The sequence below is a fragment of the Chroicocephalus ridibundus genome, chromosome 9, assembly GCF_963924245.1.
Source record: "Chroicocephalus ridibundus chromosome 9, bChrRid1.1, whole genome shotgun sequence".
NCBI classification, from domain to species: Eukaryota; Metazoa; Chordata; class Aves; order Charadriiformes; family Laridae; genus Chroicocephalus; species Chroicocephalus ridibundus.
In genome coordinates this window covers 6,013,434-6,124,192 of record NC_086292.1, presented here as the reverse complement: position 1 = coordinate 6,124,192, position 110,759 = coordinate 6,013,434, and the positions used below count along the sequence as shown (strand labels likewise).

The 110,759-nt window shown below is 54.7% G+C and overlaps 2 protein-coding genes across 4 annotated transcripts in view; both read left to right on the top strand.

Annotated features, from left to right (window-relative positions):
* Positions 1–29,211: 29,211 nt before the first annotated feature.
* FRMPD3 (FERM and PDZ domain containing 3) lies at positions 29,212–90,868 on the top strand. Of its 3 annotated transcripts, none has more exons than XM_063345821.1 (17): positions 29,212–29,322; positions 54,232–54,339; positions 55,063–55,224; positions 60,988–61,150; positions 61,402–61,504; positions 61,868–61,913; positions 63,170–63,274; positions 64,353–64,460; positions 64,985–65,116; positions 65,672–65,791; positions 65,938–66,074; positions 66,901–67,024; positions 67,557–67,646; positions 69,162–69,341; positions 80,855–80,999; positions 86,357–87,178; positions 87,994–90,868. In XM_063345821.1, the coding sequence occupies exons 4-17, from the start codon at positions 61,000–61,002 to the stop codon at positions 90,858–90,860; spliced, it is 5,130 nt and encodes a 1,709-aa protein (XP_063201891.1). In that variant the 5' UTR covers positions 29,212–29,322; positions 54,232–54,339; positions 55,063–55,224; positions 60,988–60,999; the 3' UTR covers positions 90,861–90,868. The 3 variants fall into 3 exon arrangements, with proteins under 3 accessions (XP_063201891.1, XP_063201890.1, XP_063201889.1); XM_063345820.1 differs by lacking the exon at positions 29,212–29,322 and adding an exon at positions 30,022–30,242 and having other exon boundaries at positions 60,993–61,150; XM_063345819.1 differs by lacking the exon at positions 29,212–29,322 and adding an exon at positions 30,022–30,242.
* A 10,232-nt stretch (positions 90,869–101,100) lies between these two features.
* Positions 101,101–110,759, top strand: part of PRPS1 (phosphoribosyl pyrophosphate synthetase 1) — a 12,291-nt gene continuing 2,632 nt past the window's right edge. Inside the window, exons 1-6 of the mRNA XM_063346448.1 lie at positions 101,101–101,394; positions 103,958–104,141; positions 104,482–104,580; positions 106,416–106,540; positions 108,293–108,466; positions 109,174–109,333. Of these exons, the coding sequence (XP_063202518.1) occupies positions 101,273–101,394; positions 103,958–104,141; positions 104,482–104,580; positions 106,416–106,540; positions 108,293–108,466; positions 109,174–109,333 (864 nt within the window). The 5' untranslated portion in view covers positions 101,101–101,272. The remainder of the gene's footprint in view (positions 101,395–103,957; positions 104,142–104,481; positions 104,581–106,415; positions 106,541–108,292; positions 108,467–109,173; positions 109,334–110,759) is intronic.

The following is a 110,759-nucleotide window of genomic DNA, read 5'->3' as shown; positions in this document are numbered from 1 at the left end:
CTTTAGGAACTTGCTGACAGACCTGGGTGATGGTGTATCTTGGGAGCTGCTTGGAGGCCAGTGACTAATGTGGGTGAAGGTGTTGCAGGCCATTGCTGATGTGTGTGGTGGAGAGCTGGGCAAGGCTCAGAGCCTTGGTACAGAGAGCACCAGCAGGGCTGGAGGGTGATATGAGGCGGAGTGATATGGGAATTCAGGACTGGGGGCTTAGGGGGTCATGTAGGACTGGAGCTGCATTGTAAGGCAATGAGTGACAGGCTAAATGGTGTGTGTGGTGATGGAGTGAGACAGTGAAAGTGGGGGAGTGATGTATGTTGGGCAAAAGCACAACTGGGAGGAGAGACAAATTATTGAAGTTTTTTTTAAAACCCCTGTGATGCAGGGAAAGGGGCCAGAGCAGATGGTTGCTCACCCTGAGCTCAGGACAGATGAGATACTTTTGTTAGACTGTCACCAGTGCTGGAAATCCTGTGCTATAAGAAGCTGTGGGAAGGGGGCTGTGCCTGGAGTAGCTATGAGGTCTCCAAGAGGACCTGAGTGCTAAGGTCATGTAGGTCTTTTGAGCTGGGAACCCTGTCTCACTCCAGCAGTGAGCCCAAGGTGGCACACGGTGATTACTTTTGCCAGCAGTGGATGAAAGGGGAATTGGTGTGGGAGGAATGGGAAATGTGGCTGCGGTTCATGAACCTTCTCAAATGCTTGCAACAGCCTGACTCTCTGCGTTGTCCTTGCTGCGCCTGTTCTGGGGTAAGCAGAGTTAGTGTGTGAAGTGTCTGGGTGACAGATTGCTGTGCCCTGGTCTGGAACAGTGGATGTCACATCTAGTTTTAGGCCCACATACATATGCCTTCTTGCCTCTTTCCTTTTCTCTATTTAGACCAGGACTTTTTTAATAAAAAAAGAAAACAAGCCTTTGCCCTAAGAACAGTAGGTAAATGAAGGGATTGGAGTTCTTATTCTGCAGCAAGATGCTACGTTCAGACCAGGGGCAGGGCATCTCTTGGATGAAGAGAAGGGTTTCATCATCTAGAAAGATTCCACAAGGTTGTCTTGAACCGGTGCTCAGGTGAGAGAGATGAAGGTGATCAACTGTTTGCTGTGATATGGGTCCTGAATGAAGAGAATAGCTGCGGTAATACAAATCCTCATTGCTGTTGTTCTCTTTAACCATGAATTCCCCATCTTATGCCCTGTAAGTTTATTTAAATTGGACCTCTGCTTCTATTTGGAAGCAATTTTTTTGTTTTCCTGAATAAAACATCTTCTCCAATGCTGTTGCCCCTCCCCAAGCCACAGTCAAGCAGCATCTCAGCCTAGTTCCTTAAATCAAGAGAATTGTTTATGTCCTTGGAGGCTGGAATAATAACATCTGAAGAAAGCCATGAGACACAGCAGGAATTCATTTGTAAGTTAATGAAGGCTGTGCAGTGCAGTGTAAGGATGATCAGGGCTGTTCCTGGGCAGCATTTACCAAGCTAGATTTCTTTCTGTTGGTATTGTTCTCCCTGGAAACATCATGAACCAGTTTAAATACCACTTACATATGAGTTTATTATAGTATTTCTTGATACAAAGATGTATGCTGTGTAATAGAGCAGTGTACATGACAAAAATAGGAGAAAGTGTGATATGGATCAAAAAAGACAATCTACTTGCTTATATGCCCTACCAAAAGGAAAAAAACCCAACCATCTGGGTAGTGGGGTTTTTATGTAATAATTTGTCACCTGGAAGGAGACTAATACTTTGGTACTCACCAGGGGGCATGAGACTGAAGTGGGGATGGGGCTGACCCATGTGCTATGTGAAGTCCAGAACCACTTGGAGAAGAGTGTCAGTGACCTGCATTAGACTGAAATTGGAGCACCTGTGGGGCGAACCACTGAGCAAGATGGGGTGGCGGACAGCAGGGAGCAATCCGGGCAGCTCTTTCTAGTTGGCATTTGGTTTGGAGGAGCCGTGGTGGGCTCTGACCTTGTTCCTTAACTGAAGGGTGTGCAGGTCCCTGGGGTGGAGGGGTGTCAGTTTAAAGCCCTGACCCTGCATTCACTCCCCTGCTGGTTGCTACAGCCTTGGCAGTGCTCTTTAACTGTGCTATGTCTGCATTTTTTCTGTTGGAGATGCTCTCACTTGCAGGACTCTCTGCTGGCCAGTTACTTGTTTTACCTTGTACCTACAGGGATGGAAGTCGTGAGGGCCATGTCTTCCCTCAGAGGGATGCTGCCAAGAGATTAATGGAGAAGGCTGCTTCTGTGATAAGCACTACATGGTGCAGACGCTTGAGCTGGTGTGACTTGAGGCCTCTGTATGGAGAATATCTATTGAGAACAGGTTATCTCATAGGCTTGCGGTGCACCATGCCGCTCAGCCCCCACAGACCAACAGGCCTGCATGGTGGTCTGATCTGTACAAAGTAAATGCTGTCAGTTGAACGGGAGGGGAAGAAAGGATGTGCTGTCAACTTTTGACACAACACTGGAACGTCTGGCAGGGAGACAGTCGTCCCCTGCATGTGAGCCTTGACGCAGCCTGTGTGATCAGCTTGCTTAGTGCTAGAGAAACTTAATTCCAGATTTGTGGGCACTGAGGCAGGAGATACCACTGCAGAGGACAGGAGGGGGAAGAGAGTGCCATATTCAACCCATCTTCACAAAGCGAGTTCCCTCACTTAGAGGTGGCAGAGCATTCAAGTGCTGCTGGGTGACAGCTTCTCCGGGCAGAGCCTGCGATGCTGGGTGAAGCACAGGCTGGTGTACTGCATCCCGCCACCAGAGAGAGCCATGCTGCTCCGTCTCTCCAAACCAGCTCCTGCTAGACATGCAGGCATGGATTTCTCCTGTGCAGTGGCGATTTTACTATTGGAAGCGGCGGAATAGCTGAGTTCTGTCTTGGGGCTGGGGAGGACAACTTCCAGAACAGGTTTGCAGCAAAGCTAAAGGCCCGCGGATCTGGAAGCGTTTGCAAAAGGATGGAGAGCAGCTTATTCTTCATCACGCAGCTGGCTTCTGGCACTTGCTGCTGACTCTGACAGATGACAGTGGTTGTGGCTTTTGGGACCTGGATACCTTTCCAAGTGCAAATGGGCTATTCACTGGCTGATATGAAAAAAGTCACCAAATAGTAAACTGGGCTTTGCGTATAATTATTTCCTACCCTTTAAGACCAGCAGCACAACTGAAAAATTCAACTTGGATCAAAGTGGGGTGGGGTGGGGGAGACTATGAGTTCCTCTTTCCTTGACAAAAGCTATTTTCTGTTTCTTGCAACTTGAAATCCTTCTTTTGGTCTGAAGGAAAATCAGTTGGTTTGGGGTTTCTTCAAGGAAAGAAAGGGAATTTGGAGGCTGGACTCTTGAAACTGGTGGCAACTGCTTTTCCACCAACTAGTGTGCAACAGGGTAGTTGGAGAGATGGGAGATATATGTGCACTGTCACCTGCTGATGTTGAGCTGTATGTTTCATGTGTACATATAAACCCAGAAAACGCCTTTTTAATCATTCTTTTATTAAAAAAAAGCTCCAGTATCTCTCTACCCACTTTGTGAGCAAGCGTATTAACTATGGACTACTGGCAGAAACAGGGGCTAATGGCAACCTCATTCCCACCTACAGAAGCCAGAATGCAGCTCTGAAACCCCAAAACACATACTTTTCCAGCAAACATGCAACATGCTGGAATAGCCCAACTCTTGTTTGCATTTAGTGAGTTCAGGAATTGGCCATTGCAGTACACAGCGCTTGATGAGAATCTGCTCGGGACTTTCCTGAGGCAATGAGACTTTGCTACCCCCCAGCTCCAGGGCAGGGTTCCTCAAACCCGCAAAGATTTTCGCAATGTTTCTTGGAAGTGTCAGTCAGCTCTGGTGACCTGCCTCAGTGTAAATCTGTGTTGCTGCAGGGATTTTGCTGCTTTTGTTGTTAATGCAATCCCTGCTTTCAAAGGGAGTGTGCAGAGAGACAGCTACTAGTGTTGCTCCTATAATGATGCCACTGTGCGTGTGTCTGGGCTTACTGGAGCTGCACATTGGGATTTTCTGGAGCACGCTAATGCTAGTTGTTCTTACTCAAACACCTGATAAAACCAAAGCACACAGAAAGCCCAAGCACAACTGAAGAAACACTGGTAATGTTTCCCTGAGAGAGCTGGGAATGAGTTTGTGTGCAAGATCTTAATCGGAAGACAGGCTGCTACAGTAAGCAAGGAAAACTCTCCCCCTAGGTTTGGGATTGCTCTTGTGGTGGGAAAATGGGATCCCACAGTAAATATGGACATGAATGCTAAAGCTCTCAGTGCTCGGGTGGACAGAGCAGGCCAGTGGTGGTGTATTACAGCATCACTTGGGCTATGAGTCAGACCCAGACTCGTCACCATCATGTGGCTTTCCAGTCACAAGGACATGTTTGTCCCTTCCAATACTTGCGTTGCTGTGTGCCTTGAAGGAAAAGGAGCCAGAACTCAGTTCTGTGGCTTGTTCTGCCAAGCAAGACGTTCAGCACCCAAAGGAACAGACCTGCTTCTGTTTCCTGTTTCCACAAACCCAAGCGGCGGTGTGGAGACTGAGATGAAGGTAGCCCATGGCCAGCTGCCCCACCCCCTGGGTCACAGGCTGGAAGAGAACCTGGGGCTGTTGGCAGCGTTCTCCCACCCAGAGAGGGTCCTGTACTCCTTTCTGGCTATGGGTGCCTGGAAAAAGACCCTGAAAATGTCTTTCAAGTACAGTAAAACTGAGTCAACTTCGCATGTGCGGACAACTTGCCTCAAATGAGAGCAATGAGCTGAGTTTAAAAAGCCTAGTTTCTATGGATTTGTCTTGCGGTGGGCATAGGAGAACCTAATGTGGACCATGGTGATCAGAGGTCTCTTACAGAGCAGGTTGTACCTGTCACCCACATGAATGCAGATGCCTGATAGAGCCTGAATCAGCATGCTGGTTTCCCCAACAGTGGGAACATCAGTAGGACTATTTTCCATCTAGTTGCTTATTGATGTGCAAGGTGTTTAAAAAAAAAAAAAAATCATTCCAGCTAACACTGATAGAGGTGTAGAGGTCTCATAGTAATTAACCACCAAGCTTAGAAGTTGCTGAGAGTGGGAGGGGAGAGAGCTGCAAACAGCAAAATAGTATCAATTGCCTCTTTCTTAAAAAAAAAAAATAAAAATTGCCAAGCAAATTTAAATTGCTTAGACATCTCTAGGAGTGGGGAAACAAAGCTGAAATTACTTGCAGAGAGGAAGAGAGAGGCAGATTTGCGGTACTGTAATGGAGGTGCGAAGAACACAGATCAGAGTAGCTAGAGGTGATGTACATCATGCTTGCAGTGACTTCACAGACTTGAAGGGGTTAACCATGCTGTTAGCCTTTCCACTCCCAGCATCTTTGGCTACATGATGAAGTTGGATTCCCAGGAAACACCTGTTTCTCCAAATACAGGCCAGGAAGTGGTAAGCTGCAGCTCTTGTTTGCGTAGAGGCTGATCCTTGAAAACCCAAGTGCCTGATCTCCCAAGGCTGATCATCAGGTTGAGCCTCAAGGGAAAGAAAAGCACCCAGCACCTGAAACCTCTGTACTAACAGGTAAACAGGAGATACTGGTGTTTACGTTCACTGCAATACCACTCTTTTTTTATTTTTTTAGGGAAAGAAGAGTTAGTGGATTTGCTTGGGTCAAACTTGACAGACAGTGGGGCAACCAGTTTGGATGCTCTTTCCCAGAACTGGGCTGCAATGCAAGTGGGGGTGGCGTGGGTGGCGATTTAACTGCCATCTTCACTGACCCAGAGCATCCTCACTGGTCTCAGTCCTGCAGACTCTCAAGATGCAGCTATGCCTAGCACAACAAGTGAGGCATCCTAAAACGGAATGTTTTATTTTTCTGTCCCTGTTTTATCTTGACGAGATCTGGTCTTCTGACTTCTGGCCTGACACTTGCTGCAGGCTTATTCAGGTTGCTAAGGGAGGCAGAAATTCCTCCCGAAGTCTTAGCTCCCCATTTGCTGCTGATGTCTAGACTCTGAAGCAGAGTTTGATTAAGATAACGGACTAGCTAGGCAGGGACCACGGCTGCCCTCTTGTTGATGCAATGCCAAGCGGGCTGCGAGCTTTCAATAAAAAGTAATTAACGATAAAGCAGACTCCTGCAATCCTGCAGAGTCTCTTCTATTTCTGTTCCTTGGGCTTTTAAAGGCAACAGGATCACAGTGGCTTGACTTTCTTCTCTAGCCAAAAAAGGAAGAGCACTTAATCTAGTGACCTCGCATTTATCTTCTGCCCTTCATTAGCGCCATCTGTCTCCCTCTGCCTGTTGAAAGGCGACTTGTGCCTACCCTCATTGCTGGGACAATACAAATATTGCTCAATTACAGCAATGCTCTAAATGCAATTACTCAATTGCAATGTTAATTGAATTATTTGGGTTTAATTATTCCATTAGGAATTCTGTCAGTACAACCGAAGTTGCTTGCTTTCTCTCTGGGCTAGCGGCACAATGCAGCATCTGGCCACGCAGGGAAGGACTGGTTGTACTCCGACAGCCCTAATTAGGCTGGGGAAAGCCTGTCACTGTTCAGAAATGGTGCTCTCAAGTTCAGGGACAGGTGTCGAGGCTGAAGGGACCCTCTTTCCTTCAGTCAATGAGTTTCCAGGCACAAAAATACTTGCAAGCAGTGACGATTCATGCAGAAATAATTTTGTGGGAGAGCTAGTGTCAAAAATACTTGAGGGTTTTGTGAGTGAAGGAATCCATCCTAAGAGGTGCTTGACAGAAACAAAAAGCACCAGTTGCACAACGCCATCCTGTAGTTAAGACTACATATAGTCAGCGAGACAGTTGCTAATGGCTGCTCACAGGCCACGTAGGGGCTGGGATAGGACCGCAGAGCAAAGCTCACCAGCTCCTGTGGTAAACTCACCTAGGCAAACAGAAGAGCTGTTTAGGGTTTGTTTCTGATTCATTCCTAGGAGAAGTAGGATGAAAAGAGCTAGGATTAGGAAGGCATGGACCTGTATGCCCTTAACACCCTTTGAAATTCCCAAGCCATATGCATGTAATACTGGAAGCTGCTTTTCTGCCTCCCTGAGGCAAGGACAGCTGCTGCCTCTGCCCAGGGAAGCCTGGATCTCCTAGCCCAATATACTGCTGCTGTCATTGTTGTTTTTTTCTCCTCTCTCTCAACATCATCATGAACTCTTGACACCATGATTAACAAGGGTACTTAAATCTTTCCTTCCCTTCAACAATATGAGCTCCCTTGGTTGATGTAAGACCTGCAGCACCAGTTTAGAGCTGAGAAGCAGACTGGAAACAGCCCTGCCTATCCCAGCAGGGGCTTGTCACCTACAGCCTCTTCTGTCAGCAGAGCTCAAGCTGTAACGCATCTGTTCTGCAGCAGCCCAGGACTCTGACTGCCATAGACAGCTCTGGGCTTTGTATTTGTCTATACTGCACTTTGTGAATGTCTTCACTTGATATCTATGCTGTGTTAAAGCCCCTGTCCTTGCAGCTCTGAGAGCAGTGGCTCCTAACACTTGCAGGTTGAGGTATCGCCCTTCCAAGAGACAGCAGCAGCATGCAAAGCAGAGATCTTTGAGGTGGGTTTGTTTGGTGTCGTGCCTCAGATGGACCTTTCCTGCTGGGGTAGCATCCTTGGCACTGTTGAACCCTGTGAGGTCCAAGTTGCTGAGACAGTACTTGCTCAATCCTTGGAGACTGGTGATCCCAGGGACTCCTTTTGTCTGCTTGGCCCACTGTGCCTGCCCTCTCGCACTCATCTGTCTGCCATGGTGTGAGTGCTGCATGACAAACTTTATGGACCCATCAGATTGTAGGAGAGGAAGTGGAGGTCGGGGTTTGGGTGTGAAATGGCAATTTTGTGGTGACTTCGGGTAAAAAGCTCTGACCTAGAGACCAGGAGTATCAAGGGATCTTGGTTCAACAGAGATGTAGGGGGATTAAGTGATGAAATAGTTGTGCTTTAAATATTTTTTGCAAACATGGTCTTCACCTGCCATGTTTTTCATTAACAGAATAGAGATGTTGGCGCTTTCATCCTGGCTGGTGTGTTGGGAGCAGTTGGAGTTTGAAGGTGGCGGGACCTCCTGTGGTTGTCATTTCTCATTCCCACTTTGCAAACATCCCTTGCCTTCTGAAGGAGAGGCAGTTTCCTTTACAACATACCAGATCTTACCCTGTTTTGGTGAGTGCTGACTCCACCAGACCCTCCTGGTGGCTCAAGCCCTTTGAGGCTGGGGTGGTTGGCTGCAGGCATGGATGTGCCTCGGCACAGGACTTCCCCAGCCCCACGAGACTGCTGATGCTGGGTGGAGGAGACAGCTGATAGAGCTGTGCTGGCCCAGGAGACTGCGGTGCTGGGGAGGCAGCTTCACGTGGCACTCAAGGGCATGACAAACGCTGTACCCAGCTGAAGCACCTGAGAGACTTCACAGAGCAGACTGTAATTCCAGCGCTCTGCCAGGATGCCGGTGGATAACAGCTCCATGCTCCTACCATAACAACATGGCAAAGGGGTTATGAATAACAGCGTTGTGGGATGGGACTGGTGGGGTGTAGTGCTGGACCAGCAGCTGCAGGGCTGGTGTACGGAGGAGCACAGCTCCTTCCTGCCCTCATCCCCTGGGATGAGATTGGAGACCTGCCTCTAGGTCTCCTTGGGCTCTGCTGCTGCGAGGAGCTGGCTGAAGAGCTGAGGCCAGGAGACCTGCCCTCCTGATGGCTGAGTGATCCAGGCTCCCACCTCAAACAAATGGAGAGGTTATGCCAAGAGAAAAGGATGAGCCTCTCTGGGGAAGGGTGGGGCTGAACATCCTGCAGAATAACTGTGTAGAATTGCAAAAATAGGTCCTAAAAAGCCTCAGAAGCTGACTGATCCTAATGGCTGCTCCTGATGTCTTGGGTGTCGCATCTCCCTCGTGTAGCTGCAGAGCAGCTTTGCTGCTCAAATTGCGTTCAACCCATTGCATGGCACTGGTTATTTGAATTTCCCAGGCTGTTTTCTGTGTTCATTTCCATATTCTCCAGTATTACATCTATGGGCGCTCTCAAGCATTTTCCTCCACATGCTCATGTGTACACACGAGTGCCTTTCTGCTTCTCCGACCTGCAGCCTCATCTCTGTTTGAGAGATGTTACCCTATCAGCGTTGTCTTCAAAGCCCTGCCTTTTTCCAATTTAACAAGGAATTGGATTTCCATGCTTGCAGTATCTCGGCGTCTCTCCCCTCTTTTCCTGCCTGCTCTCCAGGATGTCTCTGCCGTTCTGGCAGAGCCTCCTTATTTCATTTCTGGCAGATCAGGTCTGTAAAGCTCAATCTCCTAAAGCCGCTTTGGTGCCAGCGGATGTACCAAGGCACTGACTGGGGCTTTTCACAAAGCACCTACAGCAGCCTCCTGCTGAGGCTTGCTGGCCATTCCTGTGGCAAAATGGAATGAACTTTTGGGGAAAGCAGTAGTCTGGCACTGGGAGCCTTCATCCATCATCCTCTGCCTCAGACTCTATGGGGAACTCTGAAAGCCTCACCTCCTGGAGGGAGCTGGGGGGCTCTGAGCGTCACCGGGGACCTGGCGATGGCAAGGGGCTGTGCAGCAGCACACCTAGCACAGGGATGGAGTTTGTGGATATTCACTCGCCTCCAGCAGGCGTGAGACGTGGGCTTTCGGGGACCAAGCCACCTCCTGTTCCCTGCCAGCGCTGGCGCCCGTGCTGGGGCAGGTTTGCTATAAATCCATACCCATTTACGTCACAGGCAGCCAGAGCCAAACCCTGAGGGTATTGGAAAGCAGCCTTCAGATGCGTAATTTTGTTCTTTTGACTCTGACGCCTCATTTAATATTTCACAATCTTGGCAATGCATTACTGTGCCAGAGACGCCCACAAAGGCCGGCTGGAGGTTCAGCGGCTGACATTTACGTTATTAGGCTGGGGCTCCAGAGCTCGGTGAGGTGAGCACGGCCCTTCCTTTGCTTCTAGCTGGAAATATGGGATTTGCAAAAGCTTTCGGCACCTGCTTTTAGCACCGATCCAGCTGATGGTTACAGGTGGCAGAGAGGAGTCAGGACAAGGCTAATTTTGGAAACTTTGTGTGTTGTTTTTTTTTTAATGGAAAGTCTGGACTGGGGTGAAACCATCAAGAAATGTGTTGGGCCCTCAATAAACACAATCCTGAGTCAAAAGCTGTTCGTCAGCGCTCCAGCTCTGAACCACTTCCAGATCCTCTAAAGACACTGCTTTAAATAATTGCCCTTCAGTTTGGAAATATTGGCTCTTCTCTTGTACCAAATAACACCTAATGTCACCGTTGCTGAAAGTGAGTAGGATAAAATTGCCTGCCGTATTTTTCTCAGTGTGTTGGCTTTATGCATGTGGCAGCATTTGGAGTCAAATCAATCTTACTTTCTTCTCCTGGACGGGTACTTAGTTTTGCTGATGTCAGGGTACAGCTTTCATGCGAGGAGGGGAGGCAAATCATGGCTGGGAACATGGGGAAGAGGGTTGTAAAGTCCTACAAGGCTGGGATTGAAGCTTGAGGCTAGTGCATGCATGTGGAACTTGCTGTATCTCTCTCTCTGGTTCCTGCCTTGGCTGCGAGCTTCCCCTATGCAAACTGTTCAGTTCAAGCTACTCATATGCTCTAAGACCTAATCCCGCTCACAGGCCAGTTCCAAATTTTCAAGGGGATCTAGATGCCTACAGAGGTATCTACCTGCTATCCAGGCTTCACAGTAGCTGCCCTGCCTTTCAAATTTCTTCAGTCTCTTTATGTACCTTGGGATGGGAGGGACTGCAGTGACGCTTGTGTTTGAAAAGCCCCATGGGCCAGAGGTGAGTGGTCATTCCTGTTCTCCAAGGGCCAACCCTGTGCCCTGTGTGGCCAGAGCATGGAGGCAATGCCCCCTCCCCTGGAGAGCCCAGGGTGGAGAGCAGGACTGGGACAGTAAAATGTTGGTAGTTGGAGGCTGCTGCTTCCTCATGGAGGGTAGGGTTGGAGCTAGGCACACCACAGCAGCCCCAGTGGTGTTCCCACTGGCTGCTTTCCCCCAGACTCTGCTCATCAGCAGGTCACAGCTGCTGCTGGACGTGTAACACAGAACCCCAGCAGCGTGCTCAGTCCCCTTGCACGCCACAGCCACTCTGGAGCTGCGGGCTGTTGGTGCCCTCTGGGAGCATCCCTGCTGCTGTAAGTACCTCTATGTGTTTTGTCCTTTTGATGCTCTAGACTCCTTTGATCTCACTTTTGAGGCTTGCTTCTTTCTGGAGACGTTCTGTGCCTCAGTTTCCCCACCTGTGAAGCAGGGACAACACTGCTATACCTCCTGCAGAAGAGGGCTAGCAGACTTCTAGAGGCCTCAGTTTTTGGAGTACTGAGGTCCTGTCGTGCTTGGAGACGTGTACCCACTGCAACTGATGAGGTGTTTCTCACCCCGCGTGAAGAAGCCATCCCTGTGTCAAAGCTGACTGGCTTTCAAGTAAAGGGTGCCAGATGTCCTCAAGAGGAGTTGCAAGGAACAGTCCTCCTCATTCAAGTACCTTAGGACCCATGTGGACTCCTGATCTGCAGGTGGGGTGGAAGACCATCTTTGAAGGAGGCTAACACTGCAGGTGGACATGCTTCGCTTGCATCAAGCTGTGGGACTTCCACTGCTGCCAGCGCAACTCTGGCACATGAAACATGTGTGCAGCATCCCCTGTGCTGCGAGTGTCTAACCAGTGCTGCGGCTCGCTGCCTGTCAGCGCTTTCCTCTCCTTACCCGATCCATCGCTGTAGATGAGTCCTTTCATTCTCTTCAAGAGGCTTCCTGCTGCCTCTTAGGTCTTTTCAGTTCACCTCGTTTAAATACTGCAGCCCACTCCAAAACCTGATAAGGCCGAGTGAGCGCAGTGAAGATTACATCTTCAAGAAATGCTTTTCCTCTCAGCCGGGAGGCTGGGGATTGCTCTCCATGTGGAGGTGCCAGGACTGGTGAAGGGCAGGCAGGTGGCAGCTGGGCAGTGCCCACGGGCACTTGAGGGTGGCTGGTGAATGACCTCCCTGGGCACACAAATCCTTGGGAGGCTGCTGTGTTGTTCAGCTGGTGCTGATGTGAGCCTTTCTCACCCTTTTGGGCAAAAATGGATTTGTCTGGGTGTCACTTGAGGAGGGGAGAAAGCCTGCAGGTGAGGCTGCCAGCACTGGATTTCTGGTCTCCTTCCAGCTGCAGCATCTGCGTTTCTCCCCTCTTCCTGCATGGCTGCTTTTGGGCTGGTTCACTGTCCTGTGAGCAACGACGGAGAGAAATCTTCCTCTCCAATTAGCGCTTTCAGTGCGATTGCAGCCAGGTACTCCCTCGGATGCCTGGCCACTGCCGAATGCTGGTTTTACGGTCGCAGCAGGGGAAGCGTAATCTCCATTCATTGCTTTATTAGTCCTGTAACTGCTTTGGGCTACAGTTACCTTTAATTACTAGCTCTGCTGGGGCTGGTTGTGCCTCTTCCAGTGAACAGTTTGGAGGTCCGTGCTCCCAAACAGAGAAACCACTTACCATCACTTATCTTTTAAATCAGAGCTTATATTTAGCTGGTACCTTCCATTCAGTCTGTTTCCCAATACCCGCATGAAGAGAAGCCCTGCAATCGTGCTGTTCACAGAAGGATTTGAAAACTATTCTCCAGCCTTGCTGCTGCAGCAGAGTTAGGACGTGGTGTCAAGGAGAATGTCATGTACCATAGCGTTTGCCTTGCTGTTGAGTTTGGTTATGGCACACCCTTCGCTTTGTGCATTGTTGTAGAGTGAAAAACTCTTCCGAGCATGAAGTCATAAGGTGCAGATAGCCAGGGAGCAGAGGAGGGAGCAGCTGAGACACCCCCCCCTTACTGTGTGAGATGAGCTCTGCATCTCTCTTTCATGGGAGCCAAAGGCAGAGCCCAGCAGGAGGAGAAAGTGTCTGCTCAGGATCCCAAAGGGCTGGAGACTTCTTCTGGAAATAAGTGCTGTAAGCCAGGAAAGGGGATTGTTTGCCCTCGAATCACTATTCCTTGGATTTTAACACCAGCTGAAGGAAACTGGGAGCAGCCCTGGCGTGTCCCAGCATGTTGTTTCTCTTCACATGCAGCCTCAGGAACAGAAACTGCTGCTAGAAGTTGTCTGCAGTGAACACTGACTCTGCCACCAAGAGCTGTGCTCTCACCAGGACTGCAGAAGCTGATGCAGTGGGCAGGGAAATTGTCCTTCCCGCTCATCCCCTCCCAATGACCATGGCTCTGGGACAGCTGTCTGGAAGGACAGTGTTTGGAGGACACTGCCTTAAAACAAGACACGCCACCATCACCCCCCGTTGCTCTTTTGACCCTGAGTGACCTGCATCTAGCAGAGAAGATGCTTTCTGCCTTGGCAAACCCAGCCATGCTGCATCACTTTAGAGCTGGTGGGTGACTGAAACCGTTTCACACCATTTTCCACATGGGAGGAATGTTTTGGGCTGCATCAGGAGAGCATGTGTCCCGAGGATGCTCTGCAGCTGACTGCCCTGCATGCCCGGCTGGGTGCACAGAGGACCACATGCCGCGCTGTCTGCCTGAGTGTGCTCCATGCAGAATGAGATGCTGGTGAGAGGGAGAAGAGCCCTCATCTAATTATCTCTGCTATATTTGTACAGAAGATAGGGGAAGTGAGGAAGAGGCACACACTGGTGCTGGGAACTGGATGGCCTTAGGTGGGTGAATTGAGAGACAGGGCACTCCAATTAAGCTGTTTGGTTTTTTGTTGTTTTGTTTGTGGTGGTTTTTTTTTTCCTTTTGCACATAATGGCCATCCTTTCCCTTGCCTGCCTGGAAGGCAGGACTACCTGCAGTGCTCCCTGTGGCTGTAGGGGAACAGGGGTGTGTGTCCCTAGGCAGGGAGCAGGAGGCACCCGATGTGATACAGGAGGGGTGCAGGGACCAGCAGGCAGGGCCAGATGGCAGTGGGGACAGCCTGTCCCACCATGGGGGTTTATAATAACACCCTTTTGGCTCTCGCCATGCATGGAGCAAAACAAAATGCACTGTTCTCTCAATCGGGGTTTCAAAATGCCATTAAGGGATCAGGGTGTGCTCCAGCCCTGTGTGCCTGGGTGCTGGCAGCAGGCAGGGGAATGAAATAATTGATTGCTTTCTCCCTCCGATCCAAAATGGTTTCGATGTCAGGCCATTCATTGCCGTAGCTGGAATACTAACACAATTCATTTGAGCTGCAGCCCCGCAAATGGGTGGCTTTACTAATGGCTAATCGGGGATGATGGATGAGCTGGGGGGGGATGCTACTGCTGAGTAAGGAGAAGGCAGCGAGAGGGAGGCAGCAACAGGCTGGGACCCAGCAGGCACTGTCCCAACTGTCCCCTAGCCAGCGTGGCAGCTTGAGGGGGAGGCAGTGGGCAAGTGTCTGTGTCGTGGTCCCCTTTGCTCCGGGTGGTCACACAAGAGGTAACATCAGAATTTAGCCAGCTGATTTTTGCCAGGTCTGGACTACAGATTAATGAAGAGATGACAAGTCTTCTCTCCATCCTTCCTGCAGCCCTTCTTAAACACCAGATTTATTTATTTATTGTTAATTAAAAGTGCTCTGGGGTTGCCAGCATCCTCAGGTAAATTAAAGGCAAAGCTGAATGCGAAAGAGAGGGCAGCAAGAAACAATAAGACTAGCCGATCTCAGGGGAGAGCAGTTGTGCTAATTAGCAGAAGGCTGGAGTGTTCTCCAGCATGCCAGCCCAGCCTTCCTGTGGATCCAACAGCTTGTCCCACCTACCAAGCAAAAGCACATCATTGTGTTTTGGGAGCATTGCTCCTGATTTACACGGGGCTGAGTGGGAGGAGATGTGGTGACCATGGTGGTCCTGCCTTGCTTCAAGGCATGGGAAGGGGATGTCCCCTGGGGCAGGTTTGACTGCATCCCACCCCCAAACCATGGCTCGTGCTGAGGAGTCAGTTCATGGTGAGGCTGGTGGCTCAGGGAGGTGAGGAGGACTGGGGCTCGTCAGACCCGTGGTTTGATCTGTGTGGAGGGGGCTCTGCTGGGCTCTCATGACAGCACCCTTCCACCTAAAAAGCAGCTTCCATGCCTGCTTGCATGTGAACAGATTGACTTTAAAGGGTTGCAGATCAAGAAGGAGCCGCTCTCCGTTATTGATCACCTACTGATTACTCCAGCGCTTGGTATTCAGCTTGTAAATATGATTACAGAGTAAATCTAAAAAGGAAGCAGACAGATGATAAGATTCTGCACACTTACGATAAGCTCAAAGAACTTTTTCCCCTCCAGCTTTATTACAAAGTCCAATAAAATACCCTGGGGATGAGAAGGAAGAGAGAGGAGGGATTCAAAGGGAACATCAAAAGGCACCTCCATCTGTTTTAACGTGCCAAGTAACAGGCACGGAGAGATGCTCCCACCCAAACATGGTGGCTGCTCTGAGCGCGGCAGCCCGGTGCCCTCCCTGCCGCCCCCAGGGTGGCTGTGCTCAGCCCCGGGCTTCACCTCCTCCGTGCTGGAAAGATAGACCCAACCCCATGCATTTTTTTTTTTTTTTGTACTATCTCAGGGAAGTTCCTATTTTGATGGCAAGCATTTGAAGTGTTAGATGGGGAGTTCAATGCAATAGGCTGTTCTCACTCTCTTCAGCCCATCTCTGCAAAAGAAGGGGGGAAAAAAAAAAAAAACAACAAATGCTTTGCAGCTAAAAATAATGTATTCCTCTTCTTTCTTTGTGCTGCTGCAGTGCTCTGCTTTGGGCTGCTAGCAGTGCCAAGTGCCCTGGATCTACCAAGACAAGCTGAAGGAGACTGTGATTTAATGGCAGGACATTTAAGAGCTATGCACACCTTTGCCAGCCTTGGAAGCAACAGTCTTGTGATATCAAGTGGCTGAAGTAAGCCCCAGATCCTGGAGTCACGAGAATTACTGAGAATTTTTAAATCTGGAAGAAACACGGTCTCTTCCACTGGTCAGCCACGGGAGGTTTCTCCCAGCTCCATCCCCAGGAGAAGACAGGAAAGCATCTCCCTCCTCTGAGCAGCATCCAGGACATTGCCACAGGGAGCTGTGCAGGAACTATCCAAAAAGCGAGGATCCTACGGACCTTCTTTATGGCTGACACTGCTTTGAGGAAGGGAACAATCTCCTTATTTTGAGTTAATTTAGGACCTGGCAGCTGCTCCAGCTGCTTCAGCAACATGGTTCAGGAGTAGACTTACCCCTTCCCGAAGGGATGGGTTGCTCCACTTTCCCGTGTGGGATCTCAAGGAGACTTGAGAACATCTGGTCTAAATTTTGCTTTTCCCCACAAACCTTTGCAGTGACCTGACCTTGGCAGGAATTATGCCAAGTTATTATCCTTCAGCGCCGTGTCAGGGAAAGCTGTAACCCCCAGTCCCTCCTTGGAAAGATTTGGACCGCCCAGCACTTACAGCATCTCCTGCCCTTGTTGCTGGCGGTGAGGCATCTGCGCTGCACCGCTGCCGGGATTTCACACCATGTGCCAGCACCAAGCATGGAGTGCTTTTGCAAGGAGCAGTGGTCCTTCAAGAATCAGGCTTTTAAATATAGCAGGATTGACTTGAAAACCCCTGTTCATTCATTTTTAAATACCAGCTCTTGGATTCTTATCCTCTGCTACGAGGTGTTCATCCCCAAGCCTCCTTGGGTGTTTATGAGATCTAGAAATTTAATCCTGAAAGAATACATTAAAAATTCAGTTCCTTGTGTGATTTTTTTTTTTTTTCGGGGGGGGGGGGGTCTGAAGGACAAAACAAACAGTGTGAGACACATGGTGAGACAGTGAGAACTGGCAGCATTTTGTGATGGTGGGATTGGGACAGCAGGAGCCCTGTGCTCATCCCTCTGGGGCAGCAATGCCCTGCGCCAGCCCAGGGCATTTATAATGTTGATGGAAAGAGCATGATCCTGAGCGGTTTGGCTGCAGGAGGAGCTGGGGCTGCAGCGCTGGGGTGGGCACAGGGTCACTGGGGTGGCAGGGTTGTCACCTTGCTGTGAGCCTCGCCAGCTTCTGCGCTCCTGCCACCCGTGCAAGATCAAAGGTCTTGACTTCTGCATGTTAGAGACTGCCACAAGCCCTGAAGCATGAGGTGTGGGATCCCCTCGACTTTTGGGACCCATTATTGGTGACATTAGTGCACATGTGCGCCCCTTCTTGGGACCTGCAGTAGTGCCAGCTGCCCGCTTCCCAAAAACCCCATGCTTTCCACTGCATGAGCTGATGGACCCTGTGCTTTCATGGCCTTTGAGGAGCTACTGATGTTCTCCTCTTTCCCATGGTAAGTGGAAGGAAAAGCTTCCATCTTCTTCAGGGCAAGGACTTCTGCTTATGATCCACAGACCCAGGGCATCTGCAGATTACTGCTTGGGGTAAGGAGAAAGATGAAGTTGAAGTCACTGCATGTGCGGGGTGAATTTCTGGAGCAAATTGTGCCTCCTGTGGAAAATCCAAAGGCATCTACAAAGCCTCTCGTGTGTGGTTTCTGGCTACCAAGGGATGGGGTAGCCCCTGAGCCATGGAATCATTGGCCTGAAGCTTCCGGATGTTTGCAAGCCCAGCAGAAAGTCCCTTCCCCCTTTGTATGGTTTCAAGCCCACGGCCTTATCCAGCTGCTGGGGAATCTCTGGGTTTCCGGGAAACCATCCAGAAGCCCATCCATAACCTGAGGAATACCCATTGCACTTCACAGCCCCGCTGGAGCGGCTGGGGAGGAAAGCCTGCAGTCGTGTTTCCCCAGCGAGAAAAGTCCTCTCCAGCCTTCAAAAAAGGCACGAACTGCCCACAAGAATTCTCACCTATGCTGAGAAGAAAACGCCACCTCCTAGTCAAAAAGGTGAAAAGACAGGAAAAAGTTATAAACAACTCTGAAAATGACTGCTGAGAATAGAAATAGGTGTGTAACCATGGCTTCCTCCCTGCAGTGCACGCCTGTAATGCAGATGCCTATTGCTGGCCCCACTGTGCCGGAGCCTGGGAAATAGCCCAGGAAAATGCTCTGCTCCTGGGGCTGGGGATGGTGCTGGGGACGGTGGTGTCCTCAGCCCAGGGTGGGAGTCACTGCGTGAAAAGTGGGGAGTGCTTGAGTGAGGGGCAGAGAGGTGAAAGTGCAGGAATACTAATGACCCCCTGTCCCAGAGCCGTTTGCAGGAGCTCAAGCCTCTCCTGGGGTCTGCCAGAGCCAGCCCCCCTCCCCATCCTCAGTGAAGGGGTCTGCCTGGGTGATGTTACTCCTGCCAGCCCCCTGGGAAGGCAGTTGTGGTCCTCCTGGAACAGGCAAAGGCCACTTCTGACCCCAGATATAGCCTACTGCCCATCAGGTGCCCTTTGATTCCCGTTGGCAGAGAGAACCCGGGACTAGAGGCTCATTGCAGGTACCAGACGCCGGCGTCCTGCTGCCACCAGTGCTCACAGCCCTGCAGGGTCCCCACCCTGGAGGGATTTATAACATAGGCAGGGAACTGGGGCACCAACGCACGCCAAGACTGAGAAAGCCAATATCTGGATGCCTTCAGTTCCTTCCTCCAAATAAATCACCCTATGACTCTAATTACTGCGCTTGCCCTGGGTACACACTGGCTTAATACGGAAAAATGAGTGTGGAGGATTTATTACTGCTGGTCCTTGATCTTTCATTTTTGATATTAAAACATGTTTAATTCATCGCAACGTAGATTAAAATAAGAAAGGCTACAGGCAGCCTCTGGTTTCTCTTGGGCAGAATTTGGTAGCTGGGGCTCTGTCTGTGCTGCCCGTGTCGGGAGCTGGACCGTGCTGGCTCCTGCGGCCTTCCATGCCGGCCGTCAGTCCAGGTCTGGCTGAATCGTATTTGATTTCACCACCACACTTCCTCTGGCTGTGGATTTGTGGTTGTTTAGACACCAACACTGGAGAGACGGTGTTGTAAATGTGTTATTTTCCCTGGACAGGCAGCTTACAGCAGAGCTTACAACCCGGTTAGTTGCAAGAGGAGTGAGAGGTTTTAAGCTTTCCTAAATAAACGGCCATCTCTGTCAGTATGAGTCAGCTCTTGCTTTCAGAGAACGTCATTTTTATGCTACAAGAGCCTTTTGCCTTCAGTGCCCAGTTTGCGTTGAATCTTCAGCTGTCGTGAAAGCGTTTCTCACGCAGCCTGGGAGCATGCTGCAGAGCCAAAACCTTTTTTTGCCCATTTTACCCTTAAAGACAGCAGCGCGGTACAGCTTCTGCAGGGTGATGGCACCCTGGCTGTTTACGCGGGGCCTCGGCAGCTGCTCTGGTGCAAGCGGGATGTTCAGCAGAAACACACCTTCCATGACCACGCCAAGCTGGGCACCAGGGGCGAACCAGGCGTACGCTGGCAGCATCTGCTCCTCCGGCGTTACAGGAAAGATCCACATCGGCTCCATCCATCAGAGCGCTTTTCCCATTTCCCCTGATGTGAAGGTGCCGAGTCCATCCCTGGCTGCAGCTCAGGCAAACGTGAAGCGTGGCTCACGCGGAGCAAGGCAACCAGGAGGCGGTGGCTACGCTGGATAATTCATCACCCCTGGGAGCCCAGCGTCCCCCTCCCACGGGCAGGCGGTGCCCTGTGTCACTACAGCCCAGGGTCAAGGAGAGGGATGTCACCCCGGGCTGCGCGATGGTTCTGGCTGGGGGAGGAAGGAGGATCTGCACTCCCCGCTTTGCCAGGGCATCTCCATCCCCGTGGCATCAGGCCACCCCTCCTGGGGCAGCTGGTGAAGGTCCCTCCTCCACAGGTCCCTCTCAAGCACCACAGAGGATGGGATCTGTTCGTCTCACCTCATCTGGCCAGGATGTGTCTCCATTTTGGGGCACGTGAGGAGAGGGCACTCCCGGAGGAACCCCTTCTCGTTAACTGGCTGAAGGGAGAAAGCATGGAGGAGCCGGCAGCAGCCCAGCTGTGCTCTCTTCCAGCCTATGGCTCGTTTCTCGCTTCCGCCCGTCTCAGATCAAACAGAAATCGCTCTCTGGTGCATGACAGCGTTTTGTCTTCCTGGGCCCCATCCACGGCTCTACAAAGCTCTTTCTCCTCCTGACAACTCTGATGCAACATCTGATGGGAGCGGAGCTGGTCCAGCCACAGGGCTGGGAAGGACAAGAAAGGGGAAGAGAAAAGCATAAAGGAAGGGAAAGAGAGAGAAACCTCTTGACTCACCCCAGCACCTCCTTCCCCCACCTCTCCAGCTCCAGCAGCTCCCTGAACCAGGAGCAAGGCCGGCCAGCGCTGAGCCCTTGCTTGCGGCTGCGCTGGGGGGATGGAGGATGTAAGATGCGCCCCAGAGCTGTGCGACAGGAGACGTGCCGAGCCCCAAATCTGCCCCAAAGCAAACCTGCTGCCTGGGCACCGTGCTGTCCCACGGCAGGGACAGGGATGGGGAGGTGGCAGTGCTTTGCATCGCCATGGCAACCCGCGGAGGACGGCTCCAGCGCGCACAGCCCACATCTCAAGGATGAGCCTTGGCAAATCAATAACCCCGGCAGGGACAGGGATGGGCTGAGACAGGGTTGGGAAGGGGGTCCCCTCCTGCGGGGTCGGGGACGGGGGGGTGTCTGCCCTCTGAGCACCAACTGGCTAATCCTCTCGGGAGCAGTTTTGCCCTGTACGCAAACGGCTAAGCCAGAGGTGCTGTTTCTGTGGCTCCAGTGGCCCAGCCCCAACGGCGGCACCGGTGTTTCTCTGCACCCGTATTTCTTCCCCGACTCCATTGGGAAGTTTCTCTCCTGATGAGGCTCTCGGTGGAGCCTTGGTTAGTGCACGGTAATTGAGAGACTGCGTCATACTGAAATGATGGGGAGCTGGCGGCCCCCGCGCTGATGGAGCTGGCTGATTAGGAAAATGCTCTCGCATTTCTAACGCTGCAGAGGTTTGGGCCAAGAAGCTCCTCGGAGGAAATCAGCAACCTGGAGATGCTCTTGCGAAACGCAGCGTTTTCTGCCCCGGCGGGATGCGCTCCCATCCTCACGTCGTGGTGTGACACGCGCGTGCCTGCCTCACCGTGCCGGACGGTCATTCAGTGTCCCTCTGCACCTCCATTCTCCCACCCCATCGTCATGGCCCCCGTGGACCAGAGCACGGGTGGGAGAGTGGGGCTGCCCGGCTTTACCCCCACCTTTTCTGAAGCCGCGGATCCATTCGCACCTCAAAGAAAAGGAGGCTTCGATGAGCCCCGTTTTGGGAGAAAGCCCTGGGGGCTGGGTACAGGCAGCGCTGCCTGTTGGGTTTCCCACCCTCCTGGCATCTGCCTGGGGGTGATGTCCTGCCTGGTGATCCGTGCCTGGCCCCAGGGAGCCACTCTGCCCCAACGTGTCCCCAGGACACGGTGTGCTCCCCAGGGCTTCCCAGCTGCCTGGCGCGGACACAGTGCTGTGCCTGAGGCTTCCCCAAAGGAATGGCCAGCGGTGTGATGAGTCTGTGTGTGCTCAGCGTGGGGCAGCACCCCCCATCCCTGCTGGCATCTGCCAGCAGTTGCCTTTCAGTCCCAGCTGAGCCGTGGGACCATTTAAAACATGGATGAACGTGCCACCGCTCCCCAGCAGCAGCTGAAGCCTGTGGCTGCCCTACCGAACTAGCTGTCCCTTGCTCAGGGCCAGACCCTTGCCCGTAGGTGCCAGCCAGACCCCTGGCCACCCTCCCCTCCCCCAGCCACCACTTACAGCCTTCCCCTGGCACCCACGTTTATTTGGGGTTGATTTGTGCTGTGGCAGAAAAGCCATTAAGTGACATCTTGTTAGTACAGAAGGAAAGAGGTCTACTGTATGCCCACTGCCACTTTAGAAAGCCGGGATGAGGGCAGTAAATAAGGTTTCACTCTATTATGATGATTGGAAAGCCTTGAACGAGAGCAGTGGGCCGGCAGAGCTGCAGAGAAGGTGTCCTCCAAGGGGCAATTGCTGAGCAGCAATCTGCCAGTGCAGAGCTTTGCTCTCCATTTATCTTTCTGCTGCGCCAGGAGGTGGTTTCAAGCTCCTCGTGCTGCGCAGGGTGTCTGAGGTGGCCACGGGTGGCCCTGGGGTCCTCCTGTGGAGGACAGAGCAGGGTGGAGGTCTCCTTCAGCAGCAGCAGTCTGGCATTTGGCTGGGTTATGGGCAGCAAATCTGCTGCCCAGGGATCATGAAGCAATGTAAAACCTGTGAAAGGTCTGTCCTGCCATGGGTGGTGTGGAGCCTGAGCAGCGGCTGTCCCCAGCTGGGACACAGAGGGTGGTGGAGGTCTCCGCTCCTGCTGCCTCCTTTTCTGACCCCAGTACCTCTATGTGCCGGCTTCATCCCCGGCACAACAGCAGCTCGTCTTTCCCCTCCTCGCTGGGTGTTGGGAGACTTAATTCATTAGCATTAATGAAGCGTGTCTGGCTGTGCTGCAGGAGCACAGTGGTACGGCTCCGCTGAAGGTGTCTCCAGCCCCAGGGAGCTGCTTGAAAGAGGGGACGTGGTGTCAGCGCTGGGTGGGTGTAGTCCTCGGTCTCCCCTCCTGCTGAGCCACAGCCAGGCTCAGTCTCAAAACAGGCTGTAAAATCACTGTTTGGGGTTTATGGGGTCCCCGGTCCCTTGCAGCGTGTCTGAGCAGCTCCAGTAGTCCTGCAACGAGCCAGGCTGGTAGCAAGGGCTGGTCTCAGCCCCAGAGACACAGCATCTCTCCCACGCCATTAAGACAAGAACAACGCACACCCAAGCCCTTGCAGCACTTAATTCATCACTCTGAAAGGCAACGCCAGGTGCCTAAAATTAGCCTCTCACCTCCTAATTAAGGTATTTCAATAAATAGCCTGATTTGCCTCTTGCTCCTCCCTAGCACTGCTCAGCACCCAGAGGCTTCCAGGGAGATGCTCTGTTCTTGGGCATGTTGGAGCAATCCAGCAGCAACGGGTGTAAGAAGCCTAAATCCTCCTGTATCCTTGATTTACCCTGTGAAATCAGGGCCTGGAAAAGGAGGAGCTGCAGCAGTTTCCCCCATCCCTGGAGGGAAGAGCCCTCCCGGTGCTGCAGGAGCCTGGTGGCTGGCAAGTGGCTGCTCCAGCAGCTATTAATTAGCATTGTAAATAAGTAGCGTGGTACCCGGCCTCAGCATCCCCAGGGTGGGCTGGGGGATGCGCCTCAGCCTGGCTATGCCCCAGGGGGCTTTTGATACCCCAACGTAGTTTCCTTGTAGCACCCCCCTGATGCGTGTGTCCTCCTCAGCCTCCGGGAGGGACTATGGGGGTCTGACCCCTCTCGATCCTGTGACAGGTAACCGATGGGCTGTTGGACACAGCCAGCAGCGTGGGGACATACCTGGGGCCATAGCCCTGTGTAAAGGGTGCTGCAGGGGTAAAGTGGTGCCGTCCTGGTCCCTGCCCAGGGCTGCTCCCTCCCCGTGCCCACAGAGACGGGCGGCCGCCCGGCAGCTCCCCACGCGAGGCTGCGGCTGAGCCATCTGCCTGCGCACGTTTCGCAGCGCACGTGGCCCATTAAGAAAAAAAAAGATCAGAGTTCCCGGGAGCTAAAAATAACACCAGGCAGCAGAGTTTGGCCAGGAGACGGTAAGGGAATGCGGGGGTGTGGAGCAGAAGGTGTAATTTTGCTGCCGGCTCCTCCAGCAACAGGGCGCGGGGAGAAGGGTGATGAATCAAGCCTGCCAGCGCGGAGGTAAATCGCTGCTGAATGAGCAGCGTGCGTGCCCTGGTAATTCAGCTGTGTGCTGCATTGCTCCCTGCCTGGCCTGTGGCGGGTGCAGGGTGCTGGGGGTGGGGTACGGCCGGGTCCCAGGGGTGCCCCGGGGCTGTGCTGGGGTGCAGCGGGGAAGGGGCAGAGCTGGAGGCTGCCGGGATGCCCCCCAGCAGGCAGCGGTGACGAGATACTGGGGCAGCGGCGTCTCGGCGAGGTGGGGTGTGAGCTGTAGGGCCCTGTAGTGAGGGGGCTGCTTTAGAGTATGGCAACCTCTGGTGCTAAATGAAAGAGAGAGTGCAAACACAGGCTCTAATTACCACAGCTCCTCCAGAGCCAGCTCTGCCTGCTCTCCCCAAGCTGTCAGATGCTCTCTAGCAAATGCCTCCGTCTCCTTTCCGTGGCCAAATCAAAGCTATTTATTCTCTCTTCAGGATCCAGCCGCTTCTGCTTTACCACCGGTTGCACAGCAGGGAGAAAGAGCGGGAGGAGCGAGGAGGGGAGAAGCCCCTGTAGCTCCTTGTAGCAGGATCAGTAGCGCCATGATGTCCGAGCCCCGTGTGACGCAGAGGGGACACTGTGTCCCCAAGGGAGCCCCTGTCCCCCAGTGGGCCTTGCTGTGGGAATGGTCTGCACTCCCCATCAGTGGCACGGGGAAAGGGATGGTCAAAGGAATTTGCTCTTTAAGATAATTTCCCGCCTTGCCCTGCAGGTCTTGCACCCCAGCATGGGTGAAAGCAGGTGACAGGTCCCTGGTAACCCCAGCAGGCTCCCACCACAGCCTGGGGACAGTGACAACAACAACAAAAAAGCCATGGTAACAGGTCCAATTAGCAAAGGCATGTATCTTCCCAGCACCGCTCCCCATCGCCGTTGGCTTCTGGAAGGGGCTGGGCGAAATGACTGGCAGCCCCAGCAGCTTTGTGCAGATGGTCCAATTTAGTCCGGTGAGGAGCTGGAGAGCTGCCGTCTCCCCGGCCGGCGCTGGCGCTTCTCTGCTCTTTAATTGCTGCCGCAGGTGGGAGCAGACGGCCGGTATCCATCGCCTCTCCTGCACCCAGCCTGATCCTACCGGGGCCTCCCGGTGGCTCGGCACCCATGGAAGCACCATGGAGGTGCCCTTCCCCGGGTGCTGCATCCCTGCAGGGGCTGGGATTTGAGCCCCAGACGAGCAGTTTGCTCTGCCCCGGAGCTGGGAGCTGGGGATGCTCCTGGCTTTGGTGGTTCATGCTCTCTCAGCCTGGCTTCCCCGGGTGGCTGTGCTGCCTGTGTGTGCTTTGTCCCCCGACCTGCCCTCACCTTTGGGGTGAAACCAGATATCAGGTTAAGTCTGAGGTCCCAAAATGATATCTGACAGGTTTCTTGAAAATTGGTAAGTGAGTGGAAGACAGAAACCCCTTGTCCTGCCCTCCATGGTGGGGAAAAAAATCTGCTGTGTAAGATTAATCCCCTTAATAACACCAGATGGGAGACTTGGAGTGTCCCCTCCCAAATAAGCTTCGCTTCAGGCTGACATGTTCAAGGGAGGCTGCTTTCAGGTCTGAGAGACAAGTGCGTGGGGGAATGGCCGCCTTTGGTACCCGTCTTCCTACTCCATTCATCTGGCCCAGCCACGAGGGACCGCAGCATCCCTGGTATGGAGCCTCCCTGTGCTGGGAGGAGCGTGAGATGTGAATCCAGGGCTGTCCCCATCTGTACGGAGCAGAAGGGATCCCTAGCACGCCTACAGCAATGGCACCGAGCTGACAGCTGCTGTACAGACCAGCCAAAAACCCCCACCTTGCTGTGCTGGCCAGAAGTGAGGGTCCTTTGCCTTGCACCCAAAGCTGTGCCACAGCCACAGGTAAAGGCATCCTGGCGCGGCAGTGCCGGGGCTGCTGTAGATGCTTCCCCCATAAGGAACAACGTGAGGGCAGGTACAGCTCCTGGGGCAGGAGTCAGCCCCTGGCTGGACTGCTGTCCTGCCAAACAGGAAAATAACTCTTTATAGACAAAATCACCCATCTTCTGCTGAAAGCATTGGGCTTCGCCTCCACCAAGCGTCTGTGGGCATGCAAACTTGCACTCATCTAGCTAAATTGCTGTGTGAGGAATGCTCTTTTTTCCTCCAGTTTGAAGAGTTGTTTTGCTGTAATTGGAATGCATTTATAATTGCGTGTGTAATTGAGGCCTTTGAGGACTGAAGAGGAAGAGGCTGGGCTGAGGAACGTGTTGTGGAAGATGGGCTTTGGACAAGCGGAGAGACAAACCTGGGAGAGGCAGGAAAACGATGACCTGGAGGCTGGCAGTCCCTATGCCATGGCCGCTGTTGGACATTCCCCCCCCCAGGCCTGGACTGGGCACTTCGCTCCTGTGAGCGGGGCAGATGCTGCTGCCAAATGTCCCCGTGACTCTTCAGGAGCCACTGTGTCACCCTGGGGATTCCTGGTCCCCAGCTCATGCAGGGCGCCTGTGGCCACCTCGCGGCTCCCTTCAGCCTGGCTCTGTGCGCATCCAGGCTCCCTGGGGCGGGTGGCTCGAAGCCTTCGTGCCCATGTTAGCGTCCCTGGGTGGACGGAAAGAGAAGGGAGAAGCCTCCTCACAGCTGCAGCTTTGGAATTGCCCGTCCTGGGCTGCCTGGGGCTTGCTGCTCTCCTCGGCGTCCCGTGCAAAGGAGCATCTCCATAGTCCCCTGCGATAATTGCAGGTGCCAGTGTGCCCTGCCCGCTGGTGGCAAACCCTTTGGAGAAGGCAACGTTCTCCGCCTGCTCCCATCTCTGCTCCCTCGCGCTGCTGCTCTCCTCGCAGCTGGGGAGCCTGTTGCTTATATAAACCGCTCGCTCTCGGGCGCTGATAGAGCTGTTTTCTTCCCACCCCACTGGGCTCTGCAAGCTCATTTTATTTTTTTCTTGGCTTAATGGGATGTTTACTCCACAACAGCCTTCCCTCCACACCCGGCAGGGGGGACTCTGAACTATCACCCCCAACAACGCTCCAGTTTTCCCACTGAGCCGGGAGCAGCCGCGAGCTCCCTCCCTGCTGCAGCTCTCGGTGCTGCCGGAGTCGAACACTGGTGTCCCCAGATCCCACCAAGAGGGGCTTGTGCCCACCTGAGCTCATTTCTTCCCGGGGAAGAAGCTCCTCGTTGGGTTCGGAGTCTGAGGGCTCTTCAGCCTTGAGCGGGGAGGGCCGAGGCTGGGACGTGCGCCAGAGTCCTGCCATGTCGTGACAGCGCAGCTATAACCAGGAGACAAGGATCTGGCTTGACAACTGTCAGGCTTGTTTCATGACAACTGCCAAACAGCCATCAGGTAGTCGTGATTTCTCCTACTCGCGCTGGCTTGGAGCGAGGGACAGAGTAGGAGGGGGCTGCTCTGCTTTTCTTGCAGAAGAGAGAAAAGCCAGGTATGCACAGATCCCTTCTTCATCTGTTCCCCTCTGACACTTGCTGTGGTCCCCACCTTCCGTCCTCAGCTGATCCCCCCGTCTGCTGCTCCCGGGGCAGTGAGGGTTGTACCGGGGCAGGTACAACAGCTGTCGGTACCACCAGCATCACTGGTTTGATCAGTGGCTGTGCACATTGGCTCCGTGATACCTCTGCCACGTGCTGGTGTCACCTTCCTTCACCCGAGCCTCCCCTGCTGTGGGGTAGCTGTTCCCGCCAGCATCCGGTTTCTTTGGAGAACAAGAGACCCCTTGGACGTTTGCTTCTTGCTTTCCACGAGCTCCGTGGTGTATGTTTGTCATCTTGGCCTCACCTCCATTCTGATGTTCTTTCTGAAGCCCCAGCAGAGTCTCGTCTGAGATTCCTCCAGCATTGCGCTCCGCGGTGAGACCCCTCATCTTGCCATCAAGGACAGCGAGAGTCCCTGTGGGGAGGACAATAAAGCAGCTAATTAACGAGAGGCTAATCTGAGCAGAAGAGTGGAGGAGCAGCAAGTGTTGCAGTGCGAACCACGCGGTCTTTGTCTCATCCTGCAGCAAGGAGCTGGGGACATGGGACGCTGTACCGGCCCTGCCAGTGAGCCCACAGCATCCCTGGGAAGCACGGGCTAAGAGATGGATAGCGTGTGTGGTGGTCACACGGAGAGATTAGGAGATGTCAGAGGAGGGTTTTGGAATTAACTGTGCCTGGAGATGAACCTTAAAGCATCTGAAGAGGGCAGAGAATAACCCTGGAGAAACTACGTGGAACAGTTTCCCATCACTTCCCAGCTCTCACCCAACACCAACGGCAGAACAGCCCTCTGGAAAATCAGCTGTGCGCAAATAAGGAAACTTGGCCAAAGAAGAGCAGCCGAAAGAGTAAGATTCTCACAGATGGCACTGCTGCTCGGAGGCACTTTGCTCCTGCTTTTAAGCAGGCTCCGTGCCCGCATCCAAACTGAAAGAAAGAAAAAGTGACAGGTGTATATACGCAGGTGGGTGCGAACAAACAAATTCTAATACTCTGCAATGAACAGCTTGTGTTTTGTGAGGGATGTCTTCATGTACAGGCGGGCAGAGAGAGGGAATGGTTTTTAATAGAATAAATTCTGATATCAAAATCTAGGAAACCATTTGAGCTTTGTTATATCTTCTCGGTCTTCATTCTGGCAATATTTTTTCCCATAGCTGTATCTGTAAAGGGCCAAAAAAGTGCCAACAGAGTTAAAATAGCCACATAAAGGGGACAATCAGGTGTCACCAGCCAGCCTTCAGAAGGTGCGTGCTGTGTTCAAACAAGGAAGACAGCAGAGGACATAAATTTGGGTGAGGTAAATGTAAATCTCTAGGATGAGATAAGTTTTAAGGTGGGACGTGCTGAAAACGTAAAAATGTGTAATGAAGACCATGCCAGTGTCACTAGAAGGAAGGTGGTCAGTGCTGTGCTGGTTTGTTGGGTTTCTGTGGCTGCAAAAAGCTGAGATAAGGGCATCGCATAAAACCAAAATGAATTTCTTGACATCTGTATCTGCCATGGAGGACGCAGGAAAATTCACGTGCTGTGTCCTTTCCTACGGCAGATAAATCTGAAGAACTCTCTCAAACTGAAATGTCAGAAGAGGTTTTCGGCAAACAGCGATGAAATGGAGAGCAAGGGATTGCCGGGATCAGGCGAGGATTCTCTGGAGGAAGAGCAGCCTGGAGCTACTCGGCTGCCAAGGGGGCCGGGCACCCTGGTGCTGGGATGAGCACTGGGATCGTACAAATGGGAGGCAGCGAGTGTGACTGCGAGTTGTGTAAAAGCTTAGAGCCAGGCAACTATAGACAAGCCCAACGTCTGTACAGAGCAGATGAGTTGCTCGAAGCTCTGATAAAGAGTAGAACGGGGAGATTTGGAAGATGATATAATGGAAGTCAGTCAGATTTTCGTGGCTTGCAAATCTATTAACATTCTTCCTTGAGGATGTTAGCCAGCTTAATAACGTACTTGAATTCCTCAAATCCATGGTAACCTCCCTCCCAACCCTCGTTTCCCAATCTTTTAATAAGAAGTGCACACAAACCTCCTTTTATGCATTGATAATGTAGTTTCCTTAAGAGCTTTTGTTGATTTTTTTTTTTTTTTTTTTTTTTTTCAGATTGGGAGGGAGGTTACCATGGAGTTACCTATGGATGGGCGAGCAGGCAATCCCGTGCGTTGTGGAAAAGAGGATGAAGAGTAAGGTGTCAATGTTTACACACCATACGTAATGCCTAAAGGTAATTAAAAGAAGGAAAGAAAAGCTAATGGAGCGCTGCAGGAGGGTCTCATGATGTTGAGTGAGCAGATGAGAAAATGGCAAGTGGCATTCAAGGAAAGGTGCCACATGCGGAAGGGCTTGCAGGGGGAGCGGGTGGCCCAGAAACCGGCTGGTGGTTGGGGAAGGAGCCCGGCGGCGGCAGGCGGGTGCCTGGGCCGGTGTTTCGGCACCCGGCGGGGGAGGGACGGGCACCCCGGCCGCTCGGAAGGAGAAGGGGAGCAGAGCGGAGGTTTTGCGGTGTCCGCAGGCCTGCCTGGGCTGTCTCCAGCGGTGCGGGGCTGGAGGGAAGGCGGGGGGGGGGGGGGGGCACCCAGCAGGAGGGCCCGGAGAGACGCTTCGGCTGGGGATGGAGCTCCTCCGGTGCCCGCTGATGGAGCCCCGGCCCTTCGGTACCCACCGGAGGTGACCGTCCAGCCGCGCCCGGAGGGGAGGAGGGGGGGATGCCCGCTCGTTCCCCACGCGGGACGGGCGGAGGCGGCCGGACCCCCGCATCCCCCCCACCGGCTGGGGGGGGGGGGTGGGGGGTGTCCTCCCGCCTCCGCCCGCCCCGTGCCCCGCCCCGCGCCGCCGCCGCCGCCCGCCCTCGCCCCGCAGAGCCGCGCACATCGCCCGCCGCCGCCGGCCGGCCGGGGGGCGGGGGGGGGGGGAAAAACGGGGAGCACCGGGCCGGCATGGCGGGGGCGGGCGGTGCGGGACGGAGGCGGCGGGCCCCGGCTGAGCGCTGAGAGCGGCCGGGGGGCCATGGGGGCGGCGGCGGCGGGGGGCTGCGGGTGCCCTGCCCTGCCCGCCCGCCGCGCCGCACCGCCCGCCGCGCCGCCCGCCTGAGCCTGCGGGAGAAAAGGGGGGGGACACGGAGGGAGCGGCGGCGGCGGAACCCAGGTGAGCCCTTGTCCCGGGGGAGGCGGGGGGGCGGGGGGGGGGAGCCGTCGGGTCTTGCGCGCCGGCTGGGGCGCTGCCGGTTCGCGGGAGTTGGGTGGCATCCTTCCCCCCCACCCCCCGGGGATGCGCCGGCTGGAGCAAGGTGATTGCGAGAAGGCGGGAGGCCTGTCCCGTCTCCTGCCGGCACTTTCTGACACCCAAAAGGCCAGGCGGTTCCCTGTTTCCCACGCCTTGTCCGGAGGGATGTTCAGCCCCCCGGGCTCTGGGTGCCCAGAAGCCGCCGGTGGCGTGGAGGTGCCGGAGCAGGGCTCTGCCTCGTCCTCCTGCCAGAGCCCGGGTGGCAGGGTCAGATGGAGACATGCGTGTGGCCTTCTGCAGGTGCCAGGGTGGTGATGGGGTGTCCCCTCCCCGGCTGTCCCGCTGTCCCATCTCGCTGTCGCAGCCTCGGCGGCCCCCGGACGATTACGCGCCATGATGCATGGGAGGAGGACTCTGGTTTGAGGGGCTCGCATGGTCTGAATCGGATCAGTGCTGCGGAGCACTGCTGTCCCCTGAGGTGGCTTTCCCCATCCCAGGGTCCGCGGGCAGGGCAAGGCTGCGCAGAGAAAGTGGGGTGCAGGGCAGAGAGCTCTGTCGTTGCCCCCCAGGTCACCTTGGCACTCTCCCGGGTGGCGATGTTCTTGGTGTTAGTCCGGTATTGTGGCAATCGCCGTCATGGATCGTGGATGGTTGAGCTGAAAGAACAGAAACGAACACACTTGGCTCCTAGCTTGAGCCTTGTTTGGGATTTTTTCCTCATTTCCCCGTTCTAGAGCGATTTTGATGGGATGAGTTTTCTTCCTTATCGGCAGTAGGACTGGTAGAGAGATGTGGTTTGCTTTTTGATTTGAAAACATTTGCATTTTTCTCTTCTCTCGTGACAAACAGTGAGCTGTGTGCTGCCTTCCATCTCCCCGTGCCTCAGTTTCCCCATGTCTACAAGGGAAAGGTGGAGGATGCGCCGGGGCGGGCTGGGTTGTGTGTTCATGCGTGTGAGCGCCTCGCTGGGCACGAGACTGCCTCGAGAGCAAGAGCGGGTCTGGGTCAGGCCCAGGGGAGGCTGAGCCTGTGGCTGGTTTCTGGGTGGAGGCCGGAGGCTGGCGCTGCCTCCATTCTGGGCAGAGACCCGGGCAGGCAGCTTCCCTCTGCTTAGCAGCCGTCTATGCTCATCCTTGCCCCTGTGTGAGCTGCTGGCATCCATGTCGTCCTGCAGCGAGGAGTTCACACCGCACTTGAGCAGTGAGCAAAAAACCGTGCTGTTTTTCTTTTTTTTTTTTTTATGATTTTTTTTTTTTTTTTTTTAAGAAGGGAGTGCTTTGACGTCCCCTCCGGTCATCGCCTGCCCAGACAGTGTCCTCTCCCTGTGCCTTTGAGCTTCTCTGGCTGCTCGCTGAGGACCTGCTGCCATGCTCACCCCCCGGCGATGCCGAACTTTCTCTTGCATTTGCTGACACGCCGTCTGCCTCCTTCCAGCAGCGGGGACGAGCCGGCGCTGGTGTCTGTACACAGCTGCCGGCTGGAGCTGGGGAGCGAGGGTGCAGGATGGGGTGGGGAGCGGGCTCAGGGGCCGCCTGCGCCCAGAAGAGCCTGGTGCTCGCCGAGGGCATCGGCCGAGCTGAGCTCCTCGGGCTGTGGGATGCTGCCGCAGGAGCCCAAGGGGGGAAAACAGCTTCCCCCCCTCCCCGGGGCACCCTGGCGTGGGTCCATCTCTGCTTAGCGTGGCTGCTCTCCTGGTTTGGCAGTTCAGCGTGCCGACTGCCCGCTTGATTGGCATGGCAACAGCCGCCGTTTGTGCTGCAGCACCGCTTCGAAGCCCCAGTTTCAGCGTCGTTGTGGGCAATCGCTGCGGGACCCAGCTGTGAAAGGAGCCTGGGGTGCTGCTGACCTGGTGCTCCAGAGGGGATGGCACCGAGCCACTGGCATCCCACGGTCGGAGCGTGTCTGCCTCTTCCCAGGGCTTCGGCACCGCTGGCACCAAGGGCTGTCCTTGCAGCATCCCCGGCTGTTGCGGCTTGTCCCATCGTGAAGTCCCCGATCCCGTCCTGGCCGCCAATGCCACTGGCTGACAGCAGCTGGCTCTCGGCTTCCTGGGAGGCCTTCCCGGCGCAGGGGGATTGGGATCGTGTATTAAAAAGGGTCTGTGGAGCAGATGCAAAACCACATCCTCTTTGTACAGTGGCAGATGGGGGGAGCACGCTGGGGATGCAGCTGAAAGGGGCTCAGGCTTGGTCCCGCTCTCTGTAAGCCAAGGAGCAGCGTGCTGGAGAGAAGGCTGGGGAGGGGAAGAGGAGCCACCCGACGAGTTAGGGGGGACAGGGACCTGTTGGCCTCAAGCTTCCTGAGGCAGGAGGGTGGCCTGATGCTTGCAGTGAACAACGGTGTGCTCGTAGCGAGCCCTGGAGCTCATTTCTGTCTTGAAGTAAGCTAGTTCAAGCTTTGAACTGACGCCTGAAAGCATAAAGCCCAGTCTGGCGCGGGAGAAGGAAGCAGTCGGGAGATAAGGTGTTGTTTGCCCCAGCCGCCTTCGTGTTTTGCTTCGCTGCCGGCACTCGTGGGAGCTGACCTGCACGGTGGTGGCGAGCGGGAGGCCGGGCTCTGGGATGTGCCCGCAGATCTGCAGAGCCGGGATTTTGCCTCCGGTCGCAGCCCAGCGATACCCAGGGAAGATGCTTTCACGGTTTGCGTGGCGGCCGCTCCCTGGCACTGAAGGACAAAGCCTCAAGTCCTCAGCTCTGCCTTAGCATCGGTCCTTTCCCCCCCCGCCTCCACTGAAATCAGCAGCGAGCCCCCTCTCCTGAGTCGCACCCGTGAGTTCGGTGTCATTTCCCAGGGCAGCTCCAGCCCACGGGCACCACGTTTCTGTAGTGAAAAAAGTGTTTATGTAATGGTGGAGTCGGCTGCTGCCCTGAGGAGCCTCCAGCCTGGCTGGAAGAAGGCTCACATCGAGGGGGGATCTTCCACCAAATGAGTCCCCCACCGTTGTTGGGTCCTGGGGCAGCGGGACTGCTGCCCTCTCTCCTGCCGTGGGGCAGAAAGTGGCCCACATCTCCCGGGGATGAGATGCTTTTCCATGCCACCTTCCCCTCCCAGAACTCAGCTGTGGCATCGCTGGGTGGTGTCTGGGAGGTGGGAGATGAGCTGGTGTAATGGGGCAGAGCGGGGCTTGTTTGGACGTGCTCCTTCCCATCCAGCACCCATCCACAGCACCTGTGCTGTTGGGTTGCTCCAGCTTTGCAATTAGGGGACAGAGACGCGGATCCGCATCAGCCAAGGAGAAACGCTTGGGAATGTGGAAGGAAATGTGGCACTATCCATCCTCAAGTCGTGCAGGGAAGTGTCAGCCTCGGGCACTGCAGGCTGGAAGGTGCCCTGGGTTGTTGAAGGACACGTCTTTTTCCAATTGATCCAGCCTACCTAAAACAGAGTCTTTCTTCTTCTGTGATTCCCGCTGGGAATCTGCTCAGATCCTTGCGGCTTGTAGGGCTGGAAATCTCTGATCTGGCTGAATATTATCTCTGGACAAAGCAGTGGCATCTGTTGGCGTGGCAGTACTGTCCTTTGGGTTTCGCAGTGCTGTCCCTTCTGTCATTCTCCCTTGAATGCTTGTAAGGGGTGGCTCTCCTCCACAGGGCAGAGAGGGATGGCTCCTTCACAGCCTTCCCCTGCGAGGCTGGGTGAGCTCTGCTCATCCCCTGCTCTGACCTGGTCTGGTGGGACTTGTCCTTTCCCGAAAACAGAGGGACAGAGGTGGCTTGGAGGAGGTCCTACATGCACCACAGCAGAGACTTCCTCTGCATCCAGGACAGAGACATGGTGGCCAGGAGCCACCTTTGAGGGCTGGGCCAAGCAACAAGCCCCATCCACTCGAATTGATGATCAAAACACCAAGGCTGGGTGCGGGGCGGCAGAGGAGCTGCAAATTTGGCACAGCCACAGCTGGACTCGGGGGACACAATGTCCGTTTTTTGTTTGTGGCCGGCACTGTGAGTGCTCACACGCGTTCACAGATGGGCCGTTTCTTCCCCAAGGGTGCACAGATCCTCAGCTGGGTGAAAATCAGCATGTCTCTGCCTAGCCGTACCTTGTGGTCCCTGCTGGGTTTGGAGGGGCTCCGGCCTCGGGTCATGGAGGTGGGGTTGCATCCCTCTTAGAAGATGGGTCCCTGCACAGCCCTGTCCTCTTGTGACCTGAGACAGACGGTCCAATCCATCCCCAGCCCAATCCGTCCCCCCTGCACAGCCCGAGCACGCAGGGCTGGTGCTTACTGACGTTGAGGACACTTCTGAGCTCCCTCGCCGTTCTCTCTCTCTCTCCTTTAAATTAATCAGGAGCTGGCCTCAGCAGCCAGTCAATAGTGAGATTTATCTCTTAAATAGCGTTATTGATTGCCTAGGAAGCCTGGTTTTGTATTGATAGATACGTACACATGCAGACAAGCCCCGTGCCAGGTCCCGGTGGTGAAAGTCACAATGTAACGTGGAGATGGCTTATCGCAGGTGGGGACACGCGTGTGTGTCCACGTGAGGGAGGTGCAGCTCCCCGTCGGAGAGCAAGATGAGGCACCCCAGGGTCTGTCCGTCATTATTGTGCTGCCTTGGCCACCCTTGAGCTTCAGCCCCTGTCTTCTGAATACGTGACGTTGCGATGCAGCTTGCCTTGCCTCTTCGTTTGCAGGTAGGATGCTGTATCCTTCCTGAGGAGAAGACGCGCAGATGTCTGCCCACAAACTGCGTGTTCTCCCCAAAGGTCACTGACCCTGGAGGGATTCTTCGCGTGGGAGACTTGGGATGGATGTGCAAAGCCAAGTCCGCTGTGGCCTTGCCCGGCGGGGCTGGTTGGAGCAGAGGATGGATGAGACGGGCTGGACCCATCCTGCCCGGGAGGTTTTTCCTTCATGCCGCTTTGTGCCGGGCTGCCAGCCGACGCGTGCGGAAAGCGCGGTGGGACCTGGCTCAGCTCCGAGCAGGTGAAGCCGTGGGAGTGTGAGAGGGGAGACGGCTCCCTGCTGTGTTTCCTCGGGGGAAAGGCAAAGTCTGCTGCCGCTCTTCAGCCCTCTCCCTCCAGGTAACGGGGAGCGGGCGGAGAAGGGCTCCTGGTGGGCCGTGGGGGCTCCGTCTCCTCGGGGCTCAGGGTGGCTCTTGTCCCTGGGAGGTGGCAGAGTCCTTGCGTGGTGGCGCTGGGCTCGAGGTCCCCGTTGCCTAGCTGCCTGCGCTGCGCACGCCTTGGTAGCGCCGGCAGCACGGCGTGGAGGCAGCCCCTCGCCGGGGGGGTGGCGCGTGTTGCTGGCACTGCAGGAGAGGGGCTGGGGACGGGAGCTGGGTGTCACTTGAGCTGTTGTGTTTTTTCGTTTGGGGCAGCGCCGCTCGACTCTCCCCGAAGCAGCAGCGTGCGCCGGGAGCCTGGCTTGCTCTGTCCTCCAGGGTCGTGGAGCGCAGCCAAGGTGCAGTGGTGCTCGTGAGAGGAATGGCAAAACCTCTCGCCTGGTTTTGCCGTAGCGAAGTTCGGGCTGTGGCCGCTTTGCCTTGGTGCCGCAGAGCCCCGCTCCCCAGCCGTGCCCGGGGCTGGCAACCCTGCGGCTACCACAGCGGCGAGCCTTGCAGGGTGACACAGCGTGGCTGTGTCCCATACCCTGCGTCCAGCCTTGCCTCGGACCACGCTGCCTGATGCTCTGCTCTCTCCTGGGACTAGCTATGGCTGAGGAAAGCACCGGCTGGTTGGCACGGGCAGCCAAAATGGCACAGATGATCCGTAGGGTCAGATCGCCAAAGCCCGGCGGATAAGGTCATGGAAGACCTGTGTGTGTCCGTCTATTTACTTAATCAATGGGCGTGGGAATTTCTTGGGTGCTGGCATGCCTGTGTGTACGTGCGTATATATATGTGTGCGTGTATGTATATATATATATACACACAGCACTGTAGCATCTTGCTACCGTTTGGACCCCGTAAGCGTTTTTCCAGACAATGCCTGCCCAGTTGCCTGATCTTAGCAAGCCAATCTATGCAGGGATCTCGGGAAAGAACAGTTGGGGTTTTATGAAGCTGGCATAATTTACAGCTAAAATAGCACACCAGAAATATGTCCAATCTAATCTCCTTTGTAATCTTGTTTTCATTTAAGCCTCCGGGGTGGCAGTGGTGGGGAGAGTAAGGAAAGCGAACTACGAAGGGAGTTTATTACCCATGCCGGGGAGATTTGCGTGATGCTCTGTGCCGAATGACCTCAATTTGCAGAGGTTAAAGCTGGCCGTGGTGCTCTCCAGCTTGGAGGGGGTGTCCCCTGCCTTTGCTGGGGGCCCTGGCTGCAAATCCTTCTGCAGATGGCTGCGTGGTGTGCTCGGGACTGACCACGCAATGGAACCGTCCCAATGCCCGCTCTCGCCACCGGGCAGAAGGAGCGATGGCGATGCATCGGTGACCGTCGCGGTTGCGTTGGCCTGGGCGGTTCACCGGGAAAAGGCATGGAATTATCTCGCTGCTGCCGCCGCCTTTGCGGGTGTTGGGTTTCTCTTTAGTTTTCAAACCACATATTGTCCCAGATCTCCTGCCAATAGCAGGGAGCGAACTGATAATGCAGCTGCTATTAATAAAGCAGCGTTGTTACATATTCATATCAATCAGACTTCTAATTCCACAATATTTTAAAAAAAAAAAAAAAAAGGCAATGCTTCACCAGGGCGATGGAGGATGGTGTCAGTTGGGATGGCGTTGGAGATGTATTTCACCGGCGTTGGCAGAACCTGCTCCCCTCACGTTTCTTCTCTCGGGGGTTTCCATGCTGAGCTGGCCCTGGGGTCCTCGCCCACCTCCTCCTCGTCCTTCCCTCTTCCCGTCAACGCCGAGCTAAAAGGTGGGATCCCAAAGGCAGTTGCGGGATCCCCGGAGCACCGTCACGGCGGGGGAACGGGAGCGGTGTGAGACGGGGGAGCGCTGGATTCAGGCGGGCGGGTTGGCAGGAACGGCTCGGTGCTCTTCTCCATTTTATATAGAAAATTTCACATATTATGTAAATTAAAAAGCAAAGTATGGAAAAATCTGGGTATAAATCTGGGATGTATATATGTTTGTACAGCCATTAGAGAGGGAAGTATACCACAGAATCCTGGCCAATGGATAAATATACTTACGCTGCCATTCCTGCAATAAAATATGCTTTTTGTCACTGCTACAGTGTAAAATAAAAAAAAAAAAAAAAGAAGTAGTGTCTCCAAAACTGTAGCAGCATTTTATGGCAAGCCATAAATTGGAAGAGGTACCTAATTATTCATAGAGTATTACGGAGGTGTCGGTAAATGACTTCACCCCCAAGGCCGCAACCAGCCTTGCCCATAAAGCAAAACCCTCTCTCTCCCTTCTTAATGATGGAACTCGATGTCCAGATTTGGCCAAATAAATCTTGCGAGCGCATTTTCCATGAGTGTTGGTCTGGAAACTTGCCCTCACCCTCCGGCCGGGAACATTTACAAAACGCAGCCGTGGGATCTCAGAGTCCTTCGACAAGCCCCGCGGCTCCCCCAGCCTTTCCCGGCTCTTTCGTCCCCCGGTGCCTGTCGGAGCTGCTCCCATCCCATCTCTGCTTCCTCCGGCTCCCAGCTCATGCCAGGAAAGGGGATGGTGGTTGTCCCGCCGGGTTCCCAGCGCTGGCAGCCCCGGGAAGCGGGCTGGCATCCAGCCCTCCCGACGGCAGCTTTCGGTCGCCGCAGCGCACAGTTTCCAAGCAACTCGGAGGCTGCTGGTCTAAAAGGACTCTTGGTAGAGGCATGTAATATTAACTGGAGTTATTAAAAGGAGCAGTGCTGGAAAGGATGCGGGAAGGGCAGCCGATGTGATGGAGCCAATATCCTTCTGCCATCACTCATATCTTAAGTGCTTTAATGAATCCGGAGGGATGTCTCGGATGAAATGCCTACGGAGCCCGGCATGACCGCGGGCAGCTCTGCTTCCCAGCCTGCTCCTGCGAGTGCTGGGGACAGGACACTGCTGTCCCACCAGCTCTTCAGCTGGGCGCTGGGACAGATGCAGAGGATGCCAAAAATCTTGTTCCTGCCCCAAAGAACTTGTGTCTTGGGCCTCCGTCCAGCTCTGGGACCTTTTTTGAGCAGATCTGATCCCTGGCGTTGCCTGGCTGTGACACAGTCTATAGTGAGAGGTGGGAGAAGGCACTGGGTGGATGAAGCGGGTCCATCTCCCTCTGTGGATATGAGCCTCGGTCCATGCCCTGCCACACGTCTCCTCTCTGGAGGCTTAACTGCTTCTTTTGGGTCCTATTTCCTTGCTCTGCCTCTCTCTATTTCCACTGTGTCAGTGCTCCCTTGTGTCCTGCTTACGTCGCTGTCTGCAGCCACCTTTGAGCGTCCGTCCCCTTCTCTTCATCTTTGTTGTTGCTGCTCCCGTTGACTTTGGGCTACAATGGAGGGGCTTGTTCATGTGAAGACCGTGGGTTGGCGGGTGCTGTGTTTGGGTGGAGAGAGCAGTGGGAAGGCGCTGTCTGCAGGCACTGGAAGCAATCTGTCCCTCCGCAGGCAGCGGTTTGGAGGTTGCTCCCCCCGTTCCTTTACAAGCACGAGCTGGGAATGCTCCTCCTGCCGCTGCCCTGGGAGGCTGATGCGGTGCTGGTGGGAGGTGGGCCAGGAGGTCGGCAGGAGCGTGCTGCCATCAGCGCGTACAACCAGCCCTCCTCGGCTGTCACATCCCTCCTCCCAACTGCTGGGGTTGGACCCAGGTCTCCCTGAGGATGACCTGAGATGGTGTCTGGGTGGTACCTACCAGGGCTGGCTGCTCTCCAGCCCCATGCAAGCCTCTCCCATCCCAGGGGCAGAGATCCCAGCACTGCGCTCTGGCCAGGGACCGGGAGTGATGTAGCAGCTCTTTGTCCAATGAGTGATGGGTGTCTCTAAGTGGGCTGGTAGCAAAAATCCCCAAACATCTCCAGAGGCTGCCCCTCTACTCCGCTCTCGTGAGACCCCCACCTGGAGTACTGTGTCCAGCTCTGGAGTCCTCAACACAAGAAGGACATGGACCTGTTGGAACACGTCCAGCCGAGGGCCATAAAGATGATCAGAGCACTGGAGCCCCTCTGCTGTGAGGACAGGCTGAGAGAGTTGGGATTGTTCAGCCTGGAGAAGAGAAAGCTCCGGGGAGACATTAGAGCCCCTTCCAGTACCTAAAGGGGGCTACAGGAGAGATGGGGAGGGACTCTGGATCAGGGAGTGTAATGATAGGACACGGGGTAATGGCCTCAAACTGAAAGAGGGGAAATTTACACTGGATATCAAGAAGAAATTCTTTCCTGTGAGGGTGGTGAGGCACTGGAACAGGTTGCCCAGGGAGGTTGTGGATGCCCCATCCCTGGAGGCGTTCAAGGCCAGGCTGGATGAGGCTTTGAGCAACCTGGTCTGGTGGGAGGTATCCCTGCCCAGGGCAGGGGGTTGGAACCGGATGGTCTTTAAGGTCCCTTCCAACCTGAACCATCCTATGATTCTCTGATTCTGTGATGGTGCCTGGAAAAGTTCAGATATAGCCCAGGGGGATCTTACTGCCTGGATGCCTGAGCTGTTTTTCCTGAGGGCAGCAAAAATACAGGCTGCAGCTTGTTGGCCCGCGGAGATGGGTGGTGTGTGGGCAGCCTGGGGGGGTTTGCTGTCTCAGAAACCCCCTGTAGCACTGCCGTGTTCATAGGAGGAGGCACTGCAGGGTCTCTGCCTGCATCCCCATCAGCAAAAGCATGGGGAGGGTTGCTGGGATGCTTCCCTGCGGCCAGCTGGCATCAGTGTGAGAGGCCAACAGCATCAGCAGGGCCTTTTCCAGGTCTTCTGAGCTCCCAGGGGCCTGAGCCCGAGGGAGGAGAGACACCATGGTGGGGCTCACCGGGATGTGAGCTCTGGTCCCCAAAGCTAAGCCTTTTCTTTGGCAGAGTGAGTCAGTGGGGCTGGGAGGCGGCAGGCAGCCGGGAACAAGTCCGCCTTGTCCGCGCTGAAGGCAGGAACTCCGATGCCACCAGACAGACTTGCACACTCCTCCACAAGCCATCTCTGGTGTGAAGCCGTGCAGCGGATCGGATCTGCCACCATCCCTTGCCTCCAGCTGCCCACAGTTGGTACGTTAAGGCTCCGTGTTAAGATAAAAGCTCAGCAACTCCTCAAATTGGATGCAGGGATGCCACAGCAGTGGGGCTGGGGTGCTGGGGGTGGCCTGGCGGGGTTGCTGGGGGGAGAGAAGGTGGTGGAGCAGCCCACGGGATGATGAAGCAGGCAGGAGCGGGGTGCTGGATAGGAGGGAGGATAGACCGGGTGCTGTCACCCGGTCCCTTGGTCCCCAGCATCGTGTAGACATCGACGCCGGGCTTGTTCCACCTGAAGCGGGTAGAAACTGAGGTTAGTCCTGCTGGGTGGACTGGCAGCTCCAGCAAGCCCCTTGCTCCCCCAGCAGAGCACAGGATGCTTGATTTTGGGAAAGAGTAAGAGATTTAGGGCTAATAGAGAGAAGTCAGGAGGTGTATTGGTAGCAGATGGGATTACTGGTGTCACAGGGGATCTGAAAAGTGCCTGCGCTGTTTGCTGTGGTTGTACATAGCAGGAGGCATCTGGCTTTTCTCACCTTGTCCACGAATTTAACTTTCTGTCTCTCCTGAGATAGTGTGAGCTCAGGATGGGGGGGAGATCAGGAGGAGGCGAATTTTTGCTGATCAAAAGCAAATCCAACACATACGTTGTTGTGAGCAAACACTGGCATCGCAGGAGTGCAGAGAGGCCAAACATGGCTTTCTGTGGTGGAGGAGACCTGCCCGAGGGCAAGGCAGGGTTGGGAAGGGACTGAGCAGCTTGGCAGGGGCTCGTGGAGGAGCTTGGGGTGAGACCCATCTCTCCCCGGGCGTGGGAAGAAACTCCTGGATTCTGGAAATATCATTGAGGCAGTCAAATTACAGAGATGGATTTGAAGAGGCAGCTGCTGTCATGGTCCAAGGAGGCAAAGTCCTGGTCCTCAGGCAGGCGTTTCACCCTGGAAACGGACAAGGCTCGGCTGACTATGAAGCTCTTCCCGATGCTGGTTTGGGTTGGGCTCCGTCCTGCTGCTTGAGTTCCCGGAGCAGCCATCGGTTGGGGCAGCAGCCGGAGGAGCCACGTGCCTTCTGGGCAAGCCACCGGTCTACACGTGGCACCACCTACGTGTGCGACGGTTGCACCAGGCTGTTCGCAAACAGGCTGTGCTGGAAAAGTGCCCAAAAGAGGGGTTGTGACGAGAGGAGGAAAGGCAGGGTCTTCCCACAGGAGTACAAAAAGCTGTCTTATGGCACGGAGTCCAACGCGTCGGGATCAGCCAGGCCATCAGGAGTGGCCAAGCTGGGGGCTGGACATCTACTGCGGTCCAGCATCTTCTCCGGCGCTCCAGGGCAGGTGGGGGGACCTGGATTTTGCAAAGTCCACAAAGTGGACTTTGCAAAATCCAGGTCCCCCCACCTGCCCTGGAGCGCCGGAGAAGATGCTCCACCATCTCTGGCCGGACAGTGATGGCAGCGGGAGGGGGTCACCGGTGACACTCACAGTGAGGACTTGCTCCTGCCGGGAGAGGATGCTGGGCTGCCGGGCCGGTGCGGCAGTGCCTGCGGTACATGGGAACACCATGCCGCCATGCCAGGGAGCGTGTGCCGAGGCAGGGCAGTCCCTGCCTGGTGAATCAGGACTCACAGGTCCCCTGTTGGCCATCCCTATCCAGCCTCCTTGCCTGCCATGGTGGCTTCTGCCCTCCCAGCCCATCCCGAGTGGCCCACATGGGTTTTTTTCCTCAACCCCATGCTCTTCTTGTTGCCTCTCTCAATGCCTTTGCTCCACGAGAAGCCGACTCCGGCAAGTCTGACTCCGGTGAGTCTGACTCCTCCCGCAGCAGCACCTCAACCTCTTCTCTGCCTCCGCAACCAGGGTCTCAGTGGCCAAGTGCCTTCTCCTGCGCCTCGGTTTCCTCATTCTTCCAAGGGCAGGGATAGTAACAGCTCTGGAGTGCTTTGGGAGGGAGGGGAAATGTCGAGCGCTGTCCCTGGTGTGATGGTCCGTGGGCTGTGGTGGCCTCCTAAAGCCCCTCTGCCCAAGGAAGCCCCACTCCACATCTCGGTGCTTTACAGAGAAGCGATGCAGCTCTTGGCTAAATGAATTTTCGTTCTTGTGGCTCTTTTCTTTCCTACTCAGCATTCAGGGAGCGTTGTTTTTGTAACAAAGGTATTTGCATAATCTGTATTTTGTGGTAATTGCTCCCTTTCAGAAGAAGTGTTTATCATCCCATCGGTTTTTGGGGAGCTTGTGCTATCTTTGAGGCCAGGTGAGGAGGTGGTCCCCAAAGGAGGGTGGCTGGGCTGCTGCCCTGTGGCTCGGAGGATGCCTCCCCTGGGGCGAGGAGGCTCAGGGGAGCCTTTTGACCGTGGACTTCTGCACCATCAGTGAACTCCTGCTGCAAGCCCCTCCCTCACCCCGTGCCTCAGTTTCCCCTTATCCCCAGAGCCTCTGAGCTGGGGAGGGAGGATTTTCTCACAGCGTGTGTGTCCATGCAGTGGGGCACGGGGTCTCCATCTCTGCAGGAGCTGCCTTCCCAGGGCTGCTCCCTCTCTCCCTGATGCCGTGGCATGGAAAAGCAGCCTCTGGGAAACGCTTTGCGGCGCTTTAGCCAGCTGCCGGAGCAGCAGAGCGGGGCGAGAGGCTGTCACCCCACTGCGGGAGATGCCATTCCATGGGGACACCTGGTTTTCTGCCCCATGCCACCGTGGCATGGCACCCAGAGGAGCGGTGGCCGGTGGCTGGCGTGCCCGCATGTGCCGCCCCTGCCCACCCAGCAGCGTGACTCACTCCCCGAGCGGCAGCTCCCACGCAGCAGCGTTTCCAAGAGACCGAGGAGATGTCTCCGAACGGCAATGGCTGAACAGGGAGCCTGGGTCCTTGTCCCCGGGGTCTGGGTAGGGTGTGCCGTGTGTGTCCCCTCCACTGGGAAGCATCCGGCTGGGGGGCAGGACCCCCGCGCCTGGGGTGGCAAACCGGGCAGCTTGCCTTGGAGCAGGAAGCAGCAAAGCCTGGTCTTGCCCAGCGTTGGGAAAGGTTGGAAAGGCTGTGAGGAGGCGGCTGCTTGCCGGCTGGGATGTGGCGGACAGCAAGGGAAATGCCCAGCTCCGAGGGCTCAGCCATCCACAGCCCCGCAGAAGGAGAGGCAGGCAGCCGGCTCTCAGCAAGGATGGCAAGCTGGCTCTTGGGTTTGCTGCTGCCCGTGAAGCGTGGGGAAGCAGAGCCTGTTCTGGTCTTGAATTATTTCTGCGTCTTGCTCTCGGGAAGCCCACGCGTGCTATCCGCAGGTTCCGGGATGGGGCTGGGACAGGCAGGGATGCAGAAACCAGCCTGGCCCATGGTGCAGAGGTTAAACCATCCCTGTGCTTGCCGGCTGCAAGAGGAAAAAAACAGCGCGTCCTCTTCCAGGCACCCAGGCGGCGTTGGTGCTGCCTGACCTGACTGCTAAGCAGGGGCTGAGGCTTCTCGCATGGTGCGTGCCGAGCTGCGCGGTCCTCCCATCCTTCTCCGGGCAGGAGAAGGATGCTGTGCCTATCCCTGCTCCCCTGCGCCGGCGTCGCTCTGCCCTGCAAACTCCGCTCCTCTTTTTTGCCTGCTTTACCCTCCAGGCCTTGCTTCGGCGCTGCCGTCAGCCAGATAGCGGAGGCTGCTCCTGCCCCGGCACCGATCGTCTCCCCCCGACTGTATTAAGTCTCAGTCTATCTCTATAAAATCTCGTGTCATTTATCTTCCTAAAGGCTGGCAGGTAATTCTGTAATCGCCGTCCCTCCTATGGTGCTGGCCTCTCCTCTCTCCTTGCTAGTTTGATAGCCTCTTCAGGTTTAATCCCCTGGGAGTTTACATTGTCTTTGCAATCCCCAAGGAATGAGGCGGTTAAATCCGGATCCCGGTGCCGGTCTCTCTGGGAAGCCCTTAATTCCCTTTCCCATTAGCGGGATGCCCGGTTAACAACCCCTCGTGGCTCCTCTCCTGGTCCTTCTCCCTGCAGAGGTGGTCTGGCCACGGGGGCTGGCTGCGGGGGGCTTGGCTGGGAGGGGGTCCGTGCCCTCCCCTCCTGGCAGCCCTCACCTGGCCCCAGCACCCGGCTCTGTCGGACTGTCCCCCCCACCCCCAGGCAGCCAAACCCAGGTCTGGGTGAGCCCGGGGCGCTGGGATGCTGTGGCAGTGTTCAGCCTGCTCCCTGCAGACCCCCCACTTTTGATTCCTTCCACGAGGTAGGGCTTCAAAGCACTTTGCACCCAACGCCTTGCCTCAGGGACCCCGTGGACCCCCACGGACCATCTCCCGAGCAGGGTGGGTGGTGGGACGTGGGGAGGCTGCGCTGGGAGCATCTCCCAGGCTGTGGGCTCTCGCTGGCAGAGGATCCTTTCTTCAGGTTAGACAGAGGACGCTTTGAACTGGTTCGGTGCTTGGTTGGTTTTTGTGCTTTGCTTTTTTTTTTTTTTTTCCTCTCCCTTTAATGGGAATTGTATTCCGTGCGTGGAGCAGCTGGTAATTCTCCTCCTGGCTGCTGCCGCATCACCTCCGAGCAGGTCTCGTGAGACTCCTCTTTTCACGGGCTGTACAGAGAACTCGAGCAGAGGAGCCTTGGGTCTGCTCCTGCTGTAACCCTGCTGATTAGTGAGACGTTTCTGAGAAGGCGTTAGATACCTGGTCCTGCCTGGGGTGAGGACACAGAGAGCAGACCTTGCGAGCAGCGTCCCCCCCCGTTAGCTGTAGCTGTCGACCTGGGGGTCTGCATGATCACAGCCAAGACAGCACAGCCTGTGCCTCCCTGATGCTTAAAGGCAATAAAACGCTGTGTTTTTTGTTAAAAAAAAGTGCTTTCCTCAGTCAAAATCCTCTGGTCCCAGGGGGGACCCAGGCCTGAGCTGAGCGAGGAAAGGGAGTGTTCCTCAGGGAGCTGTGGACATCCCGGTGCTCTGGGTTCCTCCAGGGAGGGAGAAAGACCTTGTGGCTGTGGGAGAGAAGCTGGATGCTGGATGCTCCAGTCTCACCTCCCATCCCTTGGCTCTGTAAGAGGAAGATGCTGGGGTTTGCTCCGGCTCGGCTCTTCCGAGGAGCTCTCTTTATGGCAGTGCCTTCCCCTGCTACCCTTTCAGGCAGGATGAGGTCCAAGTTCGATAGCCTCCGCTAAGGCTGGTACTAATAACTCGCCTGTGTTTACCTGCCCCTGGCAATACTCTTGCAAATGAGGTGTCAGCAGGGATGCTGGCGCGTGCGAGCCGCTGCGCGTGGGTTTTACAGGACCGATAAAGCAAGGCCGGGGCGTTCTCTGGTCGGGAGGAATCACGCTGGCACCTGGCCAGAGAGGCAGTGGCATGTGGGGAAGGTCCGTCTCCCCCGGCTGGCTGGAGATGACAGCGTCTCCTCATTTCCTCCTTCACCTGGCGCTTGTGCGACAGAGGGTCCTTCTGGAAACGGCTTGAACTTCACATCTGCAAACCACAGCTCCGGCAGGCTCCTCTGCGGAGAAGGCAGCAGGTTTTTAACCCAAGCGTCGGCGCTTCCCCGGGAATCGCTCTGCTTGGCATGAAGAGCAAAGGCCGGGTACAACACCTGGGGGTCTCCCAGTCCCCGTGGGATCTGGCTGCGGAGCCCTGCTCCCGCCTGTCCGTCAAGGAGCTGGGACAGACAAGTCCCCCATCTCCCAGTCCCGCACAGGGTGTAAACCCCCAGCCAGAGCTCCGAGGAGACTGGGAAGCACCTCTCGGTCAATAACGCTGAGTCTCTGCCTCAGTGACCCCAGGCGATATTTGGAAACTGCCCCTGGACCCTGAGCCCGATGTTGCCCGTAGCCTCCGATACACCTCGACCGCTGCGTCTGCAGCAGCAGGACTGGTGGGGCTGTAAGAAGGTGACCAAGGACTTGGGAGCGTCTCATCTCTCTCCTGCACGTTTGTGGTACCACCTGTCGTTACCGAAAGCGCTGCCGTGTAATCCATCCCCAGAGCGCAGACGGGCTGGCGGGGAGCCATGCCTCCAGGAGGATCTGCTCCTCCTTCCTCTGCCGTGGGCGCCGGCTCCAGGATCTGCAGATGCTCTGGGTCGGAGGGTTTTGTCTCTCCTCCTTTTTAATTGCAACGAGGGTAAGTGGTTTTGTGGTTTGTGCACGAGCACAGGAAGCCCATGAGCCCTCCTTCCCCCTGCAGCTTTCCCAGATGGATGTCCATCCTAGCCCCAGGACAGAGCTGATAGCTCCCGTCTCCCCGTGACAATAAGCTGCTGGCAGCCAGGCGGTGTTAAGGACCAACTGGCTCAGCTGCTGAGAGCATTTGATTGTTGTTGTTGTTGTTGTCATTTTGATTACCTTTTTTATAGGCTAGCAGAAGGATTTTAATCTGGACAGTGAAGTAGGAAATGGGAGAAGCTGCACCCGGAGCTCGCCGAGGAGGCGGCGGGGGCTGGTGGCTCCTTGTCCATGTCTCTGGGAGGTGATTTAGATGCTCTGGGCCAAACTAGGAGTGTCAGGGAGAGGCGTTCCTGGCCTGGCCTCGCAGGACTGCAGCTGCCCCTTGTGTTATCCATGGCCCAGCTGGTGCCCAAACAGCCAGCGATGCTTAACCCCGGCCTCAAAGCTGCCCGGAGCCAGTCGCTGCCTCAGAGCATCGTCCTGAGCAGAGGCAGAGGAAGGGGCGGCGAGCTCCCGCGGCCAAGCTTCAGCTCTGCCTCCCGCTCCTTGTGACTCAGGACAAAGTCATCTGATGTGTTTCTGCCAGCGGCTACAAATTGTCATTCACCAAAAGTGCCAAGGTGACAGCTGTGGAGACCACAGGCAGTGGTTTCGCTTGCAGATGAGGAGCAGCGTAGATCCTGGCTCGGCGATGCTCTCCGGATGCGAACGCGGCCAATGTGAACAGCCATGGCAGTTTGGGGAGCTGTGCTGGGCTGTGCCACCTCTCCTCCGAGGCTCAACCACTCCCCAGCAGCAGGTTCGACCTGACACAGAATGGGTTTGTTTCGGTCCCCCTTGGTGAAAGCAAAGGGGGACAGACAGGGGCAGACAGTGTGTGGCAAGGGAGGGGATGGGGAGCGAGGCTGGCTCCTAGGGGACTCGGCCAACCTCACCGGGGCTGGGGAGGTGTCTTGCCCATATCGAGTTCTCCATGCCATCACCAGCTTCCTCACTGGGGATGTGTTTCTAGAGGGTATGAGGTGGCCCAGGGCTGTCACACAGGACCTCCATCATCCCCCTGTTGTACCCACAACTGCGGCCCCCGGTCACCCCATGCCAGCCCCAGCTCCAGGTGCTCCACTGGCAGCCAGTTGGTCATTTCAGCCTAATCCCATCGGCCAGGGAAAAGCCCGTGGGCAGCAGACCATGGGCATCCTGATGCAGAAGGGATGCAAGGGGCCAGGTGACAGAAGCGGTGGCCGGTGCCCCTTGGCTAGGGGGTGCCCAGAGAGGTAACAGAGAGGAGGCAGCACTCCCACGCGCCGTAGCAGGGGTGCTGCAGCCCCGTGGTGGTGTGGGTTGCAGGGCGCCGTGCGGTAACGTGTTGCAGCTAATGCTGTGTGACAGTTTGACACGTCCTCCCGGGACAGCCGGAGCTGACACGCCATCTTCAGAGCTGTCGCTCTTTGGCTTCCGCACTACGGCGTTTATCGTAAACAGGCGGCGTGGGTAACTCTTTCCCTCGGTGTGTAAGGAGTGAGAAGGGCTGTGGTTTTATTTGCGCGTCCTCAGGAAGATGCTCAGCCCTGCTGTATCCCCCAGAGATGGAGCCGGCTGGGGGCAGTGCAGAGAGGAGCGGGGTTTGACATCCCCCTGGTCTGAGGAGTGGTGCCGAGCATCTCCCTTAGAAGATTCAGGGCTGTGGCAGGAGCGGAGCATTGCCCCAGCCCAGCCCCGGCGAGGGGTTTTGTACCGGTTTGGGTGAGCGGCGGCTGCCGCAGCGTACGGCACTCACAGAGCCCTGCCTGGGGAGCGGGTGGGGATGGCATCGGCTCCTGGGGGCTGCGGTGGCCGCCGACCCCTGCCAGGCTCAGGGACCCGCTTTAGGAAGGAAGGAGCTAGAGATGCTCATGTGGGGCTTGCCCAGAGAAGGCGCTTTAGGCGGGTGCAGCCCAGCCCCACAGTTAGTTCTGGAGCTGGATGTGGAGTTTCCCATGTAAAACGCAGGAGCAGAAGGACATACTGCTGCCTTCCCCGGCCCCCTGAACTTGACCCAGGATGTGAGCAGTGTCCTGGGCAGGACACTGTCCCCCTGGCAGGAGCTCTGGGGCACAAGGTGCCATCATGGACCAGCCCAAGGGCACGCTTGCAGTCCCGTGCCTTCCATTGCTCTGCTCTGCTGGGTGTTCTTGATGCTTTCCAAGAGCAGTGAGGCTCCCGGCGCTCAAACCCTTTCACTCTCGGAGAGGAACACACCGTGAATGCGCACGGTGAAGCAGGATTACCGGCGTGTCTGGAGGGGCAGGGAGCTGGAACAAGACAGGCTCTGACAGCTGCTTTCAGGAGGGCTGTGAGAGACCCAGCAACGTGTCAGCCACGCACAGCTCATCCTGCAGAGCATCAAGCCCTGTTTTGCCCGGCTGCTTTTCGGCACTCAGAGCCTGTTTGCGTCTCAGGAACTGCCTGATTCTACCTGTCCTGGCCGTGAAATACATTTGGGGTGGGTGCTGGGGTGGCAGCCGTGGGCTGCTCCCTCCTGGGATGGCGGCTGAGCGATGGGGATGCGCCGGTGCCGGTGGCGGGGCTGGGAAGCAGCATTTGTTTCCAGGCTGAATCACGCTGAGGATTGTGTCTTGTTCCTCGTTAAAGTTCATCTAAGATATTCGCTCGGCAGAAATCAGCTCACCATCCACCTCTCCCCTGTCTGTCTGTCTGTCCATCTATCCCTCCCGGCTCCTTCACGTAGCAGCAGAGTAGCATCTGTAGGGATAGAGAAATATCTCTGTCTGGAAGGTTTTAGTTGCTCTGCAGGGCTGGAAGGTCAGGAAAGCGAAAGCCGGTGCTTGCTATGCAGAGCACGGAGCCGGTGTGCCGGGCAAGCAGGTATTTAGCTGCGGCCGTGCGGGCTGGCTTTGCAGTGGGGAGGGGGCTTGCATCCACGGGAGGGGGGAAACGAGATGCTGCCTGGGCCACAAGGGGATGGTAGGGGAGCCGGGGAGATCGAGATCCCCCATACCGGCCAGCCCCTAGGCGGTCGGAGCTGCGGAGGGGGACAGGGCACCCCCGCCGCTGTCGTCCCCCCCCCAAGCCTCGCCGAGTTGCCTTTGCTGAGCTGCTCGGTGCCCAGGTTATTTCAGCTTCTGATTCGGCTCCGAAATTGCCTTGGCTGAAACTCTGTCTCTATTGTTTTCAGTCTGCAGGAGCATCATTGAACGTGTCAAAAAGATAAATTGGAGAAAAGGGGGGGGGGGGGGAATAATAATAAGAGGAGAGCAGTGTGGCTGGTGGGGAGAGCCGTGGTCTTGCAGGGCGGCTGGCTGCGTCAAGCACACGCTCCCTTCCCAGAGGCAGCTCCTTGCCCTGCTCCCTCCCCGCAGCCCCATCCCCATCCGGACATCCCCTTTTCCCTTCTGCCGGAGGGGTTTTTCCCCTCGGCAAAGCTCACGTAGGCTTAGCGTCTGCCCTGCGCGAGCCTGGTCCCGGGGCCCCTGTCACAGTGGTTTGAAGAGGGTTTGGGCTTCTGCACCCCTGGAAGGATCAGGTCTGAGGATGGAGGTTTGGGGGTTACCTGTCCCTTTGGGGTTATCAGTCGGTGCTGGAAGACATGGTGCCATCCAAGGGCTCCTGGAGTCGGCACCGGGGATGCGGCATCGAGCAGCTCGGGACAGGCTGCTGTCCCAACGCCTTCACCACCGCTAATGCCATCAGCATCCTTCGGGACACAGCTATCGGGGAAACCCTGCTCCGAGGGCTCGTTAACTGCCGGACAGACAAGGACCATGCTTCCAGGGGGATCGGGAGGGTTAAATCCCACCAAAGCGCCTGGACCCCTGGTTTGGCTCCTGGGAAAGGTGCTCGCGGTGAGTTATGGGAGGTTGAAGAGGCGGTTGTTGCTGCTGCTGGGGACACTGGGGCAAATGAATAGCCCATTAAATGTCAGCCAGAAACGGATGAGAACTGGCATTGCTTTTTCAGTTTACGCTTTACAGAATGAATCTCCTTGTGCGCGGCTGCTTTGCATATTCAAAATGGGCCGCAGCGGAGGGGCTCTCCTTCTGAACCCACCGACACCAAGGGCTAAATTGTGTAAATTTGGTTATCCAAACGCTCCTCTAAACGACTGGAATGATCTAACGACATAATCCGTCGCCAGAGGAGATGGGTTTTCGGAGCTTAAGCCCCTTTGTTTCTGGAAACGACGTCAACTCGCGCGTGAGAAATGAAGCCGAGAAATTGCTGGCGGGCGCTGAGCTGGGTCCCGTGCCGGGGCAGGAGAAACCATTCCCTGCCCCGGTTGCCTTTCACATCTGAAACGGGGAAGACTGATCCGTGTGAAAACTTCAGGAGGCAAATACTGAGCGGATCCCATTAAATAAGGCTGGTTGCAAACAGAAACTGATTTGCATCAGCTGATCAAGCTAATTACTACAGCAGGAACTCGGAAAACCATCGGATTCCTATGTGCGGCAGGAAGGCTGAGGTTTGCTGCTATGAAGCTTGGTGCGTAGACGCCTGCCAGCGTTACCGTGCCTTCAGCAGCACGGCATCTCCGTAGGGATCGATGCGAGGGATGTGGCCGGCGTGCCGGCTCCGTTTGAGGCGGTGGGTGCTCTCCGGCCAGCAGCAGCCTGAGCTTCCGCTCCCCCTCATCTGACAGGGGAGGCGAACTCGTGACATCGATAATTTATAGATCATTTAGCCTGGTTTAGAAACCTGTCGGGGTGTTTCTCTGCGTTCCTGATGCTTTCCAAGCGCCGCGGTGTGCGTGGAGCACGGGGAGAGCCAAGCCGGTGGTGGCAGCAGGGCGGGGGGGCACCCACACAGCACGTGGGTGATGAGCATCTCGCTCTCGCTGGTAATTTGGTCCCATCTGGTACGCCGGGGACCGAAAGGCTGCGCTGGCATCTGTGCTGCTTCTTCTGCCACAGCCGGGCGAGTGCGACCTTGGGTGCTGCCCGGGAGCCCTGGCAGAGCACAGGGTCCGTGTCCCAGCGGGCAACGGCAGCGATTTGTGCTGTAGGCAGGCCCTTGGGTGGCATTTGGCCTGGTGGAAGGGAGGTCCTTTGGGCATTCCCAGCACCCCTGCCTGTGTCCCACAGGAGACCATGCGTGTGTGCATCCCACAGGGATGCCAGGAGCCAACAGGTTGACCATGAGCCGGCAATGTGCTGTTGCGGCCAAGAAGGCCAATGGCATCCTGGGGTGCATCAAGAAGAGTGTGGCCGGCAGGTCAAGGGAGGTCATCCTCCCCCTCTGCTCTGCCCTGGTGAGGCTGCACCTGGAGTACTGTGTCCAGTTCTGGGCTCCCCGGTTCAAGAAGGACAGGGAACTGCTGGAGAGGGGACAGCAAAGGGCTACCAAGATGATGAGGGGACTGGAACACCTCTCTTATGAAGAAAGGCTGAGGGACTTGGAACTCTTCAGTCTGGAAAAAAGACGACTGAGGGGGGATCTTATCAGCGCTTATAAATACTGAAAGGGTGGGTGTCAGGAGGATGGGGCCAGGCTCTTTTCAGTGGTGCCCAGTGACAGGACAAGAGGTAACGGGCACAAACTTGACCATAGGAAGTTCCATCTCAACACGAGGAGGAACTTCTTTCCTGTGAGGGTGGCAGAGCCCTGGCACAGGCTGCCCAGAGAGGTGGTGGAGTCTCCGTCTCTGGAGACATTCCAAACCCGCATGGACACGTTCCTGTGCCACCTGCTCTGGGTGACCCTGCTCTGGCAGGGGGGTTGGACTAGATGATCTCCAGAGGTCCCTTCCAACCCCTGCCATTCTGTGATTCTGTGGTTCTGTGAGCCTGTGTGTCATGGGGGACCGTGTGTGCGCGCATCCTGTGGGAGACCACGTGTGCCTGCATCCCATGGGGACCCCAGGTGCCTGCATCCCACAGGGAAGCGTGCTCGCATGTATCCCCCAGGGACCCTGGGGCACACGTGTCATGTCCTGCCACCGCAGGAGCAGCTCCCCGTCCCCGTGCCCGCGCCGCTTCCCCAGGCGGGCGCCTTCAGGTGACTGGTGGGCGAGGAGGCGTGCGGCTGCTGAGACGCGCGTGGCTCCTGTCGACAAACAAGAGAGACGCCGTCTCCCGAGGCTGCTGTTTGGGTGCGACATTTGTACACACACGTGGAGAAAACAGAGAGTTCGCGTGGGCGCGTGTGTGCCTCTAAATATAGCCCTGGCTACCTGGGAAGCGAGCCGCGCTCGCCAGCCCCCCTCGCAGAGTCCCCTCCTCGCCCTGTGCCCCCAGGAGGATGCTGGCACAGGCAGCAGAGCTTGGAGCAGGTTATAAAGAGATTACAAAGAAGTAAAAATTAAGCCTCTCTGCTAGAAATGCCGGCAGCCCCAGGCTGAACGCGTCGCGCTCAAAGGCTCCCCCTGCTCCTTGGCTTTTTTCTTTTTTTTAATAGTTTTGCCTTTATCTGGCATCAGCTCAAGAGCTTTACTGAGCCTCGGAGCGTGGAAAGGGCTGCCGGAAAAGGCAGGGGCGGAGGGGGACCCAGTGATGCTGTTTGTCACCTCCCGTAAGCGGGTGCCTGTGTAGCTCTGGTGGAGGCTGGTGACAGTATTGGGGGCTTGCTGGGACAGTCCCCGCTGCCACACAGGGAAGCTCGTGGGCCAGGTCTGTCGTGGCTTGGGCAACTTTCTCGTCAATGTTGTGCTGCCAGAAACGCTGCAGGGTTTGCTACCTCTGTGCGAAGGCGAGCTCTCGCCCTGGAGGGGCTGGCAGGGCTGAGCCCTGGGTCACTGGACCACACTGGGAGGTGCTGGGTGAGTTCATGGGGTCCGACCCACACTCCCTCAGCAGCTGGGGGCTGTCACGCAGCCGTCTGGGCTGGGGATGCTGCTGTGGCTTCTGCGGTCCCGCATCCTCCGTTGGCATCCCTTCCCCCAGGCCCCTCCCCTGCTCTGCGCTGTGCTGCGCTGGGGGGAGACAGCGCTCCCGAAAACCCCCAGCAAGTCATCAGCTGAGCAAATTGCTCTCTGTAAATCCAGAATGAAAGTCTTTGGGATTCGGGAGGGCCCAAAGGAAAAGCGCTTGATTGGATTTTCAAGCCTCTTTCTGCGGCGCTGGGAGAGAAGGGGCTGACAGCCTCCCTGAATCTTCCTCGCTGCCGCCTGGGAGGGGATGCAGCCTGTGCCCTCTCACTAATGGGATGTAAAGGATCCATAACTCACCCCCCTTTATTTAACTCCCCTCTGGACTTCGTATGCAGCAATAAATTTCTCCTTCTGCAAATCCTTCGGAGCAAGGTGGACATCTACGGGTCCCTCGCCTGGTGCCCGGTGGCTGCCGGAGAGGAGCCACCGTGCTGTGCAGCAGCCAGAGCCTGTCCTCAGAGCTGGGGACACGCTGTGTGCCCGTGGGGTCTCTGGCAGGAAAGGCTGGGTTTGGGTTCAAGCTGCCCGTGCCAGCGTGAGACGGGCAGGAGCGCCTGGGGCTGGCACCCATCGCCCGGTGTAAGCCCCTTCCTCCCCACGGGGCCAAGGGTTTGTCCCCAGGACCACCAGAAAGCAAAGTTAACGCAACACGAAGGTCTCCCGGGTTAAAATCGGGGAACGCGGGAGCTGAGTGGGTTCAATCAGCAGCGGTAACTGAGCGGCAGAGAGCGGCCAGGCTCTGGTGGGGAGTTGGTGTCACTCCGAGCCCCCATCACGCAGCTGAACTGTCACGCAAATAAAGGAGAAAAGTGCTGCGAAATTTATTCCGTCGCTCCTTATCTCTGATTAATCCTCTTATGCCTTCATCTCATTTTAGCCCAGTGTTGACTGTCTGTTTACTGTATTCCTATAGTCCTCGCAGAGATAAAAATCCCTCCGAGTCTGTAACGTCTTCCCTGGCTGGGCGAGGGGGGCTGCTGCCCGCTGGCACCGCTGGAGCACCGCAGAGGAGAGGACCAAGGTAACGTGCCCGTGGTCACCGCGGACGATGGTAGCGGAGGAAGGACTGGAAACCAGTTTCTCCCAGGCCCTAGATTAGTGCCCAGCTGCTTGGGCATCCCTGAAGGGAAAGAAAAATACCCTAAAAAACTAATCCCGTGGTGTGGGTCCCATGCTCAGGGCAGAGGCTCAATGCACTGGAGAGAAGACGGGCTTTCCTCTCGCCATCCCTCTCTCATTGCAGGCTGATTTTTTTACAGCCCCGCCAGGGAAGCCCTGCCCATCCCAAGTCCTTCTCCTGCATCCCAGGCTCTCCAGCTCAGCTGGGTTTTGCCGGCAGCCCCGGGGCAGCATCTCCCCTGCCTGCTGCTGAGTGAGGCAGGAGCACGAGCCTTGCGGGTCTGACCTTGTTGCTAAAGGATTTTGCTTTCATCCTCTTCTCGGCAAGGTGCTTCTCCAGCTGGGGAGAACAAAAATCCCTTAAACAGCCAAAAAACCGTGGGGAAAATTGGAGGAGAAAATGGTGGGAGCCCCCAGGTAAAGGCAATTCACATTTATGGGAGAACGGTGTCTGTAACAGCATGGAAACCCGCACAAATGAAGCAACCGCTGTCTTTGGGGGGCATTTAGAGGGGTTGCATGGCACCCCAGCCTGTCCCCAGTTTGTGCGGGCACAGCCAGGCTGTGGGTGCGGACACCATGGAGGTCTTCATCATCTCACGTTCAGCATCCTTCGCTCCCGCAGGTACCTGATGCCCCGCGGCGCTGCTGCCGAGCGCCTGCCCTGGAGCCTTGCTGCCTCCTGAAGGCTCCCGGTGCCACGCTGGGGCACCTGCCAGCGGGGTCCCACCTCTGCCACACTCACGCGCGCCTCGGAGAGCCCACGGCAGTGGCCTGACACGCGCAGGTGGGTACGCGTCCCCTCGGTGTGCCGGAGGGGTGGGCTCAGGTGCTCTCTCCCGCTGCTCATCCCCATCGGACTCCTCTTGGTGTAAAATCTCCCAGGTTTTGGCAAGCTATAGCGTGGGAATTTTGGAGCTGGCTGGCTTTAGTAGCTGGAAATTGCTTTTCAGACCCAGTTGAATTTTACAGGCTCCCCAGCACCCTGCGGCTGCGAGCCCCAGGGATTAACTGGCACTTGGGTGGCAAGGTCCTACCTTTTCCATGTGTTAAACCTCCTTGCACAGGTGCCCCCCAGTTCTCGTGCGGTGCCGGCTCCCTGCCCCGTGTCAGCCTGGTTTTAGGGACCCCATCACAGTTCCTCTTCTTCTTTCCAGGCTGGGAGCCCAAATCTTAGATGGGGCAGGCGATGTTTGTGAGTGTTTGCCTGTGGAGGGTGTGATGCAGGCTGGGCTTCAGATTCTCGGTGATGCTTCTGCATGTGTCTCACGGGGTTTGTTTCGGGACAGTGTCTCCCTGTGCAGAAGCTGTTTCTTCTATTGACCTGACCACGTCTGGAGGTTGGGGTGCAGGGTCTTTGTTAGCCATGCTCACGCTGTATTTTCTGTTAGTAACAGCATGATTTTGGGAACGGCCCCTCCAAAATGCAGCTCTGAGCACTAGGTCAGGCCGGTCCCACTCCCTCCCAGCTGAGCCCTTCTCCATCCCTCTCTGCCACCCGCGGGGCATCACAGGTCCTAGGATTTCCACCTGACCCGCATCTCTCCCTGCCCCTCTGCCTGTGTTTATCTCTAGCAGAGATGCCAGGAGCATTTAAAAAAGCTGCAGGCTGAGCAGCAGAGAGCTGCGGCTGCTGCCCGGAGCCAGGCTGCGGCTGCCGCTTCATTATTTACAGCTGCCTTTGGCCGCTCGCTGGCTCCTGGAGCCGCTCAGCCCCGGCTGCGCTGTGCTGGGGGACGCTGCTCGCCGTCTGCTTGTTCCTGCGCTGAAAACCCAGAGCGTTTTTGCCCTCCAACGGTTGCCATCTGGCACCCGACCTCTGTACCAGCAGCGTACCTGGCGTACCTGCCAGCTCAGGACAGACCCAGCGCCAGCGCTAGAGCTAACCCTTGCTAGCCCTTTTGAAGAGCTCTGCTGATTTTAAATGGCTTCCTAATGCTGACAGCAAATCCGAGCTGGAGCACAGGGGGTAAAGTCCCGGGCCGTATGGCAGGGCTGTACGCAGGCTGCAGTTCTCTAGGCTGAGTCCATGAAGGACTTCAGCCGTGAAGGCTGGGGTCATTCTACCGCCTTTAACGTCGGTCTCAGCCAGGCTGGCACCCCTCGGACCAGCCCTCCTCACTTCAGCCGGCCGTTAACTGCTGCCAAAGCAAGGACAGCCGTTACTGGGCCATCAAACACCACCTCCCTGTGTGTCTGGGCAGCTTCACGGTGGTCTTGGAAGTACAGCATCTGTTTGCCCTTGCTGGGGACGTCTGACATGTTAACGTGATCCAAATGGCATCTTCCGAGGTGACCAGATGCTTGCTGGGCGCAGGGCTGGTGGAGCAGAGATGCAAAGCGTGGTGGGTCCCGTGCCGGCCAGCTCTGCCTCCTCTGCTCTTGTCCCCACCATTGGTCCTCACGTGCCCTGGCAGCCCTGCGGGCTCCATCCGAGATGGAGACCAGCGTGCGAGGCTGGAACTGCCATATGCTCCCTATAAAAACACTTCTTGGCCCGTTCCCCGGCGTTTGCTGCCACTGCCACACGTGCTCAGGATCCCACATGCCTCGCAAGCCGTTCACCAACTGCAGCCCGGCAGATGGAGGAGCCGGGCACGGCTTTGCAGCAGGAGAGAGAGGAATCCACAGGCTCTGTTTGTTCTCGGGGTGTTCGCGGCAGCAGAGGAAGGGGGAGGAGAGCTGGCACCCACCCTTGCAGCACCGCCTGTGCAACGTGCCCCTCCGCAAAAGGCTGGAGACCTCTCCATACCCACTCCCTGCCTCGGGGCTCAGCTGTAAGCCCCTCTTCAGCTGCAGAAAGTGTTTCCACCTGGTGCCGTCCTGTTTAAAGGCAGTTGGAAATGGTGTGAGTGTCCTGGGTAGATGGAGGCCATTGCTCCTCCCAGGCAGGTGGTACTGGTTGTTCTGGTGGCTTTTCCCGGCTTGCAGAGGTGGTCAGTCAGTGCCAAAAGCAAAGGGAGAAAACCAGTCCTCAAGGGGAGCAGAGGTTTGTTGCAGTAGGAAATTAAAAATGTACATGTCAGCTTTTGGAGTAACTCTTGCTCTGCCTCTGTCTGTCTCGGGGAGAATGAGGGCTCTGGATTCAGCCCTGCTCTGTAGCACGGAGGTCTGAAGGCACATCCCTTGGTGGCATATCGTGGTGACGAGTGGCCGCATGGAGCTGATGTCTCTTTTATCTTGGGTGGCAGAGTGTGACTGGACTGGTGTCTGAGCTCTGAGCACGGAGGATAAGTGTCCAAGCCCCAGGAGAGGGGATATCTTCATGCCGTGTCGAGACACCGTGAAGAGCCGGGTGAGAAGCAGACATCCTCCCACAGGGGCACGACCGTGGTGGGCTCCTGCTGCTGATGGGCACAGGGGGGCTTCTGGCGAGTCCTTTTACCTTGTGCTGAGCCGTTTTCCAATGACCTTGTGTCTCGGCGACATTATGCCACAGTTGGGCTGGGGGCAGACAGGAGGCACACAGGGACATAGGCAGGGTGGGGACATGGACGTGAACAGCCATCTGCTCCCGGCGGTGGGATGGGGTCAGCACTGGTCTGTGCCCACCGAGGGGGATGGCGGGTGTTTTCCAAGCAGCGTGGCCCGGATCACCGGCCACTGAGCCCAGGACGGCGCTGTGTTTGGCTTTGGATGCTGCTGACGGGACAGAGCTGCTGATCTCCAGGGGCTGTTTTACAGCCTCAATTCCCTGCCGCGAGAACAAGGCTGAGATTTGCAGCCCAGAGCAACTCTGCCCAGGAATTAGAAGAAGAAACACGAAAAAACAGGCTTTCGGGGGAGTGATGGCTCCTGTGGTCCTGAGGTGCAGCCAAGCTGTAATTACCAGCGTTAGGGAGAGCATTTCCCGCTGCTGGTTTTCTCCGACCTCTTGCTCTGGTCGAGGGCGAGTGCATGTTGTGCCCCGAGCCCAGCGTGGGAGAGCTGCCGCCAGAAAGACGTTCCGAGCCGCAGCAGGGGGAAGGCATGTCGTACCTGCTGCTGGGCGCGTTACTGCTGCTCCGGGGGTGGATAAGTCCTGCTTAGGAGGACACTGGTCCTCTTTTATTTAATTTCCTGGTAATGCTTCTGCAGCGTCAAAGTCTTATCAGGAGAGGAACAGCTTAAGAGCCTGGTAAAGGGGTTTTATTGTCAGTATCCATCTCTTTATTCCCCTCTTCCCTTTAACGCTGGATGGCAGACTGGTTGTGGCTGAAATGAGGTGTGCTTTCTTTTCCTTTTTTCCATTTAAGCCACAAAGATTTCCCCGCTAACCTTTTCTGATGGTAATTCAGCTGCGTGAGAGGCTGCTGCTCCTGGGCAGTCTCAGGAGGGTTGTGGATTGGCCGCGGGCTCCATGGGGAGGACCAGGGGTGAGACCCGCTCCCAAATTGCACACAGAAGGACAGATCTGGGGACACAACAGCTTTAACTGGACAGCTGTAGGCTGGAACTTGTCACCCACTTGTCTGTGACTTGGTGAGCAAACCCTGTCCTCGGTTTCCCCAGGCCAGTCGCACTGAGCTCAGCCACGTCTCCGAAACATCCCAGCGCTTTGAGCCCCCGCAGTTCATCCTGATGCGCTGCAGAGGCTTGTTGGGTGGGGGATTGAGTTGCTGTGGGCAGTTTTTAGGGGATGAAAAGGCGGGGGGTGTCCCCCGGGAAGCCAGCAGCTGGGCCGCCCTGCTGTCTCTTGGCAGCCAGCTCCATCTCTGCAAACGGCAGGCGTTCTCCCCGGCCACGCCAGGCGTGCGTAGACGCGGCGCTATGTTCAGTCCCCTTTTCAGCTGCAGACAATGGCTTTGGATAATGTTTCGTTTGAGAAAATTGGTTGAATCGTGTGATTTTTTTTTTTTTTATTTTTTTTTTATTGTTGTTGCTGTTGTTCTTTTAAATGCTCATGGGAGTAGCAGAGCAGCTAATGAGGCGGCGCGTAGCCAGTCGCAGGGAAGACGGTCTCGCCTGCGCTTCCCTGCAGCTGCTCTCTCCTGGCGATGGAGCTGGCCCTGCACCCCATGCCAGCATTCCTGCCGGGACCACTGGTGGGTGCGGATGGACCACCTTCCCCTGCCCTGGGAGGTGCCCACACCCTTCTGCTCCTCAGCAGTTCCCTTCCCCAGGTCTCATGATGTTGCTTCTCCAGCCACGTGCCGCTGCATGGTGGGGTGAAAGCCACGGGTACCCGTCCAGCTGGGCACCGGGGATGGGTCAGGGTGGACCCGGCAGCGGTGGCGTCCCATCCCCAGGGAGCGCAGCTCATCCACAGCCAGCGTTGTGTCCCTGACACTGGGTGGAGGCGCCCGGTGCTCAGAGCCCTCCTGGCTCCCATGGGAGACAAGGCAGCAGGGACAGGGCCAGACCCTGCTCCCTTAAAGGATGTCGGGACAGGCCAGCTGGGGATCCGGGCTGGCACAGGGCTCTCCTTCCTGGCAGCGATGTGCCCAAGCCCCAAGCCGTGTGTGTGCTGAGCGGCAAGAAGCTCCCGTCCTCTTTCAGCCCCACGTGCCGTCCCTCTTCCCTCTGCAGCGGGTGCCAACGTGCAGCACCGGGAGCGGGTAGGGGGGTGTCAGAAACGCAGATTGCGTTAGGTGGATGATGCGTCAAATCCTGAACTGATAAGAGACGGAACAATTGATGTGTTGCCAAAAGGCCGGGAAGGATCTTTTTAAGGAGGGTAAATAGTCTGGATGGGAACAAGCAATGAGTAGCAGAGAAACAACGGCACGTTCATCACTGTTTTTCTGGTCATGGCCGTGCACGTTGCCATCTGTCTGTGCTGTGCTCCGATGCCATCCCAATGGTGCTGGGATTGTTCCCCGATAGCAGGCTCGCATCCTTGCCGAGCGGCCCGGAGCCACGACTGGCATTTCTCTGGGATGCCAAGGGCAGGTTTGGCATGACTTTGCCCTGGGCTGGGTCTTCCCAGCTTCTGGCTGTCAGTGCTTCGAGGAATCCCAGTGCTGGCGGCGGAGACTCGGCCGTAGCGCCAGCGGCCATGGCTGAGCCTGCCTTAATCCCAGTTTTCAGACTGGCTGAAGTTGTTTCCGCTTATCTCTGATATTGTTCAGCCGTGTTACATGGCGTGAAAAAGCCAACCCTTGAGTTTGCTCTTAAACCTCAAAAGAGAGGGCAGGGAGACAGCACTACAGCTGTGCCAGGGCTGCCATCTCCTCTGAACCTCGCAGCGTTGACGTCCCTCAATCCCGTCCCTCAATCCCCTCGTTGACGTCCCTCAGGTAATGGCCAGAGTCGCACCACCAGTTTATCCCGCACAGGTCTCCCATCTCATGAAGTGAGATGCCGGGACAGTGAGATGCTGGGAGAGGATGGCATGATTTGGGGGGGTATCTCCGTGAATGTCCCCCATGCCCAAGCTGCTGGCGCTGTGGCGAGGATGGGCACCAAGCGTCACCGCTCTGCAAGGGGGGACAGGGGAGCTGTGGATGTCCCGGCAAGCTGCTTGGACCCGCGGTGACGCAGGAGGCAGGCGGAGTGGGCAGAGGGCTTGGGGCGAGCGGGGAGGGCTGCAGTGATGGGAGGCATGACAGCCTGCCCCTCCGCTCCGCAGCGCAGCCATGTGATGCCGGAGGAGCGCGGTGGCGATGATATGGAATGTGGGCAGCTGCTTTCGGACACGCTCCGACAGGTGACGGTCCAGCGCCACCCCCGCTACGGATTCGGCTTCGTGGCTGGCAGCGAGAGGCCGGTGGTGGTGCGCTCAGTGGCAGCAGGTAGGGGGGTGTGCGGTGGGGGGGGTCCCCGGACACGGCCGCAGGGTGCCAGGAAGCACAGTGGTACCTACCCCTGGTGGGACCCCTCCCGGGGCTCTTGTCCTCTCCTGTCCCTTCTGGTGGGCCTGCAAGGTGTCCTTCACAGCCACGTACATGGGAAAACACTAGGGGCGGGCTTGGAACCCTACTGCTTACCCCCAGCCCCACAGCCCCGGGATGCCTGGGCTGGTCCTGACCCTCTCTCCTGGCAGGTGGCCCCTCTGAGGATAAACTCCTGCCAGGAGACCAGATCTTGGCCATCAATGATGAGGACGTGAGTGAAGCCCCCAGAGAGAGATTCATCGAGCTCATCAGGTGAGGACAACGCTCATCCCTCATCGCCCCCGGGGAGGGGGCTCATGCTGGGCTGCTGTGCCCCGACTGGAGCCTTGGGGTGCCTTGGGTGCACTGGTGGTCACTGCTGGTGTGGGGAAGCCTCAGCCTGAGCAGGGAGAGTGCCGTGGAGCAAGTGCCATACCCATTCACAGCTGGCCAAGGGGTGGGCAGCACTGGGAGAGCACCCACAGCCATATTGGCAAGCACCCCAAGGAGCCCACGAAGGTCCTGACCACCACTGGGCTGGGAAGGATGGCATGTGCTCTCTCAATAGCCAAATGCACGTGTTGAGGTCCACCACCATGAGGTCCTGTCCACCTTCATTTCTTTTTTCTGTCATAGGAAGGCCAAGGACTTCATCATCCTCACGGTCCTGCACACTCACCAGGTGAGACCGGCGGGGCCATGGCCAGCCCCAGGGGAGCCAGGACAGGGCTTAAGAGCCCTTTGGGAGTCCGAGGTGGGGTCCCTGGTGGCCCCTGGGGACCACTCGGGCAGCTCAACTGAGGTGACGGGCTGGTGTCCCACCACCCCAAGGCTCTTCCAAGCTGTTGGGTCTGAGGGTTGCCACAGCCCCGCAGAGTCAGTGTGGGCAAGCGGCCATCTCCCTGTCCTCGTCACTACTTCCTCGCAGGAGGGAGGGAAAATGTCCCCAAACCCATATTGTTTGCTGAGGGCATCAGGCGCGTCTGATGATGTGACCTGTCATGCCAGAGGTGGCAGGGAGGGATGTGCCATTGCTGTTCCCAGCAGGATCGTCCGGGGAGTGCCTGGGAAGATGGGAGTGCCAGGCTGCAGGCCCCGAGCGGTGCGGCTGGTGGTGGTGCCGGCACCAGGTGGTGATGATGTGCTGGTGCTCGGTGCCCATGGTGCTGCAGCAGATTGCCACCATCGCCCCCGGCATGATGTTTCAGGGCATCATTTCTGCTTTACTGAGCCATTTGTCGGTGAGGGAGATAAGTGTGAGAGCTCCCCTGTGCTCCCCTCCTCGCCGGGAAGGAGATGCCCCCACCCAGCGCTGCTCCATCAGGAGTGGGGCATGTGCCAGGCTCCAAAAAAGCTTTTTTTTTTTTTCTTCTGGCCCTGGATGGCCACCAGCCAGGACAGGCTGTTTGGCTGATGCTGGCACCCTCAGACACACACAGCTCTGCGGCATGACCACCTCCGTGCCGTCCATGTGCACCCCCAGTGCCTGGCACTGCCACCAGAACGTTCCCCCGGGGGTCCTGCCATCTCCCGGCCACTCCGCTCCTCCTCGCAGCTGCAGACCCACATCTGAGGGGCTCGTCTCTTCCATCCGAACCAGTGGCGTTGCCTCCGAGCAAGCCCTGGCTCACGTCTGCTGGAGCTCAGCCTGCACAGGGGGTGCCGGCCGGGGGTGCTGCCGGGGGTGCAGCCTCCCCCGTCACGCCGAGGGTGCTGGTGTGCCTTCGGGAGCTGCTGCTCATCCTTCTGGCCCTGCCTGCAGCACTGTATAACCACAGCGAAGGGGACTTGCTCTCCACTTCCCCATTTCACGGCTCGCTCCCCGCTCCCCATCGTCATGCTGGCTTCGGAGGGGCTTTCTCTGGGTCCCGTGTCTGGCTTTCCCCGTGCCACGGCTCCGAGGGCAGGCAGGTGATTTACCCGGTGCTCTCTTTCCAGTCTCCCAAATCTGCTTTCATCAGCGCAGCCAAGAAGGCGAAGCTGAGGTCCAACCCGGCGAAGGTCCGATTTTCAGAGCAGGTGACAGTCGGCGAGACGGACCCAGTAAGTCCTTCCTTGTCTTCCTCTGTGATTCACCCCCTTGGGGCATCCCCGGGGCCATGGGGCGTGAGGTGGCTGGGGGCCGCAGGGCTCCTCTCCCCTGATTTGGGCTCCGCGGGTGAGAGCAGCCCTCTGTCCCGGGAAGAACCACAGGGCAGATGCCCTGGGGCATGCTCAAGGTGAGCGTCAGTGCTGGGGGGACGTGCCAGGGTCCTCCGCTGTCCCTCCATCTGGATGGAGCCCCAGAAACTGTCCTTGGAAACCTGGTCCCACCTGAGTCCCCCTGGGCACCCAAAGGTGACATCCGGGCAGTGCCAGCACTGCCCGAAGGAAGGTCTGTGGCTTCCAGCCCGGTGCCAGAGGCTTTGCAGGAGCACCCACGCGTGGGGCAGGGTGACCAGGGCACTGCTGTGTGGCAGGGGAAGCTGTTAACGCTGCCGTAACGTTCCATCCCGGTGCCATTATCTCGTAATTGCAGAAAGGTTTTATAAAGCAGCATACAAAAAAAAAAAAAAAAAAAAAACCTGGAAAAAAAACCCCTGTGAAGCTCTTCTAGCAAATTCTATTTTTAAGCAAAATCAATTAAGTAATTATCTGATCGAAACGCTTCTCGCTAAATAAAATCAGCCTTCACCCAACTTCCTGCACAGGGCGTGTGGAAGGTTGGGGCGGGCTGGCTGGCGTTACGGGTCAGGAAAGGCGGATCGGTCGGCTCTGAGCCACCCCGGCCATCGGCTCCCCTCTGGGACAGCAGCTGGGGAGCAGGACAGGCTGCCAGGCATTGGCATTGCTCTGCGATGTGCCGGACAGAGTGGGATGCTCCGTTCCCGCTGCAGCTGCTGGGAGCTGGGGAGGTGGATGTGTCAGGCAGCTCTGAATTGCTCCAGCTCCGCGTGTCTCAGTGGCTCAGCAGAGACGCTGGATTTTCAAGGGAAATGTGCCTCTTAGCGCATGAGCCCAGAGAAGCAGAGGATGCCGTAACCGCTCCATCACTGACACTCGCTCTCTCTCCCCACCCTACCACCGTCTCTCCCTGTCCCCCATCCTCCTTGCCTCCCCCGTTGCCGGGCCCGCGTGCCAGGACATGTTGAAGAAAGAAGCTCTCCTCCTCATTCCCAACGTGCTGAAGGTTTTCCTGGAGAACGGGCAGATCAAATCCTTCACGTTCGATGGCCGAACCACCGTGAAGGTGGGCCTCTCCACTCCCCCCGGCCCCACGGCACCTTGACGCATCTCTCCTCCCGCCTGCCCGATCCATTTTTCCTTGTCTCCTGCTTCCTTGCACAAACACCGCAGCGGCGCTTGGCTGGCTGCGAACTGCCACCACATGATAGATGGCCCCTCCGCCTCCCCGGGTGACACGCTTTGCAGCTGGCAGCGATTGGGGTTTTTTGCTGTCTTTCTCCCATTCCTAACTTTTCTCCTGGCTGTGAGCCTGCCCTCCAGTCGGGATGGATGCTCCTGCCAGTCCCCCTGCCAGGGACCAGCTCCCTGCAGTCCCCATCTGAAACACCGCAGTGTTACCTGAGGTGCTGGGCGTCTGGCCACCGGTCACCTCCTGCTGTCACTTTGCCTGGCAGCGGCTGGGTACCATCCCGCAGCCCCTCTCAGCACTGCCGGCGCCGGGGAGGAGGGGGCTCTCGGTGGGCTGCCACCTCCCACCCTGGGAAGGAGCCACTGCTCCGCACCCAAGCCTGTCCGTGGTGTTTGCAGGACGTGATGGTGACGTTGCAGGACCGCCTGTCCCTGAGGCACATTGAGCACTTTGCCCTGGTCCTGGAGTATTCCAGCCCGGAGCAGAGCCACCGGTTCCTGCTGCTCCAGGACAAGCAGCCGCTGGCCCATGTAAGCCGCTGGGTGTGGGAGGGCGTTGGGATGGCCATGGCCGGTGGCTGGGGCACAGGGAAGCTCTTCTCCCGTCAGCGTGGGGCTTGGCCGGGGTTGTTCCATGGGGTGGCGTAGCCTCTCCTTGCCTCTGGCATGGTCCTGCAGGCTCAGGGGTGCAAAGGGTGACCGAAGAGGGAGACAATCAGGGTTTTACCCATCCCACCCTGACAGCACTGTGGAGGTGCTCTGTGCTCCAGCCTGGGCAGCCGCAGACAGCATTCATGAACATCCTTGGCTTGCCCAGCAGAGCCAGGAAGCTGGCGCTGCATGGGGCCAGGGATAAAACGGGGATTGTGGATGAAGCATCAGCCCTGGTGGCGTAAACCCCTGCAACACCAGGCAAAGTTGTCACACCAAGGAAGGCTGGGCTGTTCCTGGGATGAAAGGATTTGGTGGTGCATGGAGGAGAGAAATCAAATCCCCACCCAGGGGAGAGGAGGGGGGATGTCTCCTGCCCTGCAGGCAAATATACACAGCTCCTGGCCTCACCGGTCCCCTCTGCTCCTGCTACAGGTTGTGCAGAGGACACACTACCATGGCATGAGATGCCTCTTCCGTGTGAGCTTCTTCCCCAAGGACCCGGTGGAGCTGCTGCGCCGGGATCCTGCAGCGTTCGAGTACCTGTACATCCAGGTAGGGGACTTGCCCCTAGGAACGGGGACCTGATGGTGCTTGTGGCCCACACATCCACCCAGTATGGGCCCTGTGGAGGCATCCCTCGAGTGGCGGGTGCCCTGTCCCCGTGGCTGTCTGAGGACGCCTTCTCCTCCCTCCTGCAGAGCCGCAATGATGTGATCAGAGAGCGCTTCGGCACAGACCCCAAGCCAGAGATGCTGCTGGGGCTGGCTGCCCTCCACATCTACATCACCGTCTCAGCCACCCGCCCCAGCCAGAAGGTGTCTCTCAAAAACGTGGAGTGAGTCCTCCTCCCTCTCCCCATGCCGCCGCGCATCCCTCCTCTATGTCCCCTCCCTGTGCTCCTGCTCACAGCCTCTGCATAACTGGGGTGCTCCCAGCAATGTCTTGGGGTGCTGAGTGTGAGATGCCCTGGGAGCCCCCCTGGAGGTGGCCGGTGGCTCACAGGCTTGGCCAGCAGTGACACGCAGCCCCTGGTCCCACCATGGGGCCATGTAAGACCCCCGCATGCTGGCATCCAGCATCCTTGCCAGGGCTGACAGGGATATTTGGTGCGAGCCCAGGATCATTTCCTTGGGAACTTGGGCTGATTTTCCACCTGGCATCCAAGACACGGAGAAGGCACTGGAGCTGCGTAATCTCAGCCCATCACCAAGCCGTGCAGCGCTGGCTCAGCTCTCCTGTGGCTCCCGGTGGTCTTAAATCCATACGGAGTCCGTCTGCGTAGGCTGGCGTTGCCCAGTGTGTGCAGGAAGGAATGGGGGAGATGGCATCCCGGGAGAACCCCAAAAGAGATTTGGGGATTTGCCCTGCATCCCTTAACCTTGAAGGCGAGCGGGAGCTGGGCTCGGCTGCAGAGCCTGGCCCCGCTGCGTTCCCCAGCCTGGTGCTGGTGGCTGTGACATTAGATGGGGTTCCCATCCCCTTGGGGACCCGGGCTGGGGGCTGACGCTGCTCTGGCTGTGACACCAAGGAAGCGCTGGTGCGGCTCCAGCTCCCTCTGATGGCAAGAGGATGCTCTCGGGCAGCATCCCTGGTTGCTGGCCCTCTCCGCCCATCGGCGGGGTCTCTGGCCTGGTGGCTCAGGCAGGTTTCCCTCTTCACAGGAAGGAGTGGGGCCTGGAGCCCTTCCTGCCCCCCTCGCTCCTGCAGCTCATCAAAGAGAAGAGCCTCCGGAAATCCCTCTCGCAGCAGCTCAAAGCCCACCAGAACCAGACTGGTGGCACCAAGGTGAGCCCAAACCCACACGGCCACGGCTGGGGGATGGTGGGGTGGCAGCATGTCCTCAGCTCCAGCCAACCCTGTTGTCCCCGGCTGCTTGGCAGCTCTTGTTATTGCTGCTTAAGTCCCCTTGGATGGGAGATAAATCCCAGGGTGACTGCCACACAGCCACTCTCTCTCCCGAATCCACTTCCGAGAGCTGATCTGGATTTCGGGGGCTGCAGCGAGGATCAGTGGGGTGAGGGCAGCCAAGAGCCAGCTCTCAGCTTGGCTGAAGTGGCATCAGTTAAGCCTGTGTTTATTGTTATCTCTGCTTCTGGGCTTGGAAAGCTCTGGAGGAAGCTGCTGAGCCACTGCCTGGGTCCCTGTAGCCGTCAGAGCTCCCCGGGAGGGTTATACATCCCCCGGGAGGGTTATACATCAAGCGCCTGGGCTCCTCCCTGGCTGTGCCTCTGCTTGCGAGCCCCCAGGTTTTCTCCAGCCTCTTGCATTTCTTCCCCTTTGTACTGGTGGTGATCACCTGTGTGATGTGTTTTGTCAGGTCTCCACGGCCCAGGCGAAGCTGCAATACCTGAGGATCCTGAACGAGCTGCCCACCTTTGCTGGGGTCCTCTTCAACACAGTGGGACTGGTACGGTAATTCAGGGTGGGCTGGGAGGTGCTTGGCACTGGTCCTGAGCGTGCGCTGGAGGGGAGAGCCAGGGGAGCTGTGGCTCCCACAGAAATTCCTTCCCTCGGTCTCTTGCTTTGCCCTGCTGGGGTCCAAGCCCATCCAGAAAAGCCTTCAGAGCCTCTGCTGACAGTAGTAGGTCAGATCTTCAGCTCCACAGGGTCAGGGTTGGCTCTGCTCTTGCCAGCCTCTTGGGCAGCGCGATGACTCGCTCAATGAAGTCTGAGTAGTTTCAGACAAATGCTTGTATCTGGGTCCTGCCCTGGCAGCATCCTGCCAACCATCTCGGAGGAGGGCCACCCGTGGCAAAGGCCGCTGCGTTCCCTGCTTGTCCATGCAGGGAATAGCCCGGCTGGCCTTACCGTCTCCATCAGCAGTGGTCCAGCCCAACCACTGTTTGGCAGCTCTCAGGAAGCTGCAACCACCATGGCCCACTCCTCCCTCATCTCCGTCAGAGGCATCTCCACCCCTCACCAAAGCCACCTCACTCTGTCCACGGCAGGAAGAAAGCCACCAAGCTAAACAGGAGAACAGTAGAGCCGCTAAGGCTCCGCACTGCCTGGCTCACCTCTCCATCCCTCTTGCTCCACCTCCCAGCCGGGGGTCTCCGTGTAAGTGTCACCTCTCTGCCATCCTTCCCTTTACCCCCACCCAAGGTCTTAGCGCTTCCCTTGCTTTGCCTCCTGGGTTCCACCTCTTGCAGCCTTTGATCTGCTCTGCTTCCACCACGCCTTGGAGCTCCTCACCTCGCAGCTCAAAGGGCTGCCTGTAGGAAATGGGTGAAGGCAGAACCACGAGGTGTCTGGTCGGAGCCGTGGCTGAGCGGTCGGAGCCTGCCTCCAGCACTGCCTGGGTGTGCAGCGTTGGGCACCTCACCTCTGGTGTGGGTGCCCTGCTGGTTTTTTTCATCTCTGACACCAAAGCAATGACTCTGAGCCAGCCTGGGAGTTGAACCACATGTAAGTGGTAAAAAGTATTCCCTTATTCTCTTCTGCACTGGTATGCCCAGCTCCTCTTCACCTCCGGGTCCGGTTCGAAGCATCCTTCCTGGGCAGACCAGAGCAAGAAAGATGTCTGTTTTCAGTCAAGGCTTTAGTCTTTCTTCTTTCCTAAAATGCATTCGCTCCCTCCTCTGCTTCCTTCTCTCGGAGGCAATGTCAGATCAGGCAGATTTGTAACACGCTGTTACTTCTCTGTAGTGACACCAGCAGGCCTGAATATTTCATGTGGACAGTCAGTTCAGTGCTGTATTTTTAAATAGCCTTGGCATCTTGCACACCGTTCCCAGCTCTGCAGAGGGGCTCGGGGAGGGGGGTTCATGGCACCAGCTTCACCGGCTGCTCTGCCAAAGCCATCCGGGACCTGGCCGAGCTGCCGACATGGAGACTTGGCTCCATGGAGAGAGCCAGGCGCAGCCCCAGGGTGCGTTTATTCACCCCTGTCCCTCTGTCTCTCTCCATGTGCTCGTGCCACCAGGACGAGAAGCAGCCAGCCACCACGCTTCTGGTGGGACCCCGGCACGGCATCAGCCACGTCATCGACCTGAAGACCAACCTCACCACGGTGCTGTCGGAGTTCAGCAAGGTCAGCAAGATCCAGCTGTTCAGGGAGAACCAGGGGGTGGCCCGGGTGGAGACGAGCATCCTGGATGCCAAGGTAGGCATGGGTGCCGCGGAGGCAGGCACGGGGGAGAGGGGCCAGGGCAGAGGCTGTGGCTGGGTGTTCAGTGCTCACAGGGGGTTCAGGACACAAGGAGCATCTGCTTGGAGACTTCTAGGGGCTCAAAGGTCCCTTTCACATTGCGGTCACAGGGCAGGTGGTCTGCAGCATCCCCCCTGCCTGTCTGGCTCCTTGTGCCATAGAGGCAGGGACCTGACACTGAGGGTGCGCAGTGCAGGCATGGTGGCATTCTGGCCGTGACCCAGACACCTACCCAACGGTTCAAGCAGGGTCCTCAAGGCAGATGGGGGTGACACAGGCCAGGCAGGTAGCAGGGCTGGAGAAGAGCCGTCCATGGCCATACCTGGGCTGGATGCAGGTACTGGAAGGGACTGGTGGGGTTTTGTGCATTAGCAGTGCTTGCGGAACTTGCCAAGCCATGCAGGATCGTTGAATGAACGGGAAATGATGGGACGGGGGATGTCAGGCTCCGAGTGTGAGAAGAGATCGCCGGGCACCCCTGGGCATGGGTGTTCCTGGCTCCAATAAGCCACCTACTGGGTATCCTGCCATCCTCTCCTCCCTCTTTGAGTTCAACAGGTCAGAGTTAGGATTGAGTTTGGGCTAAATTAGACAGGAGCAGCGCTTGGCAGAGACTGTCTCATGCCGTGATATCCGTCGTGGTGGAGCTGTGACCGCTGTGGGGCGTGGAGGTGCTGCCGCACAGCAGACAGGCTGTATCTGCACAAGTCCTCCGAGCCTTCGGCTGCAGGTCAGGTTTGCTGCCCCCACATTCATCCCTTTCCCCCCCCGAGGCTGATGAAGCTGCTTTGCTGGCTGCCTCCATGTTTCCTCATCTCCTGCGAGGTCTCTAAGCCTCAGCCCTCTCTGCAGCCCCTTCCTGGCACTCTCTATTTCAGCCGTAGCCTTGCAGATGTAATCATGGTGGATTTGTTTAGGATTCTCCTGCTGCCTCTTCTCCTGGGGGATTTTAGCACTTCCTCCCACCAGGCTCATTAATTCCTCCAAGTCTGTTTTCCCGCTGCTGCTGTGCCTGGTCCAGGAGCTCTGCTGAACTGCAGAAACACCCCGGTAGCCTCTGCCAGAGCCGTGCTCATCCTCGTCCCGTCTGCTTTGGCTGTCAGGCCATCTGCTTTGGCCTCAGCACAAGAAGGACATGGACCTTTTGGAACGAGTCCAGCCGAGGGCCACAAAGATGATCAGAGCACTGGAGCCCCTCTGCTGTGAGGACAGGCTGAGAGAGTTGGGGTTGTTCAGCCTGGAGAAGAGAAGGCTCCGGGGAGACCTTAGAGCCCCTGCCAGAACCTAAAGGGGCTACAGGAAGAACAGGGAGGGACTCTGGATCAGGGAGTGTAATGATAGGACACGGGGTAACGGCCTCAAACTGAAAGAGGGGAGATTTAGATTAGATCTCAGGAAGAAATTCTTTCCTGTGAGGGTGGTGAGACACTGGAACAGGTTGCCCAGGGAGGTTGTGGCTGCCCCATCCCTGGAGGCGTTCAAGGCCAGGCTGGATGAGGCTTTGAGCAATCTGGTCTGGTGGGAGGTGTCCCTGCCCAGGGCAGGGGGTTGGAACTGGATGGTCTTTAAGGTCCCTTCCAACCCGAACCATCCTGTGATCAGTGAAAGCCTTTTTTTTTTTTTTTTTTTTTTTTTTTTTGCATTTGTAATTCAGTGGGTGTTTGGCCAACTGTAATACCTGTAATATTCCCTCTTCTGCATCCCGCTGAGGTCAGTCGTTACCCAGGGGAAGTCCTGGTGTCCTGCTGTGCCTTATCCTACCCTTCAAAACCCTCAAATCTTCCCCGCTGCAGCCTGGGCAGGTGGAAGTCCTCCCTGCCCGGCCCCTGCGGCTGCCTGGGCTGTGCCCAGGGGCTCTCCTTACGGAGCAGGTATAACCAAGGGATATCATCTGCGCCATGAGTAACCGTTCTGGCTCCTCCTGGTGCCCACGCCCCTCGGATATGTGTCCATAAATCGCAATAGTAATACATTAATAATAGGCTGGTCACGACCCCGTGATGGACTGCTCGTGGCTCCCTGCGAGCGCTGCGAGCACGGCGTGTTCCCGCTGTCCCGTAGCTCCGTGGCCATCTCGCCGGCTGTGGGTACTGCCTGGGGCGATGTGTGGCATCAGCTCTGCTCCACGGAGCTCCGCTCACCCCTCCGCACCGAGTGCAGCCAGCTCACGGTGGGGTGCACGGGCCCCTCTGGTGCCACCGTCCCCTCCCTGGCATGGGAGAGGGCAGTCGTCGTCCCCCTGCCCCGGGCACAGTCCGGTGCGTGGCTGAGAGTGGCCGCAGGAGGGGCAGATGTGCCGGAGGCTGAGGTGATGCTGACGTCCATCTGCTATAAATTAGGTGGCAATTCCCACGCGGCTTCTCCGCAGATCCTGCAGTGCCGCTCCCCTCAGCCGTGCTCTGCAGCAGTGATTAACTCCGTTAGCACCACGAGCCCTTTCCCGCCGTAGGAGCAGACCTTCTCCCGCGTTCCCCTCTATCCACCCTCCCAATTCCCGGAGAAGAGGCAGCTCACGTACAACTTCCCGCAGGCACGTACGCATGCACAGCGGCTTTATCTCCCTGAGAAATTCCAGGCAGCTGCCTACAGCCACCGAAAGCCCTTCTGCCTGCCTGGAGCGGAGCGAGCATCCCATTTGTGAATCTCAGCAGGCTCAACAGCACCCCGCCAGTGCTGAGGCTGCTGTTATCTGTCTTCATTTAACCGTTATCCAAAGGGCTGGGTTTTCAAGCCAGAATGTCTGCTCCGAAATGTGGCATGTGCTAATCCTACGCAGGACAGCGATGGATGAGGCAAGCTAGGAAAAGCAGGCGAAAAGATCATTACCTCGTGGTGCTGATCTGCTTTCTGCAATTATTCCATTGCACTGAAACGTGTCTCTGGCTAAAGCCCTGGGTGGCAAATAAATCTGTTTCCACTGTGAGTGGTAAACCGTTAGAGGGTTGTGCTCAAGGTAGTGTCCTGACTGCTCTGGGGAACTACGCTCAAATCCGTATTGCCCCTGGAAGCCTGTCGGAGCCCCACGGATCGCAGAGCGGGTGGGGGTGTCCCCCTGGGGGCCGTGGCTCCATGACGGGAGCTGCCCTGCGGGATGCTGGAGCTGGGGCAGCGCCGGTGCGTTCCCCAGGTAACGGCAGGGATGCGGGATGCGGGTGAGACAGCCCGAACCTGGGGGGTGGCGGCGTCCCCTCGCAGCTGCTCGCCGGGTTACTGTGGAAACGGCAGATGTTCGGTGACGGGGAAGGGATTTGTGCAGAAAAGCCATTTTGAATTTCTGAGCGCCAGGTTTGTCGATGTTGGGTGGTTGGTCCTAAGGGTTAAAAAAAGAGAGTCAGGTCACGGAGCAGCCACCAGGCAGGAGGTGTGGGCATCCCAACCGCACCAGCTCAAACATCCTTATCCACTGCGTGCCTGCAACCGCAGCCCAGACGGACCTGCCGGGAAGGAGCAGGGGAAGATTTTCAGGTAACAACCAGGCTTGAAGAGATCGTAAACCATTTGCATTTAGTTCGGGAGGAAAAGAAATGGTGTTTGTCTTATAAATTATTCACTGGATAGTTAATTGCTTTGTTTTGGAGCTTTTCCATCCTCGGCTTCAGTTTCTGTTTAAAACAGCCCATTTGGGATACAAAACCAGGGCTAGTGCTTCTGCTTTGCTTGCTTTAGCTATTTGCTAGGGTAGCAAATGCTGGCAGGACCCTTCATAGAGGAGCTGTGCAACCTCGGAACAGAGGAACAAAAGCCTCCAGGCCTCTGCCACTGGGTCCAAGAGGGATTTTTATTCCCTGCAATGTCCGAGGGAGCTGCTGGGAGGAGAGGAGCAGGTTTTGCCTCGACAGCCACGGAGGGAGGGGGGCAGGTTTGCTTGGAAGTGCTGAGAAAGTTCACAGGGGCAGGACGGTGCTTCCCCAGCTGCACTTGCAGCCGTGCTGGTGTTTTGCAGGATCGTGTGGTCATTCCCACCTGCCAAAGTCCCCTCTCTGCTGGGGCCGTCGCTTCTCCGCTCCTCCTCCTGCGCTCCGGACTTGCCGGTGTTTGAGCATTGATTCTGGAGCTCGTAGATTTGCCGGGGACCGGCTGGTGGCACATGGTGTGTCCTGGGACCAGCAGCTGAGAGCAGCCGATGCTTCTGAGCCAGCTCAGATTTGGGCATCCAGACGTGCATCTCCCCAGCGCAGGACTGCAAAGTCATCTGCTACCTCCCGGCATCCCGGGAAGGGCAGCACCAGCATCTCCTGCCCGGCATCTGGGCGAGCTGGGCAGCACTGATGGGGTGCGGAGGGGCTGCTGCTCGCCACGCTTGCCCAGGCTTCCAGTGCAGGAGGCGTGGGGAGATCCGCGCAGCTCCATGGGCACCTCGGAGCCAGCTCCCGACGTCCAGCCGGGTGGCTCCACCAGGTCACATCCCCGGCTGCGTGGCTCCGCAGCTCCTGCAGAAGCCAAGGTTTTGTTCTTACTGAAATGCCTTTTCAAACGGAGCATTTCCCCTTTCTGATTTACGCAGCCACGCGCCGCTGGGCTTTTTATTACTAACAGTCTTGACATTGGCAAAAAAACTGCCGAAGCCCTCTGAATGGGGATGAAAGAGGAGCACTCGGAAGGTAGCCGGATCGCCTGAGCCCCGACAAGCAGCCGCAATATAACAGAGGAGGTGTCCCAGGCTGCGCCTTGTCCCCGCGCCGGGCTGCGGGGCTGGAGCCCACGGCAGCTGGCCGCTCGCCAAAAGCAATTCAATCAAAGGCGCAGGGGTAATTGACTTCATGTCTCCCAGCAGGGCCTGCAGCCAGTCGGCGCTTCAGCCAAACTCGAGACTCGACAGAGGAAAACAAAGGAAAAATTAATTCAGAAAGGTCCCCGGCTGCTGCTCTGCTTGGGATCTGGCTATTGATGTCGGTGTCCCGGGAGCCCTGGCGTGCTTCCAGCCTGACATGGAAATAAAAAGCTGCCGTGCCCGGCCAGGGTGCAGCTTCTCCTCTCCCCCTGGAAGGAGCCAAGTCCTGCCTGCTGGCTGCCCTCCCTCTCGCTGGCGATGGGATGGGGACCCCTTTGGGCGATGGGATGGGGACCCCTCTGCCTCCCAGCCTTCCCCCTGGCACCGGTGGCAGCGGGTGCCAGCCCTGAGCCCTGTGGTGCTTCCCCCAGCCCAGCGTGGCAGGCGCTGTGGGTGCCAAGGCTGTGTGTGCCTTTGCCAAATTGCAGTCTGAAAATGGTGGGCAGCCCCGTCAAAGCGATGAGGGCAGGCGAGGCCGGCGTTACGCCCGCTCGTGCACGCGACGACTGAAGCCCATCGGCTTTCTCCTACCCAAAGAGCGAGGCTTTGCAGTGATGATGGACCTAAAGGCTGTGGTTCCCTACACTGAATTCATCTTTTATTTCCATGAAGCCATTCTGAAACACTGTCATCTCGTGGGGGAGAAGGAGGGATTGAGATTTCCTTTGGCTCAGTACCTGGGGTGGGAGGTGTGGATGCAGTTTTCCCCGCCCCTTGCAGAGCCTTTCTAGCGGGATGTAAAGCAAAGCACGTACCGGTGTGTGGTGACAGCCCCGGTGCCACCCATAGGCACTGGGATGGGAGCCAGCCAGAAACACAGGAGCGAGTCAGACAACAAGCGGAGAGGATGAGTTTCCAAGCCTGCAAAGCCAAATTTGATTTGTTTATTTAAGAAAAAAAAAAATTAAAAAAAAAAATCAACAAACAAGCAGACCTCAGGCATCCAGTGCTGTGGGCGTGCTGCGAGCTTGGGCGTCCTGAGAACTTGTTTCAACGGATAGGACACGTGGAGGATGCCAAAGGCGCTGGCAGGCTCTGGTTATTAGAAATTCCCCAGGGAAGAGCACAAGCCCTTGGAGTAGCTGTGGGGGAGATGAAAGCCAGCCAGGGTGGTGGCTGCATCGTGATCATAGAATCATAGGGTTGGAAGGGACCTCTGGAGATCGTCTAGTCCAACCCCCCTGCCAGAGCAGGGTCACCCAGAGCAGGTGGCACAGGAACGCCTCCAGGCGGGTTTGGAATGTCTCCAGAGACAGAGACCCCACCACCTCTCTGGGCAGCCTGGGCCAGGGCTCTGCCACCCTCAGAGTAAAGAAGTTCCTCCTCATGTTTAGGTGGAACTTCAACATGAGGAGGAACTCCTCATGATGGGAAAGTGATGGGAAAGTGTAGGCTGGACCTGCGCCTTCCCCAGGACACAGCAGCACCACAAGGGACCCAGCACCACCATGGAAGAAGAGAGAAGGAGGCACCTACAAGTTTGCAGTCTATGGAGGTACCTCTCCGTCCGCTGTGACGTTTTGTGGGACCGTGACATTCACCCGGGGGAGGTGGCGGCTGCTCAAGCCCCTAAGGAAGGAGACGCTGTTGCAGAAACCCGAAGGGCTGCTGCTAACAAAGGCAGGAGGTTTATTGATCAACAAATGGGAAATAATGGTCCTAATCACAGGCAGCCTGGTATTGATAGATCTGAGTTAATAATGCTTAAAGGGAGGGAAGGAAAGGTCAGTGTACAAGTGAAAAATTGACTGCTGTCTCGTTAGGCCCGGATGCCTATATTATTAAATATAAACTTGGCAGCGTACCTCAAGTAAACCAGGGAACATAAATTATGAAAATTCATCTCCCACCTTTCTCCTGCACTACATTAAAGGAGCAGGGTAAGGCCCAAAGTACATGATAAAGGCAGGAGATTAGAAGGAGATGCACATAAGCTTAAGGGTTATAGCATGCATAGATCGGGTCATAAATTAATTTAAATATGAGGACTGTTAAGATCCCCTAGCATAACCCTGGCCATAAAATTTCCTCCAGACGTTCTTCTGTGAAACCTTCACCTTTGTCTGAACGTGAAAATATCCTCCAGAAGGACATCGAGGTTTGATTTAAAGGCAGGGCATAATAGAAAAAGCACTATATCCTTAATAAGCTAATGGAAAACTCATCTCTCATATCCAGTATAAATGTATTTTTTTTTTTACTTTCTAGAGAGACTGGTTGCCAAGTGGGAAACTCTAAGCGAAAAAATGTCCTTTTCTCATTAGGACTAGAAAAACAGCATGAGTGAAAGATCAAAATATCAATAATTTCAGGCCGGTATTATGCATTTAAATGTAGAAAGAGCATTCTCTTTGAAATTTGCTTCTTTTCATGTTGGCGTATTACAGGTCAGAGATGAACCTTTACCTGCGCGTCCCGCTGGGAATCTGATGTTTGGCATTTTTAGAGCAGTAGCATTATCCCAGTAAGTTTGCTTCTGTGGAAAACCAGCTTTCATCCCAAAAGTGCTGCTGCCCTGACAAAAATCAGCCAGGCATTTCTGGCTGCCCAGGGAAGTGGTTGGGTCACCATCCCTGGAGGTATTTAAGAGATGGGTAGACATGGTGCTGAGGGACATGATTTAGTGATGGCTTTGGCATCGTCAGGTTGATAGTTGGACTCGATGATCTCAAAGGTCCCTTCCAACCTAGACAATTCTATGGTTCTATGGATTCTATGATTCTGCTCTGGCAGAAGCGGAGCCCTCAGGGCCACCAAGGTACGAGCCCCCATTACTGTCACAGTGAGAATGTGCTGGTGAGGAAGAGGAAGAGGATGGGCTGGTTGGCATGAGACATGCCATTGGTGCGTGGCAGGATGGCAGGAGGATAACTGAAGGGTTATCCTAGTTAATAACTTTTTCCCCATTGGTGATTAACACCGTCTCCTGCTTAACAGCTGGGAAAGAGGTACTGCATTTTGTGGCAACTTCCAAAAAAAATCAGTGCCGATAGGGCAGGGAGGAACGACACCGGGTTTGCTCTTGCTGCATCCTTCCCTGCCTTCTGGCTACTCACAGAAGCCTCTCTGCTCTACTGCACCGCCAGGTTTAGAAAACGGATGAAGATTTACGCTCTTTCAGGTTGCTGCCTTTTTGTCAGGTCTGCTTGAGATTGAGCCGTGAGTTAAAAAAATTGGAGGGGGAGGCGGGGATGTTGCATGAGCCCCATCCCCTTGGGGACCAGACCAACCCTGACCACAGGCACGAGCCCTCACTGCTCCTTGCAGGATGTTTCCGAAGGAAAGGAGATCAGTCCCGTTCACCACAAGACATGGGTATCACAAGGAAGCCCAAAGCACAGACTACAGTCCTGCGTTGTTGTAACTTAGAGCTCCCTGCAAAGCTGCCCTGAATTTACCCACTGAAACCCTTAGCAACATTAGTTGGAAATTTTTCACGCAACTGTTCAGAAAGTCAATGTTTGCTCGGCTCTCCTGTGCCTGGCTGTCTCCACGACATCTCGTTTGCCTTGCCTGCGTGGAACAGGGTGACCAAGCTTGTCTAAAAATAACATCTCCGTTAGCTGCCATCCCTGACACCTCCTCTTTTGTAGCCTGATTTCTCAAGGAAACAAGGCTGCTGCAATCGTGCTGCCTCTTTGCCTCTTGACCCCACGAATCACTTCCAGGTCTGTTGGCCACTTTCAGGGAGACGTGGCGGCAGGGTGGACATCTCAAAGGCAGCTGAGCGGCTGCGATCTCGGCAAAATTACCTAGGTAGGTGGAACAGAGAGAGATTCAGTCTTGTAACCCCGCGTGGGGAAGGGTTGCAGCCAGACCTCTGGTTAGTGAGGAGCAGCAGAGAAGCCACCGAGGCCAGGGGAGACGCACAGCCCGGGAGCAGCAGCTTTTGCTCACATGCGATATCGTTTTAAACAGCCGATAATCCAATGGCGGAGCCCCTGCAGCGCGGGGTCCCGGGCCGTGGGGAGCTCGCTGGAGTCCTGCCGGCAGCGCAGGTGGATGGCTTCAAGCTGCCCCTGAAGTGATTTAATCCTTAATAACAATATTTGAATGCTCGACAATTAGAGAAGAACTCTCACGCCGCTTGCTTGCCAGGATGTGAGAGTAATCGTTTCTAAGACCCCTCGCTAAGCTGTAATGCTAATCAGTATTCAGATTCCTCTTTTTCAGAGCAGAATGCTACAATTAACCCCAGCGTGCCCCGCACCGATTGCTGGAGGCTGGGCTTGCTCGGAGACCTGGCAGGGAGCTCCTGGCGTTTTGATGCGTTGCGTGTGTTTTATTTGTAGGCAAGAAACACCGGCCGGGGGGTTGTGTCTCAGTCTTGTCTCCCTTCAGGAGGACTGAGCCGGGGGCTGCTTCTTGCCAGCAAGAACCTACAGTCCCACCTCTGGGTGGGTGGGAGCGTCCTGGAGCAGCGGTATCGGAGCAAAGATGGAAATAGGGCCAGGTCTCAGAGGTGCTGGTACCCAGTTGGGGTACCGGGGCTGCACCACGGGCTGAATGGGAAGGCAGAGAAGGTCCGTGACTCTGTGCCACTCAGCCTTGGTGTCCCCAAGAGCTAGCTGTGAATCTCTGGTGTGTGACTCGCACGTGATGGGAACTAACCCCCTGGTTTTCCTTTTGAAAGGGGACGCTTGACCCGCCTTGGCCTCTTCATTTAATTTCCCAGTAGCGGATACTCATCAGCCATTGCCTCCCTCCCCTCGGCATTTGCTTCCTTTCTAGTCACTGGCACTCAAACCCTCACTGCTGCACAACAGAGGGGGGAAAATGCGCAAATGACTCGTTATTCAACAGATGGCTTGAAAAACCCAAGAAGGCTTAGCCCTGTGTAGAAGGCACTTGTTTTAAGGATGCTTCATACAGCAGAACTGGAACACATCGTTTCCTTTCATCACTTGTGTCAAGACTGGAGCTGGGCTAAGAGGTGTCACCCCCCCTCACCGCTGCATGCCTGCCTCCTTCCAGCTATGTGAAGAATCTCTTCTCTCCTTTCTCTCTATCTTGATACTTTCCCTTTGATCTGTGTCATCTCAGGTTTATTTTCCGTGATGCAGAAAGAGCCTCGTCAAGCACGCAGGGGCAGAGCCTCTCAGCACGGCCTTTGCTTGTCGGGTTATTTCTCTTCCACGTCAGGTTATTTCTTTTCCTTGCTCTTCCTGCACAGCAGCCAAGGAAGGAACTTCTTTACCCTGGCCCTGGGAGGAATCAGGCCCCGCCAGGGGCTGGTGTGTCTTGGGGATGACACGCGGCTCTGCCCAGGGTTGATGGCTTCACAGCCGGGTTTGTTGCGTTGTATGGTTCAGTGTGACACGCTATAAGGCCAAGATTTCCTTTGCCAGAGTTGGCTTGGTGTCTGAAAAAAGCAAGTGTTGAGCAGAGCACAGAACTGGCCAGTGGGCATTACCAGGAACCTCCTGTGGTTATAAAACAAGAAAACCAAAATAGCTATAACGCTTTTCACACTGTGTAGGCTTAAGTGTTTTTTTTTTTTTTGAAACGGGCTTGGTTTGCCCTGGATGTGGTGAACGCGTTCTTCTGAGTCCTGGAGGGCTGTCAGTGTGCGAGAGACCGAGCATGGCAGGACGGGCAGCCCGAGCCACAGCAGCAGCTCGACATCCCCTGTTGCCTGAGATAAGCCCCGTACCGGGGCACAAAGGTCCTTTAGGCAGGGGTGCTTTGTGCGGAGGGTGGATGAGGGCTGCAGCTGCCGTGCAATAAATTTATTGAAGGTACGGACAATTTTTTTTTTTCCATCTCATGGGTCCGCCTTGAGCGGTGCTGGGGGCTCAGAGCGTGCGTGGACCACTCGACCGAGCTGTGCTGGCGCAGGCTGCTCTGCCCAGCTGGGTCCCAACCTCACCGGAGGGGTAAGAGTGGATCCCACCCCGAAGGCTTCCCAGGGCGAGCTAACCTTCTCCTTGGGACAAGCCAGGAGTCGGAGAGTCACGGTGTCTGCCGCTAGATTGTGCGGTGAGGTTGTATGTGGCATGCAGATCGTGTCTGATTATTTTTTTCTTCTCTTTAAAGCAAAGACCTTTTTTAGCGTGCGAATAAACGCTCTCCTAAAAGAGAAGACGCCATCTGCTCCTAAGCACAAATTTAATTTTCCGAAGCGTTAGGTTTAAATAAGATCCACAGGCTCAGAGTGGTGGCTGGGGGAGCCTGTAATGGGGGTTTTGCCCCTTCTGCATCTTGCTGGAAGCAGATGTCTTAGGTTATGGGAGGGCGACGTGGTGCCTGCAATGAAACTGTGATTCTGTGATTCTGTGAAACGCGGGTTCTGGCAGCTGGAGACCCCACAGACTCCCTGAGCTCCCCAAGGCCTGATGATTAAACTGGTGCTTGCAGGTAGAGCACTGACATGCAGACAAACGACCAGGAGCCGGTTGCATGGGAGCCCTGCCACACACAGCCTGTGCCCTGTGGGGCTCCACCTCCCTCATCATCCTCAGGGGAGGCAGCAAGCGGGGATTACAGCTGCAGCGAGGCGCTTTCTTGTGCACAGCGATTTGTTGGGTGATCTGGAGCAGGGAGGTGCACCTGGCGGTTTTTCCCTGCGTGGGTGATAAAAGTGCCAGCCAGCTCACCAGTTACACCAGTGCAGGGCAGGCACAAGCCCTTTGGAGTACTGGTCCCGAGCCAGCTGGGCTACCTGGCCCTCACGCGCTTTGCCTCTCTTGCCTTCCAGCCGCTGGTGCTGCTGATGGAGTGGCCTGAAGCCACCAACTTTGCCTGCCTGATCGCAGGCTACTGCCGTCTCCTGGTGGACTCCAAGAAGATGATCTTCTCCAGGGCCCCCAGCCAGCCGCCCCCGCCTCAGATTATCAAGGCAGGTACGTTTCAGCCTCTGCTTTCTGTGCGAGCCCCTTCCCCAGCCTTCCCCCCCTCCTCCTCTTCTTCCTCCCTCCGCCCAGGGCTCTGCAGCATTAGAGAGGAGAAAGGTTTCTCTGGCATCGCCCCTCTGCTCCCATTCCCCCCGCAGAAGCAGCAGACCCCCTTTTTAACCAGAAAACAAGGAGACAAGTCCTCATTTTGGATAAGCTCTGACTTGTGTCAGCTCGGGCCCTGAGCACTCACTGCAAGTGATGTTCTGGCAGCTCCCAGAGCAGATCCGGGAGGTGCCGTTTGAACAGACCTGTAACGCTGCCAGCCAAACGCGGGGTCCTCGCAGACGCAGCCTGTGCGTTGCTGCAGGGATGCAGCACACGCTCCTTGGCCAGCATCCCAGCTCCGGAGACCGACGTGAGTGTATGCACTCCGTCAGGGACACTGCCGCCTTTATCAGTGCGGGTCTGGGCTGCACAGGCAGCTCTGCAAGCATGGCTGCTCTGCTGATTTCCTAAATCGGGCAGGAAACTTTGATATCCCAGCTTTTCCAGGTGCCCAGCCTGATGCAGGGAGCAGGGGGCTGGGCTGGGCACAGCAAGAGACCACAACGGCTGAAGGACAGGTTCTGTCCCACCAGACACCGATGCTCTGTTCCTTGAGGATGGATTGCAGGTGTGAGTCACCCTCAAAGCGATCAGTGATTCTCAAGAGTCGTTTCAAACAAGAGCCAACCATGGGCTGTTGTTCCATGCAGGTGTTCACGTCGTATATGTTCTGTATAGGGAAAAATAAAATACAGGATCAGTGGCTGGAGATGGGCAAAATACCAAGGCAGCTGACTCTGGAAGGTTGCTCCCAGACCTCCCGAGTGACACCGCAGCTCCAGAGAGCTGTGACAAGTCTTCAGTTTAGCTGGCAGAGTGTCAAAACTGCCTCCTCAAGATGGGAATAGCTGGGGGAGGTGGGAGGAGTGCCAAGAGCTGTAGCAGGGTCCTTGGGAAAGGACTTGGTGCCTCTGAGGTCTGCGGAAGGCACCAGGACACGGACTTAGCGCGTGTGGGAGGACACAGTGGCATCAGGAAAGCATCTGCGGCAACCTCAGTGAATCCAGGGAAAGAGCTGGCAGGTGGTGTTGGTGTAAGTATACGCGCATGGTTTCTTTTCTTTTCTTCACCTGTGCCTCTTATTGACAGCTGTCACTGTGCTCTCTGCTCTGCGTGCCCTACAGAAACACTTTTAGTCACGTTTTGCTCCGAGCGGGGGGTGTTTCCAGCTTAACTGGCTATCACCAGAGTGGTCCTTCCCTGGGTCACGGCACCCTGAGAGGGGCTACAGGGACACGATGGGGCACGTGGCTGTGGGGAGTCAGAGGAGTGCGGTAGGAAGCGGTGAGCATCCCAGAACATCCCCAGGGGCTTGGAGGGAGGCTGGGGGCACCCGCAGTTACTGGTCACTCAGGGGATGTCTCAGCATGTGCGACTGGTGCTTTTCCACATGTTCCACAACAGTGATAACAGCCAGGATTTTTCCTCAGGGAGATTTTGCTTTGTGGGCATGGTGCAAACCTATGCCAAAACGGGTAGGAGATCTTGCCCTTTTCTTGACAGTGTCAAGAAAACAATGTCACTCTGCAGGGGGCTGGAGTGAGTGTGAGGGGAGGTCATGGTGTGGGTAGGACGGCGATGGAGCAATGGACCCATGGCCTTCATACGAAAGAGCTTGGCCCTCTCTGGGTGGCCTCAGGAGTGCAATGAAAACCTCTCTGACCAGCGGAGTGGCAGAGCTTCCCTGCAGACCCAGTACACTCAGCCCAGCCGCTCAGGCATCCGTCAGAAGGAGTGAATTTAGCGTGTATTGAGAAAACAAAGTCTGCTCACAGTTCTGGTCTCACTACGGCTGCAGGCTGAGGTGTCAGGCGCTAGAAGGATCGCAGGGACTGCTGATCATTAGCACATCTCTGCAGGAACGATAAGAAAGCCCCACTCGGATGAATCAAGTTAGCCCAGGATTTGACTTCCCAGGCTGCAGGCAGGCTGTGCCAGAATCTTAAATGTTAAAATCAAGCCCTGGCCCATGCTTTTTGCCTAGAAGAGGAGCGCATCCATCTTCCCTGAGGCCCATTAAAGCCTCCTGCTGAACTACAGACATTTTTAGAAATGCACGCTCTGTCCGGATGCTGTCAGTTAGATCCATCTCTCCGCGTTTCCCTGCGGAGCCGTTATGCCAGATCCTTGCCCTCCGCAGGAAGGGTTGTGCTCTGCTGGAGCTGCCCAGGCGAGTCGCCTCCCTGCCCCTTCCTCTCCCCGCTCCCACCAGCAACCGTCGTCTGCCGAGCAGCTCCGTGCCCTTGGTTGCTCTCTCAGCTCTTCGTCAGGACCTTCTCCCCGAGAGCATCCAGCAGCTGGATTATGGATTTTAGGGGTTTGGTCCCATTCAGCGACGGGCCCTGGCTGGGCACGGGCAGCCAACGAGGCTGTCCAAGTGGGGCAGGCTGCCGGCATGACCCATCAGAGATTGGTGGCAGACATCAGAGGTGGTGGCAGACATCATCAGAGGTGTCTGGCTTTGGGAAAGCCTCTGCTCCGGTCCATGCCAGCCCAGCACAGCCCAGCGCCGAGCGTCCCCAGCTGCAGCAGCCTTGAGTTCACTCACACAGCTGTCATTTCTGAGTGCTGGCATGTCCATAAATGAGAGAGATATTGTTTTGATCGGGTTTTTAGCATTGCAGGTGATGAATAGTATAATACAAATGTGTGTTTGGGGAGACAAATTGTCCAATTTGTTGAGCTAATGAATTTAATTAGGATTTATTTGATTTAATTTATACTTGGTGAGACGGAGCCTGCATCCCCCTGGCAGCCATTCTCAACACAGCTGCACAATTCAACCTGGGATGCAGACAGATGCCCCCCCTGAGGGCTGGACCACTGGCCAAGCAATATTTCAGCCGCTTGCCTCGCACAAGGGAGCGAGGGGCGGCTGTGCAGGGAAACGCTGAGCAGCAGGAGCAGAGGGCTCTTTTGGAGCTCGCCTGATCCGAGAGCCGTCAGCCAGAGAGAAACGACGTGTGGTTTGCGGGCAGCGAGGGACAAGGGACCTGAGGGGGGGCGTCTGTCACTTAAAGTCAGCCAGGTGATGTTGGACGTCTCCCCAAAAGGCAATATTGCACCGCGTTTAGCAGTCTCCTGAGGAAAACTGATGGGTCTGGCCAATGTTATGCAAAAATGGTGACAACAATTCCTTCTCGCTGTATAATGCGTGAACTGGCGGGCTGAGGCTGAAGATCCTCGTTCGTGCATGCAGCCAGGCTGCTGTCGTTGCCCTCTGAATGTGGCTGGTGGCTCGGTGATGTGGCTACCGCATCCCCGTGTCTCATTGCCTGCTGTGCTGACCAGCCCCACTCTGGTTCTGCCCAGCTCTGCCTCCCAGCAAGCTACTGGGATCTTCCTCTCGCTGTTGCCGTCACGCAGGACAGAAAGAAGACGTTTTCCCAGGTAGCCAACGTGGATGGAATCCAGCCCAGAGCAGTAAGAAAGCTGAGACATTTAGGAAACAGACCTGTCAGGAAAAGGTTAAAGGAATTTGCTGTGGTTAGTCTAGAAAAGAGACAGATGGGGAGATGGAGAGGAAGGAACGGGACGATATTTCTTACGTCTAAAGGTTGTTTGTAAAAGGGCACTGATCAGTTGTGCTGCTGGTCCATGGTGTCATTGATCTAATTCCTCACAAAAAACAGCTTTAGGGTCAATACTTTCTTATCATAAATGTCATAATATTTAACTTTCTAAAATTTATATGATTAAGTTCTGTAGCACGTAATTGTTTTGGAGGCAGTGGAGCAAACCATCCGAGGTGGCCTGTTCCGTCAGTGTGTCACAGGGTTTTTGCTGCCTGGAGCTCAACTGCTTCTCAATTCTGTCCAACCACCCTCTAGGCTATTCTGGCTTCCGTCATCACTGTACCCCAGACACACCTAAGGGCCTCACTAAAACACTTTTGACGACTCTTTGTTAATGGGAATCCAGGTTTTATTGATTTAGGAAAAAAAGGCATGTCAGCTTCTTCAATACCACGTGGGCTTTTTTTGAGCTAGCCATCTTCCATGTCCACCATGTAGATCTCTGTACGTCCCTCTCCCTTCTGCCTCCTCCAGGTCTTCCCTTCTCTCCTTATTGCAGGGAGGGGCTGATGTCTCAGAGCCAGGAGGTCCCTTGCCTTCAAGAATCAGCAGTCTCCCCCTGCTCTTGGTGGCAACACACGTGGTATCCCTCAGGGCTTAACCCTTTTCTCTAGAGAGACTCAGGCACTCAGGTGGGGAGGCCAAGGCAAGCGTGGCACATACAAAGCCACCCATGGCAATGTGCTCCCCTCCATCGCACAGGCGTTTATGAAGGTTGCTTTAGTTATGTTCTTTCTGCCTCAGAGGTGGGGTATGGACAAGCTGATCACCCGAAGTCCCTTCCAGCCCATGATCTGTTTGAGGAGGTAGTCAATAGGACCCCCTGGGAAACTGCCCTCAGGGACACAGGAACAGAACAGAGCTACCAGATCTTTAAGCCCCTCTACTCCGCTCTGGGGAGAGTACTCCACCTGGAGTACTGCGTCCAGCTCTGGAGCCCTCAGCGCAGGAAAGACACGGACCTGTTGGAGCAGGTCCAGAGGAGGCCACAAACATGATCAAAGGGAGGGAACACCTCTGCTATGAGGACAGGCTGAGAGAGGTGGGGGTTTTAGCCTGGAGAAGAGAAAGCTCTGGGGAGACCTTATTTTGGCCTTTCAGTACTTAAAGGGGGCTTATAAGAAAGATGGGGACGGACTTTTTGATAGGATCTATAGTGATAGAACAAGGGGTAATGGTTTTGAACTAGAAGAGGGTAGATTCCGACTAGATATAAGGAAAATATTTTTTACAATGAGGGTGGCAAAACACTGGCACAGGTTGCCCAGAGAGGTTGTAGACACCCCATCCCTGGAAACGTTCAAGGTCAGGTTGGACGGGGCTCTGAGCAACCTGATTGAGTTGAAGATGTCCCTGCTCCTTGCAGGGAGGTTGGCCTAGATGCCCTTTAAAGGTGCTTTCCAACCCAAGCCATTCTATGATCTGCACGTGCAGGACTTTTTTTCCTACACTCATTACTGGCAGACAGGCCCAGCGGGTTGCAGAAGATGATTTTTCAAAAGCCCGGCCAGGTGGCCTGGCTGTGCCGCAGGGAGCATGCGTGTCCCACTGCAGTCCATCACGCCGAGGGCTGGAGGGCAGAGAGCACATGGACGCTTTTCCAGGGTGAGCAGGATCTTCCCCGTGCTGTTTTCCCTTCTCCCGGGTGCTGCTGCTAATGCTCTTGTTGTGGTTTTGGTTTAGATTACATCAACGCACACAACCTACACCGACCTGCCACGGCGGGGCACACGGGAAAGAAAGAGAGCGGGTTGGTGGGTGGCTCTGCCGCCAGCGCTGGAGCAGACAGAGCTCCGGCCACCAGGGCTTCGGACTCGGAGCTTATCAGTTTTTGCTACCTGCACATGCGAGAGCAGAGGAAGGAAAGAGAGAGCAGGACGGACATCAATGAAAACCTGATTTTTTTTGAGGAAACTCGTCCCAGGACCAAATCCGACCCCACTTCCAAAAGCTCTGGCCAAGGCTACAACGGGGCAGCTAACGAGTATGACCCGGATGGCCTTGACCAAGACAGGCACGCGAGCAGGGCCAGGGCGCACACCATCGACACCCACCTGCGGAGCGACACCTCGCACTTCTACTGTGAGTCCTGCCAAGCCAAAATCAAGAGCCGGCTGGCCTCCTGCAAGGGGGGCAAGCCTGGCAGCACCCGGGACAATATGGTGGACTTGATGTCGCTTCCTCCTCCCGGGAGCGATGAGGAAGAAGACGAGACGACGTCCCTGCTCCCCGCCATCGCCGCTCCCCCTCCCGGCTTCCGAGACAACAGCTCAGACGAGGACGACCCCAAGCGCCGGGCGGCTGCCCAGAGCCAGGAGCAGGGCCGGCATCTCTGTGGCATCCTCTACGACGAGATCCCTGTCACGCTGATAGACAACGTGCAACCGCGGACAGTCCGAGACCATGCCCAAGAGCTGGACGATGCCCTGGTGTCCACCCTGCAGGCGCTGGAGGCCCTGGCTGCTTCAGAGGATTGTCCGCATCCCCCGCCACAGCAGACAGCAGGTATTTCAGTGGCTGTGACTTTCTTTATTCCCCGTAGCCTCTCTTTGCTATGGTGCATCCTTCCCCTTTAGTGCCCTTCTCCCATCCTATATGTGATTCTGGAGCAGCTTCTAGTAAAAACTAAGTTGGGGCAACAGGTTCTAGCAGGAGCAGTCAAGCTGCTGCTCAGAAGATTTCTAAGAAGCTGAGGTGGGATTTCTCTCCCTGACAGTGGCTGAAGGAGTCTCTTGGTTATCCCGTATCTGCCGTGGTCCATGTGTCACGATGCTGGGGTGAGGCACTAGCAAACTGTGATCGTGAGTTCCTCCCTGCTGTGAGGGACCCCACTCAGCTGGTACCTTCGACGCTTGGTCTTCGCACATTCCCACCCAGGTTTTGCAGCATGTGAGCCCTTCACAGGGCAAACCTGTTGCCAGATGGGTGTCTCTGGGACCACCCTGCTGGCAGCACAGTCCTTTGTCCCTCACCCCACCTTGTCTGCCCTACTAGCTATGGCAGAGTAGCTGTTGCCCGATTTTCCATCTTGCTCCAGACAAGTCCCTGTAGCTCTGCTATCGCTGACCCTGGAAAGCTTCCCAGGACCTTTTCCTGGGCCAAGAGCTCTTGCTGAATTGAGCTAGCAAGCCAGCTCAGTGCTGACAAGTGATCTCTCTTAAAAGCATTAACTCTTAGTTGTGGGAAGTCACTAAAGTTTCTCCGACGGGATGCTGTCTCCTGCATTCCTGCGACCCTCCTGCCGCATGGAGTTCCCCTCTCCTCTACGTAGCAGTGTGGTGTGAGTGTTGGCGTGGGGTTTTCTTTGTGTCCCTCCTCAGGTCTTATTGTCCTGGCTGCCATCACTCCTGAGTCATCCTTGGATTCCGGCCATGAAACCAACTCTTCAGAGCTAACTGATGTCTCAGAGATGGTCTCTGCTATGAAGCAGCATCAGAACGCAGCCTACTTCCTCGCTCAACACATCAACAAAGAAAGCCTCCTGGCCAGAAAGGACTTGCCTTTCCGAATCCAGAGCTGTGCTGCCCAGGCCGTTCTCACCTCACCTTACCCCCTCAGCCGCCAGGAGACGAGCCCTTCATTGAAGCCGGCTTTCTCTCACCAAAGCCCCAACCTTACCAACTGCAAGAGCAAACAGGAGCAGCAACATGCTGAGCGGAGCTACACCTTGGCTGTCCAGCCGGTGCTGGCCCCCCAGATTAATGACCAGAACAGGGGGGCTCCCGCGCCAGGCTCTGAATGCAAAGGTACAGGCCACGCAAAAGCTGCCTTTGAGGTATCTCCGCATGCCACAGCAGCCCCGAGCAGGGAGCAGGCACAGGACCTCCAAGAGAAGATGCCCAAAGAGGTCCCGCCGAGCTCCAAGCTCCTCCTGGATCAAAAAAGTGGTGTAACTCCAGCCGTCATTTCAGCTGCTCTGCAGCAAGTGGCAAACACAAAAGGCTCAGCTCCCCAAGTGGCAGCAGTCTCAAAAGAAGACAAGAACACGAACGGTACCAGCAGCTGTGCAGCAGCCAGCAGCAAGCCTTTGAAACCTAAAGGAGGTCCACAAACTGCAGAGACATTATGCAACTGTCAGCAGCAGCAGCAGCAACTCTCTCCGCAGCAGCACTGTGAAGTTTCTCCAAGTCCTAAAGAAGCTCATGGCAGTAAGGCTGAAGCTTTCCACCACACCTCCTCGGGGGAGGAAATGATGCCCGGTAAGACTTTTGCCTCTAAAAGCTACCAGCAAAAAGTGAGTAGAGATGCTCCAGGAAAAGCCGCAAGTGGAGAGCCAGGTCAGAAGGCAGGTGGGGAAGCCATGAGCCTCGTCTTTCAGAAACACACAGCTCCTTCAAACCAAGGACAGAAAATGCAACAGGATAGTTCAACCAAAAGCTTAAAAGCTGAGAGTAGCAATCTGCACTCTGCGTCACCTGGGAGCACTTTCAGGAGCACCACTGAGGAACCCAAAGGGCCGATCCAGCTGGTGCCCAGATCCGAGAGCCTGCAGATCAGCACTGTGCCTTCCAAAAAAGCAGAAAAAGTCCTGGAGGTGACCCAGCAAGATGCAGATGTCCCAGCTAAACCCAAAGCTCCAAAAGCTCCCTTCAGGTTGAGGAACCTGTTCTCTGCAACATTTCCGACCCGGCTGAAGAAGGAGACGGACGAGCGGCAGGCCCAGCTGCAGAAGGTGAAGCAGTATGAGCTGGAATTCCTTGAAGAGCTGCTCAAGCCAAAGAGCAAAGGTGACCTCCCACCACAGGAGTATCTGCACCCGCCTGCCCCTGGGCGCTGCAGCTGCCAGCTAAGGAGCAGTCCTGTGCAAAAAGTCCCAGGGATGTCCAGGGAGCAGAGGCGCAGCTGCGACTGCAAGCGGATTTGCAGGGGGGTGAGGCCACCCCCTAACCAGTTGGTGATGCCAGAACTGGAGAGACGAGGGAGGGATAAAGTTAGCGATGACCAGAAGCAGGCGGAAGCTGTTAGGTTGACAAGTGTGAGCAGCCCTTCCAAAGGCAAGCGGATACGATCCACAAGTTTAGAGTCCAGAGACTATCGGTCAGATCCAGAGAACGGCGTCTCCTGTTTGACAACATGCGCTTCCCGGGGGGAGTGCATGGGGGCTCCACACTACAGGAAGCTCTTGCGTCGCTACAGTGTCAGTGAAATAGATAAGACTGATAGGACATCCCTGTCCTCTGACATCTACCAGAACATCTATACGACCAAGCAGAAGGGCCCCCAGAAAGAGCCTGAGCCCAGCATCCTTTGTCCTGTTCTGAAGAGCAAAATCCTGGAAGCCTCTGGAGTGGCTGACCCGTCCTATGTCCAGATAGCTCAGGATAAAAAGAACCAGAAGGGTTCAGCGGTGTTCTCTGTCCAGGAGGAGATGTATCCAAGTCCTGCTGAGCTGCGGGATGAAGACATGGAGGATGAGAAGTGCTGCTCCATCCGGTACTGCTTCTACTACAGGAAATGCGATGTTGCAGATGATGGGAGCGAGAAGGATGAGCTGTCCTATTCCATCCCCATGCAGCTACTCCCGGGAATGAAGCTGGACAATCAGATGGTCCCAGTCATGAGCAGGACTCTTCAGGTCCTAGATGCAACAGCCTGCAGCAGTCCCAATGACAGTCAGACCCAGGAAATAGATTTAAGGACCTCTAGTTTTGAGGGGAGCTTGGCAAAGATCAACACCCTTCGAGGCCATGCCTACAGCTTTCCCAACGGGTTTCTGCAAGTGCAGCTGGACACCAACGAGCTCCTGACTATCCTGAGGCAGTGTGTGGTGAGCCCTGACGTCCGGGACTGCAAGCCCTACATCTCCCAGCTGGCTGAGTACAAGCAAGAGCTCGCCCTCAAGTTCAAGGAGTTTCGGGCCTCCTGCCGCCGTGTGGCAGCTGTCGACAAGAGTCCTACCCACATGCTCTCCGCCATCACGAGCAGCTTCCAGGTGCTAAGCAGCCTTATCGAGACGTTTGTGAGGCTGGTGTACGTCGTGCGCTCGGAGTCTCAGCGCCAAGAGCTGCTGACGAAGGTGGAGGAAGTGGTGAGAAACTACACCTTCCTCCTGAAGGCTGCGGAGGAGTCCACGGCCAGAACGCTGAGCCACCAGCAGACGGTGGAGCAGCTTGCCCGCCAGTCAGCCACGGTTGCCACTGTCATGGGCACGCTCACACGCTCCCTAAAGACGTTGATCAATAAGTAAGCCAGCTACAAAAACCAACAAGCCAGTGTGTGCCGGGTCATGGGCTAGTGGTTCTCAAATCGCGTAGGTCTGGTGAGGATGCATGTCTACAGGCCCACATCTACTGGGGTCTGCAGTAGTGGAGATGCTCTTTTATCTCTGCAGAATGGATGGTTGTGTTGGTGGTGGTTTTGAAGGGTAAATTCATGCCCTGTCGCAAGCTGTGCAACCAGTTCATCAGGGGTCTCAAGCAGCTGCTCTGCTTGCTCTCCCATGCTGGCTTGTTGGTGATGGTACCTGGGGGGCACAGTCACCCCGTCTCCATGCTAGTTTGGTTTCATGTGGTTCTGGGCCTCACTTGTGCGAAGACCTTTGTCACGGTGTGTGGTGGGCCGGTGACTTAGCAGAAACTGAGCTGAGATCTCCTGGCTTCACTCGGGCAGTTTGGAGCCAAACCAGTGTCTTGCCACGTAAACAGCTCTTCTGCCTCCAGGGTCTTCCTGGCCCACAAATGCAACGTAATTAGCAGCAGAAGGGATCTCGGGGGTTAACGTCCCTGCTGCTATGCTGGGGCTTGGGAAGTAGTCCTAGCATGGGCAGGATGCCACAGTCCTGGGGCAGAGCTAGGTCACCCTAGCAGGCTCTACTCTCACCGCTAAGGCACCGATGGCCGAGTCCTGAGCACAGGTACTGCCTGTGCAAAGGGTGAGGGCTTAATGCGTGCCAGTAGGGAGGATCCAGGGAACAACAGGCCTGTCAGTCTGGCCTCAGTGCCGGGGAAGGTTATGGAGCAGGTCATCTTGAGTGCCATCACACGGCACATACAGAACAACCAGGCGATCAGGCCCAGTCAGCATGGGTTCATGAAAGGCAGGTCCTGCTTGACTAACCTGATCCCCTTGTGTGACAAGGTGACCTGCTTGGTGGATGAGGGAAAGGCTGGGGATGTTGTTTACCTAGACCTTAGTAAAGCTTTTGACACTGTTTCCCACAGCATTCTCTTGGAGAAACTGTTCATGGCTTGGATGGGTGTATTCTTCGCTGGGTAAAAAACTGGCTGGAGGGCCAAGCTCAAAGTGTGGTGGTGAAGGGAGTTAAATCCAATTGGCAGCCGGTCACAAGTGGTGTTCCCCAGGGCTCACTACTGGGCCCAGTTCTGTTTATTATCTTTATCAACAACTTGGATGAGGGGATGTTGCGCACCCTCAGCAAGTTTGCAGATGACACCAAGTTGGGCAGGAGTGTTGGTCTGCTGGAGGGTAGGAAGGGTCTACAGAGGGACCTGGACAGGCTGGATTGATGAGCCAAGGCCAATGGTATGGGGTTCAACAAGGCCAAGTGTGGGGTCCAGCACTTGGGTCACAACAACCCCATGCAGCGCTACAAGCTTAGAGAAGAGCAGCTGGAGAGCTGCCCAGGGGAAAAGGACCTGGGGGTGTTGTTCAACAGCCGGCTGAATATGAGCCAGCAGTGTGCCCAGACGGCCAAGAAGGCCAACAGCATCCTGGCTTGTATCAGAAATAGTGTGGCCAGCAGGACTAGGGAAGTGGTCGTCCCCCTGTACACGGCGCTGGTGAGGCCATACCTCGAGTGCTGTGTCCAGTTTTGGGACCCTTACCACAAAAAAGAGGTGCTGGAGTGTGTCCAAAGAGCAATGAAGCTGGTGAGGGGTCTGGAGCACAAGTCCTGTGAGGAGCGGCTGAGAGAGTTTGGGTTGTTCAGCCTGGAGAAAAAGAGGCTGAGGGAAGACCTTCTCACTTTCTACAACTACCTGAAAGGAGGTTGTAGAGAGGTGGACGTCAGTCTCTTCTCCCAGGTAACAAGTGATAGGACAACAGTAAGTGGCCTCAAGTTGTGCCAGGGGAGGTTTAGATTGGATATTAGGAAAAAAATTTTCACAGAAAGAGTTGTCAAGCATTGGAACAGGCTGCCGAGGGAAGTACCTGAGTCACCATCCCTGGAGGTATTTAAAAGATATGTAGACGTGGTGTTGAGGGACATGATTTAGTGGTGGACTTGGCAATGCTAGGTTAACAGTTGAACTTGATGATCTTAATGGTCTTTTCCAACCTGAATGATTCTTTGATTCTATGATTCTATGTTTTCCTTCCTCTGCTGGATGGCTGTGTCCACACTAGAGAGCCTGCAAGGAGCCCAGATTGATCTTTGACCATTGCAAGCCAGAAGCTGGGCTAGCAGCTGAGAGGAGACCTCTTTCACACCATTCTCCAGAGGTCAGGTCTGGGCTTCCAAGGCTCACCCCAAACCCTCTCCTGTTTTCTTTCACCATGCCCATTAGAGAGGAACCCCAGATCGGCTTTGTGAGCCACGGCTTGTCCCCGAGCCAGGCAGCGCTACTGCCATCGGCCAAAGGAGCTGCCCTCCTTGCCAGGGTGTTGGGGTCCTTTCCCTGTCTCCACCGGACTGACTGCCATAAGAAGCATTATTTAGTACTCTGTGGTGGTTATTTATTTGCAGTTGGGGTTTTCGGATTGATTTTTTTTCACTTCCAGGAATGGTAAAATGATTCCTAATTGCTTCCCTTCGCACCCCAAGGTTCCTCTCCTCCTCTCAGTCTAGCTTCTAGACCTAATCAATCAGACTGCCTTAATTGGTGCTCCACTGCAGTCACCCACCCTCCAAAACAGAGCGAGGAGAAAAATGCAAGGTTGCGCATTGCATTGCCCTTACCCCGCCGCCCACTGCGCTTCACGCGTGCACGGGGAGAGCGGGTCCTGCCGGGGTCCCTGCGCCTCTCCCCACGGCACCCACCTCTGGCTGGAAAGTGAGATGGTGGCATCAGCCTCACAGCGCCAGGAGTGAGACCGGTTGTCAAACCCAGCCAGCTCGCCCCAGCGCCTGGGGGTGATCAGGGATCTCCTTACGATCAATCGCTTCCCATCTCTATTATTTTTTTTTACAAAGACGCACATTCGAAATCGCTCGTTCTTCCATAGGAGTTATGGAAATGCACAATGTGCTTTTAACACGCGCATCCTCTACCGAGTGCAATAACCTCCCCTGGCCCATGGCTGTCCGGGACTTTGGCCATTGCTGTCATCAAGGCAGAGAGGATCTTGCTGTGGGGACAGCCTCCTGCTTTCAAGAACCATGTAGCAAATATACAGTGGAAAAGCCAATTCGGATTTCAGTCCGTGGTGGGCAAAGCCTGTTGTAAAGCTGAAGGCCAACAGGGAGCTGTGTTTTTCTTTTCCCCGTGAATTATCTATTACAAAACTCTGAGTTTCTTCGAGCTCCCCGTTATGCCTATATCATTCCTACATAAATCTCTCAGTCTAATACAGAGGAAAATTTTTTTATTGTCTGTATATAGTATATATAAATAAAAAAAAATATATAAATTATATATATACACAAATTTATGTCTTGTTTTACAAACAAGAAAGATTAAATATATTAATCTTAATAACCAAACTAGCAGTTGTGTCTTTTTTTAAGAACTATGTGGAAACGGGGCTATGCTTAGCTGTACAAAACCCTGTTCCTAAGCAAAACACCCTATTTTTGTTGCTATAGAAATGCACGTATCTACGCATCTCCGTACTGGAAGGGCAGGGCTTAAGGACTCCACAGCACTGCTGGACTCTACAGAAGTTAAGTACCAGGCTATGAAGAAAGCCAGGAAGCAGCAGAAATGCAGGTTTGAAAAGAACTGTTTGACTTGGCAGGGTTTTGTGGTGTTAATGGGCGTTTATTGCTTAATTCCCCTGCGGGAGGGGAAGGCTTCCAGCAGCACTCACCCCTTCACCACCGGTGCTGGGCACTGCAGCTGTGCTGGGGGAAGCGTGGTCCTCCTGGTGCCCTCAGGACATCCTCCTCCCCTACAGCAGGGGACAGATGGGACATGCTTTAACCCCCCCTCTGTTAGCAAAATCCTGCCTGATGCCTTTCGGTTGGGCCAAGTCGAGCCACTGACCAGCTCCAGTGCGCGTTTGCAGCCAAGTCGCAGCCTCTGCCCAGCATTTGCTCTTCTGCCTGGGAAGAGGTGATGGTGCGTGATCCCCCTGATGGTTCTGCTGCCCTGCGGGACTGTGATGGTCTGTCTGCAGGGGAAAGCCCAGCAAAAGCCTGGGGAGAAATCTGAGCAAGACAAAGAGTTTCCTAGCTACAGATCACGTTTCCAATACCCCCTTCCTTCTGGGCACATGTTTTGCCTGGCACAATGAACTGCTCTCTCAGGGAGGAAGGCATTGATGTGTGCCTTCTATGTCCCCCAATGCCTCCAGGAAGTATAAAAGCCAAGTCTGATAAAGATCCAACATTAAGAAACTTAGGAACTGGGTCATTCTCTGTACGGGGGTTGAATGTGTTGTCTAAAGCAAAGGCAGCAGCAGTTGAGACTCACACACGTTTTCTGTGCCTCCGGGCTCGTTATTTTAATCTGCATCACACCATTCCCCGTGCTGAACTAACTAACGATGACACCGAACGGGATAAAACCCACCTATTTATAAAGTTGGGTATGGATCAAAAAAAAACCCCAAAAATGGAAAAGCCAAGAGGTTTTTCTAACAACCCCCAGAGCCCGAAAATATTATGGACAGCAGGCAGTTTAACCAGCAATTGCAGAGTCGATGCTTAGTACCATCTAGTGGGCAATCGGCACCCCGTCAGAAAGGAATTACTTCTTCACAGAACACTGTTATTATTTGTACAGCAGTGGCAATAGGTGCTCCAGGATCAGTCAGATGTCCCTGTGTGAAGGGAGGAACTGTAGTGGTATGTACCTGAGAGGGATGATGAAGCCCTGCCTTTATTTTTGTTGTACTCGTCTTTTAGGTGCTGTGCCTGCGGCCTCACTCTGTTGGGCACTTGTAAATACTCTTTAAAGGAAACGATCTGGGTAAAATGTCCTTAGTTAAGGTTTTTGAATCATGGATTTTTCAAAAAACTGCATCTCAGTTACACAGCACAGAGAATTAGAAGTAAATATTTTTTTTTCCCCAAATCTAGTTCCCACTTCGCTGTCCACCTTGTTTATCTACCTGCAGACTGCCTTGTTCTCGTTTAGCATCGGCGTCTCTTCAGATGGAAGCCACTGTCCCCTAGCAAGTTAAAGCAAAGTATCCACTTCTCGGAAAAGGACAGTATTGTTTTACATTTGCATGTGCATAAAGATTAAATCAATTTTTCTCCCTCCTCTCCCACCAGAGCACTCTGCCTGAGCGTGGCAGGTTGTGTTCGCCTGCCCCTTTGCACCTTCTCCGAGCAGTGCCACCCATAACTGCCCTCATACTGCCTTTGCCCTGAGTTTTTTTGCTGTAGCGTTACAGCTGGCACAGGTTTCTCAGCTCCCATGAGCGTTGCTCAGCCACAACATGCATTTGTGACCATCTGATGTCATTGCACTCCCTTAATCTCCTCTAAATTATGTCCACTCGCAAGTAGTCCTCACCAGGGCTCTATCGGTGACAATGGGTAGAAAAGGAACACAAATTGGGCCATCGCTGGTCCCTCTAATACAAAACAGAAGACCTGGCTTTCGGGGGTTAAAGTGTCAAAAGCAAGAGGTGGAAAATCAGCAGATCAAAAATTAGCAGACCTCAAGCAGTCGTCCCAGGATAGGTTTGGATAAAATTGCTTGTGTCTCTGTGGACTTTGCTGGTCATTGTCAGCTGGAGACAACAACTGGGCACCATGGTTTAAAGCACTTTGAACTCTTAATCCCCCCGCGGCGTAGTGGCCGCATTCTCCGGTCGGGATTTCCATCCTCTCCAAGGTCCTGGCAACACTACAGAGGAATCACAGCAGCCCTAGATACAACAGTGGGGTGAGCTGAATAGCTGGGACCTACTGCTGCTTTCATCACGCCCAGGGGAGCTGACAGGCAAATAGAAGTGAGTAACGTCTAAATTTTATCCTCATTTAAAGCATAGCGTCTGGATTCCTGTGGAAAACATCCTAACAAATTCCTCGCGTAGGCAGACACGGTGGAGCTGGCTGGGACACCCATGGCTTTAATTGGACACGGGAGAAGTCTGCCAGGTATCTCAGCTTATTTACATCGCCCAACCTTATTTAGGATTTATGAAAACAGTCCATACTCTGCCATTACTTTTCTTTGGCCTCCACTTTTTTTCCGGCTTCTACTTTTCTTGCAGGCACCAAGGCAAAGGGCAGAGCCTTGGGTTATTCCTACCAAGTGCCATTCATTAACAGACCCGGCTGGAGGCGGCGCAGTCACAAGGCACCAGACAGAAAAAACAACCCTCAGCCACAGGCTTTCTGCGTGAAAACCTTGCCTTGATTAAGTGGCTGGTGGTAATTGAGTGGCAATTGTATGCAGGAATGTTCCAAGAGAGGGACAAGGGCTACTTGTCTTGATTGACATCACCATGAAAATTTGCTGGCGTTAATGCGCTGCTTAAAACTTCCTGGAAAATATATTCTCAGGCCATGAAACACAAAGGTATTTCTCATTAAATGCATCTCCACAGAATCAGGTAAATAAAAAGGGGGTTTTGCCATTCGTGTGCTGTCAGGTTCCCCTTAGTTGGACAGTAATTTACTCCACCATTTCCAAAACATGAGGGAACAGAGCAGCTCAGGCTATGAGCTGGCTACCAAAACCAACTCAGGCTTGTCCACATTGTAAACCACGGGAAAATTAAATAAAATTCTTTAGATTAGAAGTAGTTAGCTCGATTTATTATATTTTGCTTTCAGAGTGAAGCAAGGCGACTGGAATGAGGTGCTTTAATTCTGAATACGGGTGTCCACACGAGAGTTGAGATGCTCCAATGCGCTTTCGCATCCAAACTTCCCCTGGGCTGTGATCATTTTCCCGCACACCCTTTGACAGACGACCCGGCTCACGGGGCCGATGGTTTTCAACCACACAGTCTGCCCCTTCATCCCATTTAGGCCAACAACCAGATAAACATCCCTCTCCAAAGCTGCTTCTCCTTGTCCCTTCCTCTTCAGTTAACGGCAATACAAGCTGCTGCCAGACAAGCCATGGCCGCGGAACCTCATGAGCGAGCCTTTTGGCTTTGTTTAACTAAGACTTTGGCGCATTAAGAGCTTCTCCTCAATCAAATCTCTGAGATTATCCTAAGAGCTTTGCTAGCAACGGTGATAAATCGTTAAGGTAGGTGGACTTTTGTCCTCATAAACAAAGCGCTGGCTAACCTACAAAGACCTTGGGGTAGCTGAAACGCCAAAGGGGACTTTTCTTCGATGGCGCTCAAGGCCATTTAACGCTGTGCAAGGCTCCTGCAGATCCCATCTCCATGATCCCTAGACGTGCTACTTCAAAAGTCCCGTGTAGGGGAAACTCAGAATCCGTCCGTGAGAGGCAAAATCCGCATGTTTTAATATACCTTCTGGTGCCTTCAGGCTTGGGTTCCCAGTGCCTGGTTCACAAATAAACTGGGAGGGGACGGGGACGTTGGGGCACAGAAGACACTCATTTTCCATTCTAGAGCGGGGGGCGGGGGGGAAGATGGAATTTAAACCAAGACTGAAGCAAATGGTTCAAACCCAGAAACAACTATTTTGGGGACTGGAAAGAAGTTATCCATCTTTCAAATTCTTAAAACGGCAGCAACGAGCCTTCTGCAGTCTGTGTTGTGCAGGGAGGAGAGGCCTTGAAGTTATTTTTAGACTATATAGCTTTATCACCGAAAAATACGTACAGAACAGCCATTGCAAACTTGCAATTATCCCAAACTACCATTTGAACAAAAAAAAACTGTTGTGAACTGTGAAAGGGCCGTATAAGGATGCCAACAAAATTGCCAGATTTTTTTAGGTATCCTCCAGACAAAAGTACAGGAGCCATTAGGAGGGAACGGTATCAGTGATGTGGATTTTGTGCAAGAACGTGGCTCCTAGAAATTTTGGGCGGTATCCACAGATCCCCTCCCTTGAACCACCACGTAGCCGCCTGACGGTGAGGTCTTCTCCTGTGTTATGAAGACGAGCAACATTTAGCAACAAATTAGAAGCAAAGGGTTGTATTCTTCCTTTCCCGTCCCTTGGATTTGCTGTGTGTCCCAGCATTTCACCAGCTGCTACAGTTACACCAAATAAAATCAAAATTACCACATATTGATACTCCAGTTCCCACCAGGGATAAGTATGGGAATTAATATCTATTTTAACCTAGATGAATTCCAAGTTTAATGACACCCTACAAAGGGCGATAGAAAACCTCCTCAAAGTACGATTTTGTAATCATTAGTTGATTGACCTTTGGGGATAGCGACAGCAGCATTTTGGGCCAGGGTAGTTGCAAGAAGAAATAAAGAAAATGTGGCCAGCCCCTGTAAGTTGCGGACTACTTTTTCTGGTTGAATTCTCTTATCAATGCCTAATTCATTGCAGAAGTTTTGTTACCTATGACACAGTCAAGTAAAACCAGCAGGAATCACACAACTGCATGCAAATTTTGATGAAGCTCCTTCTGGCTTATTTTGTATATTTAAAAACCCTTTAAACACAATGTTTATTTTTGCAAAAGCTAAATTAATGTGCATAATGCCATCACATAGATGCTGGAAGTTCACAGGAGACTCGTTACAGAATTAGGTACAGAACCCCCGTTATAAATGTAAAAAATCCCTCAGAAATTAAATTAAAAAGTGTGTTAAAATAGTACCCACATGGGTTTTAACAATGATCCAGAAGACAGAAAAAAACCCCACCTCTGTATTTGCAATTCAGAGTATCTACCTACCACAATTATGATGTTTTTAAATCTCAAAACATGGCCAAAGGCTATTTCTGACAGAAAAATAAATAGAAGAAAGTATTGCTGCAAATTCTGAGGACAAGTGCCAAAAATGTTGATTATGGCTATCATGATAATTTGCCTCATTGAGTGAGTTTGCAGTGAGACCAGTCGTACTGGCTATACATGTGAGAAGTGAATCCCTCTTTGCACATAAAGACTGCTACCATCATTCCTCTTCTGAAATGGCATCGATTCACAATTCAGCCAAAGGAAAAGAGACTGAGCACAGCGTGCTTGATAGAAAGGGCGAAGAAAATCAATTATTAGTATTTTTGTAGACTAGAAGTTTGCAAGACAAAAAAGCAAAAAGGTTTGTCTTTAAGCGAAGAAGACATTCCAGAGAAGCAGCAGCAGCACTATCCCTCAAAAACTAAAAAACTTGCTCGAACTCGGTGATGTTGACACATCGTCCCATCCAACCTTTGAATCTAATAGCTGGGGACCGGTCGTAGCGCTTGGTGTGGCCGGTGTGGGCACGGCTGGCCAGGCTGCAGAGCTCCTGTATCCCCTGCCATCCACCGTTAGCTGAGGCGCCTGGGCTTCTGTTTGTGCTGCAAAAGCTACAATTTCTCTTAATGAGAACCGATTCGCTGTGAAAATCACAGAGAAATGGGTGCCCAGCCTATGCTGGTGGTGGTGCTGCTGCTGCTGGGCATTGCTTTGCCTGGGGCTCCACAGACCATCACCCCACAACTCAGGGCCATGCCACGGCACCCTGAGCCGCTTGTGGTGGTTCAACAAGCAGCATCCAGCGGCATGGCAAGGCGATGGCCGTGCGATGCTGCCCAAGGCACGCTGCGTCTCAGTCAGTGCCGCACAACCATCACCTCACCATGCCGCTGCGGGTGCTGCGGCCTTGGCGAGGCGACACCCGTTCGGTGTGAGGCAGCGGTGACGCCGGTACAGCATGCCACCGGGGGTACCGCATTACGCCGCGGTGCTGCAGCCCGGCGAGGTGACGCCTGCTCGGCGCAGGGCAGGCCCCGGCGGAGGAAAGAGGAGGAGGAGGAGGCGGCGGCGGCGGGGCGGCCGCGCCGGGCGCAACCACAGCGACATGCTGAGGTAACCCCCGTCCCGCCGCCGCCGGGCTCCTCACCCGACGGGGTCGGATGGCGGCGGGGGGGACGCGGGGACGGGCGCCGGGCGGCGGGAGCGGGGCCATTTTCTCTCCCCCTCCCTGCTTCTCTTCAGGGACGCCCCTGAGAGAAGGAAGCCATCATGGCCGCCGGGGGGGATCGATTGCCAATCACGCGACGAGCGAAGCCCGGCGACCAATCGCAGGTCCCCTCTTGCCCTTCGCCCCACCCCCTGGCGGGGCTAGCCACCAGCCGCGCGCGCCCCCCCTCCTCCCCCCAACCAGGGGCCGTTGCTGAGGCGGCGAGCGGGGCAGGAGGGACCCCAGGCGCCTTTGGCGCCATTGCGGGGGCGGGCGTGGCTATGCCCCCGGGCTCCAGAGAGCCAATAGGAAGCGTGAGGGGGCGTGTCCGGGGGGCGGGGAGTCTATAAAGGGCCCGCGCGGCGGGCGGGAAGGGGTAAGATGGCGGAGTAGGTGCGCGTCGGCGTGGCGTGCGCTCACCGTGCCGCGTCCCCGCGCAGGAGGCGGGTGGATCCCCGTGGGGTGGCCGGCCGTGGTGCGAGGTGGAGCGGGGAGGAGGAGAAGACCGGTGCCGCCGCCATGCCCAACATCAAGATCTTCAGCGGGAGCTCGCACCAGGACCTGTCCCAGAAGATCGCCGACCGCCTGGGCCTGGAGCTGGGCAAGGTGGTCACCAAGAAGTTCAGCAACCAGGAGACGTGGTGAGGCCGGGGGCGGGGCCGCACTACAGCTCCCGGCAGGCAGCGGGGCGCCGCCGCGTCTGGGCTCCGCACGGCCGCCGCGCGGGGGCTGCTGGGATTTGTAGTCCGCGGCGCGGGGTGGGCGATGGGGCCGCGGCCTGGCGCGGGGGCCGGGGCGGCCGGGCCCGGCTTCGGGCTGTGAGGGGGAGCGGTGGCTTGGCGGGAGTGGCGCTCGGAGACCTCCGCCGGGCACTGCTGCAGGGCCGGAGACCTCCGGCGCATCCCGCCCTTCCCCGGCGGGTAGGGCCGGGTCTCCCGTGGGCGTCCTTCAGCCGAGGGGCCGCTGATGGCTCCCCCTTGGGCAGCTCCCCGCCCGTAGGCCCTGGCTGGGTGCCGGGCCAGGCTTTACCGAGGGAGAGGGAGCGGGGACAACCGGCCCGGGGGTGGGCTCCCCTGCGGGGAGCGGCGGGGTGAGCCATGTGCGGGCGGCTGCGCGGCCCCGGCCATGCCGGCGGCGGGTGTAAAGGCCTGGCTGCTCCCCGCGGGGTGGAGGGGACAGGGTCCTTGTCATCCCGCCGCTCTGACAGGGGCTGCAGCGGCGGGATTCAGCCTTCGTGGCCCGTCCCCAGCGCCCCAAAAGCTGGGAGTGGGTGGGAATGCGATGCCCACGTTGGTTTGCCGCTTCCATGCTGAGTGGCCCGGCAGTTTTGTGCTTAGGTGCCTTGAAACGACTCTGAAAAGTGTGAGAGCCTTAAAGGTATTGATTCAAGGTCGGGGGCTGACACCCTCTCGCAGCCCATGATGCCTGTGCAGTCTGTGTTCCCCCCCCAAGCTCTGAAACGTAGGATTCATCTTGTTTTCTGTCTCCATGCTTTATAAGTCTTGCCACCATCCTACCTGAAGAAGTTAAAAGGAGAGGCTAAAAATTATTCAGAGGTCTTAAAGCTTGGTTTAGAGAAATATGCTAAGCATGTGTACACCACACAGTGTAATACAAAGAAATTAGAGAACCTTGAATGATTGCTCCAACCCATTCCTTTCTTCTGGAGACGATAATTTTTTCCAGGAGAATCCAGGATGTACACGTGACGTAGAATATTACGGTTCTATTGCATGGGTATTGATTGTAACTGAAAACTTCAGAGGTAGTACAAAGAGTTTTAGAGGAGAGTTATAAAGAGTCTGTTTGATTTACAGCCATTGCGCTGTTCTCATTGCCCTTTATTAATTGCTTTTATCCGTCCAGTTGGCTAGACAGCAGGTAATCTGACTTTAAGACCTAATAGACATCTTATTTACCCTAATAAACTGAGAGCAGATGCTTCCCAGAAAAAGTAAGATTGTTTTAACAGAATAGTTCGTTGATACTTTTGGACAATAAATGTCTTGAATCAGCTTAATATTAGGCTGTTTGTAAGTACAGCTGGAGATGACACTGGTATGTTAACTGCTCTTAATTCAGACACCTAGCAGAAAGTTCTCATGCTGGCTGAAATTCTTCACTGAATTGGGAGATTGGTGTGTGCTGTAAGTCAGTGTGCAATAAAGATGACAACAGTTTGCTGGTGGATAATGAGCAGTAAGACAATAAATACCTAGCGGTCATCAAAAACATGTTGAAGAAGAGGGGGAGGAAGATCAGGGAGCAAAATACTAAAAATTGGCAATCTACCTTAAGGTGCTGTATAAGTGAAGCCATCAGGAGCGGGTTGGGTGATTGTCTGTACAGTTGTTCCTAGAGTTTGTTTTGTCTGCAAAATGGGTGAACATCTCTCCAGTGCAAGACGAAAGAAACCGTGGAAGAGCTTTGTCCTCAGTAAACTTGACTTTTGGTTACTTCCAAGTCTGTGGCAGGCTTCTCTAAACTGAACTGTTGGAAGCACTTAGTAGTTAATCCGTTCCTACAAAAGGCCTTATGCAGCATTGCCCTGGACAAAACCTCAAACTGAAGACTACTGCTTTCCTTCCAACTCTGCCTCTGGTGCAGGTGTCTTGATACACATGGTGGAGCTGGCAGTTTGCTGCTGGCAAACAGGACCTTTGGCTCGTATTCAGTCCCTTCATCAGCAGGGATTAGTGTGCATTACATCCAGGAGGAAATTAACCCCAAAAGCCTTTCCAAAGTGAAATGCTGGAGGGCTTCTCTGTTCAAGCCAGCAAATAGCTGTTATGACTCTAAATCTAATAATCAGCTGCAGGGTAGCTTCTGGTAGAAGTGTGGCTCAGCTTTCTCAGCTGACTGGCCATCGTCCTTGCTTCCTTTGTACACTGCTGCTTTTAGCTGATTGTGGGAGAACGAGACCTGTTCTGGGGTGTTTACATGCTCAGCTTGTGTTGAGATCGAGAGTACAGGCTGAGTGCTTTTAGCCTTACTTGACTGAATCATTAAATTTGATCAGTGAGCGATGTAAAATAGCTACTGAGCAAATAAGCAACAGTGTTTCTGCTCAACACCCCGGATTATATGACATTGTCACCCACAGACCCTTGGGATTGCAATCCCTTGGTTGCTCTGCAGGCATATGTAATGGCTGTGTTTTAATTTGTATTTAGATACAACTCTTCTTTCCCCATCTGTTCCCAGTGTGGAAATAGGTGAGAGTGTACGCGGGGAGGATGTCTACATTGTGCAGAGTGGCTGCGGTGAAATCAATGACAACCTGATGGAGCTCCTTATCATGATAAATGCCTGTAAGATTGCCTCAGCCAGCAGAGTCACAGCTGTCATACCCTGCTTCCCTTACGCTCGTCAGGACAAAAAGGACAAGGTAAGGGATGTGATAAAGGTTTCGTCTGGGGGGATGAATGCACACCTTGAAAGTCCTGACTGCTTGACAGGGATTAGATGAAGTTGAATATGTAGAGGAAGAGATAAAACTTTCTTTAATTTCTTTAAACCTCAGGGCATCGTACTGCAAATTCATCTTTTCATAAAGATCTGGTTCTTCTTGAAAATACCCCAAGCTATAATCACCAGCTGATGAAAAGATGCAATGTTAATGAGCACTACTTTTAGTAACTGCTTGTGAATAATTGTCTAGAAGTGGAAGACTGACATCTTGATGAAGGAGTTGAACTTGTCTTAAATACTGTTTTTTCCTATACTAGAGTCGAGCTCCAATCTCTGCCAAGCTGGTTGCAAACATGCTGTCTGTGGCAGGCGCAGATCATATAATCACCATGGACCTGCATGCATCTCAGATTCAGGTAGGAGCTACAATCGGGGAAGTACTTGCCTGCTCCAGTCTGAGCCTCTTTATTGCCTTCTGGGCTTTCCAGCAATCTGCTCTTTTTTAGACACAGCAGTGATCAGGACTTGGGAATGTGGGACTGGAAGGGACTTGTAGAATCAGTTGGAAGAGTATGGGGAAATGGGTAACAGGTTCATCTGTAAATGAAATTATAGCTGTTCTTGATCAGACTAAGCATAATGAGTCCTGTGTAAATGAATGTTGGGCTGGCAAATGATCTGTGCAACTTTATTGCCACACAGTAACACTGTGTATTCTTAACTGGTCCTTTGAGGAATTTGAGATGGAGAATGGCTTTATCCAGAGTGTTCTTACATATTGAGTAGAGCTTTCTGGTATTTACTGAATTGTCAGGGAGAAGTGAGCAGTGCTCTGTTTGACACAGTGGCTGGTAATACTGCTGCCCTGAGGTTACCTCTGCCTCCAGATGTGCTGGCACAACTGCTTGTGAGGCTTCAGTCGACCAGGACAGTGATCGGATAGCTTGCTACTGACAAGATGGGCACTCGCACTTGTATCTGTTCAGTGCCACCCTTCCTCATGAGTTGGCTTCACCAAGCTGGTGGTGAATTGAACAATTATTGATGGGTTTTGCTGGCTTAGTGAGCAGAATAGTCTCACAGAACAACTGAAATCTTGACCAGAGCTGTATAGAAGTGGCAAGGGTGTGTATCAGGGAGGCAAGGGACAGCAAGCTGTTAAATTATCAGTCTTGTCTCTTTCCACCTTGAGCAAGTGCTTTGAGACCAAGAAACCAGCTCAATGCAACTGAGAGCGGTCAGGCAGAGGGGAGGATATCTATTGTATTGCCGCAAACACTTTGAATTCAAAAGGGTAAGATATCTACTGCCTGGTGAAGTGGCTGTCATTTTAACAGTTGAAATTGCAGCCATTCACACTTAAGTATAATTTTTTCCAGTGTAATTTGCCCAGAAATACTTTGTCTCAGGTGGAAAAAAAAATCTATGGGGACACATCTGAGAAGACTTTCAGAAAGATCATGAAATAAAAGAATAGAGCCTAACGGGATATGCCTCTTCCCTAAGAGGCTTGAAGCTGCCATGTGTGCTATAGGGTTGACCTTTCACCAGCAGCAATGGTGAGATTCAGTTGAATAATTGGGTTTGTGTATATAAACTTCCAGCATCTGGCTGGTTTCAGCCTGGTTTTTGCAGTTGCTGGGTTGCTGAGCGTGGAAGGAATGGTGGTAGGAAGGATCTGTTACCCCTATACCTTGAAGCATTCCTCGTGAGTAGCTGCTCCCACTCTCCTGCCTATTAGTCTCTGTCCAAGATTAACTTCTGGCTTTTGGTGACCTTTGAGGTTTACTTGCAGGAGTCTGCTGGGTCAGTGTAAAGCTGTGGAACCATCTGCAATTAGTCTAAAAACAAACGTTACTCAAGCCTTTTGCATAGGTTTTCTGTAGATGCAAGCAGTGTGGGTAATGAGCTTTAAAGACTGACTTTGTAAAAAGGCAGCTAGCCACTTTGAAAATGAGTGTGTTTGATGCTGGTTTTATGCACCCCGGTAGGATAGAACTAGTTCTATGTTGTGAAAGTGTCAGAAGTAAAGTGTTATTTATGCTACTAAACTGTTTCTGGCTCTAAAGACTTGCTACATTACTGTTCCGGGTATTCCAAAGGCTACTGCCCTTGCATTAAGGGAAGTAGAAAGGAAAGCTCCAAGCTGTGGAAGGGTGGTAGCTGCGTGCTTGATCGTATAGAAGGCTTCTTCTGACTGTTTTTGGAATGTGACCTTCAGCTACATCTGTTCCTCTTGTCTTCCTTGCAGGGTTTTTTTGATATCCCTGTTGATAACTTATATGCTGAGCCTGCTGTACTGAAATGGATCAAAGAGAATATTGCAGAGTGGAAAAACTGCACCATTGTGTCACCAGATGCTGGTGGAGCCAAGAGGTAAGCTGTCAGGCAGCTAGCTTGAGGTGCTGCTTCTCTATCTGAGTGCTTGTCACCTTATTAAGACACATGTTCCCTCTGCCAGCCTGCCTTCTCTAAGACAGTCTGTGGAAGCTGGTGAAGAATTGTTAGATGTTCTTCCTAGGGAATGTTTAGAAGGTTTCTTGGACTACATGGACAATTAAATAGCTTCTAGAATCACAGCTGCATAGGTAGGAATTGTTCAATTACTACATCCCTTGGACTAACCCAATTTTTTGTAAAAGGGTAATTATGCAGGCTGAAGGAGGGAGTCATGTAGCTCACACCCCTATGCCAAGACAAAGTTACTGCTGCTGGTTAAAATTACATTATTATCCAGGCTGTTTTCTTTGCAATATTAAGCTTTGTCTATTGAGGTATTTTCTTACTTCTACTCCTGATTTGAAGGTCTATCTGGGACTTGAGCCTGCTGCTACTCTTCCCTGAGAGCAAGGAAGGATACATGGTTCCTTTGCAAAAAGCAGCAGCATATGTTATAACATATTTCTACTTAGATAGTCTGACGATCTCCCATCTTCCTGCAGCTAAATATGCCAGTTTGCAGGCAGTTCAGAATGTTCTCAGGTGCTTATTAGGAGGAACTAGGCTGTTCCTTGTTGCTTCTGTATGACGGCTACATGTGAACAGCAAAGGGACGCAGATGTCGTCTTTAATCCAGGACTGTCACATCAAAATGTTGGTGTGTTCTGACCACATTCACATACTTTAGAGTGTTTTAAGCTATCTGTTACAAGCAGCCAAGAGGTACTATCACTGTAGGTCCCTGTATGTCTTCCTGTAGGTGCTCTGTGGCCCATGTATTGGACAAGACCTTTTGTATATTCATCTACTTCCGTAGCTTGTTGCGTAATGAACTGTATGAAATGCCAAGTCAGCCAGCACTAATCTGACTCCTGGAAAACACATCTTCAAAAGCCACTTAAACTGAAACATGTCAATCTTAGCTGGTGCAATATTTTATGGAAATGCTGCAGAACTAAATACTTTAGTAAACAGTTTAGTTTAACAGTGTTATGTAGCACTCCCATGGTGATGAGTCTGATCTACTGCGGCTAGGAACCTACTCCTCTCAACTGTAGAATTTCTTAGCGGCACGGATATTTTGTTCCTACTCACTCTTAATGTTTTTAAACTCTTTACTATTCATCAGTATCAGTATATAAAGTTTGTGTCCCTCTGGTAAGGTTCTATTGTCACAACAACCAAAGTAAATGGGAGGTGGTGGACTGGCATTTCTTGGACGTGTATTCCTGCCATTGTCCTTGCGCCAGCACTTGTATGCATGACGATTGACTGCTTGTACGAGTGCAAGCAGGTCCCTGTTCTAACACAACTTAAGCCTTTCCAGTGTAGTGTTATAAAGATGACAACTTCCCCAACATTCTGGTCGCTTCAGGTTTGCCAGACATACTGGTTAAGGTTTATTTTCAGCTTTAAATGCAAATTAAGTTACAATGGTCAGGATGAAAGACTATTTTAGTTTAATCTAGTTGCTGTCATCAGGAGGGATTGGATCAGACATTGCAGTTCAACTGCTTGAAGGGAAACTAAGGTGGCAGAGTGTCTTCTATTAATTACTTGGGAGCAGTAAGAGATGTGGTGACAGCTTCTCTTACTGCAGTGGCAGTTTGTGCTTAAGACTTTGAAAAGAGATTCGATTGAAGCCGTTGCGTGGAGTTAAGTGTTGTTTGGAAACTGTTCTCTCTTCAGAGTGACCTCCATTGCAGATCGATTGAATGTAGACTTTGCCCTCATTCACAAGGAACGCAAGAAGGCCAATGAAGTGGATCGCATGGTGCTGGTGGGTGATGTGAAAGACAGAGTGGCCATTCTGGTAGATGATATGGCAGACACATGTGGTACCATCTGTCATGCTGCAGACAAGTGAGTAGGGCTGACTGATTTCTTTCCTAAATCAGAAACCTATTGTTAGCAAATGTTATGTAATAAGTTAATCAGATCATTTGCGTGTGAAGTTTCACAAAGTAACATACAGTTCCTTGACTATTCCATGTCATACAAAAGAAGTAAAAAGCCTAAAGTTCTCACAGAGGGAATAACTAGAAGACCATAGTGTCTTTTTTTTTTATTTGAAAAATGCTTGTGTTGAAAGTATGTCTTCCACTGGACCATCACTGACTATGCTGGGTAGAACTAAGTGCTGTCTGGTCCGTCAGCTCAGTGGCATACATCTGAATTTTTCCATCAGAAGTAAGCTTTTCAAGCTTTGGTGTCTTTCAGGCCTTCTGCACTAGTAAGACCGGCATATGCAACAATCAGTATTAAACACTTGCTAACTTGTGTTGGCAAAAATCATGGAAGGTGATTTGCATGATCTAATCCAAATGTCCCAGGGCTAAGGAGAGTATTTATTTTTTTTTCAATGTCTGCTTTGCCTGGAGTGGATTTTATGGTACTTGTTAGATTGTTTTCTTCCCCCTAAATCAATAGTGGGCTGGAGGGGGCAATCAAAGGTAACCTGTCCCCTAAGCGTATGGTGTTGTCTCCTCTCATGCTTACCATGTTCCCTGCACTAATATCGGTTCAATACTTGCTAAAAACTTCTCATCCTCCTTTTTCTCCCCTTGTAGGCTTGTGTCGGCTGGAGCCACCAAAGTTTATGCCATCTTAACTCACGGGATCTTTTCTGGGCCGGCAATTTCTCGGATAAACAATGCCTGTTTTGAGGCAGTTGTAGTCACAAACACAATACCCCAGGAGGACAAGATGAAGCAGTGCCCTAAAATCCAGGTGAGCATCGACTTTCTCTTCTGTCACCCCTGGGGGACAGAAGCATTTGTCTGTCCTCCTGTTGGTGGGGAAAACCCCGTAACACTGTCTGGTGCTTACAGCAGTTTCATTGGCACTGGAGCTGGTGGCAGTGTTGACGAGTTCTCTTGTTCCTATTGCTGTGGGATCGCACACCTGTTACACGGATAAAATGCAGTTTCTAATCCAGCTCATCTTAAGCAGTTCATTTAAGTAAATTTTCTTCAGGGCTTGTTTTATCTTGATCACATCACTGATCTAATGGGGCCATGATGTAAGCAAGCAGTTGTATCTGTACACTGTGGTGGAGCGATATGCTGATGGCATACTGAAGTAGGTAGGAACTTCTGAAGTTCTGGTAATGCCAACTTCAGTTGTGTATCTGTCCCCTAATGTGCAGCCCTTTAAGCAGCGTGTCCCTTCCTTTTATGAAGCAAAGTGGGCCTGACCTGGGGAAGGTGAATGCTTCATATCTGGTCATAACGGCAGTGCAGATGAGGTGTGGAGGGAGCGCAGTCTTGTCCCACAGACATGTCTTCCTGGTTTGACTAAGCAGTTGACACAGCTCCACAGTCCAACGTTCAGATACTTGCCAAAGATAAACAAAAACACTTTGCCGTTCGTATGAAAGCTAAAAGCTGGGCTCTTGATGCTCACTCTGTTTTGGGTTTTCCATTTAGGAAAAGTACTGTGGTATTTTGTTTCCCATGCTGAGGGTGACTTTCATGAAAGAAAAAAATTGGCTATATAACTTGAGCTAGGCAGAACTTGAGGATTTCCTGTGCTAATGGATAGCTAGAAGTTGCAGCTTTACCTGAGCATTCAGGCATAATAGCTTCATCAGGAGCCTTAGGTACTGCTATACCATACGCATAGCCAAAGACATCCTAAATACTAGCTTGGTGGCACAGATATGTAGGACACAGGCGTTTGGAGAAGTTCTGGAAAGTGAATGGCACTGCTAAGGCTCAGCTAGTGCTGTGTTGTAAGCGTAAGAGGTTCCCCAGTACTGGGGTTCTGGTGAAAAGGAGGGTCAACTGGTTGAAGCTGCAGTGAATTTTAAGCTGCTTTTGGAAGTAAGTTATAAGCTGATTGCAAACTGCTATTGGGTTGCATTTTTTTTTTCGCAATGCTAACTTCTGGATGATATTCCTGCAGCTGAGCACATCTAAAAAATGTCTGATGTTTCAGCTTCTTTCTAGGCTCCACACTACAGTTAATGTAGGCAAAATGTTAAACTGGTAATAAGTATGTAAATAGCTGTAGCCCAAGATTGCAGTGGAGCAGTTTTTCAGGCTCTCGCTTCACACCTCGCTCTTTTACACTAACATCTCGTGTTCAGAGTTGAGACATACAGAACTAAAGGATTTGTCATGAGTCTCATGCTCTGTCTGCTCTGCAGCTCTTG

Coding starts and splice junctions, on each gene's coding strand:
- FRMPD3 (XM_063345821.1), top strand. CDS start 61,000: ATGCCGGAGGAGCGCGGTGGCGATGATATGGAATGTGGGCAGCTGCTT. Junction 66,075..66,900: donor GTGTCTCTCAAAAACGTGGA/GTGAGTCCTCCT, acceptor CCCTCTTCACAG/GAAGGAGTGGGGCCTGGAGC. Junction 87,179..87,993: donor CCCGCCACAGCAGACAGCAG/GTATTTCAGTGG, acceptor GTCCCTCCTCAG/GTCTTATTGTCCTGGCTGCC.